At 38.6% G+C, this 144,179-nt stretch overlaps 1 protein-coding gene across 4 annotated transcripts; it reads right to left on the bottom strand.

Moving 5' to 3' along the window:
• Positions 1-43,319: 43,319 nt before the first annotated feature.
• Positions 43,320-119,399, bottom strand: large2 (LARGE xylosyl- and glucuronyltransferase 2). Of its 4 annotated transcripts, XM_053622707.1 has the most exons (16): positions 118,566-119,399; positions 93,433-93,495; positions 61,214-61,402; positions 56,609-56,886; positions 56,046-56,128; positions 55,146-55,269; positions 52,486-52,657; positions 49,738-49,842; positions 49,522-49,634; positions 49,299-49,424; positions 47,612-47,767; positions 46,626-46,789; positions 46,124-46,402; positions 45,801-45,947; positions 45,054-45,249; positions 43,320-44,949 (listed from the first exon to the last, which is right to left on the bottom strand). In XM_053622707.1, the coding sequence occupies exons 3-16, from the start codon at positions 61,314-61,316 to the stop codon at positions 44,752-44,754; spliced, it is 2,244 nt and encodes a 747-aa protein (XP_053478682.1). In that variant the 5' UTR covers positions 61,317-61,402; positions 93,433-93,495; positions 118,566-119,399; the 3' UTR covers positions 43,320-44,751. The 4 variants fall into 4 exon arrangements, with proteins under 4 accessions (XP_053478682.1, XP_053478680.1, XP_053478684.1 ...); XM_053622705.1 differs by lacking the exons at positions 93,433-93,495; positions 118,566-119,399 and adding an exon at positions 80,656-81,386; XM_053622709.1 differs by lacking the exons at positions 93,433-93,495; positions 118,566-119,399 and adding an exon at positions 80,194-80,243.
• Positions 119,400-144,179: the final 24,780 nt, after the last annotated feature.

Below are 144,179 nucleotides of genomic sequence, written 5' to 3'. Positions count from 1 at the left end.
CTTCACTGGAAGTGACAGCTCTTTGGACTTCATATTAAGAATTAACAGCAACAGATTTCAAATGCAAATATCACACATGAAACCAACTCTAGACTTTTTATCTGCTTAGTTGAAAGTGAAATAATAAAGGGAATAACACACACTTGGCCATGGAACAGCTGCTACCCAATTACTTTTGGTCTCTTAAAAAAGTGTGTGTGTTGGGTTGGGTTGGGGTGAGGGTTAGGGGGTGCAAAAAGTGCTATAATTCTTATACCTTTCACCTGTTTTGAATGGAAATACCGTCAGATCAAAGCTGAAAGCACTCATCTTCTTAAGTGAAGTCCAATATGCTGTAGTAGACAGCTAAATTAACAACAAAATATCAATGGTCAAATATTTATGGACCTGGCTGTATGTACAATATATATATATTTATCAGACTCTATAGTCAGATTTATCTTCCCATATTTTGTATATTTTCTGGAAAAATCATCCAAAGAAAGAGTAAAAAGTGAAAGTGCAACACTGTTATTGTTGCATGAATATTCTGAGGAAAATGTAAAGGCACTTTATAATGTAGAGAACAACAGACAGTAACAAACCCTTTATAACTGAAAACAAAATCCATTATCTTTCATTGGTGGCCAACTCAGTCTATGCAACATTTTTAGGTAACAATCAAGATAAATATTTTTTTGACGTTTAAACACAAATCCCACACACACACACACACACACACACACACACACACACACACATATATATATATATATATATATATATATATATATATATATATATATATATATATATATATATATATATATATATATATATGCATTATTACTGCATTATCACTCACTTTCTGCTGCTGTAGATAATCTCATTTGGGTACCTGGAAAGCTCACACTTTCATAAAACAGTTTATCATCCTATAGTTATACCTGGATACCATAAAATTGCACCTCCTATGAACTGCTGCTGTAATCCTAAAGCTTGGTCTGGGCTCATCACAAGACTTCTATTCAAATTATACTCATACCCACCATCCTTTCAAGACATGTAGGAGTGTTTGCCTTTTTATTATAATGGTCACAATTGTACTATACCACGTTATGCCTGGTTCAACTCTAGGCTGTTTTTCCATGCCACTGTTGCCTCTAGCTTACTCTTTATGGATGTAAATCTATATCCAGATTTCTGTTTTGTGACAATGTCCATCTTATGATCCATGTACAGCTAAACCACAATAGACTGCATCCCTTCTGAATTATCTTCATAATATAGAGTCTGCAGATTAAAATCATCAAGTTGGGGCTTCTGCTCTGGCTTTATTCATAGGCAGGACTTTGTATAATTCTGCCATGATGACAGTTACATATTATAAATATATAATCCATATTCAGGAAAAAAAAAACAAACAAACGAAAAAAAAAAAAACAATGAACTGTCTCCTCTCCTTTTAATGTCAAAAGCATGACTGTAAGGGATTAATGGCTAACTACCTTCCTTAAAACAAGAAGGAAGTTGATATATACCCTGGTGATGTGACAGAAATGTCTTGATAGAGTGAGAAAAGAGATGATGAACAGAGAGAATACTACTGAGACAGGATAGAGACAGAGAATGCTACTGAGAGCACATACAAAGGACAAAAAAATATAGAACTAGATGTAGAGATGATATTAAAAAAAAGTAGTGCAAAAGAAGAAGTATGAGGAATAACAATATAACAATTGTTATTGCCATATAGACAGAGTAATAAAATTAAAACAATCTTTTTATAATCCCATGACAGCAATGGATATTACGACAGCATATACAGAGCCCTCCACTAATATTGGCACCCTTGATACATATGAGCAAAGAAGGCTGTGAAAAATTGTCTTTATTGCTTAAACTTTTGATATTTTGTTCAAAAAATTCGCAAAAATATTCTCCTCTCATGGATATCAAACAATTGCAAACACAACACAGGTTTATCAAAAATAAACTTTGTTAAATATAGGTATGCAGCAAGTATTGGCACCCCCCAGTATTATGTGTCCAAATGCACTCAATGTGATGTATGCACCTTGGGTTCAGTTAAGTTCACCAAACAAACAGAAAACACACACACACACACACACACACACACACACACACACACTCATACACACACAAACACACACACACACACACACACACACACACACACACACAAATGCACTTTTTTAAACATTCAATTCAAAACCTTGATAACAAACATTGTTCCCTTTGTTAACAGGAAGATGTGCTGAAGTACCACTTCACTTACTGCTCCCTCTGCATTTGGACCAGCAATAAGAACAACCCCTTCTGAAATTCAGCTTACTCCTATACCCTCTAAATCACCTCTCTCTATTTATATTATATATTATCCAGCTCATGGTAAACTCAGATAAAGTGCAGTCATGTGTAAGACACAGAACCAGAGCAACAATTTCAAATTGTAACATTAATTATGAATCAAAATGATTTTTTTTAAATAAGTAGTTTTTACTTAACATTTCTCTCTTAACATTTCTCCAAATAAGTAGCTTTAATTTAAATCTTAGTGGAAACAATGAAGATCTTTACCTATTTGGAATCCTGAAGTGAAGCTCCCTCATGAAGCTGGTTTAGAAAATGCCAAGTGTTCAAAACTTCATCAGGAATACTGATAAGAATTTACATTTAAATATAAAATAGTTTTGATTTGTTTTGCACTTTTATTAGTCACTGAATAATTCCATATGTGTGAATAATTCCACTGAATAATTCCATCTAAAACAGCAGTAAATAATAAAAATGAACCAAACCTTTCTATGAGCAGGTGTGTTCAGACATTTGACTAATGATGGCTACAGAAGCTGCGGTGGTTCATGATTATCAAACTAGGCACTGAATTAAAGTCACTGTTGTTTTGGCATGGGGTGGTAACACAAGGTACTGTGATGATTACTTATTTCAAATCAGTACGAAATGCTACTCTTTAATGTGAATTTACTAGCTTGTAAAAATTCAGATTCTACATATTTAACTACATAGTGAAAGAAGAGGAATATAGTGTGTAGTATGCCATTTGAGACACAGGATTGTGTTTGAAGCCCACTTCCACCCAGAGCATCCAAAACACAGCTAGGAACCACAGTGTTGTGGAGCTTCTTTTGAACGAGCAGGGCCTGGAGTAACAATAAAACAACTGCTCGGACTCATACCATCTGGAGACTCTCTAAATCCATTTGTGCCTGGAGTAACAATAACACCAAGAGCATCCACAGCACTGCTAGGACTAATTATGCCTGGTGAGCTCTAGGACAAAACAGTAATAAACTGTGCAATTGATAGCAATTTGGTCAGCAGAAAAAAATAATAATACAAGACTTTTTTTGTTTTTAGATGGAAAATATAATTTATAGATGTGTTAATGCTCTAGAAATCTTATTTATAGTTGTGTTAAATCTAGACAGTCAAATCATCAGCCAAAATCATATTAGTTCTTGGTAATGGGTGCAGATCTGAGACAACTCTGCATCCCTGCACGTCTAATTTTAATAATAATGATCTGAGAGAGAGAGTGAGAGAGAGAGAGAGAGAATCCAGTAACTAACTGCACTGTACTTCAATACACATAGTGAATATAGTAAAAGTTGAGTATATTGTAGTACAGAAATTTCCAGAGAAACAAAATGTTTTGGCAAAATGGTCTTCATCATCTGTGCAAGGAAAGTGCTTCATCAATGAAGGACAATTGGTTGAAATGTCCTATTTCCCAGGAAATTTTGTGTACATACATATAAAGTACTATGCAAAAATCTTAGGCAAATGCAAAGAAATGCTATAAAGCAAAGATGCCTTGTTGATGGAAAAGATGGAAAAAAGAATATAAAACGTTATTGTACTGAGTCTGTACTACTCTAGGAATCCCAAAACTTGATAAGAATTTGACAGAGCTGTCATGTCATTCTAATTTATCCAAAGGTGTTTAGTGGGGTTGAGGTCAGGGCTCTTTCAGGCTCTTCCACTCCTCTTCCAAACCACATATATATATATACAAAAAAAATTTTGTGTCATGTATTCCACAAGGTGTTGAATTCTTGTCCATGTTAGCATGACTGCATCACAAAATTGCTTCACATTTATGCTGTGAACAATACATTCATGCTGTGAGTCTCCCATTCTAGCACATCAAAAAGGTGTTCTATTGGGTTCCAGTCTGGTGACTGGGGAGGCCACTGATGTACACTGAACTCTTAGTCATGTTCAAGGAACCAGGGTAACATGACTTGTGGTTTGTGACATGACATCATTATTATGGAAGTAGTCTTCATAAGATTGGTAAATTATGAGAAGAAGAAGCCTTTATTTGTCACATATACATTTTAGCAAAGTGAAATTCTTTTTTTCGCATATTCTAGCTTGTTTGGAAGCTGGGGTCAGAGCGCAGGGTCAGTCTTGATATGGCGCCCCCGGAGCCGAGAGGGTTAAGGGCCTTACTCAAGGACCCAACAGTATTAATAAAGGTCATGGCATTCAAATGATTCATAATTGATATTAAAGTGCCAAAAGATTGCCAAGAAAGCATATACCATTACACCACCACTTATGCTGGTGAATTGTTGGCACGAGGCGGGTTGTGTCCATGGATTCATGCTGTTGATGCCAAATCCTAACCCTACTATCTGCATGTCACTGCAGAAATCGTGATTCAACAGGCAATGTTTTGGTGCCCAATCAACTGCCCAGTTTTGGTGAACCTGTGCCCACTGTAGCCTCAGGTTCCTCTTCTTGGCTGACAGGAGTGTAACCCAATGTGGTTTTCTGCTGATGTAGCCAATTCACCTAAAGGTTTTCAAGGTTTCGCATGATTCTGTGTACATGCTAAAGACTGTGATGTGTGAAAATCCCAGGAGATCAGCAGTTTCTGAAATACTCAAACCAGCCCATCTGGCACCAACAATCATGTCACAGTGAAAGTCTGAAAATCACGTTTTCCCACATCCTGATGATTGATGTGAAGCATAGTACACAATGTGTACAAACAGGACATTTTAGACAAAAATGGGACCATGGGGTTTCCAAAGTTTCAAGAGTGTAAATGAGCTCTTTCGCCCCTCCTCTCTTCATTGCTTCCATAACAATAGCATGGGATTGACTACACAATCAGCCAGTCTCCTCTTGGTTTCTACAATGTACAACTGGTTAGATCTCTTGCAGGAAATACAATAAACTCCTGCAGTGACGCACAAGGTGCATCACTTGATGAGTGACAAAAACCGATCCTTAAGGTCTTGTGAGTACTGTTTAATTCACTTCTGACAAGCATGTCTGTTTTTGCAACGTCTTAAGAAGATGAGTGAAGATTCCTTAAAAATATAAGCAGACTCTGCATCATCCTGCAGGCTTTCGTAAAGACGTTTTTAAGTATATATATTTTAAACTGTTTTGTTAGTAGGATGGTAGGAAGGCACCACAGGAATTCACTCTGTCTAAGCAGTGGGTTATGTACTGCATCTGTTCTCTATAATAATGGTAATACAGGCCATGGCATGATCGATGACTTTATTAAGGAACCCACAGTTATAAAAAATAATCAAATATTTCCTTGCTTTTTTTGGAGAAAGTCTTCATTCTCACTGTAAGTGAAATTTCAGTCTCATTAGTAGAGAAGAAGGAATCTTAGAATCAAAGGATAACAGTATCTTTTGCAGTGCTTTGGGTGGGAAGAGTTGTACTAAAGAGTTGTACAGTAAGGAATGAGAGTCTTTAGGTTTATAATGGATGGTGGTTTTCATAGTATAATCTTTTGATTTCACTGACAAGTTTGTGCCTGATACAGCATGTAATATTTCATGTGTATTCAAGGGCTGGGGGAAATATGGAGAAGGAAGAAATGAAGTGTGCAGGTAATGATGCTATCAGTGTACTTAAGGAAAAGGATAAGAACAGTATAGGCACATGTCGAGTAAACCCCACAATACTGCATTTCTTTATACTTTATTTCTATGGAAATGTTACATTGCTTTACACAGCTTAAGGGTCCAACCCTGAGCTTAGGTTACTGTCTTTCTGGAGTTTTCCATGTTCTCCCTATGTCCATGTGGGGTTCCTCAGGGTTATCTGCTTTCCCAGGGCGCACGGTGGCTTAGTGTTTAGCACGTTTGCCTCACACCTCCAGGGTCGGGGGTTTGATTCCCACCGTGGCCCTGTATGTGCGGAGTTTGCATGTTCTCCCCGTGCTGTGGGGGTTTCCTCCGGATACTCTGGTTTCCTCCACCAGTCCAAAGACATGCATGGTAGGCAGATTAGCATGTCCAAAGTGTCCGTAATGTATGAATGGGTGTGTGAATGTGTGTGCACGGAAGGAGCCTCCTCTGATGCACCCTGGGCAACGTTCAGTATCATACTGCTGAGCGGCTAATTCTTCCACTATGAAGTGGAACCTCGACACGAAAAGAAAAAGAAGACCTCCCCCACCTCCTAAACAACATACTGTACAGAATATACATAGTGCAAGCTGATTTACTGTATATTATTATGCCAACTGTATTTCTACTGCTACTGAAATGAGCAAACACTACTTTATTAATCCATCAAAACAGTAATAAATGAATAATAATAAACTGTACAATTAATAGCATTTTGGTCAACAGAAAAAAAAGTAATAAACCAAGGAATTTCTTTTAAGATGAAAATATAATTTATATATGTGTTATACACATCTATACACAGTTTATAAATCCATCTTTGTCAATTAGAAATAGATCATTTCTAAAACTGTGTGTATTAAAAATGTGTATATTACACAAAATACAGTAGTATTAAATTCAAAAGATTTAGAGGGGAAACAATTCAGAACCTCAAGTTATTTTTTTTAAAAAAAAGATAATTGGCTAATAATTGTAAGCACCATTTAAAGCAGCCTCTGCGATAGCCTGCTGTTTATTTGCACTGCCTGCATTTGTCGATTACCAAATAATAGACATAATTACTCAACTTTATGCTTGCCAATTGGCTACAATCGATTCAATGTTCTTCTGGTTTCTATAGCATGTGCCTCCATCAGTAATTCAGTGAAGCTCATTTTTATTCTCTGCAAGCCTTCCATGTGTTGAGGCTGTCAGTCTTGTCTATGTCCATGACACACTCATTTATAACTCTTAACTGTTTCTGCTTCCTTCAATGCTGCTCTTCCACTAGCACACATTGTCAGTGAAGTACACAGAAAGTTTAATTTTCCAATGGAATTCTGGGAGAGGAGCCACCGCTGGCTGATCCTATTATTATCATTTTAATCATAGCAGTGTCCAAACTGTGCTTGTCCATTGTTTTTCCACAAGCATTTTGATTTCCCAAGGGAGCAGTAATTTGATTATTTTTGTACACAAAATCAGCAACATGACAAGTTCTTAATACTAATCTATAATTTGAAAATACTGAAATGCAAAGCACACGTAGGAGGCATATTAATTTTTTTAAAGGGCGTAGCCATTAAACTGTGCTGGCAGCTGATGTCGGTCTCACTGCAGGTGAAAAGCTTTCAGTATAATAACACATCAAAGAAACATAAAATACATTGTTACACCACACTCCCCCACATAGATTAACCAGTACAGGTGTGTTGAGAACCAGAAAATGATCCGTTGGCCTGGGATTTTTGAAGACTAGACTGAGGACTGTGGTATGATCATTTGAATCTAATGCTTCCCTGCTTGATAAGGTTTTATTTTTGCCATCCATATCAGATTATTTGCTGTTAACAAATTTTCTAAAGCAGATTATTCTGGAATATTGTGCAACTAAACACAACAAAATCACCAAAGATCATAAAATATTATATAAAATGGTATGAAGAAGTGAGGCTGGGGCTGATTTCCTTCTAGCCCAGAATGTAGATTCATATAGCCTATGAGTAACAATCATGTCAGATGATTACACAGCGTGAAACTCCGACTAGATTTGAGTTCCATTTGGGCTGATATTATTCAGCCTTCTTCACTAGAACATCCGTAACCCATCCTCGTCAATTATTTAGAAGGTGCATATGAAATACAGTCACAGGTTTAATGAACATGAAAAAAGTAGATTATTTACACTATCATTGTTTTCCCCCAAAACTACTTTTGGAGGAGAAAATAAAAGTTAATAGACCATTTGGTTTGAACAAAAGGTTTACAATTTTTCTTTTTACCATGTTTGGTATTCAGTGGATGCATGAACGCAGTAGAGCATTACAGACTGGAAATACTTTTTAAAAAAAAAACAGTAGAATGCAGTTGGCTGTCTGCCTTTAAGTATGTCTATGTAATAGTTTATTCCACCTCATTCTTTTTATGCCATCGATGAGACATTAAGAAATAATGCATTGCTCAACCCTATTACTTTATTAGTATTATCAAGCTACTCATAGATATATTTCAGCCCTCCCATCTTATATTATGACCAGCTGTCACTGGTAATGCCCTATTATTGACACCATAGCTTCATAAATACTTTAGCTTTGTTTCAAAGAAGACAATGAAATTCCATTATGCCTTCCATACTATACATGCTGTACATGTTGGTGGTCTCAGTCTGACCCAGATTTTTTGATGCCACTGAAATTTTTGTTGTTGTCCTTTCTCGAAGATAACCACATTTCCAGAAAACATGGCTAGCTGACCCACTTTGACAATCTCAGTTTAATTAATAAATAATACTGTAACTCCTTGGCCCTTGGACCAAAAGTGAGTGTTAATTTATTTAAGCTTTCTATTCATTTATGAAATTAGATTTTACACTAAGATGTAACATCTGTCAGCAAGCCAGAGCCCATGATCTGCAAAGACACCCAAACCAATCCTATTTTGCTGAAGACTGACTGACAAGATTGAGAGCATTCATTAGACCCTGCTGACATCATATTCCATCTCAAAAAGGAATGTCAGGGTATTTTTTTTTTTTTTTTTGGACAAGCATGAGAAATTCATAGTAATTTAGTATATAACATCTTCTCCGCTTTGTATTCCTGCTGGAGAATAAGGCCAATCAAGTAATGACTGATAGTGAGTGACTTGGCAGAAGGCAGCAATCCATCAGCAGGTTCATCCCGAACATCGGTTTCAGTGAAACATGAGCTATTAAATAAAGCCCTCTACACTCATATGTGAATGCCTTGACTTCGACAGGTGACCTTTCGTTTTCTATGAACATGTGTGCTGCAACTTCAGTGACAGGCGACAAGTGACATTTGAATTGGGATTTTCTCAGTTATATGCAGATTGGGTATGATGCAGTAAAGCAAAAAATCCAAATGATTGGCATTTTTTTTTCAGTGAATGAAAAGGAAATGAAAACGTTTTTTCAGTTCCTCACTCAAAACTACCTACAATTAGTTCTGACTTACTGTTTGATGGGTACAATATGGAAGAAAAACATATCCTTTCATATAGAACCTCTCATCAAATGTATATAGACATTACAAAAAAAAAAATAAAGCTTGGAAGGAAGTAGTAGAGCTCATTGGTGCTTAGCTAGTGTGCATAGTTAGTAGAGCTAGCTTGCTTTGCTAATCTGCCAATTAAGCTAATATGAAGCCTAGCATGTAACATGTAAATCAAACAAAAAGTGGTGTGGACAAATTATAAAGTGGGCTGTACACAGCAAAATCCCCAGTGTTGATTTAACACCTACAATGTTTATATAAGTCCACTGGACACAAATGAACACTCTGGGTGTTAATTCAACACTAGGGATTTTACTGTGTAGGATAGACATTTTGGCTGTTACTGTTTCTCATTAGAACTAAACAAAAACAACAAAAAAAAAGGACTGTGCAGGTCCACAACCAACAACAGTAGCTGTCTCTACATGCCCATAAGAACCAAACCACAACCAACATGAGTAACTTGTCACCTGCTAATGTGAACTTGGATATGTGGATTCTACTAATATATTGGATATAAGTATAAGCCCAGGAAAACCTATTTTTACATGGTGAAATGTTGCCATTTATTTCAAACTATGTGGAGAGTTTCCCAGGCCAACATCAATATCATAAACCAGATTTATCAGACAATTTTATCTGAACAGACATGCTGTATTCTGTAGGCAAATGGTAAGTAATTAGTATATTAGTACAAAATAGCTTAAATTGGATTTCAAAGGCCCTCATATGCATCACAATTTGTCTCCATCTTGAAGGCCTCAAGGTCCTTCCACTACCCTGCCACATCACATACTGGCACCCATGAACTCTCTGAAAGACATGGGATCTTCATGTATCTCTGACAGAGAGTGGGTAACTACAGTATAGTAGAGCTTCCATGCTCTCTTTGATACACATCCAACTCCTCTTCACAAATGAAGGAATGCAAAACTTGGTGAGTGTACACTTCATTAGTCACTGCTAATGTCTATTTAACATATTTACTGGAATGGTGCACTCTCAGGTAAGGTTTTAGATATGAAGTCATTTACATGCAGCAAGGTGAAGAAGGTGAGATATGAAATATTAATTTGTGCTTCCAGAAGTTTTGGTAGTGCTTTTTGAAGCTTACACAACACCATTTGGGCTCAGTGCAGGTCTGCAGGGAGCAAAGCCTTGATGTCATCTCATGCTGAGATCCTTGACAGCCATAGCTGTTTTCAAATCTCTGCTGACCTCTAATGACAATGTGTCTTTTTTCAGGGCTAAATTACACCCTGGGACTAAAACAATGGTTTCTGAAAAGGATATTTATTCTGTAATTGTTCTCGGCTTAAGCTGTGCTTCGTTTTAAATGCCACAGTTTAAAAGTGTCATTCATGTGATGAGGGTTGTGAAAATTGTATTCCATAACTCTGACCCTGAGAAATTGTACAACGATATATTTTCACTAAACATCTAAAACACCACTGCAAATAGGATATTATTTAATTCTTTTTGACAAGCCTAGATGTCATATACATCCCTGTTTATTTAGATTTACATGAGCAGTTGTCACAAAGCTCGAAACACAAAATTCTTAGTTATTGAGCATATATTTATCTGCTATCTCATAGAAACCACTTATCTGGGATCAAAATTGTTAACAGATAAGTACAATTACTGTGACTTTGTGTACCACCTGTAGTCATGCTAATTGAGCTCTTTCAAGTGCAGAAATGTCTCTGCACCACATATTTGAGCATTTTCCTGCTCTAACACACTCATTTAAACCACACAGAGTGCTTGCTAATGAGCTGATGAGTCGAATCAGGTATGCTAGAGCATCAGGGCCAAATCTAAGGAGCACTGCTCTAATCGTAGCTGTGTACTGCTAGTGTTTAAGAGGTGGAACATTGCTGGACTACTTTTTATAGATTTTATAGAGGAAATGTTTTAGTCAAAGATTATGTTGTTGCGATGATTGTGCCAAATATGGTGCAGGACTACGTTTCCCATCAGCCACTGAATCTGACCTGATCATGACACTCATGTCACATGACTGTTTGCACCTGATTCATGTTTTGGTTTAATGAGCACTAGTATTTAAGTTTAAGTTTGTATTGCACTCTTTGTCTAGTGTCTATTGTGATTATTGACATAATATGTTGCTGTATTCATGCCATGCGCATGTGTATTTCATGCTTGTTTAGTTTAAGTTTGTTACGTAGTCCTAGTTGTTGTTCATGTGTGGATAACTTTAAATAAAATACTCCGCACTTACTGCGGAGTTTGCATGTTCTCCCCGTGCTGCGGGGGTTTCCTCCGGGTACTCCAGTTTCCTCCCCCAGTCCAAAGACATGCATGGTAGGCTGATTGGCGTGTCTAAAGTGTCCGTAGTGTATGAATGGGTGTGTGAGTGTGTATGTGATTGTGCCCTGCGATGGATTGGCACCCTGTCCAGGATGTACCCTGCCTTGTGCCCAATGCTCCCTGGGATAGGCTCCAGGTTCCCCGTGACCCTGAAAATGAGTAAGCGGTTGAAGATGGATGGATGGATGGACTCCGCACTTACTTCCATCTCCAACCAATCCGTGAGATTTTAAAATGAAACCTGGCATAACTGAGTTGACTGATAACTGATAAAAAGCATGTGACATTTTTTTTAAGCTTGACTATGACAATATTTTAATGTTACTGGAAATAAAGAGGAGCAAGCTTGCACTTGGCTGCCCAAGCTCCCAAACATTGTCGTGTGGCAATACTTTAATCTTGCGAAGTTGGTGTTCTAATTCATACCAGAGGCTTTCATTTGGGTTGAGGTCAGGGCTCTGTGCAGGACACTCAAGTTCTTCTGCACTAACGTGGTAAAATATGTCTTTATGGACCAAGCTTTGCGCACAATGACAAACAGGCTTGGGCTCAGCCACTTTGTTCCAGTGAAAGAAAGTCTTAAAAACTTAAAGTCTTAAGTCTTAATTAGTCTTACAGCATTCTAGGCAATTGTGTGTTTCCAGCTTTGTGGAAAAAGCTTGGGGAAGACCCACATATGGATGTTATAGGTGGTCATATAGAATATCAATATCAATATCAATATCAAAACAACTAATGGGTGTCAATAAATAAAAATTAGCCTGAAAAACTCAATAACTGCTTAAAACTGCTTAAATTATTTTAATTGCTGCTCTGTTAAATCCAACTGAAAAATGACTTTTGAAAAGTGTGAGAAATTTTTGCAAACAGACTCCTTAAGATTTTTGTGTTGGTGGAGAAGCACTTTCTGTCACCACCCCTTGACTGAGGAAGGCAGTTCACAAGTTATTAGCAATATCACTAATTTGTGAATTATAGCATGGCCTAGAGGGGTTTTAGGCAAACTTCTGGAAAGTTTTAGGTAATTTACTCACCTCCACTGTCTGGTCAGAATACATCACACCGTTGCTGAAATATGCCTTCACTTCCTGTTTGGTGGCGTTGCTATCAAATTTGTTTGCGTATTATGGACAAACCAACCCATATATCAAAAATCAAAAGATCTGTTTTTGGGATAGTCTCACAATGATGTGATTTAAATTTGGTGATGGAACAAAACTTGTAGGAGAAGAAGAAAAAACAACTTCTTTTTTTTTTAAATGGCTGAAAATCCAATAATGTGGAAATTAACATTGTGGTGTCCATTGAACTTGGCTTGACCTAAAGAATCAGAGGAAAGTCAAATTGCATTTCTATGACATTCTGTAGTAGCGTTGTTTGCAAATGTATGTTTAAATTTGCTGTATTGGTGGCCCTAGTGGATTTGTTTGGCATACAACTAAATTGATGCGAAGGTAGCTGAGACTGTCCTCTATCACTGTGCCAAATTTCATAAAAAGCATATGAAGTGTTCTGTGGTCTGTCGTAGACTCCAACTAGGAAGTATAAAACCATGTGTAATTGTTGATATGGTTGAAATGTTGAAATAATTAAGTGAGGAGAGGTTTGTTCAACATTTATGGCATGTCACTGCTTTGTAACAACCAGAGATAAAATTGTAAGTTGAATTTATTTGCCATGTGTTAGGGTTAGTGTTCAGGATGGAGGGCTTTACAGTGTGTCAGTAACATGATAAGTTGCTTTTTTTTTTTTGGCCTAACTAACTTCAAAAGACAGATAAACAACAACAAAAAAAAACAACAATACATTTCCCCCAAACAATACATCATCTTAAATAATCAAATCTTCATTAATGTATTGTGGGCAGAGATAAACTTTTAATCAGCAAAATAAGGATTTATATACAGAAGCAACAGTCTCAAAAGTCATACTACATATTTTTACATTTTATTTCACATGTTTTAACATATTTTTTTCATAGATGCTCCAGCAATGTGTGGAATGTAATTTAATCAATGCTTATTAATGTGATACAAAGGACCAGTGTACATACTAGAATGGCAGGGTTTCCAAAAATGATAACCAGCCAGAACTAAGGTAAATAGGAGGTAAACAGGAGATCTATGTGATAGACATGCACATAATTTAGGCCCTCTGAGAACATGCTGTTCAAACGCCTGATCTCAAAATACAAAGAGATTGCATGGGAGAAGCAATTTTGTTGTTTGGCATCTGGTGCGAAAGGGATAACAACTCTCCCACTGGGTGTAGGGCACAGAATGTGCTGTGAATGACTTCTCATTGCAATGCATCATTAAACTTTTGCCCTTTTTAGGAGGAACATTCAAAATAGCAGCAGTGGATTTCCTCCTTCAGAGACTCAGTCAGCATCAGAGTGGGCATGATAAATGAGGTACAAACTCCAGTCAATGTTAATGAGACGCAGCCAACCCAGTAATAACACCGGTAAAAGTAAAAGAGGTCACACACTCCAATATTTCTTAAATCTCCTCTTAGAGCAATGCCCCTAGGATGACAGGAAATTTTTCTCAAGGTAGGGTCACAGCAGACATTTGAAACTGTGTAATAACTCCTATTTATCCTGTGTGGGGAAATAGTTTTAACAGCCCCTGTCACCTACAGTCAGGATATATTCTGCACCTATACATATTGGAGGTTTTAGGTCACCTGGAGGTCACACATGATCCAAGTGAATATAAAGAGAGTCAGCATAGGACTGCACAATGGATATCTTTGATTTTGACCATAGGAAATTATTTTGGCATACATTTAAGCAATACTGCACAAGCAAGAGTGTGGTTATACTGAATATCGGCATGGCTATGTAATGTCGCGGGGACCTTCTCAGGCAAATCTGTGGTTGCCTGTACGGTCCTTTATAGCTCCTCAACCCCTTGCAGGTAAACAGTGGAACAGCGAGGCACCTGTGCACACCACTGCTTAAACCGCTGGGTTTTGTTACTCGGCGTGTGGACATAATGTCTGTGCAGTGTATCAGAGTTGAGCTCTGTGAGGTAATTTGGTGATTTCTGAGAGCTCAGAGGTCTATCTCTAGAAATAGATTTAGAAAAGTTTCTATTGCAGTTCAGGATTAGTGCTAGACTGCCTAGAACAGTTATATTTACATTTATTTCTAAGCCCATTTATTCAGCCAGTGCGAAGATTATTCTATACCTCTCTGCAAGCATCCAGAGTGCTTACCGGGGCTTGGTGGTGTCTCACCGCCCCCTTTAGCACGTTCTGCTCTCAGCTCATTAACCCTGCCAATCCTGGTTATGGGAGCATAACCACTGGATCGACTGGTCTACCGGCTTGGTTTCTGTATGGGGTTCCCAACGCCCACAGAGTTGCCTCAGGGGCATGGGCAAACCCCCCTGCCATCACAGAGCCAGTAGCCCTGTTAGGGGTGCCAGAAGATTATTGGGACCTCCAAGTGGACTTCTCTAAGCACACGGCCCAAACACTGCCACCTCACAGACTGATTGCTCCCTGGTGCAGCTCCCACCCAGGGGCAGGTTATTCTCGCTTTCCCCCAGAGCATAAGGCCATGGATGAATATGTCCAAGAGGCAATATCTCCGGGATTCATCCATCCATCCACCTAACCGGCGGGTGCAGGCTTCTTCTTTGTAAAGAAAAAAGCTGGAGGCCTGTGCCCATGATTAGATTACCGCAGCCTAAACACAGTCACCCAGAAGGACTGACACCCCCTGCTCCTGAGGACTTCAGCTATCGATCAGTTGCAGCGGGCCAAAATTTTTTAGAAATTAGATTTATGCAGTGCGTATAACTTGGTCTGCATCAGGAGAAGATGAATTTAAGACCCTGTTCATCATGCCTTTGGGGCATTATGAGTACCTTGTGATGCCCTTTGGCCTGATGAAAGACCCTGTTGTCTTCCAGCATTTTATAAATGAGGCCCTCAGGGAGACATTCAACCACTATGTGTTCATCTACCTAGACAATATCCTGATTTTTAGTAACTCACTAGTGGAGCATGTGGTTCATGTCAATTAGGTCCTTCAGCTCCTCCTGCAAAATAAACTATATGTCAAGCTCAAGAAGTCACAATTCCACATCACCACCATCTCTTTTATGGTACTTTGCCATATCTCATTGGGGGCCAAGTATGGTCCCATCCAAGATTAAAGCAGGCAAGGAGTGGCTTCAACCAACCTCAGTCTGAGCGGTCCAGTGGTTCCTGGGTTCTATGAACTTCTTCAATGTTTTTTGTAAAGAATGTCAGCTCCCTGGCATGCCCTATTGCAGGTTTAGATGTACAGATGTGGTGCAGGAGGCTTTTGAAGCCTTAACTTCAGCCCCTTCAGATGCCGGACCCCAACACACAGTTCATAGAGGAGGTCGATGCCTCCAATATTGGGGTGGGTGCTGTCATCTACCAGTGGTCAGAACTCTGGAGGACGTTGGCCACTGGGCACTCCAACAGGAACCAGATCTGGATGGTGGTCTTCCAGGCAGGTTGTTTGTCACACACAGCGTCTGACCACAAGTCCTTGCTTGGGGCCACACCTCACACTTTGGTGAGGACCTTGGAGTTCTTACAGCATTGTTTCTGGTGGCCTGCTATGGACATGGATGGCCGGACCTATGTCACGGCCTGCCAGGTCTGTGCCCAGAATAATGATCCTTGAACCCGTCAACAGGGCCTACTTCACCCCCTCCCCATCCCAACTCACCCTAGGTCACATCTCTCCCTGGATTTTATCTCTGGCCTACTGGTGTCCCAGGGGTTGGGGGTGATACTGATAGTAGTGGACCAGTTCTCAAAGGCCTGCAAGTTTATTCCACTGCCTAAACTCCCCTCAGCCAAGGAGACCATGGAACTCCTCCTGCAGCACATAGTACACACACATAGCTTTCCAGCCGACCTAGTGATCGATCGTGGCCCTCAGTTTGCCAGCCGGTTTTGGAAAGCCTTCTGCCATCTTGTGGGGGACACAGTAAGGTCACTCTGTAACAGTCTATGATATGGCTACTGTAGTAACCATTTTGAACTATGTGTAAATTTATGTGCTGAACACTGAGGTGTGGAGTGATACACACAGTCAGACATCCCATTGCGGTTATAATTGCTCTTGGAACCAATCTCAACCAATCAAATTATTGGTCCAGGACTAACTGTTGTATAATTTACAATAGTGGGATTAATTTGGGCCTACACGAACTGCTTTGTTATTTGTATAGTGTTAGTGCATATATAGTGAGAAATAATTGGCTTTGACTTGCAGAATCATAAAATCATTACTTTATTTTTTTTTTACATTCTATAGAATTATATTTCAGCATATTCCATGACACCTAAACTTTTTTAAATGATTGCGATTAAAAATGTGAGCACTGAGGCGGATTTTGAACATTATTTTTAAAAAATGAAATGGTTTGTAGGTCTATAAAAGAGTCCCTCCACGATTTTGTGATCGCAGAAATTAATGCAAAGTCAAAGTCAAATTTTTCAAAATTACCACAGATTTTCTGTAGATTTGGCTCACGAAGTGTCATGTGACCTCATCACCATGCGCAATCAGTCAAATCCTCCTTCAAATTCATTTGCATCAAACAGCAAAAAGGTCTCATTTACCAACAAACATCACAGTAAAAGACAAAACAAGTCTGTGCAAAACAAGTCTGTGCAATTGCAAGTTCGCCAATTCTAGTGGTTTTCCACAAAAAAGCACAAAAAACCTCCAGAATTTTTTTTTAATGCAGCAGAAAAATCAAGTACTTTTGGCCACAACAATCACAAAACAAAAAAAACCTCAGCAAAATCATGTATGGACTGATAAAAGTGCAGCTGCTTACAGCTCTTCCTTTGAACAGCTGTACACTCAATATAAAAAAGTAATCCAAACCTGTGTCTTTTTTTATTATTATTATTATTATTATAGCTATGCACTATGATGGGACTCATTCCCACAAAAATAACTTGACTCAAAGAAAGAGGACCATGTTTCTACTGTGGAGAGGGCACTCATGTCATCACACAGTGCCCTACCAGCCCTCCTTATCAGAAAGGCACGCAGAAGGCCAATCACGTGCTAATGTAGTGAGTCAGCCACAATTTGGATCCATTAAGCCTTCTTTCCACAAAGTGTTCTTGCACCTTCAATATATTTCTGACAGCACTTTAATACTAGTGCATTTTTAATTTAAAGTTTTCCAACTGCTACTCGATGCAGTACAATTACATTCAGAAGATAAAACTGCATCCATCAACAGCAGCTCTTCTGTGACATGGTAATGAGTATTTCTGTCATTTCATGCTATCTCTGGACAATTCATATGCTGTACACTAAGTGGAAAAAAAAACAATTATATTTAAATGACAAGTCATTGATGTTAAATTAAAGGCTTAAAGAGTGTCAGTAAAAGATGGCAGAGACGTGAATAAAACAGAGGACACACACTGTGAGGATCATTTCTGAAACGAGACATTCCTTGACATATTCTTTATGAATTTATGGTGCATTTGATTAAAAATTATTTCACTGACAAGGAAAGAACAGAAAAAAGCAAGAGGGCCTTCATTATATTACAATGGCTTATACAATAGAAGAGCTAAAAAAAAAAAAAAAAAAAAAGGGCAATCAATTACAGATATTTTCTGTATGTATTTTTGGAATATTAGTTTGAGGATTTTTTTATGGTCTGTAACTTTTGAAATCATTCTTGTGCGTTTAGTCCAAACTCTACTTTTTGTAAGACACGACAAATGGTAGTTTATAAACTATATAACTTGTAGAGATTACTCCAGAGACAGGAAGGAAGATTAGGCACAATTCCGCAAAGAGAACAGACATAAAACACAAAGGGGCAAGAAAATATGATAACATAATAGATATAGAGTATCGCTAATGGTAATACAACTAACGCATGAACAAAAGATTATCCTAGACAATAGTCAAAATCAAACAAAATCAAACAAAAAAACATAAATCAAATCGAAACCTGACCCGAAGCCGAGTTTCCCTAAAGGCACAAACATCACTGATAAAATGGGAGAGCGAGAACAAAGATGCTGTGAAACCTGAAAAACAAGGGTGCACAAACTTTGCACTCACTCACTCATAAACATAAGAGATGAACCGTAGGAGATGTACTGAAAGGATGTATTATGGTAAGATTGTTCAGAGAAAAAAACAATCAGAATTGCAGTTAAAAACTGGCATTGATACATTTTGTAATCTGGTGTCAGTAGATTATTTGTTTCTTGTGCCTTTTTTTTTCAGGTAAATGCAGACATAAAAGTGGACGTATAACATATAATACTTTAATTATCTGTCAAATTAACAGATGATTATACAGAGATAGGGATTTAAATCTCAGACCAGCAGACTACATTAACTGGATGCAAGTCAATAAAATAGCACTTGATGCAACACATATTATTTTTTTGTTTTGTTTTGTTTTTTGTTTTACACAATTAAAAAGATGTAGCCTAATATTTATTCTCCACAGAGGGGAGAATATGCAGGGGTCAAAAATTCTGTGACTACTGTTGAGAGTTACTGTTGAAAGACTCTCAACTTTCAGCAAAGATCTCTGGGTCAGAGTCGTAACTGAATTGGCCTATCGCAATAGCCACTCCATGCTTATATACTTAGCTATTTGGCTGTAAACTGTTTAAGGGGACTCATTCCCACAAAAAGAACTTGACGCAAAGAAAGAGGACTCTGTTTCTATTGTGGAGTGGGCACTCATGTCATCGCACAGTGACCTACGTGCCCTCCTTAACGTGAGCCTCTTAAACCAGGAAAGCACATGAAGGGCCAATAACATGCTAATGCAGTGAGTCAGCCACAATTTGCTTCCATTAAGCCTTTTTTTCCACAAAATTGTTCCTGCACCATTCAGACACCCTGACTGTCTTTCCATCCCTCATTGACACTGGACCGGCGGGAGCTTCATCGAACAGAATCTGGCCAAAAGAACTCAACCTAAAAGCTATGGCTACTTAAGTCACCTCTGCATGTTCACACCCTGGATGGTCAACCTTTTGGAAAGGGCATCATCACACATTGCACCACTCTTATGCACCTAAAAACAAATGCCCTACTTTCAGATCTAACATCATTTAACATCTCACTTCTAGTCACCCTCACCCAAGTTCCCAATGGTCTGAGCAAAAGATCTTCAATCACTATCTAATCTCATCTCAAAGGCTCATTGCTGCTTTTCCTTGCTGAATACCTGTACTGTGCAATGACAATAAAGTTCTATCTATCTATCTATCTATCTATCTATCTATCAAATAGAAAGCAGAAATTGAAGAGAGCAATATATTCTTTTAGGCCTATTCTAACACTAATAGATTGCCTGATTGCATAGATGCATAAAACATTTCAAACATTTCAATCCAAAATGTTTACTTTTAGTAGGAAAACATCTGAGTTGTGGTTACGCTGGTGGTTTTGCATATGTTTGCATGTAATAGCATTTAAGAGGACACCACTAGGCTGGTACTGCTAAAGAAGCCATGTTGAACAGCAATAAACTAATGATAGGAGATCCTGTTGGAGACCAGTATAGAGTGATCTGAGTAACACAAGGTGAAAAACTGCTGCTTTTGTGAGGCTGTTTTCATATACAGTATTTCTAGTTCTAATTTGTTCCTAGATTCCTGATCCTAGCTTGCTTGTTTCCATTCCTTATCATTAGCCTCCTAGGTTTGTGTTTCCTTCTTCCTAGATATATTTTCTAGCTTGGCTGTTTAATGTATTATAATAATGCCTCTGATCTGACCCCTGCTTTAAAGAACACAAAGTGTTTTTATTTCAATTATTCCAATATTTCAGTTGTAAGCTCTGTCTCTGCTGAAAACACAGAACCAGAGAATGCCTTTCTGTTCTCTCTGTCCTCAGGTAAAAGGATTCCAAATGATTATAGCAGTAAATTATTTTCTAATCCCCTTCAAACGACATGGAGATGGAACATTTGCCAATTTCTCTCACAGCCAAATCTGTAAATCCAGGCATTGGAGGCTCTAACGTTCCAACTGTTTCATCTAATTTCCCATTATACAAAGAACCCTCCACTCACTTTCAGATTGCATCAGTGGTACGGTGTTCACGTGATCTGTGTTGTGAAAATGTAGAAATATGGTTGCCAAACACAAAATGTTTGACAAATGAAAAGTAAAAATGTTTTTTGTATTCTGTTAAGCTGTTAGATGTATTAAATTGTGCTAGCATATTTTGTGTTGACTTGTCCCCTTAAAGGGAAGAATCACAACAAAACAGTATGGTGAAGCATAAAAGAATGCGCTAGTAGAAACAAGATTTTAGAATCTGAATATTTCCATCAGATGTGTTGATAAATTACTTAGAAAAGACTTGGGATGACCAAAAATGCACAGTAAAAACATAACTTCATTTAGTTCTGATGTGTTGAATTGAATCACACCTTTAAAAGGACACTCACCCTGCATGCCAATTGGCATACTATCCATACTAAATAGTATCCAAGATTAGAATTATGTATGATTTATGACTATGTTGAAATGAGTACCCCAAAGATACCCGGGTGGTCTACTATTTCTGGTAGATTTCCGAAGTGTGGATCTTTGGACACTTTTCAGATAATATTGCCCACAACTCCTTGCATGAGGGAGGAGGAGTTTTGTGATAGCTTGTTTTGCAAGGATGCATCTTAGAGAGGTGTAAATGAAATGTACAAAAATAAATCAAGGGAATGGTAAATTAAACTATATAGTATAAATAATACAAGGAATAATGAATGAAGAAAAGCTGAAATGCAAGGAGTGTGTTTATGATGACAGTGAACTGAAGCAGAATGAACTTTAATCCAAACTCTCCAGTAAGCATCATATGAAATTGGCTTATAGTGATTCATTTCAGAACACATTCAGAACACATTTCTCTTCTCCCTGACTTGTGATTGATGGAATTTAACTGTTTATACTAGGGATGGGTTAAGAACCCATCATTTGCCAAATGTAAACAGTCTGGAAAAAATCATATGGCTGGACATAACACTTATTTTAATATATAAAAAATGTGAACAATAACTGAAAACAGAACTGAATCTAGTTGTTCTGGGCTCAGTACTATCTTTAGTTCAGTTCTATCTTTAGACCTGAGTATAAAGTTGGGACAACCTATATTAAAGGAACTGTTTATCAGAAATGCCAATATGGTTATTCCAGCCATGAAAGTCTTAACTTAAAATATAGGGTACAGATATTTTTTTAAACAGAGGATTATACTGTAACAGAGACTTTATATACCACATTAGCTTGGATCTTTATTAGTGGATTGTGCATATCACTGTGCAGATACAAACCACCTTTTGGGACAGTTTGGCAGACTTTTTTGCCCCATCAGCCCTCAATGGATCTCAGCATGGCATAAGAGTGACACTCCGGGCAGTGCCATCTGTTGGTATGACAGCTAAGAAGAGTTCTCAAGACTAGGAGTGGACATACAGTGCCTAGTGACCTTATCCAACTGCTAATATTAGCAACCGTATGGGTGGGTGGATAAAGGGATTCATCAAGGGCCATACACATGCACTGAGTGAAACAGGATTTATATTATACACAATAAAGAAGGAAGTACGCTTTTAAATCAGAATGACAATCAGAACCTTTTATTCACCAATACAAGTCTACAAGTTCACAACAGAGAGCTGAATATACAATAATTTACATGATATATGTATATACTATATTGTGAAATGTGTGACCTGACCATCCGCACTTACAAATGTATGAATATCACTGCATTAGACAACCAAGTGGCATTTATTGATTTATTGTAAAGAATGATACCACAAACATACTTTTCAAGCAAAAACAAATTGTTATGCTTCACAATATATATATATATATATATATATATATATATATATATATATATATATATATATATATAAGTAGATATACTGTTCAAAAATTAAACAAAAAAAGGATCCTAAAGCCTGGTTGTCACAGTTAATCAACAGTTTAGGTGATACACTACTCGATATGGTTACTCTGCTTGGGGCACCTGTGTGAAATTGAAGGTAATTGACTACATAAATCTACTTGAAATTACCTTGGTTAAAAGTAATTGCAAAGGTGATGAACAAGTGGGAAGTAAGTTTTGAGAAAAGGTCTAGCATCATCTGTTTGCCCAAAGAAGGCCACTCACCAAATCAGCAAAAAACTAAATCTTCATTCCTCTTCATCTTCTTCTACTGTAGTTGGATATCTTGTAAAAAAAATAATAAAATAAAATAAAAATAAAAATTCAAAGATGAAGGACCTTTGAATGAAAACAGACATTGTACTGACATAATAGTGAGTAAATCAAGAAAAATGGGCAAGAAACAGCAGCAAGTATTGCTTTAGACATCAATGAGAATTACAAGATACAACTTTGTGCACAACCAATCTGAAACAAGATCAATGAGCATGGTTAAAGAGGGAGAGTAATGCAACAGAAACCATTCCTCAGGCTCAAGAATAAGAAAGCAAGGGAATTCGCAAGAGAACATGCACAGGAAGATGGCAGTTTCTGGAGAACTGACTTAATTTCAGATGAATCCTAATTTAAGTTGGATGAAATTGATGGTAGAGTGTTTGTGTGGAGAAAGCCGGCAGAAGAATTCCAACCACAGTGCACTAAAGATGCTATAAAGCATGGAAGTGGCTGGGGCTGTTTTTTTCCAACAGTGGTGTTGGTGAGCTTGTATTCATTGATGGTATCATGAACTCAGAAGTGTACAGAGGCGTTTTGGATACAAACTTCCAGAAATCAGCTAATAAATTATGTGACAGAAGTGGATTTTGCAGCAGGATAATGATCCAAAACTACCAGCTGGCTTTTGAAAGAATACATCCCAGAGCCATGACCTAAAGGCCCTATAGAGCATCTGTGGGATGCAATAGAGAGAAGAAATGAGCAGACTGTTGATGAACTGAATGTTTTGTTGGTTGAAACTTGGAGGAAATCTTCCTCCACAAGAGAAGGATTATGTGCTCCATCCATCCATCCATTTTCTGTACCGCTTATCCTACATAGGGTCGCAAGAATCCTGAAGCCTATTCCAGGGGACTCGGGGCACAAGGTGGGGGACACCCTGGACGGGGTGCCAACTCACAACCATTCACACACTACATACAATTTAGAGATGTCAATCAGCCTACAGTGCATGTATTTGGACTGAGGGAGGAAACTGGAGTACCTGGAGGAAACCCTTGAAGCACGGGGAGAAAATGCAAACTCTGCGCATACAGGGCAGAGGCAGGATTCGAACCCCCAACAGTGGATATCCTTAGTTTGTTGTTTGTTGTTGCACTGTGGAACAAATGATTAAGGAAAAACATTTCACTCCATTATATCACAGGTATGTAAAATGTATGTTTCAAATAAATAAGCTTGAACATGACCTTGACCTTGAACTGTTGCAGAAACTGGTTGATTCCATGCCCACACAATTACAAAAAGATCTGTGAAACAAATAATGGCAAACTAATTACTAAAACACTGTAACTGTCATCTTTAATGAAACTACAATTGAGTGTCTATTTCATTTCTGGCAAATTTTGAACAGTGTATCTATTATTTTTGATATCACCTTGATCACCTTGATCACCTTGACCGACCTGTCAGTCGGGTGTCGATTCGGCACCGCTGGTCACAGCACGCCTTCCATTCCTCTCTGGATCGTGCCTTCCTCATCCACGTTACTCCAATTGCGCTTCTAATATCATCAATCCACCGTCTTGGAGGCCTTCCGAGTGGTCGTTTCCGCTCGCGCGGATACCACTTGACAACTGCACAGGTCCACCGGTTGTCTGTGAACCACGCGAGGTGTCCAGACTATCTGAGCTTGTTCCTTTTATATTCCGTGATGACATCTCTCACGCTGGACCTCTCTCTGATCACCTCGCTTCTGATGTGCTCCCTCAGTGATACTCCTAGCATGGATCTTTCCATGGCTCTTTGAGCTGTTACCAGCCTCTGCTCCTCTCTATTCGTTGTGGCCCAAGTTTCACTTCCGTATAAAATTGCAGGCAAAACTGTGCCATTGAAGAGATTGGCGCAGGTGGTCTTATTCAGTCTTCCCTTTAGCACATCCCTTATGCTGTTAAAGGCTTTCCATCCAGCCCTTACTCTACGCGAGATCTCCTTTTCCATGTCTTCCTGCCCTAGGTAGAAGTATTTCTCCACCTCCTCTATTTCATCACCGTCAACCACCATTCGGCCACTTCGCTTTTCATGTGGTTCATCTTGAGGCCTACTGCAGAGCTTTTGATGTCGAGCTCCATCAGCATGGTCTGCAGCTGATCTGTGGTTTCGGCGATGAGCACGATGTCATCAGCAAAACGGAGGTGGGTCAGTAGCTTGCCGTCGATGTTCAAGCTACCTCGCCAGTCGACATCTCTGATGATCTGCTCGAGACAGGTGGTGAATAGTTTTGGAGAGATGGTGTCTCCTTGCTTAACACCTTTTTCGACTGGTACTTTTATGGGTGACGATAGCAGAGCTATGTCGGTCGTACATCCGGAATTTGCCTCTTGGAGCATTTGGATGTACTGCGCCTCGACCCCTTGCCTCTCCAGCGAGTTCAGCACTGCATTTATCTCAACACTGTCGAAGGACTTCTTGTAGTCTACGAACACAATGCACAGAGGCATCCTGTACTCTTTTGCTCGCTCAAGCAATTAGGTGAGAGTGAATATGTGATCTATCGTGCTATAGTTCTTCCGGAAGCCTGCTTGTTCTCTTGGTTGCTATTCATCTAGATGTTGTGATAATCTGTTCAGGATTACCTTCGTGAACAGCTTGTACACATGAGACAAGAGGCATATGGTCCGATAGTTCTTCAGATCTTCTCCATTGCCCTTTTTGTATAGCAGGATGGTATTCGACTCTTTCCATTGTGAGGGTATTTTCCCCTCATCAAGTGAATCGCTTGGCGAGGATGTTCCAGAGCTGCTCTCCGCCTGACTTCAGCATCTCAGATGTTATACCATCTTTCCCTGGCGCTTTCCCGCTATTCATCAAATTGATGGCTCGTTTAACCTCACTGACAAGGATGGGTGGCACTTTTTCTTTCCTTTGATATGACGTCAACGGCTGCGTATTCCCGGCTGACTTAAAAAGCTTGGTGTAGAAGTCTTTGCAGATCTTTTCCCCCTCACTTTTATCACTGGCCGGTATGCCAACTGTGTTCTTGAATGTCGTCACTTCTGATCTATATCGTGCCATGTCCCTCTCACATTTCTTGAGGCTCTTCCTTTCCTCTGCGGCCCTCAGGAGCTTTTCCATCCAGTATTTCTCAAAGTCTCTCTTCAGATGTTGACGTATCACTCTGCTGAGAAGGGAATATTCGAGGTGATCTTCTGCGGTCCTCTTCATGTTCTTCCTCTTCTCCAGCAGTTTCTTAGTTTCCTCCAAGATTCTTCCCTTCTGCTCCCTCGTGCATGCCTCCTTAGTTTTCCTCAAGCACGCCTTCAGTTTCCTTATTAGTGAGTCGTGGTCTGTATCCACTTCATCAATTTGATGCCAGGTTTCCTGCTTGATGGCTTCCTGCAGCCAGGTCTCATCATAGACCTTCACGCATTCTTCCTTCGACGCCATGTGCAGTGCCTTCTTCTCCCTCGTCCCGTCGTTAACGATCTTAGTAGGAGTGATCGCCGCCAGTGTTAAGTGGCGCTATGACGAAGACATCCTGCAAGATATGCCGCATCAGGATATAGTCAATCTCATTGAGATGCTCAGCATTTGGAGATATCCAGGTCCATCTCTTCTCCTGCTTCTTCCTGAGTAGGCTGTTGCCAATGTAAAGCAATCTCGCCTCTGCCATGGTGACCAAATGCTGTCCTCTCTCATTCCTTTCACCCAATCTGAACCTTCCAATATACGTTTCTCCTTGCCACCCTTGTCCGACCTTTGCATTGAAGTCTCCCATCACAACGGTGTATGTGGATTTCACAGCTAGCATTTTGTCTAGCTGGCGATAGAATTCCTCCACTTCATCCTGTCAATCTCTAGGGCAATGGAAGTTCTCTTCTGCATGACTGCACACCCAGTCTGAGATGCTCAAGACCGGATGCACTTGCATATAAAGGCTGGTCTTTTTGAACTACTGCTCATGCGGCACTGCTGAACACTCCAGTGCACACAGGAGAGCCATTCTCATGACTGCCCCGCATCTCATACTGTGAAGCAACAAACAGGACCTCTGCCATCTTTCCCCTCCAACTAGAAAGCAGCTGTTGGTGTTCTCTGAGACTCGAAACACGTGGCATGGCTGAGACTCAAGCATAAAGCCCTGCTGTATAATGTTTTCATGGCTACATGACATCTACATAAAGTAACTTCTTAATGGCAATTGACATAAACAAATGGAAATATTTTTATAAGCATTTATACCAGGCATCAGTCTGGACATCTTTCATCAACTTTGATGTCAGATGTTCCCTTTTCAAAAAAGAACAACCTATATTGCAGGATAAAATGATTTTTACTCAGCCCCATGTTGAACATCCCAGAGTTGAAGCTGTTCTGTACTGAGGAATGGGCTAAAATTCCTCCAAGCTGATATGCAGGACGGATCAACAGTTACTAGAAATGTTTAGTTGCAGTTATTGCTGCACAAGGGGGTCCCATCAGATAATGAAAGCAGAGGTTCACATACTTTTGCCACTCACCGATACCATCATGTGAAAGAATAAGACCACCCCATGGAAAGTGTTGGCTTTTTTTTTTTTTTTTGACATATTTGGACAAGCAAACATTTGAACATGTTTCAAACAGTGCCTATTAATAAAGTTGGTGTACTTGAACAAAACCAACAAACAGACAATTAGCTTTTTGAATCATTTAGTCAACAGAAATATCAGTAGATGTGAGATTCATCTGTGGAAAAAGTAAGTACAAACTTGGCCTCAGAAGCTAGTACTTCTTGTAGGCGTTTTGCATAATTGTCCACCACACTTGCTGGAATTTTTGACCAGTCTTCCATGTAATACTCTTTCAGTTGCAAGATGTTTGAGGGTTTTCTTGCATGTACTGCCTGTTTCAAATTTCCCCCTCTTCAAAGTTGGTATGAGGTGCCTCTCCCGAAAAGCTGTCTTTGGTCAGCGCCAAACATGTCTGCTCTTACTGTGGTCAAACAACTCTATCTTTGATTCGACTGTCCAGAGCACATTATTCCAAAAGGCCTGGTCTTTGCCTATATGCTCATTGGCAAACTGTAGTCTTGCAAAGAATTTTTCCTGGCACGCCTCCCATGCAGGTCAAATTTGTGCAATCTCTTTCTGATTGTAGAAGCACGCACTTTGACACCAACAGCTACAAGACTTACTAGCATATCCGGTGATTAAATTTTTGGGGTTCTTGGAGACTTCTTTTTTGCATCAGACGGTCTGCTCTTGGGCTGAATCTGCTGGGATGGCCAGTGCTGGACAAATTGGTAGTCGTTTGAAATCTGCACCATTCGTAGATAATTTTCCTTACAGTGGAATGATGTATTTCAAATAATGTGGAGATCTTTTTAAATCCCTTGCCAGACTCATAGGCATCCACAACCATTTTTTCTGAATGCTGTGCAGAACTTTTACGTCTTGACATGATGACACCACACACCTCAATAGCAAAGTGAACACCAGACACTAGATATGAGAGATGTATAAATAAGACAGGTTCCACCGGCACTCCTTAAGCAGGTTCTAATCACTGGCACCCAATCTTTCCCTAATTTCTCCATCTGGGGATTAATAAAGTATTATCTTATCTTATCTTCAACACCTGATTCTAATTTTATGGATTTGAGGGTGTGATAAATGTAGGGGTGTACTTACTTTTTCCATGTGACTGATCTTTTTTTTTTTTCTTAAATTAAATTGTGAAAATGACCGTAAAATGTTGATTTTATGTGTCATTTGATAGAGTGTATCTCCTTTATTAATATGCACTGTTTCAACGAGCACAACTTTATGTCAAAACAAACAAAAATAGCAGGTCTTTTGTCAACTTAACATTAAAATTGACATAGCCATTCTTTATGGAAGAACAATCTTTGTGGCTGGCTGTTGGAATGCACCAATTATGTAGGCTTATGAAGTGCTTATGTACATGTTATGTAACCCTGTGAGAACCGCACACTTCCAACGAAAACTGTTTTCATAAAGCTTTATGGCTGGTTATAATAGTGTTAGTAACTTGAGAACAACTATACAGTAATAGTTAATAACTTGGGAACAATGCTTTTTAGAAACCTTTATGACAAAACAAAAAGTAATTAATCCTTTCTAATTAATATCATATTTATAGAGTCATGCATTAATGCACTGAAGACGGTATATATACATATATAAATATTATACTAGATATATTAATACTGAAATATTCTTGGACAGCACTGAAAAGTCTGTTACATTATATTTGAAGGCTATCTTCATACATACTATGCATAGGGTATAGTAGTTGAGGGTTAAGGGTTGTCAGCTAAACAGCCTTGTAGTGTTATATTAGACAGTTGTGACTTGCATATCATATATAACTCAGGAATGATACATGAATAACTCGGGAATGTTTATGAATGGTGTAAATGTATGTCTTCTGTATTGAGGTATAAAATTCTTTCATGTAAGAGATGAATAGTACTTAGCAGGTAAACACTAAGGTTACTTTATGGAGTAGGACCAGGAACTCATGAATATTGTATCAGTTAAAAAAGCAAAGAAAATATACAATTTTGAAGTCATTATGTATGAATTGCAAATGACTTTTTAAGTAATCTAACCCAGAATACAAAGCATGGGATCCTTACGTCAACAGAATCCTGATATAAGCTGTTTTTAAATGCTGCAGCAGCTTTGAAAGTAGTTCCGGCTGCAAACAAATCAAAGGTTTATATTAATGCACTTGTTCTAATATGGTATGATTTCTATAGTAACTTACAACTTGTATGACAGATTCTATATATAAATGGATTATAAAGTGTGTGTAATTGTTGATATTGTGAGGAGTCGTTAATTTAGCATTTTTGCTTTTTTTTTTTTTGTTTTGTTTATAGCTGCTATAACATAAGCGATAACAGGAACTAACATGTTAAATGCAACCATAAAGGAAACAAAAAGACACACTATTAGCACTGTCTAATTGCTGTGGTATGTAAGAGGAATGAAACTCTGGTAACCCCACGGTCAATTATTTTGCTATAAGAGCATTCCCTGTTGTGTTTTACTCATTACTTAAAAGACAGCCAGAACTGTCCTGTAATATATTTTAATAAGCAGAGTAAGTATGGAGCATTGGGCATGCTCCGATGGCAAAGGGAAGCCCAGAGGGACCATAGAAAGTCTTTATAAAAGTGCTGGAAGTGAGTCTACACTGTCATTCTGCCACAATGACTTCAACTCCTCCAAGAATTCCTGTCATTTAGAGCCAGACTGCTAGCACACACACTCCTTGACTGTCTCTATCTCTCACCCACACAGCACAGCTGTGCTGACAATGTTAAAAATAACATTTTCATAATCTTCTGCTACAGAAACAACAACAGAAATGACAGAATATGTCATACTGCCATGACATTTAAAAGTAAATCTGGTCAATATGACACGCCACAAATTTATTAAAATTCTGTACAGGAATCGTGTTCAGGATGAAAAACTGTGTTCTTCAGTAAATATGACAGCTGTTTCTAACCATCAACTGGAAGTCTCCAGAAGTTGAGCAGCATTCTGAAAGCTTGCTAATTTGTTGAAAGCATGTTATGTCTTCCACCAAATCTTACATTCACATTTATTCATTTGGCAGCTTACCCATGAGGAAGAATCTAATATGAGCACAGAGCTGTGTTTCCACCAGTTGACCCGAAACAAGTGGATGAACAGATTACACCAGTTAAGATGAAGGCTGTGACCCTGCGTTCACAATGCCAAGCAACACATCACTCTAGATTTGTCTCTCATGGGTGAGACCACTACAAGTCCTTTGTAAAAAAATAAATAATAGTAATAAAATTCCCAAAATGAAATGTAATGGATTTACTGGTGCTCTGCAGGGTATTCAGAGTTGGGGATATTTTTATATAGCCAAAGCTTGATTGATAATTTTCCATAGTTTTGTCTTGGACTTATTTTTGAAAGCTTCTTGGTCTTCATGATATTGATTATTCTGGTATGTTCTCTAACAAACTGGTTGAACTAAAGCATCACACCAACCAGTGTTGTGTAGATTCATAACATATAAATCCAATAAAGTAATTTCAACTCCAGGTTGTAACGCCACAAAATGAAGAAACGTTCAAGGGGGGTGACGCGGGATACACTTATATAAGGCACTGTACATTTGAAATTGTTAGTTGCAGTGAATGCTTTTATTAAAAATAAAGACTGGCACATGCAAACAAATCCAAATCACAGAAATCTTAATCACAGAATCCAAAGTCAGGCAGTAGGTCAGGTGATGTACAAACAGGTATTCAGAGAATTAGACGATAATCGTGAAACGTGGATATAAACAAGGGTCAAAACAAAGGTCAGAAATAACATACATGAAACAAAGGCTTGGTACATCAGATGAGGAGCAGACCTGAACGAATACTTTACAAAGTCATTGTGCTGTGAATGTACTTAAATAGTGTGTGGTGGTGATTGAGTCCGGGTGTGTGCTACCAGTAATCAGGTGAACTTGAGTGTGTGAACTGGGAGTTGCAGTCCGTGGTGGCCATGTTTGCACAGGTTTTCCCCAGCGACCTAGCTTTGATCCTCAGTTCAGGTGAAAGAGCAAGTTTGATTTTATTCAGGGCTTTACATTATCGAATCATGTTGGATGTACCAAAACAAATTGTGTTCATGTACAGTGCTATGAAAAGGTATTTGCCCCATCCTGATTTCTTATGTTTTTGTGTATATCTAATGCTAAATAGTTTTAGATCTTCAAACGAAATACAACATAAAACAAAGGCAACCTGAGTAAACATACAATACTTTATTCATTTATTTTTAAAAAGTTATGCAACACCTATCACCCATGGGAAAAACTAATTGCCCCCTTAAAGTTAAAATCTGTTTGTACCACCTTTAACAGCAATAACTGCAACCAAACTCTTCCCACTCTTCTTTGCAGAACTGCTTTAGTTCAGCCACATTAGAGGATTTTTGAGCATGAACTGCCCGTTTAAGGTCCTGCCATTGCATCTCAATTGGTTCAAGTCAGGACTTCGACTAGACCACTCCAAAACTTTAATTTAGCTTCCTTTCAGCCATTCAGAGTTGGATTTACTCCTATGCTTTCGATCATTGTCTTGCTGCAGAATCCAGTTGCGCTTGAGTCAACTTACGGACTGAAGAACGGACATTCTCCTTTAGGATTTTCTGGTAGAGAGAATTCATGTTTCCCTCAATTATTGCAAGTTGCCCAGGCCCTGAAGCAGCAAAGCATCCCCACACCGTCACACTTCCACCACCATGCTTGACCGTAGGTATGGTGTTCCTTTTGTGGAATTCTCTGTTTGGTTTACGCCAGATGTAACAGAACCCCTGTCTTCCAAACAGTTCCACTTTCGACTCATCAGTCCACAGAACGCTGCCCCAAAAGGTTTGAGGATCATCAAGGTGTGTTTTGGCAAAATTCAGACGAGCTTTAATGTTCTTTTGGGTTTGCAGTGGTTTTTGCCTCGCTACTCTTCCATGGTTACCATTTTTACCCAGTGTGGAGTGGAATCATGAACAGTGACCTTTATTGATGCAAGAGAGGCCTGTAGTTCCTTTGATGTTGTCTTTGGCTCTTTTGTGATTTCCTGGATGAATCGTTGCTGTGCTCTCTGAGGAATTTTGAAAGGTCAGCCACTTCTGGGAAGGTTCACTACTGAAGATTTTCCATTTGGTGATAATGGCTCTCACTGTGATTCTTTGGAGTCCCAGAGCCATTGAAATAGCTTTGTAACTCTTCCCAGACTGATGCATTTCAATCACCTTCTTCCTCATTATTTCTGGAATTTCTTTCAATTTTGGCATAGTGTGTTACTGGGTAAGACCTTTTAACTAACTTCATGCTGTTATAAAAGTTCTATATAAGTGTTGATTTGATTGAACAGGGTTTGCAGTAATTAGCCCTGGTTGCGTCTAGTCCAGCTGAACCCCATTATGAATGCAGTTTCATAGATTTGGGGAATTACTGTAGTAACTACGGGTACAAATACATTTTCACACAGGCCCAGTTAGTACTGGATAACTTTTTTGCTTCAATAAATATCATTATCATTTAAAAACTGTATTTTGAGTTTACTCAGGTTGCCTTTGTTTTATCTTAGAGTTAGTTTTAATTTTGTAAACAATTAAGTATGAAATATACACAAAAACAGAAGAAAGCAAACACTTTTCCACAGCACTGTAACTCAGTTCAGTCATGTGGAACCCACGTACAAATGTGAATTAAGTAAATTTAGTGAACGTTTTTTCAGTTCAGAGAAGTCTCAGTTGCAGTGGTGTGACAAGGAAGACAATGCAGAGGGTCATTACATATTCTCCTGATATGATCCCAAATACATTTTCACGCATGCTTGTTCATCCAAGTCTTTGCAAATGTCAGAAGACAAAATCCATCAAGAGCCAACTAGCAATGAAATGGAGTTAGGTTAATGATTTGAACAATACAAAATGATGAATAATGCTTCACAATGGGTTTTAAAAGGGCCATCCTGTGGCTTCTACATCTACTGGTAATGGACACATTGTTTCGTGTCTCATTTCCATAAAGTTAACAACTGCAGCATCCGGCCAATCCGCTTTACTTAGCCTTTTGTTACACTGCTTCTTCACAAAAATGATTGACTTCTGACCACTTTCTCACGTCACGTGGAACCCATGCTACGAATTAAATTCAGTGAGCTTTTTTTTTTCCCAGTTCAGAGAAGTCTAAGTTGTAATGGAGTGACAAGGAAAACAATACAAAGGGTCATTACAAGGGTCATTAATCACAGATGACAAGACAAACATATTCTCCTGACATGATCCCAAATTCCGAAAGTACATTTTTGTGCATGCTTGTTCAGCCAAGTTTTTGCAAAACTCAAAAGACAAAATCCATCAAGAGCCAAAAGCAAGCTTTCAAATCCACTAGTTTTTTTTTTATTCAGTAATGCTTTCTAGTTCTACTATAATCAACAATATATCTGCATCAATGTCAATCCCAATGTCAACCTCGCATCATTTATTTCAAACATCAGTGCCAACGGAGCTATGCTGTCCTTGGCATAGATACAGATGCCCATTATTGAGATTGTCCCATTTTTTTTTTTTTTTTGTAGTAGATAGAACTGAAAATTCAAAACATGGATCCATTCAATAACCAGACACTAAAAAGAAACATATGATTTTACAAGTAGTTTTTTGAAGTGTGTCGCTGGTAAATTAATTCCAGAGGTGTTCTGTGAATAATCTTTAGGCAAGCTTGACGTGTGTGAAGATTCCTAAACATGTCTGACTGTTATCTGACATCCAGGCAAATAAAATTAGCACAGAGCATTTATCTGTGTCTAGTAGGACCTGAGATTTAGCCAGATCAAAAGGCTGCCGTGCCAATTCTCCCATAATGTTTCATCTCACACTGTCAAATCAAATAAACTATTTGATAAACACAGTGGAGGTTTTAATTATAGTAATGATCTCATCTCACACATCAACCAGTTTCACACGACGGGCAGCTGGATCCAGCAGCAGCTTAATACTGTTCCTCACTCTCTGAAGCTTCATCACTCAGAAACCTGTTGTAATAGTAATTTGTTCGTAATTCATAAATTAATTAATCTGTATGTTAAAGATGTAACAGAATATGAATGCATTATTCAGATTGAACGGATAATGTTTTCTAAACAGATACAAATACAGATAAGAATAGGAAGCTCACTGTTCCTTTTTTGTTTTGCTTAGTTTTTTTTCTTTCTGAAAGCTTGTCGTCACGTTAAGGATTCAGAGGAAGATGCAAATGCAGAGTAAAATTGAAATGTTTAACAACGTGTCAAACAAAACACAACACAAGACTTACATGAAACAAGGATGAGCATAATGTGATACGTGGGGACAGAACATACAAAGCAAGATAACTAGTGCAGTGCCGAATGTGACTATGTACAGTGAGGGAAAAAAGTATTTGATCCCCTGCTGATTTTGTATGTTTACCCACTGACAAAGAAATGATCAGTCTATAACTTTAATGGTAGATTTATTTGAACAGTGAGAGACAGAATAACAACAAAAAAATCCAGAAAAACGCACATCAAAAATGTTATAAATTGATTTGCATTTTAATGAGGGAAATAAGTATTTGACCCCTCTGCAAAACATGACTTAGTACTTGGTTTAAAAACCCTTGTTGGCAATCACAGAGGTCAGACGTTTCTTGTAGTTGGCCACCAGGTTTGCACACATCTCAGGAGGGATTTTGTCCCACTCCTCTTTGCAGATCTTCTCCAAGTCATTAAGGTTTCGAGGCTGACGTTTGGCAACTCGAACCTTCAGCTCTCTCCACAGATTTTCTATGGGATTAAGGTCTGAAGACTGCCTAGGTCACTCCAGGACCTTAATGTGCTTCTTCTTGAGCCACTCCTTTGTTGCCTTGGCCATGTGTTTTGGGTCATTGTCATGCTGGAATACCCATCCACGACCCATTTTCAATGCCCTGTCTGAGGGAAGGAGGTTTTCACCCAAGATTTGACGGTACATGGCCCCGTCCATCGTCCCTTTGATGCGGTGAAGTTGTCCTGTCCCCTTAGCAGAAAAAAACCCCCAAAGCATAATGTTTCCACCTCCATGTTTGACAGTGGGGATGGTGTTCTTGGGGTCATAGGCAGCATTCCTCCTCCTCCAAACACGGCGAGTTGAGTTGATGTCAAAGAGCTCCATTTTGGTCTCATCTGACCACAACACTTTCACCCAGTTGTCCTCAGAATCATTCAGATGTTCATTGGCAAACTTCAGACGGGCATGTATATATGTTTTCTTGAGCAGCGGACCTTGCGCGCGCTGCAGGATTTCAGTCCTTCACAGCGTAGTGTGTTACCAATTGTTTTCTTGGTGACTATGGTCCCAGCTGCCTTGAGATCATTGACAAGATCCTCCCGTGTAGTTCTGGGCTGATTCCTCACTGTTCTCATGATCAATGCAACTCCACGAGGTGAGATCTTGCATGGAGCCCCAGGCCGAGGGAGATTGACAGTTCTTTTGTGCTTCTTCCATTTGCGAATAATCGCACCAACTGTTGTCCCCTTCTCACCAAGCTGCTTTGCAATGGTCTTGTAGCCCATTCCAGACTTGTGTAGGTCTACAGTCTTGTCCCTGACATCCTTGGAGAGCTCTTTGGTCTTGGCCATGGAGGAGAGTTTGGAATATGACTGATTGATTGCTTCTGTGGACAGGTGTCTTTTATACAGGTAACAAACTGATATTAAGAGCACTCCCTTTAAGAGTGTGCTCCTAATCTCAGCTCGTTACCTGTATAAAAGACACCTGGGAGCCAGAAATCTTTCTGATTGAGAGGGGGTCAAATACTTTTTTCCCTCATTAAAATGCAAATTAATTTATAAAATTTTTGACATGCGCTTTTCTGGATTTTTTTGTTGTTATTCTGTCTCTCACTGTTCAAATACAACTACCATTAAAATTATAGACTGATCATTTCTTTGTCAGTGGGCAAACGTACAAAATCAGCAGGGGATCAAATACTTTTTTCCCTCACTGTATACACCCGTTCTAATGAGCCAAAACGTCAAACAGGTGAAATAAGACATGTGACTGGGTACAGTGACTCTAGTCCTTCTCCGATATTACATGACACTTGGCAGAAAAGTTTACAGGACATTGGGTTTATTGAGATTAGAGGTGTAAATTGGGACTAGGATCCCAGGGAAGGTTTTTCATTTTATACAAGTGCAAGTAAGCAAGAAAAAAAAAAGACAAAGAGCCTTAGTAACTGCCTGGTCTGGGTCTTGCTTATATTAGGCTACTAGTTTGTTTATCTTTTACTAAATTCACTGAAAAATATGGCAGGTCCTAACAAATGAGATGATGAGGTCGAGGAACTATCAAGAATTGACAGAATTCAAATACTATGCTGACAGTGCTGACAGATACAGATATACGAATATTTAAGGCACTAAACAGATATAGATACTGATAGCTAGATGATCTGATGAAAAGATTCTTTCTGAAAAGATTGAAAATAAGGATCTATACATGTATCACAGTTTACGTGTAGTCAATCAATTGTTTGGTCAAAAATGAAATGTAACCCAGATCTTAGTCAATCATGATAGTAAACCATGTTTGGTGTGTTTTAGGTTTAAATCACACATTAGAATCCATCCATCCATCCATCTTCTACCGCTTACTCCTTTTCAGGGTCACGGGGAACCTGGAGCCTATCCCAGGGAACATTGGGCACAAAAAGGCAGGGTACCCTGGACAGGGTGCCAGTCCATCGCAGGGTACAATCACATACACACTCACACACCAATTCATACACTACGGACAGTTTGGACATGTCAATCAGCCTACCATGCATGTCTTTGGACTGGGGGAGGAAACCGGAGTACCCGGAGGAAACCCCCGCTGCACGGGGAGAACATGCAAACTCCACACACACATGGCCCCGGCAGGACTCAAACCCCGGACCCTGGAGGTGTGAGGCGAACGTGCTAACCCACACATCAGAATGTTTGATATATTTTGCTTCCTTCGGTCATTTTCTTTGAATTTAGAAAAAAATATTTACTTCCTGTTGGGGAGATAGAGAAGACAAGTGGCAGGGTCGTTCAGGAACGGGGGAGAGTAGGGAGTGGTGGATGGAAGTGCAGATTTATTAGTGAACGATGCAAGCAAACAACAAAAATATTCCAAACAAGAACCAAAAACCTGAACTAGAGATACAAGAAACAAAATGTACAGACTATGATAGAGACTAAGGTACGCACAGCAACACACGAACACGAAAACAATCAAAGCTTGACAATGAGGTGCTTACAAACTAGACTTACTGTATATAGGGGTGCTAAATCAGGGTGAGACGAGACACAGGCGATAGTGCTTAGGACATGTGACGTGCTGGGGCTGATGGGAAATGTACTTCAGTGCCCTTTGGGCGATACCATGAAAATGAGGTATAATTGTACATCTTTAATGAATATAACGAAAGAAAGTGACAGCTTCGGTATGTGTGACCTTCGTGTGAAGCAGTTAATTAAATCTTTGTTTTCTAATGTTCCTTTGGGATGGCACACATCATTTTCTTCCTGGTAAATGATTGTTTCTGTGAACACTTCAGGCTGACAAGGCTAAAAACAAATGATAGAGTTAACACGTCACTAGCACCCCACTTCAGTGCTTATCAAGGGAAAGATGTGTGGCTCACTTAATTTACATACTTGTAGTAACATCATGCTGAGTTAAGAAAATAGGATGGTGAAATTTCTCAGCCTTGGTGTCTCACTCACACACACACACACACACACACACACACACACACACACACACACACTGTACAAGTTCTGCAAGTCTTCTTTGACCTTAGAGATCACTACTAATATCTTCTTTTACCTCAGAGCAACATCACTTCCCTTACTGCCTGCCTGAAAGACACACCCCAATATACAACTACAACAAAGCTTCCTGCAGTACTTCACAATAAAGTCATGTTAGGAGACTACCAAAAAGACTGTAGGGCCCTGATCTGTGAGAGACTCCAGTGTGTTGGATTTCCATTACAATTTTCTTGATCCCTCTCCAGTTATTGTAAACACCTTACCAAATCCTACTGGGTTTTTTTTTTTTGTCAACAACCACCATTACTGTCCTGGTAAAACATTTTATCATGAGTCCTTTGTGTAACTTTACAAGTTTCCACCAAGGTTCCAGGACCATTTGAGGAACAAACACTTTTACTAAAGATATCGTGCTCAACTGTGCCTCGCCTTCTGCTATTGTGGATGGTCCCACATTGATACCCTAAAGATTTGCACTAGACTCTGGACTGCATCAGTGGAAATTCACCCGAATACTGTCGATTTCAATATAGTCCTAAAGTAGGTTTCAATATAATGCTCAGCTGTTTTGGTTCTGATCCTAGGCTGCCTGTTTTGGATGAGAGTATGGATTTGTTCATGGCAGTATTGTTTGCCTATAATCTGGCCTCAGCTACAGACACTGACCAAGAATGAATTTGGCTAATGAATTAGCCAAAATAAAAAGACTTTCCATGTTCTGTGGCCTCCAGCTCTAATGGTGATCTGGAGCTGCTTATCTGGAGCTGTACGTAGCTTGTCTGCTTCTTTAGTCCTGGCATATATTTATGTAAAAAGAAACTGCTGAGGAAGCTGTCTGAGACCTTTACCTTACATGAACTGAGCTCCATGCATCATAATGTTATAAAGGGCCATATCAACCAATTACCAATGCATTAGCATTAGCAGTACAGGAAGAGAGCAGCTCATCACTCCCAGACTTCCGCAAGGCAGGCTTGTCCTCAAAGTGATTGGCTTTAGCTCAAATGCATTTGGAAAGTCTACATCAGCCTCCACTGTCTGGCTTGCTTGTCTAAACATTCTCAATATTACAGTATAAAGCATAGCAGTGTCTATTATACAAATTTCCATTGTTTATGAAACTAAGTCTTTGCATTAAGACATCAGACACAAAGAAATCAACAACATTTTGGCTATACGCAACATATAAGGAATAAATCACAACAGTGTGTGCTGTAATAGGAAAATAATCAATAAGGGGGTCATGTGATGCAACCAATTGTCAGAAAACATTAAGAAATAGCTTTACTCTAAAGCAGTGCTGATGCGGAGACTCCTTCCATAAATGCTAAATAAACACATCAATACAGACCACTTCACCATATGAACAATTATTCATGTTTTTTAATCTGTTTAAGTGGAGCATCCTTGTGTAAGTTGTTACCGTAGAAAGATAACTGATTAGAAAAAGCGTATTAGAAAGTGATATGAATATAAACACTTTCTGACCGGTCAGAATCAAGACTTTAACAGCACTGTGGTATAACGATAAAATAATTCCAAACAATAATAGTGAAATCAGTTGTATTACAAATACAATGTATTTTAAAAACCCTTTTGTATTCACTGACAGGAGTATTAGAAAAAACTCTGGTGATTTCATTGATAAGCTGTGACTTACATGAAGATTTGTGAGCATGAGCAAACTTGATAAACTGCAAGGGCTACAGAGGGTTGCTTCTTTCACATAAGCAAAATACGTTTATCCAGACTGTCTCATTTCTACCGAAAACTGCTAAATATATTTCACGTGCGAAAGACTTTGCAAAGAGATTCATTAACCATGCATACTGTCACTTCAGGAACAGTGATTGTGTGTGTCAATTAATACACCCAGTAAGCAAGTATTATATTTGTTGAAGCTCATTTCTACCTTTTGAAGAAATTGATCTATTATTTCTCAAAGTAATTCTATGTCTCATATTCAAAGGTTTCTCAAAGCCAGGATTTAAATATATTATTAGGGTAAAGATGTTTTGATGTAACTTTGATGTCAAAAGCACTTAAAGAGAGTCTGTGGGAAGGTTTTCAGTTACACTGCAGTGGCAACTTTATATAATGGTTTTACAGTAGCTACATCAGGGTATCAGTTTACAGCTTCTCATTTTCAAGAAAGATGTCTGTAAATTCTATAAAGCAGTGGTAGTGCATGGGTTCAGTTATTTGGTTAAAGAAGCTGCTAGGATATTTTTAATTGGGAAATGGGTGTGTTGAGAGGATCACTCTCAGCTGTTAGTATCCTATGAAAACAATATAGAAATACTGTTTGGCAAATTTGACAAGCCTGATTTTTAAATATCGTAATGGTATTTGATATGTTATGATGTATGCTGTACAGTAGTATATGATATCTAGGGTGAAGAGTGTAGTGTTGCCACGTCAAAACATCATGGTCCTTTGTTCAATCCTGAGCACACAATATTTTTGATGTTCTCCTCATATCCACATGGGTTTTCTCTGGGTTCTTCGGTTTCCTTACAGCTCACATAAACATATTTGGAAATTCCCTGTAGTTCTGAATATGTGTGTGTGCAAGGTGACCTTTGATGGACTGGTGTCCCATCCATTGTGCATTGCGGATTCCTTCCTAGTGTTCCTGCAGATCCACTGCCATCCTGACCAGGATAAAGAACTTACTGACCTTACTGAAGATGAATGAATGAATTTTAATGATGTACAACTATTTAAGATTGTCATATCACGGTATACTATCATTCTTATATATCCACTAACCAACCGATGGTTATTTCTCTATAACAAACCAGAGGCAAGGCAACTTCTATGCACTTACATGCACTTCCAACCTGTCTCAGTCAAAATCAGCAGACAGAATTACATTTGTCTGGTTTTACTGCTTTGTGTCTGCCTTTTTCTTCCTCTATGACGCAGAAGAAGCAGAAATCTGAAGTTTTGATTAGAAGGATCTTTCGAGTCTGTTTGAAATCAGAGATTGTGAGCTGTCTGACATTTCTCTTATCTATGTGAAAAGGCTGATTAGCATTAGAGCTATGACAGTGATCACACCAGGATTTTACAGAAGTCTACTGTCGCACTCACCAGCACTTTTCCTTGAGAGATTAACTGAGGAAAAAAAAAAAAACACTTGGCAGACATTCTGTATCTATTTTCTGTTTCTGTCTTTTTTTTTTTTTTCTTTTAAGCTTATCTCAAAATCCAGACCATCTTTCTTCTGAAGTAGCTCAAAGCAGGTTTTATGTAGTTCCTGTACTGAGTCAGATTGAAAACCCATTAGGTGCAGTCCATCCTGAAGTCATTATGACTATGCTGTCCTTCTTTTGAAGGCTGGTTGCATCCTCCACACAGGAAACTCTGAAGGGGAAAAATTAACAGCCATTCCAAGTGCACTTAAACTTTTTTTTTTTTTTTCCAAAAGCAAACCCAAGATAATTATGAACAAACAACTCCCACAATTTGAATAATAAATAGGCAGACTAAGCAATGAAAACTTTCACACACTGCCAACAATTTGATTTACAATGTACAGTTCACTTAGCGTAATTTTGTAAAGGTTATTATTATCAAAACATTTATTGGAGCAAGTATAGAATTTATTCAACAGGCTTATGTCAAAATTAATACTACACTTTGTACTGTGTAGGAAGCACCTGCTTATTATTAATAGCCTCGGGTCTTCTTCTTTTTCTTTTGAGTACACTTTAAAAAAATTATGCCTATGTAGAAGAAGAAGCCGTTATTTGTACAGTACAGTGAATTTTCACAGATCCCAGCTTCTTAGAAAGTTGGGTTTCAGCCATGATACGGCACTCCTGGAGCAGACAGGGTTAAGGGCCTAGCTCAAGGGCCCAACAGCAGCAGCTTAGTGGTGCTGGGGCTTGGACCCCCAACCTTCTAATCAGTAACCCATAACCTTTAACCAGTGAGTGGGCTTTACGGGCATACGATTGAGGAGATGCACCCGATTTTCTTTCTGCTTGAACTTTTTTACTCTTACTAGCCATTTGTCAGGATCCATTGTATTAGGACACTTTTGTGTGTGTGTGTGTGTGTGTGTGTGTGTGTGTGTGTACTGTAATCTGTCTGTCTTTCGGAGCCTTGTGTTTCCTATAGTTCATTTTTTCCTAGCTCCCTAGTCTTGTCAGTGGTGTCATGATTGCTAACAATGAAATTCTAGAAGGCAGAGAGAAAAAAACAGAATTGTTGGTGGACAGTGCAGCCTATCTTTTCCAGATGTGCACCAACCAACAATAAGAAAATAGTGACATGAATTAATAATAAGCATTTCCGCCTCTATTTTTTTTTTTATGTTCCAAAGTGACCACCATGCCTCCTTGGTTTCTATTGGCTCATGAGGCTTGTGTGAATTCATAGGTCAAAGTATTGGCTTCATGTTCTGTGTACGTTTCCCTTCCGTAAGCTGGCTTTTCCGTTTGGTCTGATAGTTGCATATATTGTCATAGCAAGGTGCCAAATTACATAAATGTTACTGCTAAACCATAAATGTTGGCACCTCTTCTTTGCATAATTTTTTCCCCAGCTTGTGCTTGGATTGTGCTAATTATGCCTGCTTTTACCATGTCAGTTGATCTGCATTCAGAAGAAAAATCCATCCATCCATTTTCTCTACCACCTGACCTACACAGAGTCATGGGGGAACCTGGAGCCTATCCCAGGGCACAAGGCAGAGGACATCCTGGACAGGGTGCCAATCCATCACAAGGCACAATTGCGCACACACTCATGCACTACGGACAAGTTGGAAATGCCATTCAGCCTACAGTGCATGTCTTTGGACTGGGGGAGGAAACCGGAGTACCCAGAGGAAACCCTTGAGGCATGGAAGCTCCACACACACAGGGCAGAGGTGGGAATCAAACCCCCAACCCTGAAGATATTAGGAAAGCGTGCTAACCACTAAGCCAAAATGCCATGCCACCCCCACCCCCACACTAGGAGAAAAATCATTACATATAAACATAAGTATTGATACACACACTTTGAAAAATGACAATTCCAGCCAACTCTCTTAGAAAAAGGGCAAATTTATTTAAAGCACTTAACCCCTACATAGAAAAATATGATTGATTTAAGTCAATAATAAATAGAGTACCTCTCACAGGCCCCGCTGACATGTACAGTGGTACAATCAATATCCAGTTTCACAATACAGCAAAGGCACAGGCATGTACTGCAGACGTGTACTGCAGTGTTTGCAGTAGTGGCGGGTGAACGATGTGAGATAGATGAACTGTAATGAGCCAGTGATCTACCGCCCACATTTTCCCCACCAATTAGTTAGTACCACTTCCACAGGGTTTCCATAATCATTTTTGTGTGCACATTGTTCCTCTATTTTTTGTTTTTTTACTGTACTACAGTTTGACATGTACACTAGTTTTCCAGGATTTTCGCAATGACCATTAATAAATAATACAATTCAACTGAACAGTTGAGGGGATATTTGATGGTCCCTGGTGTGGATCACTCATAGTATATATTCTTATTTAAACAGTTTGTTAAAAGTATAGTGGTCAGAGTGAGTTTGAACTAAAAGCTGATGAGGTGCTACAGTGCTGGATATGGAATATGCATGCCAAAACATGTGACAGTTAAGTGACAGTCCTCAATGCAGCAATAACACACATGTCCAGACAACCTGTCATGCCGAATGGAAAGCAAATAAGCCAATATCCTCACTAGACACGTTATGTATCTCCATCAAGCATTCGCTCTCTCAGTCACTTAAGGTACTCCGTTTGTAGAAATGAAAAAATAATGTGACATTTTCGTTCTCATAATCTTAGAATCAAAACATATATTGTAAGTCATTACCCATAGTTCATTGGCCATATCATTTAAAAAGAAACAAAAAGCATAAATATCTTAAATAGTGAGGGACTCATAAGGCTTTGTCTGTTCCTCCAGTTGTGATGCCCTTTCCTAAATAAAAGAGGCTTTAAAAAGTTCACGTCTTTTCTCCACCTCTGGTTAACTCCCAGAATAAGCTGTTTACATGTAGTCGAGAGAAAGCCCTGATTGTCAAAAAAACCCCTTGATCAAGATCTCTTATGCTTTTAAGCAAGCAGCTTGCCAGACCTTTAAGAATACACATACAGTAGACTTCAATTAACACTGCTAACCAGCAGTTGGTTAGGTATTAGCCATCAGTTTTGGCTTTCACTCAGTCTCAATTTTGACATAGCTTGGGATAGTGCTAACATCGCTGTTTTGAGTCTTGAATGTGACAACTATATTCAAAAACAAGATTTAAAGCTTCAGTCAGTCTGATCTGCGTCCAGCAGATTGAATAGAAATGCAGACATGTGAAAGGACAGTTCAGTACCTTGACACACATTGGACACATCAACATGTCTGAGAGCAGCATGCGGCCAATAGGCCTCCAGGAACAGATTAGAAGTGTCCCTAGTGTGCACGGACATACATTAAGGGCTGAATTCAAATGTTCCTCTGAGCAGTGAGGTACTTCAGAGCAGCAGCACCATACTTTCTGGAGAGATCTTGGTGGAACTCGTCCTTCAGAGTCGTCAAGCAGAACCGGTAACTCGGACTGGAGCGAAACTTTGAAATGTCAAAACTGGGCGCATGGGGCATGTGGATCATGAAGGCATTTGGTAACACCATCAGGTCATACTCCTGTTTGAGAATCAAGAGTGCTCATTAAGTAATGAGTTAACCAAAAGTTGACAAGACTTCATGTGGACTCTTCAACTGTTAATGCAACTATAAAGATATCTTACCAGTGCATCAAGCTCCATGATGTGGGAGACTTTGTTCCAGCCAAAGCCCACAAATCTCTGGTCATACTCAGGGCAATCCCGCCTGACCACCACGTAGGGCTCAAAGTCGGCCTCCCACTCCACTTTGTAAGGTGTAGTGGCAGTCCTCCATTTGGCGTAGTTGGTTGGTGCATGACCCTTGGTCCAAACATGGTACCTGCCAGTCAGAAGATAACCAAATATTATTCATTCATTCATCTTCAGTGACTGCTTTATTCTGGTCAGGGTCAAAGTGAATCTGGAGTCTATTCTGGTAACACTGGGCACCAGTGGAGTGAGAATTCACCCTGGATGTCCATCCATTGTATGGTACCTTACACACACACACACACACACACACACACATGCACACACACACACACCCCTAACGGCAATTTAGCATAGCCAATCTGCCTACCTGCATGTTTTTGGACAGTGGGTGGAAACTGGAGAACCAGGAGGAAACCTATGTAAACACGCAGAGAAACTACCATACAGACGGTCACCTGAGCTCAGGATCGAACCAGGGACCCTTATGTGCTTGAACTTAATGACGTATATTGTATATAACCAAATCCAAATACTTTATTCAGAATAAACAGATAAAAAGTTCTAAATGGATACAAAAAGAGATACAAATAGGAGGTGTACATATATAGGATGTACATATGTATATAATAGTACATAGGCTTATGTCCTAATTATTTATTTATCTGCGGGTCAATATACCTGAAGGTGTAGAGAGTCCCCATGTCTAGCATGGATAGAAGTTCGGCTTTGGATTTTGGAAAGGAAAGGCGATATCTCAGAGTCTCGAAGGCTGGCACTACCAGAGCCTTTTTGGTGTTGGCCATGTCCAACTGGACGATGGATTTTCTACAAGAGGCAATTGACAGACAAATCAGAAATGCAAGATGTCATGTTAGCATGTTAAAGCAAAGCAACGAAACATTTCAATTTCAGTTCAGTTGTGAACTTGGGGGAAAAAAGTGTTCCTTGGAACACTCTTTTATCTTTTTTTTTTTAATTGTAAGAAATCTTTACTGACTCACCTGAGGTAATCATAGAGTCCATACATAGGGAGGAAATCTATGTCGGTCAGAAAGACATAAGGGGTTTTGGCATTACGGAGAGCCACATTGCGAACCAGGTTAACAGGGTAGAACTGGCCCTCCTTGTAGACAATGTGGTATCCCACGTTCTTGCGGTTTTTGAGGACCTCCGAGGCTTGAGCGTAGCGCAAGAACTGCTGAGCCTCGGCATCTGACATATAGAGTGCCAAACTGATGGGTCCCTCCCAGTGTTTACAGATGGCCTCCAGCATCTGCAGTCTGCACAGAAACACACATTACAGCTATAGAATACACCAGGCCAGACAGATTGTCAGGATTAGTTGCTTTTTAAGCTGAGCCAGAAAATAACAGCTCTTTATACCTCCAAATCCAATCACAACCCTTTTGAGAATGGCTTAGAAAATGTGCTTTAATGAAACCATAGCAACTCATGTGTAAGAGTATAAACACTGAGCTTAGTAAGCGACATCGCCTTTCTCACCTGTCCATTGACAGCTGGGCCACCAGAGTGATGTCCGTATCATCCTCGGTCGATGTGTATTCATACTCCAGGAAATACAGGTGTACACGGTGCACCATGATTCGCTCACGCCGGAAATCGTAACACTGGTCATCCTCGTCCAGCTCCTCTAGTGCTTTCTGAAGCTGGAAGACAGCAGTTCACACAAAATTTTTCATGGTGTTTAAGGTAAGCTCACTGATGAATGTGAGTGAATGTGGTTAAAAGGATAACCGATGGCTTAAAATATTAACAGTTCCTTACACTGCATAATGAGCGTCTCTTATTCACTTTGTATTATGACTAAACCAACATAGTATTTCATGAATGCAAATTTATAAAAATTTGCATGAGCCATCTTATGAAAAGTTACTAGGGCTGTCATAATCAATTTAAATCGTCAAATGCTTTTTAATTTATTTTATTTTTTTGCATTCCAAAAAGAAAAGAAAAAAAATCCTAAAGATGTTAACATTCCAATGTTTAAGGTTCTACTTTTAGTCAGGTAACAAGGCTACCAAAACCTGCACTTCCTGTCTTTTTGACCAAATGACCTTGCCACTTAACATATGAAATTGAGCCAATGTGTGTCATTTAAAGCAAGGGTTCGCAATTTTTTTGCAATCAGGGATTTAATTGTAAAATAAATTTTAAATACCCCCTCTGAACATAATAAAATTATTCAATGCATTATTATTATTATTATTATTATTATTATTATTATTATTATTATTATGTGTACAATAATATTTTGCCTATTTATTGCAGCTCTTTCAGGCTATTTATTTAGAGCTGTTTATTCCTGATAGAATGCCTTAATTCATTGACATTACTTATAGGGCGATATCCTGTTGGGTTATTTATGTTTTGGGAAACAGGCTAATGACTATACTAACAACTCAATAATAAATGACAGACATCTTTCTTACTGATTATACAAACTGGACAGTGGGTTTGGATCAACTCACCCGTGTGCTCTCAGTGGTGGCCTGACTCGGACACCCGAAGAGTTCACGCCGGAGAAGATTCCCATCGTACTCCAGAAAGGTCAAGTAAAGATTCCGGAAAAATTCCACATGCTTGTTTTTTACACGCAATTTTTTCGGAGAATTCCAGTGAATCACCTGTTCAACAAAGTCACATCCATTTATTCATTTACTTCAGCTGTGTTTTCACATAAGCATGCACTTTGCAAATATCAACAAAACTTTACATTAGATAACTGCAGTTACACACACTAGTACAGACGCAACTATAATGTAACTAATTTGGACGTTGCACTGTTACAGCTGGATTACAGCAGCATCTTATGTAAGTACACACTTTCAGTTTTAGCTGGTGTATGTCCACAAGATTTTCTAACATGAATACAAAATGTAACTTTTTACAGAATACACATTATATTCGAACAGTTCCTGTGTATTTCGAATGTTGGAATTGTCAAATCACAGACTGTTGTTAATTCATCTAATTAACACAAATTACATGGTACAGAAATTATATCAAAATTAGGCTTTAAAATGTAATGATACACATTTATTCCACATGTAATCCACCTGTAACAGCGCAACATCCTCAGTCGTTATATTATAGTTGCACATATAGTTTATGTGCAATTACATTCATTTGAGACTCTTACTCAAAGATAAAGAGGGACCAAGCTTTTTCTGTTCGGCTTCATAGGATAAGCCTTTTGACAGTATATGAAATGCTGCAATAACACATAAAGTAAGTATAATGTGACAGGATTGTCAGAATGCGCTTCTAATACAACAAACCAACAAAAAAAAAAAAAAACAAGTGTACAATTCGTGTACAACAGCAGAACAGACAGCTGGACCACGGCTGTTAAAAATAATGTGAAGTCTATATGTGATACAAAAAATAGGCCTCATTAAAAGGGCAGTTTCGTCTAGTTTGATGTGATTGCTTCATTTCTGACTCTTCGTCTGTGGATGTTATTCACTGTGAAAATTAGCTGAGACAGACGAAGCGCTGGAAATGGGGATTCTGTCTGTTCTCTTTTTGTCACCTTTGTCAGGAGGGGAAAACGCCAAACAAAAAGAACGTCCATGATGTGCACTACACATGAAATTCTTGATGGAAAGTGCAATTTGTCTTGGGATTCTCATACTGTCACATACTGTGACACCTCAATTTTAGGAAACAATAAATACATTTCACTTCACTAAAACGATGTCGAAATGTTTTTATTTTCTTGCTCGTCTTGCCGAGACTATTTTCCTGCAATAATCATGTTGGGTAAGAAAGCAAGTCGAACAAATGTGGTGGTAAAAACAGTCAGCCGTGCTCGTTAAGTGTGATTTCCCTCACACAGTGAAAGGCATGAAAACAGACATAAGCCTAATCAGTTCCGTTTGTAATCAGATATTGGCTGTCAAAATGTCTGTGATGCTTCGCCGCCGCAGTCGGAATGAAGTCTTTAAATGTAAGTTTCTCCTTTTCCACATTTAGAGGTAGAACTTTTACTAGTGATTGAGATGTATGTAAAAGAGAAAGAGTTTTCAATTCAGGAAAACATACTGTTTTCAGAATTATATATGCTGTATTTAAGGTGAAAGTCTCTCTGTTGTCAAACCAAATGAATACCAAATACCGTACATTGTACACTGTAAATGACACATCCTTCCTTACCTTAAGATCTGACACCTCTGTGTAGCACTGCTCAGAGCGAGTGTGGTCTGATAACTGTACGTTCCAGAAGCAAGGCAACTGGTGCACAAGAACCGGGTTCTGCTTTATGATTGCATTGAAAATATCCTGCACACACACACAATGTACAACACTTTTTTTTTTAGAAATGTTCGACAACATGTTTACCATTAACAGAGTAACAGCTTGGTCATATCACCCTGACCTGATCAGCGAGGGAAGTGGAAAGCATGCTCATTAGTTCTCTCTCTGCTGTTAACCTCCACATCTGTTCCCACCCAAGCTTCCGTAATCGCTCCAGATAGAGCAGGATCACCCCTGCAGCATTAAAGGAGAGCCAATTAGTAGCAATATTATTAGAAATAGCTCCCTTCCCAGTCTTCTTTCTTATGGCAGGCATGTGTGCACACATTCTCTCTACCTGTGTTGAAGCCACGTCCCAGAGCAGGCCAGGGTTTGTGGTTCTTCCATAGGTTCCCCAAGTACCAGTCACTCTGGTTCTCTACGAGTCCAATCACCTGCTTTGCTGCAATGAGAAATACTGCAGGTCATCCATCCACCCTATAAATAGCATGTTTTCACGATTGGGAAGCAATTTGTATCCCACTAATATTACATTTACACATATGTATGTAAAGTAAGACCTTTTAAACATACGTAAAGTGTCCATCACAACAACCTATGCGCATGACCTCAAACATCAAAACTTATTTATAGCATTTCGAAAGAGCCTTTTAACCTGTGTCAGTCTTTTCTCATTTTACCTTCAAATATAATCATTAAAGTATTCAAAAAATCTTATATTTGCATTCATGTGTAAATCCATTTAACAGCTCATGTTTGAAACATCCTTTTCCATGAGCCATCCATTATAGGCTTTGAAAAATGTACATTCACACAATCATGTTACCGTAATATATTCACCCATATGTCATGTGATCAACAGGAAGTTTCCTGCAGATCACGAGAAGAAGAAATGTATGCTCTCTAATGGTGTTTTTTTTTTTTTAAATACACTTTTTATTTTCAGTGACGGAACGTATTTGCTAATTCTATACTTAACAAAAAAAAAAAACTCTCAAGCCTTTTAAGCATTCGGTTAAATGCATGTTTTCTAGATTCAAAGTTGAAAATTATACAATTCAAATTCAAATGACACAAATAAATAAATAAACAAGTTGAATTTATACAAGGGATAAATAGCACCCCAGTTGTGGAATTGTGCAAGCTGAAATCATACAGAAAAAAAAAATCTAAATATGAGCTTATGTTAGACAGAAATCTGATTCAAAGTAACAGCTTTGTACTTCATTGGTTTATTTATACCAACAACATATTGATCTACATCATGTCAAACAGATCTGTCATTGGGCTAGGACAGTAATGACATATGGTTAGACTTTACTTATAGATTGATATTTTGGTGTTAGAAATAATGATCATGTAGGTCTAGGTCATAGCATGACTATAAATGTTGCAGTTTTCATATTTCATTGGTTTTGTTAAACTTGCTATTGTTTGTATATGATGTTTGGTCTTTGATGACATAATCTGTCTGATTCACAGTTAGTAGCCACAAGTTATTTTTTGAGTTATTTGAGTTATTTTTTGTTACAGACAAAATCAGTCAGTTGCTGGATGAAGTAGCGTATTTACGCCAAAATAGTGAAAATCCACAAAGCCAGGGAGGAAGAAATGGAACAGGCTTTGCTTAAAGTCAGGAAAATAGGGTCTCAATAGGCAATAACACAATTTTTGACCAAAGTGGGCTTGAAAATACCGAATGTCACGTCACATCAACACAGACACATTTATTTCTGAACACAAAAATAGCAACGGCACAAAACAGGAAGCAACTGGCTTAGGTCTATCCAAACTAGACATATGTGCACAAAAACGGAGCCCTAGATCTCTTACGCAACAATCTTTAGATCAAATGTATTTTGTTTTATCAATAGCTCTCTTTAACCCTTTCATGCCTAGAGTTCACTACAGTGGACAGCTATACAAAAGCCATTTTCTATCTAAGGATTTCAATAGAATAACTGCATAACAGCCACTAGAGTGGACACTAATTCTTCATTTGAACGCATGCAGTCCACTGGAGTGGACACTTCAGTAACTCTTTGAAAAAAGGTATGTAAAAGTAAAATGAAGTTCAAATGATTTTTTTTATGCCTAAGGAAGAGTAAAAACACACAGAGAGGAAAAAAAAATCCTTGATCAGGATTTCATAATTCATGCATGAAAGGGCTCAATCGATGTTTTCAGCTACTGTCTTTTCACCACTGCTAAATGTTCCAGCACTGACACATTTTAAGTATTCGAAAATCTTTAGAACATGCAAAGTGTTGCCAGGTTTATAAACTATGATTGGCAAGAAGAACGTGCTATTAGTATCATCGTATCGTGAAACTGAAATAGACTTGAGTGGAAGAACAGAATAAAAGAGAACTAGCAATGGAAAATGCTGGAAAATATGGCATTTAACAGTTTAACAATAACAATGTTGTGGCTCTTAAGTTCCCCAGAGGTACGTAATATACTGGCAGTGGGTCCAAGATCGTATTCATTTTGAATGACATGGTGATAGCTGAGATCCTAACCAACTACTGTGAACAGTATGAAGTTGTTCTTTTCCTAATCTAGACTCCACAACTTAAAAAAAAAAAAGTATAAATAATGTTAATTTGAACTGAAATTTGAATTAGACTATAAATGTGCTTTTAATTCTTTAAAAACAGCGTTTAGAACTGGGAGAAAATTTCAGGTATAAAAATGATTTCATTTAATCACCTCTAATACCTCTAATATAAGCTATTGATAAGTTCCACATCACTTAGGCATGCCCTCTGCCTGTTCTCTCTGTTCCCTCTCTCTCTTTATGATAGCCTGTACATCTTCTTATCTGAGTACAAAGAAGTCCCTGTCCCTGTTCTGACACAATACACTTTCTGTTCCTAGTTAAGTCAAGCGATGATCTAATTCTTCATCCTTTTCTGTATATATACTCTGCTTATATCAGCATTCATTTCATTCTGAGGCCGGTATCAGCAAAATCTTAACAGCTATATCACTATATGTGCACTGTGGTTTTTAGTCTTTGGTCCTGGATGTTTGGCAACCTGTTCAAGATGCTAAATGTCATTAGAGTAATTATAGTAATTACCTGTGAACTTTTTGAAGATGGCCCATAGCTCAGCAATATCAGTGGCAAAAGTGATGTCCGTATCGAGCACAATGACTTTTGAGAGGTCTGAGGGCAGGGCTTTGGTGAGCGTGAGTTTCATCAGGCCATAAATTCCTGAATAGTGTTTGTTGGGTATCCATGAAACCTCCGGCTAAATAATGAGAGAGAGAGAGAGAGAGAGAGAGAGAGAGAGAGAGAGAGAGGGAAAGAGAAAGATGGTAGCATTTAGGGTGTCACCAGTATAACCTCGGAACTGTTTGGTCTCTTTCCTTTGGGTTTGTACTCTTGTAATAGCATCACTACTCATAGAAGGGACCTCACACAAGAGTGTTGTCTGTAATGTCTCTTTCATCTCACTGCATACATATTTATTGATGAGAAGCTCGGCAAAATGATCTGGTGGACAAGAGATAAAAGACTGAATTGCAGAGATGGCATCCACTCGAGAGTGCAGAGTTCCTGTGTTTTTAGATGCATGTAATGATTACAAAGGCTTGGAGCCAAACAACAGCACAATCAGAGGTAAAAGCACAGAGTGAGAGAGAGAGAGAGAGAGAGAGACAGAGAGAGAGAGAGAGAGAGAGAGAGAATGAAAACACAAACAGACACACACCCTTGGAGAATGTGTATGTGATGAATATGTGTAGAGATTTGATGAATATGCATTTGCAATTGTTAAACTGTGCACTATGTGAAAATAAAATGCTCTTTGAATGTCAGCACACAGATGCCACCATGCCGTGCGACCCAACAAAACAACTTACAAATGCATAGTGAATTATTCAAAAGTCACTGCAGTAGCACATGGTTTTTTCGTTAAAAAAAGAGCCACATAATCACTTTAAATATGTGAACAAAAAATGAAAAATCCTTCACTCTGTAGTCTCTGCAGAGTTTCCATGCTGAGAACAGAAGGCCTCCCAGAGAGAGCGCTAGCGTCAGGATGCTGCAGTGTGCACAACCTGATGGCTTCCACTTACAAAAGCAGCAAGCGTTACTAGCTTTGTGCCTCCTGACTTGATAAACAATGCATGATACTTGTGTTGTAACAAACTTCAAGTATACTTCAGCAACAGCCCCACCTTCAGCAGCACCCTCTCAGTGCTCCATCTAGCCAAAATACTAAATACCTACCAAGCTGACAAAAAAAGGTCCCCAGGACGTCCCCTAAATGGCCTCTATGAACGTCCCCCGAATGTCCTTGTGTAGGGTCATTCAGGAAGCTTAGGGGACTTTCGCTGAAATTAACACATTCAGTAATGTCATGCTTTACGTTATGACTCTGACGTCCTCGGAACGTCCGCCAGTGAACGTTATAAACCGCACTTAAACGTATGTTCGATGTCCGCGGGATGTCCCCTGTTTACAGCAACATCTAGATGTAACATCTACAAAGCTCACATATGTGATAACTAACTCACTCACTTTCAGTAACTGCATTTTCCTGGTCTGGATTCAGAACCTATCCTGGTGACACCGGGCACAAAGAGGGATAATTCACCCCAGATGTGACGCCAGTCCATCACAACTCAACACACACACATTTATACACTCATTCAGACCAAAGAGCAATTTAGTGTAGCTAATCCAGGCAGAACCTGTAAGAAACCCATGCTCTGAGGTGGCAATGCTAAGTTTCAGATGAGCTGGGACAATGTAATTATGAAGGGTGATATGCCAGAGCAATCGGTTCCCAAGGAACCCATTAGATTTCATCTTGACCTAAGGTAAAATACATGTAAAAAAAAAAAAAATGACTGGTCTCTATGAATAGGAAATAAAAATATCACTCTTCGTCCATCTATTACTAATGCTCCCACCTGCCATCAGGAGCAAGTTCAAGCATGGGAGGGGCTTTTGGGCCTCGATATCCATCATTACTTATATTGCCACTAACTGAAGATATATTGGATATTTTAAAATAAACACTAATTGCATTGCTATAAAATCTAATAAGATGCCTTGGGTTAATGGGGCATCCATTGCTAGTTGCTGAACAGAGGGGAAGAATGGTGCCATTTTTTGTCATTAAAACAATCACATTTCCAGGTATACAGGCTAATTTTGAACTGCATGTTAAGAAGTCACACATAATATGACAGATGCTGCATGGCCTTACTGGCTTACTGTATGTACACTGTAAAGTTATAACGTTATAATGTTAGTGTAACATCAACTAGTTTTGGTTATTGATCCCCCCCGCCTTTTAACTAAACCGCACAAGATGCGTTCTGCTCTGAAAACACATTTCAATTATTAAAAGTCCTATTTGCATCAAAGGTTTTAATGAGAAAAATGTGTTAGTTTGAAAAATATAAGAACAGATTTAATCATATGTATATTTAATATAGTGAATTAAAGCCACAGCTTCAGTGACCTTTGTAACAGCACAATGCCCTCTCACAGGAATTATGAATATAGATGAAATGAATGCATGATATATTATACAATTGAAAATATATTTTATTATTGTATTGCTATGTAATGTAAAGAGATACCATAGGTCAATCCACTGGTAGGTAGCAAAGAATACTGAATGGATTATGGACTAACTGTTCTCCTGAGGCCTGCTTTTTGGTTTTGAGATCAAATAGTGAAGTTTTGAACAGAGGACATGATGAGACTATTGGAGGTTTTACCTTCAGTTCATCAGCGTCATAGAAGCTGACTTGCACTGACGGTACCATCCACGACTGGAACAATGTGCTGAGGATCTGATTGGCCACTGTGTCAGTTATGAAGTGAAAATGCAAAGGATTTCTCCTGGAATGAGAGTCATAAATGTGATAAAAATGAAGTATATACAGTTGGTACCAGCATAAGAATCAGTGTCAGAGGATCTTTTAAGCAATTAGAATATGACTGTATACTGTACCGTATATACACTATATGGCCAAAGGTTTGTGGATACCTGACCTTTACACCTATACGTGCTTTTTGAAAACCCTATTCCAGATTTAGTCCTTCTTTGTTGTTATAATAACCGCCACTCAACCCCTCTGGGAAGGCTTTCCACAAGATTTTGGAACATATCTGAGGGGAATTGCCTTTTCAACCACAAGAGCATTAGTGAAGTCAGGCACTGATAGCATTTCAGTTCATCCCAAATGTTTTCACTGGGGTTGAAGTCAAGGCTCTGTGCAGAACACTAGAGTTCTTCCACTCAAAACTTGGCAAACCATGTCTTCATGAAGCTCGCTTTGTGCACAAGGGCATTGTCGTGCTAGAACAGGTTTGGGCTCTTAGTTCCAGTGAAGGGAAACTGTAATTCTACAGCATACAAAGACATCCTATACAATTGTGTGCTTCCAACTTTGTGGCAACAGTTTGGGGAAGCGCCACATAAAGACCTATGATGGTCAGATGTCCACAAAATCTGGCCATAGTGTGTACATATACTAATATTTCCTTATCTTTCCAATCGGAGTGAGCCTGGCTTGACCTAGATAGTTTTTTTCTCTCCATATTATAACATCATATACTGTCATAAAGGGAAGATGAAATTGAAAAATTAATTGAACTGCGTGTTCTGTGCTTACCTGTGGAATAAAATGGACTTGACCAGGGTGACTACATCTCGGCTGGCGTTGTGACCGGCACACACACATGCCACGTGAATCAGCTGTATGCACACAGGCAGAGAGCATTAACAAATTAAATACGAAGTACAGACAAAAGACAAGAAAGATGGGAAACTAGTGACATCATTTTCATAACAGAGATAAGCCTGTTTGAGATATTCTAAAATCTCTTACTTAGCATCATATAATATTCATATTTGGATAATAAAAATCCTTAATCAGAATAATAAATGTTATCGCCTAATAATGCCTACAGTTGAATAGTTAAGCCTTCTTTTTCCTATAGTTAAGCCATCATTGGAACACTAAGACATATGCCATGATGTCTTAGTGTTCCAGTGATAATTATGCTTCTTCATGCACATTTTGAAACCTAAAGTATATCTCCCATCAAGCTTCACTGACAATTTTCATCTCCCATTATGCCTCTCTATATAAAGAGCCAACATCCCCCATGATGCTACAGTGTCCCACTGATTTCAACTCTAGCAGGGCTAAACCAGTTGGGCCAATCCTCTTACCTCACACTTCTCTGCAGTAGGTGAGCGGACACACTCGCTGTGATTGGCCCGTTCCTCCGCCGTGTTCTCCACATCCTCTGCGCCCGTATCTGCTGATGCCACCCACTGCTGGTTGCCATAGTTACCTTCAGTCTGGCCCTGGGATTGACTGAGCCGGAGGCGGATCTGTCGGTTCTCTTCCTCCACCTGTCGAACCCGGGACGCGAGCACCTCCCGCTCGACGAAGCGCGCCTCCGTGGACTCCAGAAGACAGGGAGCAAGGAGCAATGAGCGGCCATCTGCCATCACATGACCAGATTTCAGATTTCAGGAATTTCATAACAGCATTAGGGAGAGACCAAAATCAGCCGTATTTAATAATGTTTGATTAGGCTATTGCTTGTGGACCATTGATTATACCATTGCATTGAATCCTATTCAGTAGCTAGCTTAATCCCATAACTAGTGGTTCTGACAGACAGCACAGCATTGTGAAACCAACATGACCTCTAATGCAGACCATTCCCTTAACTAAAGGACATGAAGAATGATTATAAAACTGTCAAAGTGAGTGCGGTTCCTGGGGTTCTACTCCAGGCTAGATAGACAGACCACCCAATAAAGACTCTTGAGTAGGAGTCGTTGATTAGTAGGAGGAAGAGCTTCAGGCATGGTTCTACTCAAAATCCTGATTGACTTCAAGTGATTAGGATAAATCACATGTCTTGCTGTAACCCTATTTCACACAATGGAAATGGCAATAAACAATGTTTGTGAGTGCAGACCACACCCGTAACTAAATGACATGAAGAACACTGAGAACATATGGAGTTATGAATGGTGTCTGCTTAGCGCAAGATAGCCAGGCCTCCCTCGAAAGGCTCTTGGTTAGGAGGTGTTGAATAATATGGATCAGACGGGGAGGTAGTAGGTGAGGAAATGAGAAAGCAAGAGATGGGAATTTATAGGAAGATAACTAGGCGGAAGGTGGAGCTTCAAGCATGGTCTTTCTCCCAAAAAATAACATCATTTTGCGTTTGACAAATTTCTCTTCTTTAAAATGTCTCAAAAAATTTCTGTTGATGTCCAGTACATAAAAGGAATTGGTACTAAAAGGAAACACTCCAAATATAACTCATTCATTCATTCATTCTTTGATCTTTAAAGAAGATTTATACTGGTGAGGGTCGCAGTGTATCTGGAGTGTGTCCTGGTAACACTCATTCATCCTAGGGGCAAATTTAGCTAGCTAATCCAAATAGCAGCAGGTTTTTGGATGGTGGGAGGAAACCAGAGACCCCTGAGGAAGCCACACAACCACAGGAAGAACATGCAAAACTCCTCACACACAATAACCTGAGTTCAGGATTAACCAGGAACCCTGGAGCCGTGAGACAACAATGATACCCACTTGGCCACTGTGCCACCTCCAGATATAACATTATATTTAATCCTATTTCCCAGTATAACCATTTCATTTAGAGATTCAGAAGTACTGAGTTTCCATATGAGAGGATATTTGACCAATATTGTTGGTTTATCTGATGTAAGAGTCGGGTAAATGTCTTGCAACAGTTCTGGTTTATTGTTAATATGACAAGCTGTGTTTTTTTTTTTTGTCTTATTAACTTCAATAGAGAGAAAAAGAGACATACTGGTGAAGGAAAACGACTGTTTATAGCTGCTATAACATAAATAATAACAGGAACTAACTTGTTTCATGGATGATGTATTAAATGTAACTATAAATGGATAAAAAGTAAAAAAAGAAATGATGTGGATAAAGAGAAAATAATTGCTGCCAATTAATGTTGTGGAAGAGGAACACAACAATTTGGGATGTGTATTTCTGTTAAAGGAAAATAATCACATCATTCTGACAATGATTGTATTCCTATAACAGCATCTTATTGTGTTTTAATCCTTACACATTTCATTATATATTTAACACCAGCACATGCTAAGTGATCTGGTAGGATAGTCAGAAAGATTGTGAACTCAAATACTCTTTAATATTGAATCATATTAAATATCATTCAGTGTTCCATTCTGGTTTTACATGGAAAATATTTTCCCAAAGCACGAGCGATTATAAAATATTGTCGTTGCCATGTTGGCAGTACCACATTCTTTCTCTCTCTCTCTCTCTCTCTCTCTCTCTCTCTTTCTCTCTCACATGCACGCACGCATACACACACACACACGCACACACATGCACACACACGCACACACACGCACACACACACACACGCCATGAGGCATCATTACTCTTATTACCAGAAATGTAAGAAACTGGAGAGATCCAAAACAACCATAACACACACACACACACACACACACACACACACACACACACACACACACATGCAGATGAAGTGCAGACAGCCTGAGGTTCAGAGGGGAATATTCATCACCATTTTGATTCTAATAAAAGCTACATAAACAAGATCTGGCTTTTCATCAGCAGTGTAATGCATCACCAGCACAAAGGCTCATCTGGATTGCCGGCCCATTAAGCAGCCGAATCTGAACTGCACCTTATGCTAATGACTTTAATGAATTTAGCACTTATTTTCAGATTAACAGTAGAACACTAAAGGAGCGCTTGGTCTCTTTCCCTTCCTCAAAAGACGAGGCAGGCTCTCTTCCCATCACTCAGGCATAACAATCCTCATTTATCCACTTTCCAAACAATTATGCCGCTGACAACTTATTTATTTCTGCATTGATTGTTTGTTTGTTTGATGGAGCTCAACTTTTCTCTCCTGACTGCCTCCATTAATACCGAGCTTCCAATGGGATGGAATTCCCTTTAGAGCACTGCTATGTTTCACTTTTTCCAGTGAAAACGATGCCGTTTTCATCTGCATTTCAACTAGAGACACTGGGCTAATGTGCACCAGTTCTTTTCACTAAACCACTGGGTAACATTTAGTGCTTTTATAATACGTTCATAAGCATTGCATGAATATTTTATAAAACAAAATTTGGAGAATATATGAAAGACTTATATCAGAACACATACAATGATATTGGAGGTTTTATGCAACTTTGTCTAGTATTCAAATGTTCATGTAGTCTTCATTCTGTACACACTGTGATCAGATCTTATGTCTCCCATTCAGCATGCAAACTGCTGAAAAGCATGCAGGATTAGTCTGATCCTGCTCTTAGATACCAGACTGATTCAAAAAATGCTGTAAAGACTGTGTTTTGACTTGCCTGTGATCTGATGCGGTCAAACCTGGTTTCAACACATTATGTGTGTATTTACATCATTTTTTTAATTAACCTGCAAATGCAAGTCAATGAAAAATGTAAATCGAGTCAGAGAGACAGAGAGAAAGAGAGAGTTAATAAGCATTAATTATTTAAATGCTCTGTACTGTGATACTCTGTGTCTGGACCATTGATTGGTTGATTAAGTTGTTTCTTCAGCTCAACTCAGTCTGCAGGTTGTACATGCTGACCTCTGGATTGTATTTGAAAACTTTTTATATTTATTTAAAAAAAAAACTAAAACAAACAAATAAAGACATAAAATGTAATAAACTGTAACAAATAAATAAAATAAAATAAAATAAAATAAAATAAATAGTCTGCACTCTCAGGTCGGCTGCCCTCACGCTTTCTATTAAAGATCCTGTTTAAACACCATAACATCTCAAGCAGCACGTGACAGAACCCAAATACAGTAGATTACTCATTGACATTGAACTGTACCACTTACAGCTGTGCTTAGAAGTTTAGAATTGTCTTTAATATTTGCATAAATATGACCTAAAACATCATCGGATTTTAACACAAGACTTAAAAGTAGACAAGGAGAACCCAATTAAACAAATAAGACAAAAATATTATACTTGGTTTTGTAACCTTTTCCAGCCTCATGAGCATCAAGAACTCTTTTTCTGAGGTCCTCAGAAATCTCCTTTGTTCATGCCATGATACACTTCCATAAACACGTGTTCAGACTTTGATAGAGCCCTATTCTTTAGATAAAACACGGTGCTCACTCATATCCCATTGATTGGAAACACCCGACTCTAATTTCACCTTGAAATGAACTGCGAATCCTGGAGGTTCACAAGCTTTTGCCACTCACAGATGTGTCATCTTGGATCATTTTCCTCAATAAATAAACAACCAAGTATAATATTTCTGTCGCATTTGTTTAATTGGGTTGTCTTTGTCTACTTTTAAGACTTGCGTGAAAATAAGAATTTTAGAAAATTCTAAAGGGTTCACAAACTTTCAAGCAACACTGTAGACAACTAATTTTCTTTTCTTTTCTTTTCTTTTAATTCCCGTTTCAAGTTTTGGCACATATTGTAAAGCACACTCAGTTGTATTTTAAAGGCAAGCACACAAGGTGCTATATAAATAAAATCAGTCTAATTACTCGCTCACCTTAAAACACCCAACGCCCACACACAGAGAAAAAGAGGTTTTGAGGCGGCTATTCATGACTGCTTTCATTCTAATCCACTGCTTTTCATCAACAGATGCATCATTAGCCCATTAACATTCAAACAGCACCTTAATAAATTTTGTACTGGTTCTGTTACAACTACTACTACTACTACTACAACTACTACTAATAATAATAATAAAAAAAAGACTCACTCTCCAGGTTGCCCGCCAGCAGGTAAAGCCACGTGAGCAGGATAATGAAGCTCAGAGACGCCAGCAGCAGCTTTACCCTCCCTCGGCACGGGCAGTGCATCATGGGATGGCAGCAGGTGGAGGAACAGGAGGAGGATGGGCTTCAGGTGGGACTCGGCCTCACGCTGCTTCCCTGCAGCATCCTCTCATCTGGAGACGGGAGAGACACACAGCTTACTGTAAAACCGTTGAGTACTTAAATGACTCAAAGATGATATAATGGAAGGAAAATTCCGGTCAGAGGGTCCAAAAGCCTGAGTCCGTAACCGGGAAATGTTATTTCATAGTTCATCAGTTACTAATAATAAATTATATTTCAAATTATATTTCTGAAACAAGATTATAACATTTACTAATAAGTCAACATCAGTATAATAACAAATCCAGGACCATATTGTATATGGTGGGAGTCGTTAAGAGACCACAAAAATTAACACTGTTATATTAGAATTCAAATAAAATATAGTCAGTTCCATTTAACATAATAAATGTAGATTTAAATCATTTTAATAGTGTCAAGATGGATGATGAAAAAATACTCCACTTTTGGACGCTTGTGCTTTTGGAGCTTTTAATTTTATTTTTGATTTTCTTAGCATACTTTAAGATTTTTTTTTTTTTTTTAACTAAAATAAAAAGTGCCTTGATTTTAATTGGGGGTTTTTTTTTCTTCTTGTTTTGTTACACAAAGTCTAGTATGGAATTAAATTTGTGCCAAAAGAATTGAACATAACTTTTCAAGAAACAAACAAAAATATACAATGAGAAAAGAAGAAAAACACTCTGAAAACAGTGAACTCAGTGGCAAAAATTGAACATGGTCTTCAAATAAATAGCGTTCTTTGTTCACAGTCTTCTAAGCTTCCTTTTCACTAATAATGGTTTATGAATGCGCTGCCACGTTCGCCATTCTGGCCCAAACCTCGCATGTGGCCAGGGCTTAACAATGATTTACTCTCATTGGCTAGTGAGATTTGGATCGACGTTTGCCATAAATTTAATTCCATAGTCTAGATATAAAATAATAATGAATCCATATATGAAAATATATGTACATTCAGCACAAACAAGGCCAACCTGGAAGTATAAGTCAGATACTCTGGAAACATATTCTGGTTTTGTTAGATATGATAAAAATGGGATGAAAATATGCAGATATAAATTTGGAGTGATTAAAATATTGTTTTTTATCCCCAAAATGAATCCGAAATGATGCAAAACTCTCTATAATATACTGCTATACTTATATGTTCTGGTGAAAAAAAACAAAAACAAACATTACCCATTTCATTTTTTTATGTGCAGTTCTAATAAACTGATTTTTCCAATATGAAACTTTATTTCTCTTTTTTTCCCCACCCTAACACTCCACATTACCCTGGCAGATGTTCACAAGTACCAGCTTTGTGCCTCTTTTCAGCCAACTCTTGTCAGCCTGCTGTCTCTTCTGTGTGTCCTAACGACTAATTGGCCAGGGCTTCATCGTTACACTCTTCTGTCTCCTAACAATGTGGACATCATTACAGGCAGGAGAGTACTAACAACAATACAAATTAAAAGTTTGCTTTTCTCATGCATTTGACCTTATTTTAATTTAGCTTAATGAAGTGAGAATTTAAAGTGAGCACAACCGTAAAGCATGTTTTCACTATCAAATCCTTATGCTGAATTAGTGTGCACAGACTGGCCAATGTTCTCACTGCACACTGGGTTTGAGTCATTGTTTTTAGACTTTAAAATCTAAGTTAGTGTTGAGTATATGACATATGCTGCTGCTTTAATCAGAAAGAATGTCTTCTGCTCATCCCAGTACTCCTATTCACAATTTGCTCATAATGAACATCCTTTGAACTAGGGGTGCTTTAATACTATTTTATTTTCAGACCATATATGAGTATGAGTACGTGCTTTCTGGTACATGCCGATACCAATACCAGAGAGATTAATTAGTTCAAGTAATAAAAATCTGTCAAATATTTTGAAATTTAAAAAAATGTTATGGAGGGCAGTTGATAGATTGTTGCCATATGGCAACAATGTGCAATGGTGGAAAGTCTGAAATTCAGGATTTTCCGCTCATTTTTAATCAGATCTGAAGTAACTAGTCACTTGCTACTTGAGTAGCTTTCTCATTGTATACTTTATTACTCTTACTCACGTAATTATTAACATTATTACTTTTACTGTTACTTCAGTAATTATTTTTAGAAGTAGTTTTACTTGTACTTTTTAGTACATTTTTTGGCTACTCTACCCACCTCTGCGTATAGTTGTGTATTCGTATCATTTTATGCAGGTGCAGGTTGTAATATTGTGTTTATGTTGTGTAAGAATCTGATTAATCTCTTATAGGATGTGTTTGGGTGAGTGAATTAATCCACTACTGAAGTGCTTTAGTTTAGTGGTTTTCATTCACTCAGCTCAAGCAGGTCATTCCTGCTGATATCTACATTACTACTTTCCACCCCCACGTCTTTATCCACACTGAACAGTTGCTCTTCGAGGGTTCTGCTCTACCTGACCAGCTGACTTACATGTTCAAGGTGTGAAAAGGAAGGTGTGAAAGCATCTTGGCCAAAATAATAGCAGGAATTTTCCACACCCAACCCCAAGCACAGGTCCAAATGACCCATACATAACCTTAGGCCTACAGAACCACAAAGTATGGAGGCCATTCCACTGAACTACCCAAAAGATATTTCAAATGAAACTGCACAGAAAGTTTCCCCAAAACAAGAGACTGTCAGAAAATCCTGAGACCCTATTTGCAGACCTCCATAAGGACGGCAACACCAACAACTTGATTTTTTTTAAACGAACAAACCCTATGAATGGCACAGGGCCATAATTTCACATTTCTTTCTGCTGAAAGAAAAGGCATCTGTGGAGGTTTCCAGCTAAAAAATAAAAAACGAGGAAGACCCAAGAACTATCAGCAGCAACATATACAAAACAACAGGGATAGTTGTAGTAAAAAGCATCCATAGGCTCTTTGAACAAAACTTCCGCAAGATCAAGGAACGCGCACAGCAGGAGCCCATTACCAATGACCACCTCTTCACCCCAGAGGAGTCAGACATCCCCATCTCCTGTAAACTTTAATCATTTATCAACTCACTACCCTGTGTCAATCAGAAGATCATGGGCTCCCTTTGAGTCTGGTTCTTCTCAAGGATTCCTCCTCATATTGTCTCAGGGAGCTATCACCTCCAGCTTGCTCATTAGGGAGGTACAGTGACTCTATATCCAGATTTCTATAAAGCTGCTTTCTGACAATATTGTTAAAAGCATTATACAAATAAAATCAAATTGAACAGACGAGCTTTTTTGCATCATAAAATATAAGAGCCAATCAGCTGCTAGTTTGCAAACGCTGGTCGAAAACGTGTGGTGGGTTTGTGCTGTTTGGGAGTATTTCTTATTTGCAAATAACATCTGTATTTTTTGATGATGGTAAAAGTTTTGGCACATACTTTTTTATTTCAACATGAAACTTAGGTTGGCCTGGATCAGTGAAACAGAACACTGTTAATAGTGAACAAAGCAGCAGGGTAAAGTTCAATTAAAGATGTAGATACATCATGCCACGTGGCTCCATGAACACCGGTCCTGTCTACATCTCTCTTAATTAAAGAGATCGAAGTGGGAGACTCTCGATCACTTCAGCACAGACAGATTAACAAAGAAGGGACAGGGAGATGGAGCAATGGAGCAGCAGATGCATCCCCTGATTTTATCACCTTAATTAATCATGCTTCACTTTAATTAGACACTCGCCTGCAGGCAATAATATTGGATGCTGCCAATAACAGAAAACAACAAGTTTATTAAAAGCAGGACACTGCTCGGAGAGGACAGAGAGATACAGCAGACCGAAGATTATTAGGTTTTTAGTCCATGGGGATCTGATGGACACTGTTTCAGGTGCTGACTGAGCAGCAGGTTTTATGTTTGTTAATACACGCTTGAGAAAACAGTCCTGCACTTGTGACCCGAACGAGTTCAAATCCCAAGACTGTCACTGCTCAACTCTTGAGTCAGACGCTTACCCCTTAAATCCTCCGTTCCATGCTTGGGTTGCTTTAATAATAATAAAAAAAAAGCTAAGTGAGTAAGCATAATGCTCCCAGAACATCCTTATATAACCGCAGTGTTGTTCGGTGAGCTTTAGTATTTTTGCTCTTCTATAGATTACATTACAAACCTCCAAATTCTGTTGAGACATTTTTCCCCCTCTGATGTTTTTATACAATGTTGTCCCATTGTACAACTTCTGTTTAGACCTAGACTGGTACAAAAAGACTTACAACTAATACACTTTTAGAGAAAAAAGTAGGATTTCCCTAAAAAGTACATTTTCTTGTGTAGTTTTGTTTTAGGATCATTTCATGCTTCTGTTTGTTATGCCATGTATTTTTGTTTCTGCTGTAGTCCTGTCTCTGTCATTGATGTGTTATGTGACTGTGTCCATGTGTTTGATTTGTTTGTCTATTTATGCCTCATTATATCTGTCCCTCGCTACAATGTCTTCTTTTTTGTTGATCATGGATTATCCGTTTTTTCTCAATTTTATTTTCAGTGATTACAATTTTTTTTTTATTAACAACACATCTCCTATCATAAATGTTAAACAAATATCTCCTTACAGAAAGTTTTCATCTGTTATTGTTAGGCTTTAATTGTCCAAGCATCCAGTGGGGCACGGTGGCTTAGTGGCTAACACGCTTACATCACACTTCTGGGGTTGGGAGTACAATTCCCGCCTCTGCCCTGTGCGTGTGTGTGTGTGTGTATGAAGAGTTTGCATTTTCTCCCTGTGCTTCAGGGGTTTCCTCCGGGTACTCTTGCTTCCTCCCCCATTCCAAAGACATGCATTGTAAGCTGACTGCCATCTCTAAATTATCCATAGTGTTTGAATAGTTGTGTGAGTGTGTGTACCAATGTGCCCTGCGCTGGGATGGCACGCCATGAAACCCTGGGATAGGCTCCAGACTTCCCGTGACCCTGTGTAGGATAAGCGGTACAAAAAATGGATGGATGGATGGATTCATTATGCATATAAATCCTGTGACTTGGAAATAGCTATCACTATAGAAATCTATAATGTATGTAAACATAAACTCAGAATAATTCATTCAGCAGCACTGTGGTAATGTTAATTAAGAGAACCTTAATATAAAGCATTGCCCTCTCGAGATATGGCCATGGCTCTGCATTTGTTTATGCATCTCCCACTCATTAACAAACTTTTTCCAAAGTGATTTCAGCTGGTGAAAATGCACTGGAATGCTGAGGAATATACAATATGCAAAATAAAGAAAGAGCATTCAGATCAGAAAAGGTTTACATATGCACTACATGGCATGTTATTAGGGATTGAAGTGAAGTATGAGAAATTGAAGCAGGATGAAAATGAACTTTGAATTCCATTTGATTTTTGAAGCCTTAAAGTATGAATTAGCACTGTGTTGTGTTTTATTAGTGTTGTGTATTCCTGTGTCACACCACCTTCTTTCTGTACTACAATATGGGGGTTACAGAGGTAGTGCTGTCTTCTTCCTGTCTTCTTCCTCCCACCATCCAGTGCTATTCCTGCCTTATATATATATATTTGCCTTGAGAAGGCAAAACAGTGAGAATAAGCACTTAGCTATATATATATAGCTAACTGGAGAGAGGCCTTGAGAAGGCAAAACAGTGAGAATACGCATATATATATATATATATATATATATATATATATATATATATATATATATATATATATATATATAAGTGCGTATTCTCACTGTTTTGCCTTCTCAAGGCCTCTCTCCAGTCACATGTCCGTCCACACACAAACATTCCCACAAAGCGTTAGTGACGTGCTAACATTCTCAGACTTCAGGGCCAGGCACAAGAAGAGAGTAAAAGCAAAGTAAATAAGGAATTTGCACTTACATTACTTTGGTGACCTTGAAAGGCAACAACATGAAAAAAATCTACCAGCACAACCCAGTAGAACCTCATCTCTATGAAGCACACCTTCAAGGACAAATATTCAGTAATGAATTATAATCCTAAGCAATTAAGCGTGACCAGAGTGAGGCACACAGTCTTAAAAACAAGAAGGAATAAAACAAATTGCAGGTAATCACACAGTAAAAATGAATCATTGCACTGAAAGAAGAGTACGAAAATAAGGTTAATGGGAGGATGATTGGGAGCACACAGATGCTCACACATCACTGATCCGCTAAATCATCTCTGATAAAGCACATCCACATAAGCTGAGTGAGGTCCAGGAACAAACACATACCATCGAATACATCTTGTAATGTTTTCTTTTCTCTTCTCTTCTAGAATAGCGATACATCTACTTAAACCGGTACTTCGCGTGCTCATTTAGCCATATTCGTATTCCAATACCAGCATCTAACACCAATTGTTAAGTGATGAATAGGCGACACAAAATGACAGCTATCTGGATGTATTTCATGATTAATGATCGCGTTCGAGTCAAAGCAGACTGCAAACTATTTTTATTTCATAAAAATATGAAGAAGAGGAACTTCCCCATCTTCCTATAATTACATGCAACCTGATAAAACATCTTATGGAGTTTAACAGGTGCTGTGAAAGGGTTTTGCAAGTGTACAGCTGTGAAGTGAGCACTTCAGTTCTGTGAGCACTGAGAAGTGGGCGCTTCCTATCCACTTGCCAGGGTCTACACTGCTGACTGAATGCGATTCATGGCATCTTGAGCTCATTTTTAATGACCACGGTCTCTGATATTGCTCTATGAGCTCAGGTCAGTCAAGGAGTTCATTGTTAGCAGCATATGGCAGAAACCAATAAATACAATGGTCCATGACACCCCTGATTGCTTAATACTAAGTAGGCTACTCATTTAGCTTTCAGGAGTGAAAAAAAAAATGCATTTGTACTCTGGAAAAATACTATTGATCCATCCCTATTCCAGACACTCCAACTCCATCTTTCTCGTACCTGCCTTAGAGTAGAAAAAGTTCAAAGGTCATGATGCCAAATGGGAAATCTACTTAAGTCTATGAACACACACTGCAAAATTACACCCCATTACAGACATGGTACCAGGAACCATCTGCTCTGATGATTCATTACTCAAAGATGGTAATACGATTCATTTTTTTCACGCTATGATCATGTTTCAACCTGCAAGCCCATCTCTTCCCCTCAAGCACTCCATCTCGCCATTCGCAGCAGCAGATCACTATTAAAGGTCAGAGGTTGTGATAGCAAATGGGTACAGCAGGTCCACAGTATGCAGCCAGAGGGTGTCTATTCACCGACAGCCAACAGCCACATCAATTTCGTCATATGACACCAAGCTGTGCTCGTTAAACCTCTAGACATGGACATGACCAGGAAAAACACATTTCAGGCTGATTATAGCTGAAACATGCACTTTATTTGTTTAATCTTTCAATCCGCTGAGTTAAATGCTCTCTCTCGGTCCCTTCTAGAAATCCCCGCTGTAAAATGCAGATGTTATTATGCTTTAAAACTGTTCCTCGATACCCCTTTGCCTGAAGCAGTTAATCTCAATACACTTCTAAATAGCATTTGACTTTTCAACTTGCCATTTAATTCAAAGTACTTCTTCTGTGTATTTCTACATATATTTCCTTTCAATGTATTTGTGTACTTTTTTAATCTCCTTATGATTGTTTTGTCCTTCAATTTTCACTTCATTTTTTATTTTATCTTTGTGCGCATTATATAATAAAACTGAATTTTTAACACTTGATTGTACAGCACTTTGAGCTACCACATGTATGAAAAGTGCTCTAAAATTATTATTAGAGGTGGGCAGAGGTGGTTTAGGTGCCAAGCTGCCACTGTTGGGCCCTTGGGCGAGACCCTTAACCCTCTCTGCTCCAGGGGCACCGTATCATGGCTGACCCTGCGCTCTAACCTCAACCTCCTAACATGCTGTGATATGCGAAGAAAAATGAATTTCACTGTGCATATGTATATGTGACCAATAAAGACTCATTATTATTATTATAAGGCACCCTATTGTTACTCTACCTAATTCTTCTTATTATTATTGTTATATTTCTTCTTCTTCTGGCAAGATTGTCTATAGCAGCCCACAGAACCGTCTGGTGAAAAATTGTGAAATTTGGCGCAATGATTGGGGAGGGTCTAAGGAGCATTCTGACCAAATTTGGACCAAGTGCTGCTAATGCTCAGGCGTCACCATTGGGTCAAATTTGGGCCTAATTTGAAGTATTTTTATAGTCATTACTCGTGAACCGTGTGTCCAAAATTTAAAAGCCTGGCATCCCTGGATTGATACGAGTTCAACGAACCCTATGATTAATTCACTAACTGACTAATTGACTAATTAATTGTTAATTTCACTATGAACATTATCTGCTTAATTAGATTTTCCGCCATATTGGATTTTGTCAAAAAAAGAATACTCCAAATGGTTTCAATCTGATTGCTTAGGCAACAATTTTAGTGTGTCTATGAATGTGTGGCTCACCGAGTCTGGGTGCTTGGCCCCCAAAAATGCTGCTTGTAGCTTTAATTATTATTATTAGTAGTATTAGTATTAGTATTATTATAAAATGTTAGTGAAGATTATAATATAATGATTAAACTGCTGAAACCTGCTGAAAATCACTAATCTGTAAAACGAGGATTATAGTATTATCACAGTAGGCTACACTTGCTAGGTTACTTTTCTCTTGCTAGGTTGCTCAGGCTTGAAAAGACTCATAGGGTGAATGTGAATGTTATGCACTGTATCACACCCACACCTAAGAAATACCCCACCAGGACACCACTGACTGAACACACACACACACACACACACACACACACACACACACAATCTTTACTCCTGACTAGCTGTTTTTATTAAAACTGCTATCTCACACTTGGCCATTTTGAAGTATACCATCTCTACCAGATGGCTGCATCTCTCTGCATGCTGGATTTGACCTGTGCTCTCGTTTTGTGGACTCTGAAGCTGTTGATCTCTTTGGATTTGGCTTTGCACTTGGATCCAAATCTCTAGTCCTTTGCTGGTGGGAAAATTAACATCAGCCTTATGACTGGAGATGGTGAAATACAAGACTGACACAAGCTTAACCCAAGATGAGGACCACCAACATTTCATTGACTGGGTAGGAAATCTCATAAAGTACATGTAGACATTATAAAAAGGCAATTAGGCATACTTGCTATTGTACTTCCTATTGTGTGACCACAAGACTAACATTAAACTAATTAGAAAGTAATCACATATTTGGGTTCCTAGAGGCTTTAATGCATTTCAACTGACAAACAATAAAACAAACCATTTTTGTTTGTTTTTTTGCTGGTTGTATTCACAGTTTAGCCTTATGAGTCATGAAAAGTTTTCAAACAGAACTGAATATTTCAGTGTAACCTTAGCTTAAATATGGTCACAAAGATCTATTGTTTACTTCCTGTTTCCCTAGTTTACCTTGCTCATGCTCCACTCTGACCACACCCCTAAATCATTGTTATCATCTGTTTATTGTTATTATAGTCTCACTTTGTCTTGCATTAAGAGGCTATACAACTTTGCATGTATTGTTGCTTTGAATGCATTTTATATTGTGTGATTCTATGTAGGTGCCTTGACTCCTTATATTTGACTCTTAGTTTGTGTTCTCGATGATGATTTTCTGAAACTGTCTATCTAATTGACCTTTATGCGATATGGATTGTGGATTTTGACCTGGATTTCCTGAATAATACCTGAATAAGCAGCTTCTGATTACAGCCTCTGGCTTTTGTTTAATAAACAGATTAAAAATGTGTGTAATTGTTGAAACGATGAGGTTTTCTGTGAGGAGACATTTATTTATCATTTTTTGAGGGAGTCTCCGGTGTCAGTGATTTGTAATAGTAAGAAGTAAAGCTGTCACTTTGAGTTTTGCTTTTTTTTTTAAACTCTAGGAAAGTCTTCAGGCGGAGGGCTTTGTGCTTTGCGGTTTCTCTGTAACATGACAAGCTGAAATTAACTTTACAAGAGAGGAAAAATGAGAGGCTAGTGAGAGAATGATTGTTTATAGCTGCTATAACATGGAATATTATATAATATAACAGGAATAAACTTGTTTCATTGCTGTTCAGCAACATGAACTGTACTAATAAATGGATTTTTAAAAAAAAGTTCGCCATTCTTTAATCAAGAAATAATGGTATAAGGATAGAAGGAATTAAGGAAAACACTAAAAGATGTGCTTTTATAGCAATTTTATGATTATTTTCCTATAACAGCATACAATGTTGTGTTTTATTCCTTATCTTATAGCTAGGCCGTTCTAATGTACTAGTAGTAGTATTTTACTTCCTTTCTGTTATTTTACAGTTACTGCCTTATATTTGTGTTAGCAATATTGTTTAATAAAAGTGGCCAGGCTGACAGAGAAAGATAGAAAACAAAAGCTGTGCAAGTTCTCAGGGCCTCAGTTTGTTCTGTTTATGCTGGAGCAGGTAACTCTTTCTTATATCCCCATGGCACATAAACCTCACCTGCCTGCCGTCTCTCATCTGCTCTTTATCAAAATTCTCTCCGACGAGGTCACACGGCGCCTGGATCATGCTTACACTTGCAGTCTGACCACATGCCGCCTCTTTATGTTTCCACATGCATCCACATTAATTACTGCTTTAAGTAGCTTGATATATCAACAGACATACACACTGACTCAGCTCTGAACCAAAGTACAGTCTGCTTTCTTGCTCACTTTGAGATTTCTGAACATCTCAAAAGGTGCAGGTTTTGGGAGGTGACCATTTATCCTTGCCCCAAGCACACATAAAGCGAGAGAAAGAGAGAGAGATGGACAAAGGGAGAGACAGAGAGAGACAGAAAGGCAGAGGGAGGATACAAGGCGAGCTGGGTAGCTTTAATGAGGATCTTTTGTCGAACCAGCAACAAAACAAAACGCTTATAGTCCGCTGGGATAAAAGCTCTAGTAAAGCAGAACCAACAGAGAGAGAGAGAGAGACAGAGAGAGAGAAAGAGAGAGAGAGAGAGAGAGAGAGAGAGAGAGAGAGAGAGAGAGAGAGAGAGAAAGGGGAAAAAGGGCTGTGGATGTGAAATATGGACGCACAGAGACCTCAACGACGTTTACAGCCAACACTCATCTTATCTGCTATGGGAGATAAATAAAACTACTAAGCCCTGAACATGCAGCCTTTTGTTCCACCGGTCCCATCTCCCTCCTGTTCAGGTCAAAATGATACGTTGTAATTTGTGCTGAATATAGAAAAGATACTATGGCTGAAAAATTATTCGAAACATGGAACATTATGTGTTCGACCCAAATTCTCTAATGTACACAAACAATTCGTTTTTTTTAATGATAGAATAGAGAAAATGTTCAGGACATTTGGACCTCAGAGTCACAATAAAACATACACACACCTCAACAAACACAGGAAGAATATTCATGTGTGTATTTCCATAAATTGGGTCTGCAATGAATATTTGATCAATTTTATCATTTAAAAAATTGAATAATTCAAATTATCAACACTTATTATTAAATCTCCAACTTCCATCTGGGGTATTCATGTTAACATTTTCATTCTTTAACAATTTAGAGTGATTTTGTTTGTTTTTAATTATGTTCGTTCCCTGTAACATTTCTAATACCGGGTTAGAACTTTCACAAAATTCAGATCTTAACTGATCCACAAACCTTTTGGGACAATGTTCTGTGGATTAATGAGTCGAAAGTGGAACTGTTTGGAAGGCAGGGTTCCCGATACATCTGACGTAAACCAAACACCGAATTCCACAAAAAGAACATCATACCTACAGTCAAGCATGGTGGTGGGAGTGTGATGGTGTGGGGATGCTTTGCTGCTTCAGAGCCTGGGCAACTTGTAATAATTGAGGGAGACATGAATTCTCTCTACCAGAAAATCCTAAAGGAGAATGTCTGGTCTATAGTCCCTAAGTTGAAACTCAAGAGCAAATGGATTCTGCAGCAAGACAATCATCCAAAGCATAAGAGTAAGTCCTAGTCCTAGAAGTAAGTGAAAGACTGATCTCCAGTTATCGGAAGTGTTTGGTTGCAGTTATTGGTGCTAAAGGTGGCACAAACAGATTTTAAGTTTAAGGGGGCAATTAGTTTTTCACACGGGTGATAGGTGTTGGGTAACGCTTTTGCTTCAATAAAAAACAAATAAATAAGAATGATGTGCTGGACTAGAAAGTGAAATTAAATGTCAAAGAATGAGCTATTTCTATGTGATTTGGTTATGGGTATACAACTTTACAGTTTTTATGAGAATGAGAGTGTCTCGATAACAGAATGCACTGAACATTATGGAGGAAATAAAGTTTTTGTCTTTACCTTGACTACTTTTTCTGATACCAGGACAATTTCTTAGGAGCTACCTCCTATATAACATGTATACCCTGATACTATAATGGTGATCAGATTTAAAAGCGCCCCAATCATCTTTCTCCCTCAGAATTAGCTGTGATGAAGGAATGATTAAAAAAAAAACCATCACTGTATTGTTTGAAGGAATAATACAAAACACCGATGTGTAAGTCTATTCAAGTCTAAAGTCAGCCATTTTGAAGTCCCAGATGACTGGCGAGTGTGTACGATATTGCCAAGAAAGTACTTTGCACGTGACTTTGTATGGTATGTTCCAGAAGTCGATCCCATAGGCTAGTGTTGGAGACCAAGATAACAAACACACAAATCTCCCTTTCTCAAGAGCGACCAAACCTGTGAAAGCATGACATAATCCTGCCCCAGCTGTCAATCAAACCATACTGGAAAGCATGTTAATGTGATTAAAGTGGGACTGCATAATCGCCACACACTGGAGAAGTGTTAGTGCAGCCATGCCCTTTTAAACGAGGGGCTTTTCAGCTGTGCATATAATCAGAGACGGGATCTCTCTGATTAAGATATAATCACCTTTGCTGACCCAGCAACACACACACAAACACACACACACACACACACACACACACACACACACACACACACATGCAGAAAATGTAGTGCATATCGTATAGTGCTTTACTGGTTAGTTTTTGAAGCTGACTAGGCTTTAGGGGAAAATAAATCAGATTTACTTCCTGCTAGTCATGCATCAGTAATCAATAATACAGTATCTCGCTATATTTAACATAGTATTATGATCGTAAGCATATTATAATAATACCTTTGTGTTCCATTTGGGAGGAGTCTTCCAAAGTAGCTCTTCTGTCCTCAAAAGTCACTTTGTTTGGCCAAATAAAAAACGTATACACCATGCACACACAACTAGTGAACACAAGATGGGAGTTTGGTTTAATGGTCTAGTTTTTAGACATTTTAAAATAAAAAGTAGTTTTGGAAGAAACTGCTGTAGAAAAGCAACTCCACAAAGAGATTAATCAGGATGACCAATCAATGGTCTCAACTATTTCTAGCTCCACCCACATATCCCCATTTGATACAATTGGTGTCAGGAAGGGTAACCAAATTCAGCACAGGAACTCGGGGGACAGGTCACCTAGCACTGGAAACAACAACAATGCTCCATGATCTGGGTTCATGGTTAATTCACTGAGCCATGCTACAAAGTCTGTTTATAAAAGTGCTGTAAGAATGCCTTTTTCATCTTTAAGCCAACAGAGGAAAAACTGACAGCCAATAAGAGTAGCTCTTCAGAGACTTTACCCCATGGGATTTTGGAATTTCAGTCACCCGGAGTCAGCGAGTCTGCCTACGAGTATGATAGACTGTGCATTAGGAGGCTAATCTTCAAAACCACTCTGTATCTCTCTATATACATCTCTTCCTTTCTCTACACTTCCTTACTTCCCATGCGCTCGAGACATCCCTTTGAGGCCTTAAAGCAAGCTAATCTTCTTCTCTGCTTTCTTGACAAACCACACAAAGTGGTTTCTTTCGTTCCTTAGAGTCTCAGACATCATAAAGCACCACCGTGGCTTGGAGATAAAGGCTGATAAACAGAAAGAAGCCAGAGAGTGAGAAAATCGAGAAAAGATTTAACGCAGTGCCTTAAAACAATTGGCACTTTGAAAGTGCTGTGAGCATCAGGCTCCTACAGAATTAAGCACTTGCTTCAGTCACAACCATTAGATGCAACTTTCTCCTTAAATAGCAGACAGGAGCATCAATCTGTACTGCCCATAACTCTCAGGAAAGTCTACAGTTCAACCAGAACGAGTCATAATGGCGCCAGAGTTTCGCAACTAAACCACACCATTTTTCAGTGCCTTGAGCAAAGCTGATTGCCTGCCAGCTCTAAGTTGCAAGGACTGCCTTTTTTATCTACTAACCATAATAAATGGCTAATTGGCTAATCGCCAACTATGAAGCAAGGTGCATATTATGCTAAATAAACGACACACTTTGTCAAAAGCTGCTAGGAACTTGCTTTATCTTCGTTAATCACCACAGTAGAGGAACTGACTGCAGGCATACATTCCATCATTATAGTCATACACAGAGGAATTAATTACAGAAGTTATCTATAGTTCTAATTACCTTTAAAGTATCCTGACTAAACATTTGATTTTTAGATAAGTGGCTGAGCAAGAAATTACACAATATTTCCCTCACACTAAATGTAGTTGATCAGTGGTGTCTGGCATTTGCTTCTTTAGTTTTCCAGTTGTTCAATAACGAACTACAGAGAGTGATGCACCTTCTGCCTTATTTTAATACTCAAATATCCATAAGAATTAATGAAAGGATGTTCGTTTAACCGCTCGAATAGGGAAAAGAGCGTCTTTAATGTCATCAAGTATCATTGCTCCATTACAGTTGAACGTTCCTCCTGTTGGTGGCGCATGTGCTTGTTTTGATAGAGAAATTATAGACAGAAATAATATCAAACGCACAGCAAAGTTTTCCTAAATATGAGCTCAATATTTCAGCCTTTTAGCCTTACTGTAGCAGACGACACTGGCTTGAAATTGAAAAATTCAAATAGGATTAAAAACGCAAAAGTTTAAACGCTACTCAAATTCGAAGAATTACAACGGTCACAAAATTTTGTGGTAAAAATCTTTATATGTTCACAGTGGTAATGTGCATTATTTACAATAATCTGATGGTCAATACAGGTATTTGTAACCCTAACCCTAATCCTATGCCTGGTATAATGCTGCATTCAACTAAAGGTTGTAACTTGTATCGTAAATCTATCAAACTGATTAAACAGTTTGCTGTATTGCGAAAGTAAATATACATCACTCAGCACAGTTACCCGGCTAGCTTGTTGCAAACTAAAAGCTAGCTTCTTGCTAGAAAAGGTGAACAGCCATGATTTCCCCCCACTTTGTAGTTCAAATGCACAGAGATAGAAAATGGCGTAATTCCGAGGTCTGACTTCCCACTTTCGAGGTAAGTCGAGTGCTTTTAATGGAGTTGTACTGACCATTATTGGAAATGTATCTCTCATTTGTCACACAAGCTTCATATCTGATCACATGCTCCCACCCAACAACTGCCCACTCCCAAGATGCCAATGCTACTCTCTGCAGCAAAATATTTCCATACAGGCCGATTTTCTCAAGGACTTCATGTGGGCGTAGTGCATAATGAAGACCTGACAGTATTCAAATATTAATGCCTCAAACAGTTAACCTGTTACAAACTTACTAGAACACTGTGAGTGAGTCGATTGTGTGGATGATAATATAGCTCAACTCCGAACTGCTATTTTACATCATTCGAAGTAAGTCTTTAAAATATCATCTATTAATGGAAACTATTTTGGGTGAGGCTCAGATACTCAGCCCACAGAATGTCTAATATCTTTTGTACACTTAGCTGGCCACTAACTCCAGAATCGTGAAGTTTGCAGTATGGTTTGCTCCATGCAATTCTGTGCATGTACACTTCTGTACACTAGGCTCCATTTATCAAGCTGGATACAAGCAAATTGTTTGCAGGAGCATTTACACAAGAAACTTGTTATTCATGACAATCCAGTTAGTTTTGAAAAATGTTCATTTCCTATAAGAGCTCCTGAGATTGTGTACATCTACGTATTATGTGTTACTGAAAGTTTATATATGGATTACATTGTCGGGCTTAATTTCATTTAATATGAATCTAATGAAACCTTCAGGAAATCATTCTGTATGAAGAATTTGAAAGACAGCAATCCAAAACAATGCAATACATGAAGACAAGTAAGACTGGCTATTCAATGAGGACAGAAGAAATACCACAGTACAAAAGGAGAAAGTGTTAATGTGTGCCTGTGGTAGCTAAAGAGCTGCAATGGCTGAGCTGCACTACTAGATTTAGTGTTGTTTAGTCATCATTTTGACACTTTCACGTCACTGTAAGTTTTACCTTTTATGGAGTTTTGTTATTGTCACTAAATATAAATCAGCCGTGCCATGAACATGCTTGGTAGTTTACTGGTGGACAGGATTGATCAACATAGGCACGAGTAAGAAGAAAATCAGATTTTTTTGCTACCAAAACTAACTTTGTCAGGAATTTTTAGCTCATTTTGGCCTACAAAAACATTTACACACAACTTTAATACAGATTGATAAACAAGGAAGCTGCTGAAGAAAAACTAGTTCAGAAATTTGACCTTGCTGTGACCTTGAGCCAGTTTGAAACTGTTTCAAAAGCATTTCAACTGCTGGTTACAATAATTAATCGTGCAATCATTCAGACACACTTGATTTTGTGATATCATGCTAACGGGAAACGTGGGTGGCCTGTCTGCACTGCCAGTCAAATGACTTAGTGTAGGCGGTAGGCGGTGCTTGGCCATGTTTGGTGACGAAACGTACCAGACCCTACAAGAGATCATCTAAAAGAGACTAGAGTAAGTCAAACTTCTTGTCAAAAGACTGACTACATACACTCGTTGTCCACTTTATTAGAAACACCTGTACACCTGCACATTCATGCAGTTATCTAATCAGCCAATCAGGTGGCAGCAGCGCAATGCATACAAGCATGCAGATACAGGTCAAGTGCTTCAGGTAAGGTTCACATCAAACATCAGAATGAAGAAAAGATGTGATCGTGGCATGGCTGTTGGTACCAGGTGGACTGGTTTGAGAATTTCAGAAACTGCCGAACTCCTTGGAATTGTACACATAACAGTCTCTAGAGTTTACACAGAATGGTGCGAAAAACAGTGAAAAAATGAGCTGACAGGAAGTCTATAGTAACTCAAATAAGAACTCTTTACAACTGTGGTGAGCAGAAATGTATCTCAGCATGCATAAAACTTTGAGGTGGATAGACTACATCAGCAGAAAAATGAGTGCAAAGTACTGTGAATTGCACCTTGACTACACTAGGGTTGTCACGGTACCAAAATTTCAGTAGTCGGTACCAATACCAATAAAATTCCACAGTACTCTGTACCAATTTCGGAACCAAAGCAAAACATGCTAATTGAACAACACACTATTTTATTAATAAAGTTAAATATCAATATAAAACGTATTTTTTTAAATGCCATTCTGTATACTTCAAGTATTTCATTATTAAAGCTAATAGAGTTATCCAGACAAGACTAGAAAGTTTTTTCTGACTGACTGATATTAAAGACATAAACAGTGTTAGCCACACATTATTTTCTAACATATAAAGTTCAGATATATTGGTCATCAAAAAGCCTCTGGTGTGTAAAATTTGTAAACCTCATCATGTCCTCCCATTTATTTTACCCCAATAAAAGTTAAAGCATTAAATGGTTAATAAGGACTTCTGACCGTATTAGCATTAAACGTGCGTATGCTAACCATTAAGTAAGCAAAAACGAGGATGTTTTCTTGCAATATTGCACTCCAATTAAACTATGCTACAACATTCATAATGCAAATGCTACCATCATTTTAAACTCACCTGCTTGATCTGCTTGAATAAATGCTGCGGGTAAGCAGCCGCTCTTCCTGAAAGCACGGTTACTCTATCTGCACAAAATATTTAGGGGTGCGGCTTTTACACACTTAGCGGTAATAGCACCGAAAGCAGAAAACGAACGTCCGAGAGAAATACATGCATTTCACCTACTATATAGTAGTTAAACCAGCAGAGCTGCTGCTGCTTTGGCTCCAATGTCTCCTTGTTGCACGGTGCACCCGTGAGAAGTTCCCGACTGACCACCTGTCAGGCAGTGTGTCAGTAACGGGTTGACCCGGTACTACCGGTACTTATGAACATCTGGTACCATCAACTATTTCTCTTTTTAGTACCGACTTGGTACCGAAGTACCGGTACTTTTGACAACCCTAGACTACACAAGTAAAGTGTAGACCCTGGAGAAAAGAAGCATACATGTCTCAGTGCTCAGTGCTCGCATAAGTGAATTGCTCTCACACCCAACCAGTATCTGTACTGATGCATCCCTAGTACATATAACAGTACTACAATACTACCCTTATATATAATACCCTTATAACAGTACTACAATAATACCCTTACATATAATACCCTTATAACAGTACTACAATACTACCCTTATATATAATACCCTTATAACAGTACTACAATAGTACCCTTACATATAATACCCTTATAACAGTACTACAATACTACCCTTATATATAATACCCTTATAACAGTACTACAATAATACCCTTACATATAATACCCTTATAACAGTACAACAATACTACCCTTATATATAATACCCTTATAACAGTACTACAATAATACCATTACATATAATACCCTTATAACAGTACAACAATACTACCCTTATATATAATACCCTTATAACAGTACTACAATAATACCCTTACATATAATACCCTTATAGCAGTACTACAATAATACCCTTACATATAATACCCTTATAGCAGTACTACAATACTATTCTGCAAATGTTCATAGCTGAGAAATATATAAAGACTGTTCATTTACCTGTATTTCTTTGGCAGATGTTTTATAACTTACTTTCATGTGAAGCAGAATCCAATGCAAGCATCTAGCAGTCACTGGGATTTGAAACAAGAACCCTCTGGAACCTTTAATAACCCTATTGCTGTTTTTCACCTGTTAGGATCCGATTGAGGCATTTTTATATATATATATAAAATATATATATATATATAGACTGTTTTTGTCTTTTTCAATCATACTACTATATCACAGACACTAACATTTGCCTACGCTAAGCACACCTACGCAGTTATAATATGCGCTGCCTGCACAAGGTACACATACTGCATTCAGACTGAAGGGAAGAGTGTTGAAAGTGGGACTCAGTCTATCCCTGGATCAGAGGATCATATTACTGCAGAAGAACAGAGAGAGAGAGAGAGAGAGAGAGAGAGAGAGAGAGAGAGAGAGAGAGAGAGATACACAAAGGCTGCTTTCAAAGAGAAGAAAAAGGAGAAAGGACATACTAATCTGTACCTCTATACAGTGCCGATTCCAGATTGCTATCTTTTTTCCCCCTCTTTACTTAGTTCCTCCTTTTCTTCCTTATTCTTTCCTGGTCGCTCGAGTTCCTTGACAAGCGCAATGACAGCTGAATAAAACTCTGGACTAACATGCAGAGACGGCAAGTCAATTCGATTTGCCACTGGCAAACTTTGAACTTTCCTACCTTTGTGTGTGTGTGTGTGTGTGTGTGTGTGTGTGTGTGGAAGTGGGTGTGTGTGTGTGTGTGTGTGTGTGTGTGTGTGTGTGTGAGTGTGTGTTCAGTGCACGCTCCTCCCACTCCCCTTCACTCTCCAGCAAGCATGCCTTGGCAGGTTTATGTCTCGCCTTAGGATCAAAGGCTCCTCTTTCACCTCTCCTCTCTTCCTTCTCTCTCTCCTTCTTGATATTCTCTCTCTACTTCACTTTTCATTGTTGCTGACTTCGCCAGAACAGAAAAGAAACCTTCATCCCTTCCTCTGGGGGAACACACACCCTTCCAAGGTGGTGAAATGAACTGCCTTCATGTTCTTTCCTCTTCCTACTTTCTGACCTGCACGTAAAGTCTGGCTAGAGCCAAAAGTGAAAAATGAAAGAGGGAAAAAAAATTGCATTTAAAGATTATTCCAACTCTGGTGCAGGAGCATCAAGGACGTTGTTGCTCGCCGGTCTCTGATTACAAACTGAATTGACTAGTCTGTTTCACTATGGCACAAAGCTATACAACAACTTCATCACAGCCTGATGACATCCTGACACGAAACAAAACAAACAGAATAGTACGAAATACCATTATAGAAAATGTATGAGTACAATGAACCTACAGTGGTGCTTGAAAGTTTGTGAACCCTTTAGAATGTTCTATATATTTGCATAAATATGACCTAAAACATCATCAGATTTTCACACAAGTCATAAAAGTAGACAAAGAGAACCCAATTAAACAAATGGGACAAAAATAATTTACTTGGTCATTTATTTATTGAGGAAAATGATCCAATATTACATATCTGATGATGTTTTAGTCGTATTTATGCAGAAGTATAGAAAATTCTAAAGGGTTCACAAACTTTCAAGCACCACTGTAGGTTTGCACCTCTATATATTATACAGTATATTCTCTATAATAGCAATAACTAATGGAACTAATAACTAATGGAAATTATAGAAGACTGTACATAATAGGAAGAAATGTGCAATATACAATTCATAATATGTACAATTTATGAAAGCAGGTTACAGTAATTACTGCAGATATTACTGTAATGAGTTTATTTGGACTATTTTTTTGGCTTTTTGGAGAATTCAACTGCGGCAACATCCACCCAATTATCCCAGACCGGTCACAGGGGACAGTCCATTGAGGCAGATGCAGATGCAGAACTTCCTTTATTACGGACAGACACAGGGAACAGGCTCATGGAAACAAACACGAGGAATAAACACACTAGATACCAGGACTATCAGAAACTTAGAAAACTAGAAAATAAGAAAACCTTAAGAAAAAAGTACAAAATAATCAAAACACAGTGCATAAACAAAAGCAATAACAAATATAAGAGAACAAACACAAAACATAACATAACTGAACGAATTGCAGCAAACAAAGAGGGAAAACAAATAGAACAACTAATCAAGAAATAACAAACAGGTGAGCATGGTTGAGACAGGGGCTGCGTCCGAAATCGCGTACTACCATACTACAAAGTAGGCGAAAAGCTGTACGCCAGAGGGGTAGTATGTCTGAATTCTCATATACCCGGATGGCGTACTGCTTCTGGGGAGATTTTACAGCGTGCAACCGATGGACACTACGCGAGTCAAACAATCCCATAATGCAACGGGACTGGTGCGGACTAGCGCAGAAGTATTAAACCTTGGTTAAACAGGAATTGTTTAGCAATATCCGAATAAACTGTTAACTTGTTGAAGGTTTAAACAAGAAAAAAAGCTTTTTATGATCTCCATCGTGCCTTAGCCGGCCCAGCTAACAGCAACGAATTTACCTCAGCTTGTTAACCCCGCCCACATTAAATTGCTAATTCGTTTAATTTCCTGATGTGGATTTTGCCGTTAGTGTGTTTGCTTTAATCTGGTGGTCCCTTTAAGATTTTTGTGTTTATGAAGACGTCAAAGGTCACATGACAATGCCAACATGGCGGACGTAGTATGTCCGGGATGGTATTCATACTACACACACATACTGATTAGTATGTACTGTTTCAACGGCCGTGCAGTAGGCACTTCATCGAATTCAGTAAGTACTGTCACAGTACGTGATTTCGGACGCAACCAGGAAATCAGCGAGACAACAGAAGAAGTTCTTCTGCAAGGACAGTAAGGGTGCCCTCTAGTGGCCCACGGTGGAATTGCCCCTGTGGGCCATGACAACACATCCATATATGTTTGGGAGAAGAGAAAGAAAAAGGAAAGAAAAAAAAAGAACCAAAAAGAAAGAAAGAGTGAAAGAGTCAGATTTGGCAGGGTGGAGTATGTAGCTGTCACCTTAAATAACTAAAGTCACATAACAAAAGACAGCAAACACAGCAAGAGTGCAAAGTCTAACTCCGGCATTCACTTGATAAACGACCCAGCAGCCCTCCTTTGCATGAGTGTATGTAAGAGACACAGAAAGATGGAGCTAATGGTAAACATTAGCTCGCTTTGCTAATGCACCGTATAATCAAGCATTCCTATCAGGCAGCAAAGCGGGCCTTTGTCATTCAGGATACCTCAGCACTCATTAGGCTGTTAGCGTAGTGACTGACAGCTCGTCTTATGTTCCTCTTATCTACACAGACAACCAGCAGTGTTTGTATGAACACGCATGCGCGCGCGCACACACACACACACACACACACACACACACATACATTCAGCCATGTAGAGCTGCCTTAAGCCTAGTTCACACTACACGATTTTAAGCCCGATTTGCAAGTCGCTGAGCTCCACAGTCATTCAGAATACAATTCATCATGCACTATGCCCTACATTATATTTACAGTATTAGAGTTGAAATGATTTGTGCATTATATCTTATACACTGACGCGTTTTATTCGTTCATTGGTTGATAAAACCATATTATATTTTATTATAGGACCAATAAAATAAGTAAATACAAAAGAATTGTAAGTATTTAAATTATGTATGGATACTAAATGGCCAAAAGTTTGTGGACACATCAGGAGAAGGAGAAAGCCACTGCTCTCAAACTCCAACATTGCTGCCCATCTGCAGTTTGCTAAAGATCACCTGGACAAGCCAGAAGGCTTGATGGAAAACTGTTTTGTGGATGAAAACAAGCGTTATGTTTGGAGAAAAGAAAACACTGCGCTCCAGCATAAGAACCTTATCCCATCTGTGAAACATGGTGGTGCTAGTATCATGGTTTGGGCCTGTTTTGCTGCATCTGGGCCAGGACGGCTTGCTATCATTGATGGAACAATGAATTTTGAATTATACCAGTGAATTCTACAGGAAAATATCAGGACATCTGAAGTGGGTCATGCAGCAAGACAAGGACCCTAAACCCACAAGTCATCTACTAAAGGATGGTTAAAGAATAATAAAGTTAATGTTTTGGAAAAGTTAATGTTTTGGTAAAGTTAATGTTTTAATGTCCTGACCTTAATCCAATACAAATGTTGTGGAAGGTCCTGAAGCAAGCAGTTCATCCCAGAGTTGAAGGAATGTCACATACTGAGGAATTCAGTCGGAGATACGTAATATTGGATCATTTTCCTCAATAAATAAATGACCAAGTATAATATTTTCATCTCATTTGTTTAAATCGGTTCACTTTATCTATTTGTGTGAAAATTTAATGGTGTTTTAGGTCATATTTATATTCTTAATAGTTCACAAACTTTCAAGCACCATGTATGTACGTATGTATGTATGTATGTATGTATGTATGTATGTATTAGGATGTAACGCAATATCTATATCTGTATTTGGACTTAAACCAAAGTAGGCATCGCCTAAACCGGGAGAGCTGTATTTCTGACCCTATCACTATGCCCCTGGAAACAGCACTGTCAGCATGTTCAGTGTATGTATCACAAAGGCACCTCTCAGGTGTCTCAGGACTTCAATTTTGAGTTTAAAGCTTTGTTTCAAGCTTGAAATTTATAATTGATAAAAATGTCTAGAATTAGGCTTAAAAATCTTGTTTGTTTGTTTTTTTTTAAATCTCATAATGATTAATATTACATAAATTCACCTATATTCAACATTTCACTACGGTATAATTTTTGAGGTGTGAATAATAGGCATAACGTTCACTGGTTATTTAAGATGATCACTTCAGCTATCTGACCACAAAAACGGTCATACTTTATCAACATAGCAAAAAGGAATCAAATGAATTATTTACCCAATGTGTGTAACTGAGCAACTGTAACTGTGTTGAAATCTTTCTGGTATAGTCTAATTGCTACCAAGAAACTCATACATTATGCACTGGTTTACTTTTAAGTAAATATAACCTGTTACAATGAATGTATTTTTTCAAATATTAAAAAAAAAAAAAGCATATTTTCAAGCCTTGGTTTTGAACCTGGTTATGAGCAAAAGGCTCAAATCAGCTTAAAGCACAGGAAATGTGATGATAATAGATGCCTTTATATTATGTGCTTAAGTTAGGAAGTCAAGAATAAGAAAATAGTTCACTTTTAAGCCTTAACTTTTTATATCTGCAATCATAATGCCTTCTTCAAAGCTATCATGGGCAGATGCTAAATATGTAATATATCACAGTATTCACAATATTCAAATGACTGTGACTAACCCATTTTTAAATGCAGCAGGTTTTAATCAGTGGTTTGATCCTGAAAGAAAGTTTATTTCCTGTAGAAAGGCAGCACAAGGACAACTGTCTTCTAAGGGTTCTTATTTTGGCCGAATTGCACGTGTCCTTGTCAAATTGTTTTGTGGACAGAACTATCACCTCTACAAAGGATTTTTAAAAAAAATAAAAATCAACTATAAAGCATACATACATACAATAACGTTATACATGATTCTGAGACTGAAATTTTACATTGGCACATGCTCAATCCAGATAGTTCATGCTGTTTGTTTTACTGTCTGCCCCAGATAAAACCCCTGCCGAGCTGAGACCTTATAGGTTAGAACCTTTTGTCCTGCCCCTGTTAAAAGGGTTAAAGGTCACATCAGCAGCTGGAATAATGGGCTGGAGAGAGATACTCCTGTTCTGAAGGGCTCTAGGGACTAGGGAAAGAGAAAGAGAGAGAGAGAGAGAGAGAGAGAGAGAGAGGGAGAGAGAGAGAGAGAGAGCGAGAGGGTGTTGTGAAGTGAGGATTGCGTTTCACCAGCACCTGTTTAAGCTTCACACACACACACACACACACACACACACACACACACACACATACACATGCACACATACACACTCCTACACTTCTACACTGGGATGGGCAGCAGCTGGCGATCCACATTTCCACAGCTTTGCTTGCCAGACCTTTACAGACTGTGTGAAAGTGATGCCTCTCACGGTGCAGCCCTCTGCTCTCATAAACACAACACAAACACAGTGGAAAATAACAAATGCGGCCTTGAGGGGAACTGTTTTAAAACCTTGAACACATAGCAACATTGAAACAGTATTCATTTGGGCTTAAATTAGAAGGTGTGTGTGTGTGAAGATCTTCCTTCGGATGAGTAAAGGAGGCATGGCTTCTGTGTGTGTTCCTCAAAGCTAGTGTGAAAGAGTGCAGTCCGTACCCACACATACAAGCACACACACACACATGCAGGCACACTTACACTACTGATCACTACTCAGTAACGACCAAAGCGTCAATTCTCAATGAACTTATCACCGATAAAAAACTGGACATGCTACTGATAACTGAAACCTGGCAAACACCTAATGACTTCTTACAACTAAATTTGCTTACTCCACACAGATACAAATATTTGTCTAAACCCCGGCCGCACGGAAAAGGGAGCGGACTAGCTGTTGTTTGTCGAGATGGCATGAGAGCGGTTTTGACTGAATTTCATAATGTCACGTCTTTTGAATATCTAGCTGTCAAGACTGTTGGTGAAACTCCTCCTACCGACCTCCAAAGTATCAGCCTCATTTTTTCTCTGAGCCTGTGCTATGTCTCCCCATGTTATAATGTACTTTGTGCTGTTAAACGTATATGGAGTGCAAAGTGTCCTTGAGCTTGTGAAAAGGGGCTATGTAAACAAAATTTATTATTATTATTATTATTATTATTATTATTATTAAACTGAAAATCCATTATTGTATTATCCACGTATTGTAATCACTATTGTATCATTGTAAAGCAGAAGAGATTCACTTAAATCTGGTATATGAGGTTGCCTTTGTTACGAAATACGTTGTCGGTGTTGGGGGTGAGATTATCAATAACCCGAGATCAATGGACACAGCACATGCCCGGCACCACACATTCCCATCCCCATGGCAACTTGTGCTTATTCATGTGCAAACAGGAAGCGATTGAGCAGACAGTGAAAGTTGAAATTAGCTGTGTTCATTTTTCCACTTCCCTTCATACACATTTTACAGGCATCAAATTAGAGGTCACACAAATCGAATAACTTTTAGTTTTTTAACTATCTCCCAAAAGTCCTTCCCATATTTTTGTAATCTAAACATGTATGGATCTGACCTTTGCACCTTGACTGCAATACCCTACTGTGTGTCCTTCTGTCTTAGACACAGCAAATCAGGAAAGATAAAGAACACACTGCTTCATATCAGCAACCAAAAAATAAACAACTATATCACACTATGTGGAAGGGAAAAGACAACAATATACAAAAACCTGTTTTAAGGTTTATCTCTCTGTAACCTGTGCACTCTCTGAATAGATACATGGTGTGACCTTATAGAATTTAAGTCTCAGTGGACGTTTAAGAGGCTTCAGCTTTGTTTAATGTTACTGGAAGCTGTAAAGGATGCAAAGAAGTCAATGCCTCCATTAACAAGCTCTTAAAATGTGGTCAGTGGATGAATAGGAAATTCTGGCCTTGAAGGTCAGAGCAACTTTACGGCGCAAAAGTACATTTGCATTTATTCATTAGGCAGACGTGTTTATGAGGGAGAATGCAGTCCAAGCACAGAGCTGAGTCGTTGTGTTACACCTGAGGAAGGGAGCTAGATAGCTGGATAACAGCCTATAACAATGCTAGGATTACCTAGCCATTACCTAACACAGTGTTACGTAATGAGACAAACAAGTCAATATTTAGTTTGTAGCTGAGATACAAAGAGAGGTCTGCTTATCTGCCCCAGTGGCAAATCTCTGTGGACGCTTGGGCCAACTCCGATGATTGCATACTCATTCAGTAATGCCAATGCAAGAACAGATAGGGTGGCTGTGGCTCAGGTGGTAGAGCGGGTTGTCCACTAATCGTAGGGTTGGCGGTTCGATTCCCGGCACACGAATCCCGGAGTGTCCTTGGGCAAGACACTAAACCCCAAGTTGCTTTCCAATTGGAAAGTTAGCTGCCTTGCATGGCAGCTCTGTTACCATTGGTGTGTGAGTGTGTATGTGAATGAGACACAGTGTAAAGCACTTTGGATAAAAGCGCTATATAAGTGCAGACCATAACAGATGGGATCCAACAAATTACACGATATGACCAAAGTATGTGGACACTCGAATATCGCACTCTATTGTCTAGCATGTCTTTGTATGCTGTAGCATTACAATTTCCCTTCACTAGAACTAAGGTGCTTAGCCAAAATCTGTTCCAGCATGACAGTGCCCCTGACTTCAACCCCACTGGAATGCTGACTGTGCACCAAGCCTTCTTGAACCAATATCAGTGACTGTTCTGTGAATCTTTAAGTCCAAGCCCTGTTTTCCTCTTTTCATGTCTGTTTTTCGAGATGTCCCTGTTTCAACACTGATTATGGATTACCCTTGTTTGGTGTTGCCTGCCTGTGTTTTGACCTCTGATACAGGCAATGGTTATGATTCTTGTACTCGGCCAAGTAAATCAGTGAATGAGTTTAAACACATGCACCCTGCCATACTCTCTGTTGGATAGTAAAATGACAGCTTACCTTTTTGCACAAGTAACTGACGTCATCAAGACCAGTTCTATTTCTTTGATATGACCCTACCCTAACAGTTGAGTATTATGAGTCTTGCACAAAAGGCCCAACATGGGCTCTCCTGTTCTAGGAGTTGAACTCCAGAGAGAACCTAAACTATGGAGTGACCACACTTGCAGTCCTTGCTCTCATGTTGTCAACCCCATGCTCCTCAAACAATTACTGAAAGAACAATAAAGCAATTGATGTGAATATGCATCCAAACCTATAGCTTGGAAGCTACAGTACATTACTGGATGTGTTTCTCTGATAGCAGCAACATCTGCAAGTCTTCAGCACAAACATATTTCATATTCCAACACTGATATTGTTAAAGTCTACTGAGTAGGCCTCAGTCTTTTGTTTTTACATTTCCTGTGGCAAGTTTATGCGTACCATGAGAGCTACTTAAGAAATTCACACACACTCAAAAGAGGAGGAGAACGTATCAACTAAGATTGAGGTTAAACCCTTTATGGCTTACATAAAAGGGATATTCCAGATGCTCCTGCGTGACTCTTTAGCTGACACACCCTTTCCTATGGCAACTAACTAGAAAATGGTGGGAAACCCATTTTTTCACCTATCAGCTCCAGTTCAAGCCGGAGCTCATGTTACTGTCTGTGTAGTGTTTTGCAAATTCTTCACTTATTCACATGGGTTTTTCCTCCAAGTTCTCCAAGAAATATAGGGTTACACCTCCCATAGTGTGAATGTATGCACATGGTGCCTTGAGATGGACTGTTGTCCTATCCAGGTTGTATTCCCGCCTCATGCCCATTGTTCCCAGGATAAGCTCTGGATCCACGACAATCGTGACCAGGGTTAAGTACTTACTGAAGATGAATGAGGGAAACCTGCACCACTACAACGACATAGGCAGAAGCACTGATTTATATATTAGCCTACATACCAGTGACTAGCAGTCTGGACTGGTTATACAAAGTAGGCATTCTCAATGGATGCATAACGTATTTGCCTAATCCATGCAAAACACTGAGTGCCAAGGCACTTATGGGATAATCCACACTGGCAAACTGAGGTTTGTCAGGTCTCTGACTGAATTAAGAAGAGAATATGGATCAGCTAGTCTGAAAATGTTAAAACACCACCAACCCATTGTCATCCTGTAGATCCCTTCAGGAAAAAAAAACAAACATACTGTACACATTCCTTGTTATAATGTTATACATAAAGTCCCTGTCCTCGTCCTTGCCCCACACATATTTGTATTCCTGATGATCTATGAGCTCATTGTTACCTCCCAGTAGCATCCTTTAACATGGCATTCTTCATGAAATCCCAAGAAAACAAGACACCTTGAAACTCAACTCTTCCTCTCAGCCAATCAACACACTCATCTATCATTAGCCAGCAGGCTTCTCCCCACCCTTATTACAAAAATGGAAAACTAGGACAGCCTCTCCTACACTCACAGTTGGCGAACCCTCTTTTTTTCCCCAGCAGTAACGTTACAGGTACTAAGCCATTTCTAATAGTTTATTTGGTTCTTTTCCATATGCACTTTTGAGTTGTTTTGAGTTATGAGTATCCACAAGCTTCAAAATAATTACATTTCCTAATGCAAAATTAATAACGGCAGTGCAGAAACAAATGTATAAAAGGCATGCTTAGCCAGACATGATCTAAAGAGAATATTCAAGGCTTTGCATGTGCATTTTGTGGTGGTTTAAAACAATGAATTCTGAAGGAAATATCTGATGATCTCCTACACCAGCCATAGGGTGACAATATAGAGCTCTACCCTCTAAAGTTAATCGTCCAAAGACCGGACCTGAACTTCCAGTGGCTTTGAGAAAATCAGGGCAGAGTTTATTTCATTTTAAAAACAAAAGGTACAGACACGCTTTCAGAGTGCTATTATATATTTATGGAGTTCTAGTGCCAAATCTGAGCAAATGGAAGAGGAAGTATTTCTAAAGGCTTAGTCAGTAGAGTGGGAGTGTGCAGGGCTGAAGTATGTCACTCGAGTGAACAGAGAGCTTTTTGGTACCAGCAAATGAATCACGTCACCTGCTTTTCATAGTCCTTCAACACAAACAAATCTCCATTGGCTCTAAACAAGCCACCATCATGGGTGCCTTAAAAGGGTGTGGGATGTTCTAGGATCTAAGTAGAAAAGAGGCTGAAGAGGAACTGACAGAATGATAATTATACAAAAGAATGAAAACTGTCTGTGGAGGAGGGCCCAGAGCATTAAACAGGTGCCCAAAGCTCATATTGCTGCCCCTGATCACCACCATTCTGCTCTCTTTCTGCTCAAATGACCCCTTGAATTTGGTTTAGCTGCTAATATAGAAACGAGCTCATTATTATAAACTGTCCTGCAGCCAGAATGTTCCTAGCTGTTAGAAAATATAATAAGCACCATTTGACCAATCAGATTCAAGTATTCAACATATAAATACAAGTATCATTAGACTATGGCCAGTGTATTTACTCCACATTCCGTTTTGAGATTTGGTGTGTTTGTTCAGGTCAGACATGTGAAGTGTGTGTTCAGCACTTTGCACTCTCTCTCCTACACAGCCTAATCTCTGTGGGAAAATCAGTAAACTGAGAAAGTCCCAGATGACAGATGACAGATGATGGCTGAGGAGGACGGAGTTGTTGGGGTGCAAGGCAGTTGAGGTCACACCACTACCTCCTGAGTGCAGTACACATTACTCTCAGAGCTCTGACCCACTTTTGTGTGCTTGACCTCCCCTTACGGCCACCAACAGCTCCAGCCAAACCTCTGTCACCTCCCTAAAACCTTTTGTCCTCGATCAGCCACTCTGGAGCCAAAGGCTAGCCAGGGGTTATGGGCTAATACAAACCACAACAAACACCAGCAGTATAATTACCTACAGTGCTGTGAAACAGTATTTGCCCCATCCTGATTTCTTCTGTTTTTGTGTAAATCTCATACTAAATAGTTTTAGATCTGCAAACGAAATACAACATGAAAGAAAGGCAACCTGAGTAAACATACAATACAGCTTTTTTTTTTTTTTTTTTTTTATTGAAGCAAAAAAGTTATACAACACTTATCATCAATATGAAAACTAATTCCCCCTTAAATTAAAATCTGATTGTTTCCAAACAGTTCAATTTTCAACTCATCAGTCCACAGAACATTCTCCCAAAAGGTTTGTGTATCATCAAGGTGTGTATTGGCAAAATTCAGATGAGCCTTAATGTTCTTCTGGGTTGGAGGTGGTTTTCACCTTGCTACTCTTCCATGGATGCCATTTTTCTCATGAGCAGTGATTTTTATTGATGCAGGAGAGGCCTGTAGCTCCTTTGATGTCGTCCTTGGCTCTTCTGTGACTTCCTGGATGAGTCGTCACTGTGCTCTTGGAGGAATTTTGGAAGGTCCGCCACTTCTGGGAAGGTTCACTACTGTGCTAGGTTTTTCCATTTGGAGATAATGGCTCTCACTGTGGTTCTTTGGAGTCTCAGAGCCTTTGAAATAGCTTTGTAACCCTTCCCAGACTGATGCATTTCAATCACCTTCTTCCTCATCATTTCTGGAATTTCTTTCAACTTTGGCATAGTGTGTTACTGGGTGAGACCTTTTAACCAACTTCATGCTGTTGGAAAAGTTCTATTTAAGTGTTGATTTGATTGAACAGGGTTTGCAGTAATCAGGTCTGGTTGCGTCTAGTCCAGCTGAATCTCATTATAAATGCAGTTTCATAGATTTGGAGAATTAGTAACTATGGGGCAAATATTTTTTCACACAGGCCCAGTTGGAATTGGATAACTTTTTTACCTCAATAAATAACATTATCATTTAAAAACTGTATTTTGTGATTACTCAGGTTGCCTTTGTTTTATCTTAGATTTTGTTTTAATTTCTGAAACAAGTTAGTATGAAATATACACAAAAAAGCAAATACTTTTTCACAGTACTTCAGGTTACTGAATGTTCCGTAAGCTGGGTTCCAGACAGCTTCAATCTATCAGCAACACAGCGTTACCAACTAAACTTGTCTATCGGCATGTAAAAGCTGTACAATGAGCTGTGCCTGCTGTTGACTGTAGCATTACTTCCAATAAGATAAAAGGTAAAGAATATACACAGACGATGCAAAAAATAAGTAATATGTGCCATTAAACTATACGTACAGCATGTGCTGCATTTATCCGAGGGTATTCAAGTTTCCTTTTAAGGTAATGGATGAGTCATTATGTTATCATAGCCTTATATTTGATATATTTTTCTAAATATATTAAAACCACTCATCCTCTTCTACAAGATTGCACGCTGCTGAGAGGAAAACTGTAAGCAGCTCGAAGCAAATGTACCATGAATTCCAATCTGAACATGATAAAAGCATCTTTGCACAGAGGCGAAATGTGGACGCTGAAGGGTTTAATGGGAACGAACCCAAAGCCATTACCATGGCTAAAAAAATAAAATAAAAAAACCCAATGTGTGATAATCAATATTTTATGAGTGCAGCTAATGCATCCCTTTATAGATAGCATCTCGTTACAAATGTCATGCTGTTGATTGTTTACTACTGAATTACTACTGAATTAGATTTTTTTTTTTAAACCTTCAAGAGTGACAGGTAATTTTTTGTGGTAGTGCATATTATCATTAGTTCACAACTGTACGACTTTCTACAAGTGGAAACAGAAGATATCCGTAAAGCCTTACCAGAAGTCTTCTTCTCCCAAGTGAAAGTTTAGGAACAAAATCCTCCCCTCGGGTATTTCAAACCTAGAAGAGTGGAAAAAGAAATATTATGCAAAGAAAATTTCCACCTGTTCATAACATCTGTCGAGACACTCCAGCGGATTTGTTCTATTTTTACTGACACTCTGTAGTATTTATACGTATATACAAGTTAAACATAGAGAGATTTTCACTTCTCTGCAATATGCAGGCATGTGAAAAAATAAGTACACCCTGTGGAAATTGTTGGCTTTTTTTTGACAGATCTGAACAAGCAAACATTTGATCATCTTTGAAACAGTGCCTATTGATAAAGTTCATATACTTGAACAAAATCACAAGTTAAATTAGCTTTTTCAATCATTTATTCAACAGAAATATCAATAGATGCGATATTCTTCTGTGGAAAAAGGAAGTACACCCTTGGCCTTAGAAGCTTCTTATAAAGGGGGCCTTAATATTGCCCCCTTTATAAGAAATAACGTCTTGTAGGTGTTTTGTAGAATTGTACACCAGGCTTGCTGGAATTTTTGAGCATTCTTCCAAGCAATATTCTTTCAGTTGCAAGATTGAATGTTTTGTTGCATGTACTACATTTCAACATTTCAATGGGATTCAAATCCGGGCTTTGACTAGGTCATTCCAGAACCCTCCATTTCTTCTTTTTGAGCCATTCCTTGGTGGATTTGCTAGTGTGCTTAGGATCATTATCCTGTTGAAACGTCCACTTTTGGTTCAGTTTCACCTTTCAGAGAGATGGCCTCACATTATCTTCAAGCACTGTTTGATATTATGCAGAATTCGTAGTTGAATCAATTAATGCAAGCTGTCCAGTCACTGAGGCAGTGAAGCAACCCCAAACCATAACATTTCCACCACCGTGCTTCACAGTTGGTATGAGATGCTTCTCCTGAAAAGCTGTCGTTGGTCTGTGCCAAACATGTCTACTGTTACTGTGGCCAAATCTATCTTTGAATCGACTGTCCAGAGCATATTATTCCAAAAGGCCTGGTCTTTGCCTATATGCTCATTGGCAAACTGTAGTCTTGCAAAGGCTTTTTCCTGGGATGTCTTACATGCAGGTCAAATTTGTACAATCTCTTTCTGATTGTAGAAGCATGCACTTTGACACCAACCGTTGCAAGACTTACTAGCAGATTGTATTATTGTACATATACATATTACAATATACGTAATATAAGCCAGATTGAACAGACAACGTGTTGTAAACAGGTACATATACAGATACAAATAAGCGGTGCACTATTTGGATTTTTATTTTATAAAGCTTGCCAGAGAGGTTCATGGAGAAAACCAGATAAATTCACTAGAAAGTACTGAACACATGTAAAATACAAAACAAAAATAATAACCCCAGTGTTTTGATAGGGTTCATCCATCCATTTTCTGTACTGCTCATCCCACACAGGTTTACTGGGAGCCTGGAGCCTATCCCAGGGAACTTGGGGCACAGGGTGGGGGACACCCTGGACGAGGATGATAGGCAGTCCCTCCAGGATTTTGCGATTTTATGATCACAGAAATTAACGGAAAATCCAGCAAACTTTGCAATATTCTGAAGAGTTTGCAAATTTTCACAGTTACCGCAGATTTTCTGCAGATTTGTGCCAAGACACGCCATGTGACATCATCACAACATACATCCAGCCGAAGCCCTCTTCAACACAAACGCGTCTAACATGAGTACAGCTAAAAAGGTCCCATTTACCAACAAACATCACTGCAAAAATTTCCAATTTTGTGCAAATGCAATTTCGTCAATTCAATAGTTTTCTGCAACAAAAAAAAACACAAAAGTTGCATCGTGAATTTTGAAAAAAAAAAAAAAACTGCAGCAAAATCAATAATTTTTAGCCTCAACAATCACAAAAACTTCACAAAATCCTGCATGATTTAAAAAAAAAAAAAAAAAAAAAAAAAAAACCTTCCGGTTTAGTCCATGCCCACTTCACATTTAAATCTGAATACAGATACAAATATGAATATCTGGAGCACTAAATAAACACAGATACAAATATAGATAGAAACTGTGGCATTGTGTTACACCCCAAATACAAATCCTCTGCATTGTATTGTCATAAAATACTAATCTGTTTTACTACTTAAATCTGAGTTAATCTGATTTCTGCTTCTTTTTTTCCAACACCTCCTGTGTGCTGAACAACACGACATATGAATTGTATGCCAGCAGATCCTGCAGTTTTTTTAGACCGAAAGTCCTCACATGAAACACACAACTGAACACTGTGACTATTCCAATCCACCCACTAACCGAGCTCGGATTGTTATATAAAAGCTGTCCTTGAGCGTATTTCTTCACAAAAACTTCTGATTACATCTGACCGTGTTGCCGGAAAGAACAAGATGAACTGTGTCTCAGTAGGAGGAAAGAGCAGATCTGCTCTCAGCTGGGGAAGGAAGGTGATATATTCCCGTAGACGACAGGGAGTCCGCAGGGGGGCTGTGTTATTTTATCTCCTACTCTGCCCTTAATTGCTCTGCAAACGCCCCTGTTTGAACACAAACAGCTCAATCAAGTGTGATTACAGGGCCAGAGTGATGGAACGGCATCAGAAGCCGAGGAGAAAAAAGGGCTCGGCTTGTCTACTACCCTAAAGGAGTTATGGGTGGAAAGAAAGGGAATGGCAGCACTTTGATTCTAATTACTCTGTTATGTGTGACTTATGCATGGATATAATTCATTTGTCACAAGTGAGCAGGTTAGGTCTGGTCAGTCGCTCTTTGTATTTATAAATAAATAATTCACTTAAACACAGAAGGCCAGTAACCTGCCACGGCTAATCAACCTGATCAATCGAGAACATCCCCTGACAAATAACCCGTAGTGCTGAAAAACTGCTCCCATTAAAAGAAAGATTTTTTTTAAACCTCTAGAGCCATAGCCTATTTGTGAGATTTCTTACTAGACTTCTAACATTGTAAGAGCAAGCCATAGCTCTTACACCGTCTTTTTTTTTTTCCAGGACATTCTAAGCTACTCTGATTGATTCGTATGCTAAAAGTAAAAGCTTAATGACTATTTTGTATGTCAAAAAATGTGTCCTTTTTCCAGGTATATCAAAAATCTGTCACTTCAGTAGTAATGGATTTTCAGATCGTCAGCACCCGGGACAAGACTATTATGTGTCCAAGACATCTCTCTCTCTCTTTTTATTATTCACTCAGTCACTAGCATTTTGCATTTATCATTCTCTCATCCAACAACCGGGGAAAGAAAAAAAAAAAAACCTACTCAGTACTGACTTTTGCAAAATAAAATGTTTTATTTGGTGTATATATCTATGCGGTTATGCAACACACCTCAATACTGAAAATGTAGCTTGTCTTACTAGCTCTGAATCCCATCACCTGCTGCACCACACACATCAGCTTTTTGCAAGTTAGATTCATTGCCATGCACTGGACAGTTGAAGATTAGACAAACGCTGCCTGTTCTTTTTTCAACATTCAACTGTCCAGTTTTATGGACCACCGTAACCTAACATTCCTGTTCTGAGATCAAAAGATGGCTATGAGACAAGAGTTTTATGTTTTTAACTGTTATTTCCTGGTATTTACATCTAGATGCGTTAAGCAACATAAAACATAGAACCTGTTCTATGTTCTGTGTTCTATGTATTATGAAAGCAGTTTCATAGATTTGGGGGATTAGTAACTACGGGGACAAATACATTTTCACACAGGCCCAGTTGGGATTGGATAACTTTTTTTTGCTTCAATAAATAACAATCATTTAAAAACTGTATTTTGTGTTTACTCAGGTTGCCTTTGTTTTATCGTTTCATTGTAATAGATTTTGTTTTAATTTCTGAAACTATTTAGTATGATATACTAAATATGATATACTTGCCACTGCCACTGTTGGGCCCTTGAGCAAGGCCCTAAACCCTCTCTGCTCCAGGGGCGCTGTATCATGGCTGACCCTGCGCTCTGACCCCAACTTCCTGACATGCTGGGGTATGCGAAGAAATTAATTTCACTGTGCATATGTATATGTGATAAATAAAGATTCATCATCATTATCATTATATATATATATATATATATATATATATATATATATATATATATATATATATACATATATATATATATATACATATATATACATATATATATATATATATATATATATATATATATATATATATATATATATATATATATATATATATATATATGCGCACTATATATGCACTATATATACACAATACATAGAAGACAATCATGGCTCCTAATCAGAGAGATACAACTGTCTCTCCATAACTACTTACTTTTCCACATGAGCTGTTTCACACCCTTCTCCCACACCAGATCTAGAGCATGTTTGAAATGTATACGTGTCGCAGTGTGCACATACGTATGCCAGCAACTTACAACTGTGGAGTGAACTCGCCTTGCGATATTCCCTGAATTAGACCGTGCTATTTGCAGCTGTTCAACGAGGGCATTGCCTCACTCACCAGAAGAAGGACACACAATCCAGCAAGCTGAGCAACAGTGGTGTCATTAGGTAACGGGCTGTGCTCTTTTCAGGAACGACCCCCAGGTTAATGAACATAACTGCATCTTTTCATGCCTCATTAGATCTTTACATCTGCCCACAGCATCAGTACTAATAACGAAGTGCTACGCTGAGAGTGAAGGAAAACAGCTCTGAATTAAACGTGCTACGTTGACATTGTTTATCCTACGAACAGCTGTGTGTGCATATGGAGCCATCATACTTTAAATAAACCTGTAGGAACTCTACAGACCAGGAAACCCCATACAATGAGGCACTGGTGGAAAATGTATTTGAAAACTGTATTAAAATGCAACTTAATCTGTTACACGTGTAAACACTGAGTATACTTGTGTGGAGTTGTAAAGATGGACTCCATGATGAAACTTGCTTGCAAAGTAAAACTTCTAGAACAAGCCAAAATTGATCTTATTGTTTGTGCATTAAGAAAGTCCCACATCTGATTATATAATGATTAGTCCCTTAAGCAGGTGAAAATGCAGGCTGAGTCTTAAAAACTTTCACTGGATCTCTGAATCAGCACCGGTACGATGTCAGTGTACAGTAAAACAGGTACATCTCAGTGAGTAGGTGTTATATTGAGGGGTTTGGGTTTTTTAAATTTTTTTTTTTACACCAAAGGCCAGGAAATGCAGTCTCAGCAAATGTGCCAATGCACAACGAAATATGTTTGTGTTCAGTAGCACTTAATTACAGGTTCTCGGTTCCACTCGTCATCCACCCTGTCTCTATTTAACTCTGCTGTACTGAGGAAAATGAATTTTTTATTGGTTTTATTGTCATTCGAAGTGGAATTATTAGAAGGAGGTTAATGTATATCTCAGTTTTTTGTGTCTTTGTTTAAAACCTGCATTTTCTGTTTACGCCTTCCGTTATCTCCCTTCTCCTTCCTCCAGATGCTGTTTGACCAGCTCCCAGTGGCTAAATTAGATCAGCACCCAATTGCCATTAGCTCCTTCATTTAAAGAGATCTATGCAGTCATGAGGGCTGTTTAGAGTTAATTACGCTGCCTGGGTGTGTGTAGCCAGTGGGCTTGGGCCACTCAGATAGGGAGATTATTGAGTTTTAACACTCTTCTAATGGAGCCCTTCCTCGCTACTCTCCTCCATTCAAACCACAGGCAGCGTGTTTAGAGCTTTAATGCTGTAACCCTGCTCCATACCGATAAGGAAACGTGACCAAAGTCATTGATTGTGCCCGTAAGGATAAGAAACCGAAAAGAGCTCACATAGGAGGGATGAGCGAGAGCTCAAATAGTGTCATCTTGCCATATGCTGGAAGATGAAGGCCAAATGGTGTGATGATACAAGAATGACTTTGAAGTGCTAACTGAAGGTCAGACTCATGTAAGCTCCTGAATACTGAATTAAGATTTGATCATTTAATTCTGAACCATTATTGTAATTAAAAAATATTTTATTTATTAATTTGGTTAATGCATTTAACATAGCATGACCCTGTCTAGGATAAGCAATATGGAAAATGGATGGATGGATGGATGGATGGATATGTTGAAACTTAAAGCACTTCACACTTATGTGACACACCTCGATGTTGTCATACATGTCTCATCCTGTAAGTAATAGTCACCTTGAATATCTTTTCGTACAATGTGCGGACAGAACGCTGCATCCCATAGCGGAAACAATGGTCAAAGAATTTCTGACTTCTTGTTGAAGGCACTATTACTATTACATAATATTACTATTACAAGGCTACATTAGAAACTTTGTTAGAAGAGGATAATGATCATATACAGGTGCAATCAAAATGATTCAACCCCCATCGCAAATCAGGTTTATTGTCAAAATGTACAGACTTTCAGCTGTTTGCAATGATCAAATCAAACAAAAGCAATTGAAATAGTTCAACACAACGAATGCTTCAAGTGGTTTCTCCAAATTCAACTGAAAATGCAACTTATAATGATTTCTCCAGTCTCAAAATTATTCAACCCCTTCATGGCGAGCATCTTTAGTACTTAGTAGAGCACCCTTCTGCTGTTATGACCTGCTGCAAATGAGATGCATAGCTTCTGGCAGCGTTCCTGAGGAATCTTAGCCCATTCCACAACAGCACTGGCCTCCAGTTCAGTAATATTCTTGGGTTTGCGTGCTGCAACGACCTTCTTCAAATCCCACTAGAGATTTTCGATGGGTTTCAAGTCAGGTGACTGTGAAGGACCAGTAGAATCTTCCAGGACTTCTTCTGCAACCAAGCCTTGGTGAAATTTGAGGTATGCTTGTGATCACTGTCCTGTTGGAAGGTCCGATTACGCCCAAGCTTCAGCCTCCTCATAAGATGACATGAGATTTTCTCCAAGGATTTCCTGATACTTCAATGAATCCATCTTGCTTTTCACACGCCACAGGTTTCCAGTGCCAGAGGATGCAAAGCAGCCCTAGAGCATCACCGAGCCACCACCATGCTTGACTGTTACACAATCATTACTCTAGTTAATTAATGTTTTGCCTACACCTAAACCCTAACATCACTAGTCAAAAGTGAATATCATGGGACTTGTAGCTTTTGAAATGAAAGCCAAGAAACCACTGTAACATTTGTGAGGACCGGGTGATTGTGAGGACCTTTGGTCTTTTTTGGTCCTTACAAAGAGCCAAATATGTGTACAAATATGCTACTGACACGCAAATGAACCCAATAAACGTGAGCAGACTGAGTGGTGGGACACAGGGAAACTGTTCAGCTTGCTGCTCTGTTCAGAGCCCACTGACTGTTAGCAAAATGGATCCTGAATAATTTAGAGTGGCAGATTAATACTGACACACACCCACAATGCGCATACTTCGTTTCATGCTGAATGTGCTTACTTCGTTTCATCACTTTTACAATTTTCACCGTATTTCACCCTCTTAATATTAGTCTACAGAGAGTGAACCATACTTGTGTGAGCCTATCAATATCTGATGCAGTTTTAACAGCACCCCATCCACCAGAAACACACACACACACACACACACACACACACTTACACTCGCACTCACACTCACACGCATGACTCCCACGTTTGTTTTTCTGTGTTCGCTGAGCTGGAAAGGGAATGGGGATTCTATTTAAAATCCTCATGTACTCCTACAAATACTCGGAGGCCAGCAGTGAGCTCACAGCGTGTTCTGCATACGTGTGTGGGAAAACACTCTACCCAAAATACACTCACTGGCTCCACCCACTTTGATCATGATCATGCATTTCATGTTGAAATCCTCCAGCTAAAAACGTGCCTATTGGTCTTGTGATATGTCAAATTATTCAAATCACACAGTGTTATCATCATGGCCGCTTTAAAATATCACCAGTACTCTGCATTTGTAAAGACTGAATAATATTTTTTTGGACAAAAATGTAGCCACTACCCACTGGAATGTCCAAGAGAAGGGTAGCAAAGGAACACTAATGTGTGGCCCCACCTAATTATGTAGAGAATGAGGCCACATATGCCCAATATCAAATTTGTTCCAGTGTACAAAATGAATAGACCATGTATGCCACGTAATGACATTATTATACTGGCTTCATAGTTACTCTGTAGTTCCTAATATTCAAGGGTTTTGGTCAAAAATCTAAAACCATGGGTGGACCAGTTACTAGTGCTGGTATGTACGGTATGTTTTAACGTCATGCGGGTATTATAGCTGGAAACTGATGATTTTTAAAGAAATCTCTACATAGGGGTAAAGAGGCTTATTTTCAGCAACCATCACTCCTGTGTTCCAATAGCACACTGTAATAGCTAATCCAGGTTAATCATGGTAAAAGGCTAACTGATCATTAGAAAACCCTTTTGCAATTATGTTAGCACAGTTGAAAACATTGTGCTGATTAAAGAAGCAATAAAAGTGGCCCTCTTTAGGCTAGTTGAGTATCTGGAGCATCAGCATTTGTGGGTTCAATTATAGTCTGAAAATGGGAAAAAAAAACAACAACACACAATTCTCTTCTGAAATTCATCAGTTTATTCTTGTTGTAAGAAAGGAAGGCTATTCCATGTGACAAATTGAAGATACTGAAGCTTTCATACAACAGTGTGTATTACTCTTTTCAAAGAACAGCACAAACTAGCACAAATCAGGATAGAAAGAGAAGTGGGAGGCCCTTGTGCACAACTGAGCAGGAGGACAAGTATATCAGAATCTCTAGTTTACGATACAGACATTTCAGTCAACAGTCAAGAGGCCACTCCAGGATGCTGGCCTTCTAAGCAGAGTTGCAAAGAAAAAGCCCTACCTGAGACTGGCCAATAAAAGGAAGCGATTAAGATGGGCCAAAGAACACAGACATTGGACAGAGGAAGATTGGAAAAAAAAAAAAAGTGTTACGGACAGAACAATCTAAGATCGAGGTGTTTGGAACACAAAGGAAAACATTTGTGAGAGACAGAAAAAAATTTAAAGATACTTCAGTGGTTGATGCCATCTATCAAGCCTGGTGGATGAAAGGTGAAGGTGTGGGGTTGCTTTGGTGGTGCTAAAGTGGGAGATTTATACATGATAAAAGGGATCTTGAACAAGGAAGGCTATCACTCCATTGTGCAACGACATGCCATACCCTGTGGATGGTGCTTGATTGGAGCCAATTTCCTCCTACAACAGGACAATGACCCAAAGCACAGCTCCAAACTATTCGAGAACTATTTCGAGAAGAAGCAGTCACCTGGTATTGAATCTGCAATGGACTGGCCTGCGCAATCACCAGATCTCAACCCTACTGAGCTGTTGTGGGAGCAGCTTGACCGTATGATTCATAAAAAGTGCCTATCAAGCCGATTCAACTTGTGGGAGGTGCTTCAAGAAGCATGGGGTGAAATGTCGTCAGATTACCTCAACAAATTGACAGCAAGAATGGCAAAGGTCTACAAGGCTATAATTGCTTAAAAGGAAGGATTCTTTGAGGAAAGGACAAAAATTATTTCAAGCAAAAATCATTCTTTCTAATCTTGTCAGTGTCTTGACTACATTATCTGTTCATTTTACAGCTCATTTGATAAATAAAAGTATGGGTTTTCATGAAAAATGTGAACATTTCTGGGCGACCCCAAACGTTTGACTGGTAGTATACAGTATGTACAGTCTCCTGTACAATTTATACACTTTTCTTAAAAACCCAGGGTAAGATAAATAGTTTTTCTTTCATTGTTGTGTACCAAATACCTGTGAATGGAAACCAAATGCAGTTTGAAGTTTGTGGGGAAAAATACCGGGACACAGGACATCATGTGTCATAGAACTGGATCAATGAATGTACGACAGCAACTCTTTTAGGTTTGTTGCTCATTTTCCTAAGAACTTATAACAAAATCTCAGATTTCAAATCTCAAATTGTCACCTAAGGAGGTTGAGGATGGATGCAAATGCAGATAAGAGTTTTATTATAGGAGATATAGGCAGCCATATCCAAATCATGAAACAATAGCGTGGTCAAAACAGGCAAATGGTCAGGCGATCAGCAAACAGGATAAACTAGACTAAGACACTACTCAAATAACGAGGACGAGAACCAGATCAAAACTATGAAACAAAAAGCTATGAATAAAGGCTTGGTACATGACAGAGACTACGGTGATGGAGCACAATACTTCGCAAAGTCATAGTGTTCAAAAAGTCTCTTATATAGTGCGGAGTGAGTAAGTGTGAGATTGGCAACAGGTGTGTGTGTGATTAGAATTCTGGAGAAGGTGAATGTGTGTGTGTGTGTGTGTGTGGGAAGTGTAGTCCTCTTCCGCCATGTTTGTAGTTTGTGGTGCATCCTGGGAAATGGAGTCACTGGTTTGCTGTGATATGACACAAATGTCACTTCTCTCTGTCTCCCCAGTAGGTTGACTGTCACTCACTAGGGTTCTGGTCTGTAGGTTCTGTCGTTCTTTTGGACACATTTGAAGGAGCAGTCATGGAGAAACTGAAACTTGGCAATGTCACCATCATTTATTCCATATAAGCGCTTCTCTTTATCTCTACATTAAACTTCCTACACTTTTCCCACACTAGTGAAACCTTGTCTAAAGTTCGTCTCTCTCTCTCTCCCCCTTGCCATTAAATCTGACACAGAGCAGCTGTCACACATGGCACATCTGACCTCGCTGCCCTTTCTGAATATGTAACACTCTGTTTCCAGTGCCCACTCTCTCTCTGTCAGTTTGGTCCTTAGTCAGCACTAAATCTGAATGCTTTGAGGATTTGGGTCATACTGTAATTCACCACACAGCGATCAGGTAGAAAGTGGCAGCTGAAGAGAGTTCACGACATGAGGGTTTACTTAGCAAGTATCAGGCATGCACCATTTATGTTTTATACAATATATCATAATATTCTACATACACAATACCGCAAACATCGGCAATTCCCAATACCATACCCAACCCTGTGTTCCACTCAGAATGACACTGCCTGCATAAGCATCATTTGAGGAAGTCGGTCTCGTTCAGAAGGAAACCCAAAGTACAGGTGTTTTACCCCAATCCTGCCTGCTCCCACACTTACTCCTTTTGTTTCTAAATTCCTAATTCTTACATTCCTAAAGTTTGTTTTGGGGGGATCCCAATCTCAACGCACACCTTTAGCACAAAGACAACTGCCTTTTAATTGTCTCATATTCGACAAATTTCAAGGAGTACCACGTTTCCTTCCCATAATTCTGTTTTCTGGATGTGAGATCTATGAAAGTTTGCAAAACTCAGAAAAAATTTCTGACAAAGTAACTACTTTGTGACCATACCCACCCTGGCCACAACCTCTCTGAACTGCTGCCCTCTGGCCAGCGCTACAGCGCACTGAGCATCAGAACACCCAGACACAAGAGCAGCTTTTTCCCACAGACCAACAGTTTACAGCCTCCAAGGACCCTCCAAGTGCCTTTTTTTTCACTGTGAATAGTCTCTTATGTGCAATTGTAAATTCACTCCTATTTATTCTAATACATGTATATAGCCCTGCCTTCTGTACACAGCATTACCCCTCACATAGCTGTACATAGCTTCTGTACCATGTCACTGTTAGTCTGTCTTAAACTTATTGTGTCTTCTTTATTTTACTTTATTTTATTTTTTTTTTTTTATGTGTCTTGCTGTCGTATTTGTGTAAGCACTCAAAGATTCACTTACCAAGTCAAATTTCTTTCTGATTCTCAATACAATTACTATGAGGCAGCATTAGGGGCGCTGGATGTTGCATCGCAATGCTTTGATAACTCAGACGATTCCGGAAGCTGCGTAGTTACATGGACATGGAGGTATTGCATTCAAACTGTGAGAATGAGAAATGTCATAGGAGAAGGTAAGTAATAAGAAATTGAACATCCTAAATTTATAAATATGGTACACTTTTCCACAGCCATCCGTGGCTGGGAGTCAAGAGAGCTAGTGATACTAGCTAATCATAGGCATCTGTGAGCTCATGTATGTGGAAGAGGGAAGATAGCACTTTCCTCAGAGTGTGTTACATTGTTCTGTGATGAAGCATAGGCAACAATTTGAAAAAATGCTGAGGTTGACATCATATGACTCAGAGAGAGAACACGTTAGCCAACACCCTCCCTGGTTGGTAGCTGTCATGTGGTAAGGGAGAGCTAGCTAGTGGGTGACCAAATTGGGGAACAAATGTCGGGAAAGCCCCATGTTTACATCTAAAATGTATACGCATTTCTCATGTTTGCATTTCAGACAGAGATCACATGCATGTGCTAAAAATAGGGAGCTTAAATAAAGTCATATTTTAGTGTCACAATAAGAAACGCTTCTCAGTTCTGGGGACAATCATATTCACACATTTTATAAGATTCAAAACTAATAATAAGATGAAGTGTCAAAGACGAGGTGTAGAACAGAAAAAAATATCATTAAAGAAACAGACTTATAACAGGTTCCAATACAGGAGCTAGTGCTTCTTTTAGGACTACTGCTTAAGGGCTTGTTATATATATAGAACCACTTCTGAGAGCCGAATGAGACGAACCTCAGAAAGCCCTGAGCTTCCCTAGTATTTCAGAACAGTAGGAGGATTTCAACTATCAAACAGACAAAGAAGGCAGTAGTACGCAGCAATATATCATATATGAAAGTGTATGTTTTATTGTTATCCATTTAAATAAAATGGCTGCACACTGAGACTGATTGTTTTTGCACAGAATCGCGAGGACTAATTGGAAATATTTATGTAAAAGCGTGATTTGGGGCTTTTGAACTTTCTCAGAGCATGATTAAGCCTGAACACTTGCATGAATCTGGGCGCTTAGTGGTTGGCACGTTCGCCTCACACCTCCAGGGTCGGGGGTTCGATTCCCACCGGGGACCTGTGTGTGCGGAGTTTGCATGTTCTCCCTGTGCTGCGGGGGTTTCCTCCGGGTACTCCGGTTTCCTCCCCCAGTCCAAAGACATGCATGGTAGGCTGATTGGCATGTCCAAAGTGTCCGTAGTATATGAATGGGTGTGTGAATGTGTATGTGATTGTGCCCTGCGATGGATTGGCACCCTGTCCAGGGTGTACCCCGCCTTGTGCCCGATGCTCCCTGGGATAGGCTCCAGGTTCCCCATGACCCTGAAGGAAGGATAAGCGGTATAGAAGATGGATGGATGGATGGACTTGCATGAATCTTCTTCAACTTGTCCACCCACTATTACGATTTAAACCTGAATGTGCAATCTTATTTTAAAATGTAGCAAATCCCTAAACATTGATTTCAGGTAAACAACTGTGCTGACCTGAAAACGAAATGCAGCTCCAATTGACCAACCTGTTAAGTAAGGAATTAAGAATAATGGGCATGCTGTAATACGAAATTAATCAACAGCATGTTGGTGTGATGCGGCCCAACACTGTGGAGTAACTGTTACCACACCAACGTTAATTGTTTTGTCCCATAATACAAAGACTTTTTTCCTGAATATACTACATATGTTTTATTTTATTATAGGACATCTTACTTTGTATCCATTTATAGTTACATTATTTATAGTTATGGGCTGTCCATGAAACGTTAGTTCTTATTATCATTTACTTCATTTACTTCAATCACCAGCCTTTCTTTTTCTTCTCTATTCAAGTTAATAAGACAAAAAACACAGCTTGTCATGTTACCGAGAAACTTCAAAGCACAAAGTCCTCCATCCCAAAACCAACAACACTCGAGAGTCCTTCCTTGCAGCCAGAACTACCGTCCCAAAATGAATCAATACCGTCGGACTATTGTAATGAATGTGTAGTGAGGATATGTTTCATTTTCAATGTACATCTATTTGGCTAAAAACATGTAAATTACTTTGCGAAAATTAAATGGCGTCGCTTTGTATGTTTCTGTTACTCGTGCGTGCTTCTTGCTTATAACTATGCTTTTTACGTCTCTAGGAGAAATACATTTAATATGATATATTCCCTGTGATATAACAATCTGCTGTGATTATCACTTTTGAAGTGAGGGTGTCAGATACAGTCTCCGCTTTCACCGGTTTCCGCCTCCACACGTCTTTACTGGCTAACGTGGAGCTGTGAGGCAAATTTAGTTGGTTTTCGGAAAGCAACTTTCCAAACTGCCACATTCCTCTCCGTCCCCCGCAGGTGTCGGAAGCCTGTTTGGATGTAAATTTATTTGGAGGCTTCAAAATAAATCCGTGTTCCTGGAAATCCCTGCAGGAGGGGAGAACAGCTGAATACAGCTCTTTAGAGCATGCTACTCTACTGCTGAGTAATGAATTATTTTCACTACATGCATCATGCAGACACATGACCAGTGGAAAACAATTGCTGAGTTGATGATTAGAACTGCCCATACATCAATGTCCATATTACATAATACAGTTTAATTACTTGCACTGTGATGCTGTGAAAACCAGATGCCCGGGTAGTAAAACAATCATGCATGGGAATGGCCATTTAAGACACAATCATGCCCACATGCATGGACATCCACACCTAAACAGCAAAATATGGCTTTTACAGCTAATCTGTTGTTGACAGAAGAGTCTATAAATCCATCCAGGCGTACAGGGGCTGATGAGGCGCATTCTACAGCACCTCCTACATGAAGCAGCACAGCTCAGTCATATAAAACTCCACAATGAGCCTTTATGTGTATAAATTGTGTACAGCTCCAGTGAACTGAATGAAAGGTGGGAGGGGGGCAATAAGAGAAGCAGCGTGTCTGTGTAGCAGTGATGATGACTTAATATAAAACACCAAAATGGCTCTCACAACAGAATCAGGCTCCAAATGACAATATTAGCCAGTTTACAGCACCCCTTTTATTCGCCCCCCTTGAATTTTTCCACATCTTGTAGAGTTACAGCCTGGAACTGAAATGGACTAACTGGTATTATACATCATGTATCTACACTAAATGGCTCATAATACTGACATGTGGAGAAAATCATTATATTTTGTAAAAATTATTTACAAATAATTAAAAAAAAAAAACATAAAAGTTGTGATTGCATAAGTATTCACCCCCCTTTTGCTGTGAAAATCTTAACCATCATAAGTCTCATAAGCTCATTAGTTGAACAGACTCCACCTGTATTCAGTTCGCAAGTGTCACATAATCTCGGTATAAATACAACCAATCCTAAGGAGCTTGACCAAAAAATAAATTTAAAAAACTGATAAAAACATGTCCCAAGCAGCCAAAATTGGAACTACCAAGTATTGCCCCAGGGAGGGGTGAATATTAATGCACCCAACAGACTGAACAAACAGACTGCTTTCTTAACCTTTAATTAACCATATTTTGCCCAATTTTGCACCTTATAATTTTATCAACTATAAGATCCATTTCAATTCCAGGTTGTAACACTACAATATGTGGAAATGGTCAAGGGGGTGAATACTTATGCAAGCCAACGTAAACTTTGTCTGCTTTCAGACAATGTCAATATATATGTCATGTTACTGTATTAAGCAGCAGCTGCTATTTTAATCTCAAGGACATGGAAAAATGTAAGTGGTTCAGGAGTGATATGATTTTGGAGCACATATAGTGATTCAGTGAATAGCCAGGTTACATTATATACATGTTACCCTGAAGTTTCACCAAAAAGGTGTGTGCCGTTTTCTGTACTGTAATAAAACAACATGTATTTGCTAAAGTTTGCGTTAGCCTATTTGTAAACTAGCACGCCAATCTGTTTACATACTGTAGACTTGCTACTCTAAGTGTTACGTAATTTGACAATATATGAGGTAAATGAATACTACTCTTAGTGCTAAGATACTAGCATTATAAATTATATTGGCAGCTTTTTTCAACTCTAAGTGAGAAGTGAGAGAAACCGTTAAGAAAATAGTAAGAAAACGATAGACCAAAGTGTTCTATTGGCTCGCTTTTACAAAGTGTATTAATCTGCGAGGTTAATGTTCACCTCAGGCAAAGTTTATGCTAGAGGAAGCACAGTGCTACTGTGTTCTTCCCTCTTTCAAGTAAACTGGCCTTTCTGCCTTGTAAACTTTATTCGCACTCGCCTTATTTTACAGAATGCTGCCTCTACTTCTAAAAAAATAGCACACTTCAGTGCTGAAAGTGGAAAAAAGAAATGGAAATAACTAAAGTAAGTCATGCTGTGAAAAGCTGATGCAAATTTTTTTTTTTTTTAAATGTGCATGAGTAATCTTACATAATCTCATAAATAACTGATACTCTCACAATGTTGTCCTATATATTTATTAGGCTTGAGAAATAATTTATTATTATTATTTAATCATTTATAACACTAAATGACATGAATCTTAAAATAGAATCAAATGTCTTTAGACACAGTCTATTACTTTCTGAACAGCTATCACAGTGAGTTTAAAAGGACAACGTGAAAACAGAGTAACAGTTAAGATAATAATGGAATATTTTCAGATTTGGAAACTGGTCACTGCAGTGCGATCACTGCAAGCTGCATGGTAGAAATTGAAGGTGTATCCACAAACAATCACAAAGACAGTTTATTCCCATTGGTCTGTAATCTTTCAGAGTCAATTTGTTTCAAACTAACAGATAAACTACAAAAATGATGGATAAAATATATAGTTGGTATAATGTATGCCTACAGTTCAGGTAAAAAGCTTACATATGCCTTGCAGAATCTGTAAAATGTTAATAATTAAAAAATAATAATAAACAGGATCATAAAAAAATGCATTTTGTTGTTTATTTAGTTCTGCCCTGAATAAGCTATTTCACATAACAGATGTTTACATATAGTCCACAAGACAATAACTAAATTTACACAAATGAACCAGTTCAAAAGTTTACATACGCTTGATTATTATTAATATTGTTGTATTAATACCTGAATGATCAGTGGCTGTTTTTATGTTTTGTGATAGTTGTTCATGAGTCCCTTGTTTGTCCCGAGCATTTAAACTGCCCACTGTTCTTCAGAAAAATCCTCCAGGTCCTGCACATTCTTTGATTTCCCAGCATCTTCTACATATTTGACCCCTTTCCAACAGTGGCTATATGATTTTGAGATCCATCTTTTCACACTGAGGACAACCGAGGGACTCGTACACGACTATCACAAAAGGTGCAAACATTCACTGATGCTCAAGAAGGCAACACGATACATTAAGAACCAGGGGGGTGTAAACTTTCGAACAGGATAATCAATGTAAATTGTTATTATTTTGTTTAAAGATCTTTTTTATTATTATTTAGTACTTCCCTTCAAACGTTACATAAGATATTTAAATGTTTCCCAGAAGACAAAATAACAATTTACACCAACTGCATCCAAGAATCATACTTTACATTAACAATAACAAGGGTAATAATTCATAATCATAAGATGGGGAAAACATGTGAGAATCAAAAACAGGAAGAATAATGATTTACAAATCTTAGAGCAAGGTTTGGATTTAACAAGACAATAAAGGCACGGTAAGATGATCCACAAAGATAATTTTTGGTTTAAAGCAACATCGTTGCAGAGAGTTGTGCTTGTCTTTCACGTAACTCCACTCACTCTCATTCTGAGGCATTGTTACAACGCCTTCTGTCTTCATTGAGACCAGCTCACACTAGACATGTTTCTGAAGTGTTTAGGATTAGCAGTTAAGCTTCAGTTGTTCTATGCATTTTCTATATGCAGTAGATTTCCTTTGACTTAGTTTGAATGCGTATCCGAAATATACGAAATGTATTTTTATTACTAGCTAAATAGTCTGGAGTACTGGGACTTCATAAGAAGTGTTGACAAGCCAAAACGTACTCAAGGGTATTCAAGGGCAGAACACAAAAATATTGCGTACAGGCGAATGTCAGTCTGCTTTAAGCACTGGTACAGATGAGTTCAATGCTGTATTGTTTACCGAATTCTTCCCACATTGTCTGTTAGTAAGTTCATCCTGATGAGGTCTTTATATAACATGGTATGACCACTGATGCTACATTTATGCTACTTTTCTGTGGAATTTATTTTCGTCATACGTCATTATAGAGTTAAAACTTGAAGAGTAAAAAAAACTAACAAATTTGCTTATTAGTGTGCTTATTGCTTTGTTTTATAGAATACAGGATCTGCTAAATGGCAAATAAAATGTTATCATATGAAAATACAGTGCACTTCTTTTTTTTTTTTAATTGACACATTGGATATGCATAGAAATTTGTTCTTTTGTAAGCTGGGAGATTTTACTCACTTAATATAACACTTTTGGCTGCTGGTGTCGCAGAAAGCTCATTTAAATTGTTCATTTTCCACCAATCTGTTTTCAGATCAGCAATATTCTCCCTTTCTCCTTCACCTTATCAGCGCTGTACACACTCGCACTCTCCAGGCTCTGATAAGAGCGTGTGTGTTTCCATTCTGACACACTCTGCTGGTGTCCAAATCACAACAGGACCCCCATTATTCCAGACAAAGGCTTTGACCCCTCACTTTGGCACCCTCTGTACATAATAAGCCATCTTCACCACCTCCCCCACCCAACAGGGTCAACAGGCCTTACTTCACTTTGTAAGTAGCTTTTGTTTGTCTGATCACTGCTGCTACCGTGATGCTAATTTCTAATGCTAAGAAACAGTGGCAGAAACTGTGCATGTGAATAGAGAAGAGCCAGCAGGTCAGATTTCATATTGCTTCAAGCTGGCTGGCTGAGAGTGAGAGTGAGAGTGAGAGTGGTGTGTGTGTGTGTGTGTGTGTGTGTGTGTGTGTGTGTGTGTGTTTGTGAATGAGGCACAGCTAATGCAGGGATGATTAGAGTGATCGCAATCACATGCCGTGGGAGGCTATTGACAATGGAGGAGAAATAAGCGTCAAACTCATTTATCATCTGCTTTGGCGCTTGATAGCGCAGCGTGCCCCTCTGCAGGAGAACAAACACTAACTAACATTCGATAAAGCGTTTAGAGCTTCATGATCTTGGTGCCGGAGCACAACTGTGCCGTTCCTCTTAATAGAATTAAATAAGTGTGTCACTTGTCTTGTCTACGTCGGACGAACACTCTGTAGTGACAGGACTTGGTGTTTCTGTCTTATACAGCAAAGGAACAGAAGGCTAAATATTTCATATGGAGGAAAGATTTGTATGAATTTTTCACATCCAGCACCATTTCGCTCCCTTTTCCCCCGCACGGCCGAGTACGTAGACACAGGGAGCGCAAGTGTCTAATGGGATAACTGAGCATTTTACACTGGCACAAAGCCTTTACACAGCTCCACAGAAGTCTCAGAGAGCTCTCGCTGAAGAAATTAGCGAGTCAGTTAAATCATTCCAGCCTGACCGACGCACACTTATTATTGCTTATCAGCTATATCAAATACGGTCTGCTTGCAGATAAGGATGCTGTTGCTAATAATTGCTGTTAGAAATAACACGAACGTGAAAAATTTTGAGGAGTAAAACGTGCTGTTATAGGTCATTAATTACTGTTATCACCCCGAAGTTAATTCTTTTCTCATAGCTGCACATCCTGAAAGGTTTTATTTCTCTTATCCCACTGCAACATGCAGCGATTACATTAATACATTATTTTAGTAACGAACGACATGCCGTACTTTTACCCAATTAGAGTTACATTTAATGTTAATGGAACGTCCCTGAGACAAGCTAGTCCCTGTTTTCACTTACGTTATTGCAGCTATAAACAGTCGTTCCCTGACCTGTTTCGTTTGCTTTCTTTTCAACGTAATACGTTTTTTAAAAAAACACATACTGGCTGTCTTGAAGACTTTCAGGACAGGATTTCGCTGAGATTATTGTGATTTTTGTGGCCAAAAATGCTTGATTTTGCTATGGCTATTTTCTAAATTAGCGATGCAATTTGCAAGGGGGTTCTGTTGGTATACAGATGCTATTATTCAATCAAACAATGCCTTGAGATGTGCATGTGTGTGATGACCAGTTATGAGCTTCATATAATAATTTTTGCTCAAAATATTTGGTTAAATGCCTAAGTTACAACTGACCTTATCACTTTATTCAGCAATCCCTGAATCATCATGGAGAGACCAATTGTGATGATCAGCACATGCACGGAGTTCTATAGACGTGGGCGACAGAAAACTAAGGCAAGTCTGAGTTCTGCGTGTATTAATTTTCCTGTCTGAGTGTCATGTTGTGTAACACCACTCTGACGCCGAGGTCCTTACACATCAGCCCTAAAGCAGATTTTCTCTCATAAACACAGGCGAGTGAATTATTATGCAGCTGAATACTTGAAAATGGGTTTTTAAAAAACTGATAGGAGCTTAACGCTCCCGGGTGACCTCTGCGTGGACCGAAAAGCGGCTTAGTGCAACCCAACAGTACATAATTCCTCTCTAAACTAATGACAGAGGGCCCGTGGCGAGCTTTTCCATTAGGACAGAAAAGCAATGCTATGACTGTCTACCTGACAGAAGGAACAAGGTATTTCGTCACTATTGTGTGAGACTATTCATCCCAGTCACGCCATCCAAGCATGGTTTATTAATAGAGTCAGATGTCATAGGCCCATGTGTGTGTGCGTATGTTTGTGTATTCAGATTGGATCTTTCGGGCACAACTCAGCCAATAACTTAGTTCTTTCACATTAATGTTACTCAGAGCACGTATGACATTTACACTGTGAAAGAGGGAGACAGAACAAAGATAGAACAGCGAACTAATGAACGAGAAAAGCAGTGTGAATTTAAAATAGGAAATGTGATTTGAATCAGAAGCATGTCAGGCGCTGGTAACCGTCTCTGGTTGCTTATACTGCAATATTAAACACAAGCAGTATTTCAACATGTTGTTATAGGAAAGCAATCAACGATGGGGTAGTGTGATGCGGCCACCCCAAAGATGATTCATTTTCAACAATAGCATCCCAAAGTGTGTTACTGCTCTTACACCGCAACAATTTGGAAGTCAAATTTAAATTTTAGCGACGTTTCATTAGATTCGATTTGTTTCACCTTGAAATGATTTTTAATACATGGCAAGAGATCTAAGATCATTCATCCATACAGAATCTCTCCAGATCCTACAAATTTCGAGGTCCACGATGGTGGACTCTCCTCTTCAGTTCACCCCACAGGTTTTCTATGGGTTTAAGTCAGGGGACTGGGATGGCCATGTCAGGACCTTGATTTTGTGGTCAGTAAACCATTTCTGTGATGATTTTGATGTGTGTTTAGGATCATTGTCCTGCTGGAAGATCCAACCACGGCCCATTTTAAGCTTTCTGGCAGAGGCAGTCAGGTGTTCATTATCATTGGTCCATGATGCCATGATCCTAATAAAATGTCCAAGTCCTCTGGCAGAAAAATAGCCCCACCACCATATTTAACCGTGGGCATGAGGTATTTTTCCATATGACTACCTCTCTGTGTGCACCAAAACCACCTCTGGTGTTTATTACCAAAAAAGCTCTATTTTGGTTTCATCTGACCATAGAACCCAACCTCATCCCTGGCAAACTGAAGACGCTTGAGTTTGTTTTTGGATGAGAGAAGAGGCTTTTTTCTTGAAACCCTTCCAAACAACTTGTGGTGATGTAGGTGACTTCAGATTGTAGTTTTGGAGACTTTCTGAGCCCAAGACGCAACTAACTTCTGTAATTCTCCAGCTGTGATGCTTGGAGATTTTTTGGCCACTCAAACCATCCTCTTCACTTTGCATTGAGACAATATAGACACACGTCCTCTTCCATGTTGATTCATAACATTTCCAGTTGACTGGAACTTCTTAATTATTATCCTGATTGTGGAAATGGGCATTTTCACTGTTTGTGTTATTTTCTTATAGCCGCTTCCCATTTTGTGAAGCTCAACAACCTTTTGCTGCACATCACAGCTACATTCCTTGGTCTTACCCATTGTTATGAATGACTAAGGGAATTTGTCCTATGTGTTACCTCATATTTATACCCCTGCGAAACAGGAAGTCATGGTTGAACAATTTCCTGTTCCTAATCAACCAGGTGTACTAAAATTTTTCAAATATACTTCAAATATTTTTTTCTCAAATTAATTCAAAGGATGCCAATAATTGTTGCACTCCTATATTTATATTTAAGGGTTTTTTTTATATATATAAACTTGTGTTTCGTTCGCAATTGTTTGATAGCCATGAGAGCAGAGTATTTTTGTGGGGGGGTTTTAACAAAAGATCAAAAGGTTAAACAATAAAGACAATTTTTCACAGCCTTCTTTGTTCATATTTACCAAGTGGGCCAATATTAGTGGAGGGCACTGAATATAATTATGTAATGTGTGTTGGCCCTGTGTTCTCCATGCTTAGAGATTTCTTTGAGCACTTGGCAAAGGTTTGCTTGAATTCTGTTCCTGCATTTATGGCAAATGAGGACGTTTTAAGCGCTACATTCCCCACATCCTAAGGTTTTTTTTTTGTTTGTTTGTTTTTTTTGCTTTTTGGTTCATTTACTTAGGCTACATACACTGTGAAAACAAACCAAACCAAATAGCAAACAAATCAAAAGCATCAAATTGATCTCTGATTCAGACTATATAAGTAGACTAATAGGTGTGAACTTTACAGTTAGAGAGTAACAATTATAGTTTTGATTTGTGTTAGTCACATATTTTAATCCTTGAAGATCCCAGGACATATCAAGGGGTCCAGACTGACATTCCTCAAGCTCCCTATTCCTGTTTTCTACTATTAGTTTCTCTGTAGCGACTGAATTATTCATAGTACTTGATGGTACACTTTAAGCTGAATAACAACAATACTTTAGTGATGGATACTGATGGCTTTATTGATGGAATACATCAATTGTCCTACAGGCTTTCACTAAACGTGAGTGGTATTTTTCTCCGTACAGGAAAACGTCCATCAATCCATCCATTTTCAGTACCGCTTATCCTGCACAGGGTCATGGGGGAACCTGGAGCCTATCCCAGGGAACTCGGGGTACAAGGTATAGGACACCCTGGACAGAGGTGCTAACCCATCACAGGGTACACAGACAAATGCCAAGCAGCCTAAAATGCATGTCTTTGGACTAGATGATGAAACCAGAATACCCTGAGGAAACCTACGGATGCAAACTCTGAGTACATGTGAGGCATCAGTGCTAACCACTAAGCCATCGTGCCCTCTACAGGGAAACGTCTAGTAAAAAATAAACTCCAGTTGCGGTGTAGAAAGATTCAGCTGAAAAATGCTTAAGAATTCGTTTAAAAATATCTTCACTAAGCCTGCAATCCATTAAAAAGTAGGATGCTTGGTAGGCAGCATTTGTGAGATAAAGTCCCATTCTGAGCAACAAATGGACAGCTGTTTTTTTTTCTTAAGATCCCTTATGTTGAACATCACTGCCTGTGTCCTTTTATATGATGACAATCCTGTAATTTTGATTGAGAGGAAATATGCAAATATGACAGAATAATAATGTAAGTCCGTGTACATTTGTCTGTTTACTCATTTTAAATCAGAATGAACACACTGTTTAGACTCTTCCGTCTCTCTTTCTCTATCTTTCTCTCTTATCTAGGGAGAGCCATCTGCCATCCACTGTGTGTCAGAGGGGAGGGAAGGTAAGCAGGCATCTGCCCTCCCAAAGCTAAGAAGTGTGTGTGTGTGTGTGTGTGTGTGTGTGTGTGTGTGTGTGTGTGTGTGTCCACAGCAGGTGACCGCTAGCTGAACTACACCAAGTCGGACTCCTAGGCAGGAATTCTCAACCATTTTTTCCCCTCATGCATTAGATATTTCGTAGACTTTAGTCACCTCAGCATTCTTTCCATAGAAAGACGAATAAGAGATAACTGACACCATGACTGATATGGTACATGAGATATCACATTATATGAAACAGGACTGCTTCATTATCATTGATCGAAATTCCCCCACACACCCCTACTCCTGCATCTGAGAGGTGCTTTCTGGGAAAAGGAGCTCTGTGATAAAGGGATTGGCATGTAAATCAGAGCTGTTTAGTGTGATGTTTATCAGAGAGTGCAAGACGTGAGGTGAAGATGTGAAAGACCTGACAAGATTTTGAGGCTCTCCACAGGGTTGTTTTTTCCCTCAGCAGACAGAAGACAGAACACACCAGTGACTGAGACTCAAGACTTTCGCAAGCTTGAGATCACACCTTCTTCTCTGAGAATGGCAGGACAACCAATTCAGCTCACACACACACACACACACACACACACACAAACACACCGGGTGCGAAAAGCAGACAGAGTTCGGAGGTGTTTGGAGAGCAACAGCTGCCACTGGATCACTTGGGGCACTCAGCATTTTGCGCTCCAGTGAAGAAGAATGCGGTTTAATTAGCAGTAACCTTTCTTGTATCCAGAGAGCACTCTATCACATGGCTCTTAATACACACCCACACACAATTTGAGCTAGAGCTACAGTAATTATGGGCCATTATCACTATCAGAATTAAAGGCACCGAACTGTACTTTTGCTTGTCGCTGGTGTGGTACCATTAAGAGCACATATTTTGTACCTTCAGTGTGTTTATATTTATTAAAGAATGACACGTCTTACATTTTAAACAGATGTTCTGTTCTGTTGTCATGTTACAAAGAACCAGCTTCCATCTGCAACACTTACAGCTGTCTGTTACAAAGTGCTGACACTGGAGACTCCTTCCATATATGCTAAATAATCATCTCTTACAAAAAAAAAAAAATCACCAAATCAACAAATACACACATTGTTGTTTTTGTTTTTTTTTTAAAAAAGGTTACAAGTTTCAGGTTAAGCCTGAAAACATGAATATAGTAAATCTTTAAATGTATCAAGCTTAAGGACCACTTAAAGTTTAGTTTAGAAGCAAAGTAAAGGTACACCACATAGACATTCCCAGGCAAATGGAACAAAATTAAAGGAACAAAAAAGATCTACCCATGATGGTACCCTGCCAAAATGAAAAGTATATTTTGCTACCTTTATTTCTGAGAGATTAGGTTCGATTTCATGTCCATGACATTGTAAGAAAAGCTACAAACACTAACCACAGCCTTTTATTCTCATATTTTGTAACCTTTGTTACAAACCTGCACGCACTGTATCTATAATGTCCTCTGCTGTCCAAAAAGTTCTATCACTTCACAACCTGCTGCTGAAAACCCTCCAGAGACAATAATGCAAACAGATTGAAAAACTGTCTTACCTCACTATCCACTGAAAACTCTGATTCAAAGCAATGTAAGAAATCCAAAGCAGAAGCAATCCTTTAAAGAAAATGCTGCTAGATCCACATGTTGAGAGGACAGGTGTCTTTTTCCAGGTGTTACTGGATCATGAAGATAGGATGAAAATGAATTCTTTTCTCTCAATCAGACAGCACGCACGCACTCTCTCTCTCTCTCTCTCTCTCTCTCTCTCTCTCTCTGTCTCTGTCTCTCAGGGAAGAGCAGGGAAGAAAGAGTGATCTCTTAAAAGAGTAAAGAAGTTCCAGGTTAATAAAAGTGGACTTCAGGCATGTGGGGGATCGATCGGAGCCCCAGTGTGTCATGTGCCATGTTCATGCACACAGCACATCCAGAGACATTAATTCATGCAAAGAACAGATGGAGAGATTGCTGAGAAATAAACACTCCTAAATCGCTTCTTTCGCTCTCTCTCTCTCTCTCTCTCTCTCTCTCTCTCTCTCTCTCTCTCCTCTCTCTCTCTTCTCCTTAGTTCAATTCTCTGTTACAGTCTCGCTGTTTCTAGCTCTCTGGTGTGTGCAGATCTGCTGCTGAAAAGCTTACTAAAGCCTTAGCCCTAAACCATCCCCCTCTCTGCCCGCCCCTTTTATCTCAGCCAATCAGAAGAAAACTCCATCTCTTTCAAGGACCTCCCAAAACTCCACGCCTCTCCTTCCAATATTAATAACCAAACTGGTCCTGTACATTAAGGTGGGTCAATACAATAATAATAATAATAATAATAATAACAACAACAACAACAATAATAATAACAATAATAATAATAACAATAATAATAATAATAATAAATGAAGTCTGTATTTTAAGTTTTCTGTTTAGGAGTTGTGTTTTATTTTCATTTTCATTTTCATCCACCATTATCCTTTATCCTCCCATCCTGTGCACTATATCCCTTCGTTTCCTTTAGCTTTATTCCACATATTCACCATTTCTGTTTAGTGTGTTTTATGTGTCTATATAAATCTTAAATCAATAAAAAAAAAAGTCAACTTTATAAAAAATATTTACTGAGCTCAAAAGTGTGGGCACACCTTGGCCTACGTTTACCTAGTGCTCAGTCCATCACTGACCTTGGAAACACTCATACAAGGGTTTCTTTCATTTCTACTATTTTCACATATTTTAGAAGAATAATAAAGACATTACCATCATTATATATATATATATATATATATATATATATATATATATATATATATATATACATATATATATATATATATATATATATATATATATATATATATATATATATATATATATATATATATATATCTGCCAAGAAAGATATTAAACAAATAAAAACTATATATTTGAAATTCTATAAATATATAAAACTATATATTTGAAATTCTTCTCAGTTTTCCTGATGAAGATTCTCTTAAATACTACCTGAAAACGACCTGTTTGGGGAAGCAATTTATTAAGTGTTTTAAAGAATAAAAACAAAAAATTTTTTTATATATTTTGCTTCAGATATAATAGTCTCTGATTGATATGTATCCAACTTTGTTCATAATCATGGATACCAACCATTAATTTGCAAATGATTATGACGTAAAGAAGGACTATTTTAAAAGTATCAGAGTTATGGGCAAATCGCTTACACATTACTTACACATCAGTTTAAAATATGAAATATGATTCATTTCAGTCATTGCATTTTAAATCAAGTCAAGTCAAAATCGATTTATAAAGCATGTTTAAAGACAGCAGTAGTTGATCCAACGTGCTATATGAAACATCATATAACATGACATTAAATATCATCATAAGACAAACAATTAAAATAAGTTTTAAGAGAAGATTTAAAAAATGGCTAAAAACGGAGAGGTCAATGTCTCAATCCAACGTTACACTTTTAGTATTAACATCACTATTTCTACTTGTCTTAGAAACAAATATTACCAGTATGCCATCATTAAAGACACTTAAAAATATCTTGCTTTTCCTATAAAATACCTACTGTGCACTATACACTACCAGTGAAAGGTTTTTGAACACCCTGTATTAACATTTTTGATTAAACCTCAAGAAATGAGTTCAGATTAAATATTGTAAAATTAGACAATCTAAGAAACAGAATTACGTGAACTGATAAATGTTTGTGATTTTTTAAATAATTGGACAAACAATCCAGATCTTACTCGAAAAGGATGATCTGGATCAATCTAAAAGGCAACTGTAGCTCAACATATACAGTATTTGTCTAATAGTTAACACTAACACTTTCTAAAATCTACTATAACACAAAATCTATGTTTAGAATAACTTACAATTTTACAGCCCCAAAAAAAGTGCACTTGCATTTAATAAAGCACTCATTTAGAGTCCCAGTAGAACCTGAGAGTGAACACTGAACAAGTCCTTAAATGAAAAGACTTTGGTATTTGATCCATTACTTAATTTCTTTTCTTATTTAATAGAAATAAATGTAATAGATTATAATTTAACTTCACAGCAGTTCCAAGTGAGCTGATCCTTAAAATGTTATTTTCAGTTTTTCATATTTTTCTCAGTATGTGTTGAAATTAGCATAATTAAATTTTTATCGTAGCACAATGTTTTAACCATGCTGTTATAATTTATGAAATTTAAAGCCCTTCATCATGAAGCTGTTTTTCTCAGTAATTTCCTTGGAGCTGATTAGAACTGGTTAAACAAACAGCTTTCCAGACAAAAATACAATGTTCATTCAAGAACTGCATGTTATATAAAACAAGCTTTAGTAATTACTTGCTAGCTCGACAGTTTTTTTTTAATGACGGGGAGTTAAATTGGGCATTCTGAAACGTTTTGACCAATTAATGTAAAGTGAGTAACAGAATGCAAGTGCATATACTCGGTATCAGCTTTATTGGGGTGAATAGAGTCATTATAATTAGAGACCATAGCGCTGGTGGAAGTGCAGGCAGGCAGAGTTGAATAGGAATCCATAATCAAGGTCAATAATCAGAAGTACAATCATACAAAAGTCAAAATAAGGTCCAAACTTGAAGTAATTGCATGATAAGCATGAAGGTACGTTCACACATACAGCAACAGCTACTGGAGACCATGTATTTTCAATGAGAGCTGGCGACTTCTGGCGACATGAGCAACGGTGACCATTGGCGACTATATGTGGGCGTGTCCAGCGACAAAGTTGAAAAAAGTTTATGCAAATTTGGAGCAACTTAGTGCAGCGACTACCAATGAGAGTGAGTACAGTAGAGCGTACATAATCCATGATCCACCATGCTGCCTGAGAATCCAAATAGCATGCGTTTTTGCTGCAGATAGATGGCCGCAACGGCAAAGAGCACACACGGCTTCTCCTCCATCTCATAGGATATGATACGTATATACACTTTAATGAATTTTACATTCAAATGCTCTCCCTCGAGAATGTTTCATTTTAGCGTCAAGAAAATGATAGTTGTACCACCCACTGAATGTTACTATAGCAACCAGTAGTAAGAACGCGACTTCATAGTAAAGCAACTGGTGACTTACAGCAATAAAACCTCTGTATGTGTGAGCATACCTTGATCAATACACAACAGGGTATGAAAAACTAATCAAGGACCAACACAGAATAGGTGAATACAATCAGGTAACAAAGCAATGACAGGACAGAGGTGGAGACAGGACTTCAACAGAAATACAAAACACGAGCACATGGAATTTATCGCCATGGGAACAGAGACGCCATGGGGGAAACCATGGCAATCATGAGCATTAAGAAAGTAAACAGTTTCTCATCAGCCAAAAAAAAAAGTATTTCGTCTGGAGCAGGAGCTAAAAAGGTTCCTGGAACTGCAGCCATGAAAAATTTCCTGTGCTGGGACTAACCTGTCCACCAACAAAGAGAGGATTTATAGCTCTTACTGAAGCTATTACACATACCTGTTTTGCATTTAATGTAAATTTTCCCTCTGTCTAAGTAAAAAGTTGAAAAAATCCCTTTAACCTCTCTGTCAGCTGAAGAGGGGATGAGGCAGAGGGTGAGAAGAGAGAAGAGATAGTCCATATGGGCCTGTCATTACACCACGCAGGAAAGAAGGAACTCTCTGACACTGTGTGTGTGTGTGTGTGTGTGTGTGTGTGTGTGTGTGGGAGAGAGAGAGAGTGAGAGAGAGAGATAGTGATATAGCGGTATAGAAGTTCTCCCTTCTCCTTGAGTAACACTTTGTCCTTCTCCTCTTTTACTCATCTTTTCTCTTCTGCCTTTTCTTTTCTTCTTCTCTCCCTCTTCATCCTCTTGTCTCTTCTCTTCCTCATATCCTCTATTTCTTCTCTGTGCTCCCTCTCCTACAGCTTCCTAATGTGTCGTTCGTCCCCTCTTCCCTTATGTCTCTTCCATTTCTCCTTCTCACCCCATTGTCTTTCTCCTCCTCTCTTCCTCTCTGCTCTCTCATTCACGTCCCTTGTCTCCCTGTCATTCTTTTCTTTCTTTCCTTCTCTTTCCTTCCTCGCCTCCGTTCTCCTTGATCTATCCCCCTTTTCTCTCTGCTTTTCCTCCTCAATCATCCCTCAGCTATTTTTGACTTCCTCTGCTCTCCTGTTTTTCCCTATGTCCCCTTATCCTTTATTCTCCTTTTTTCCTCTCTTCTCCTTCTGTCTCTCATCTTATACTCCTCCTTCTATTCACCTTTAATGTTCTCCTTTCCTCCTACACCTCCTTAATCCATGTTTCCTCCCTCTCTATCTTCCTTCATCCCTTGTTTCCTAGCTCTCCTCCTCTTCTTGTCTCCTCTCTTTCTCCTCAGTCTATCCTCCTTATCAGTTCTCTCCTGTTCTTTCTTCTCCATTGATCCTCCTCTTCTGTTCACCTAATCTCCCGTTGTCTACCCTACTCTTCTCCTACACCTCCTTAATCCTTCTTTCTTCTCTCTCCATCTTTCCTCATCCCTCCTCACCTTTTCTCTTCCGTCTATCCTTCAGTCAGATCTTCAGTCATCCATCTTGTCTCCTCCTCTGCCTGTCCTCCGCTTCATTTCAACTCCTGTCCTCTTACATGTCCTTAATCCTCGTTTTCATCATCTCCTCCTCTCATTGTCTCCTCATCTCTATCTCCTCATCCCTCTCCTCTCTATCTATTCTCCTCTACAACTACATCTCCTTAATTGTTTTTTTCCTTCCCCTCCATCTTCCCTCGTCCCTTCAATCCTTCCTCTTCATGTCTCTTCACCCTTTCTCCTCTGTCTCTCCTCCTGTCCTCCTAACCATGTGTGTGAGTTTTCCAGCAGCAGTCAGACTGCATTATTCTCAGCAGCCCGTCCAGACACCGGTCATTGCACTGAAACACTTTACGCTCCAGAAAACTCAGTCTTGCCCCTGAATGCTACAAAGCCCAGGTCAAACACAGATGGCCTACACATACACACACACACACACACACACAATCCCATCGTCTGTGGGCTGTGAAACAAGTCTATTTGTTGACAACTGTTTGCCATGCTGGAGTGTATCGATTATCTGTTTCGGGCTGCACAGGGCTGTCTTCCGTCTTCCTCTCCGCATTCTTCTCTTTCCTCTCATCTCTCGTCTGTCATTCTCTCGCTCAGTGAAGATCCCCACCTCCTCCCGTCGAGTGCTGAATTTTTCATGCATCCCCAGTGGCACTGCAAAAGACTGTTAACAGCCATCTTTAACAAACGACCCTGAGCTCAAAGGCCCGTCACTCACAAATCCAGACATGTGGTTTCAATAATGTACTAACAAAGATGCAAATTCATATAGCAATGCTTACACACACACAAATGTGGGAACACAGCTAGAGGAAGGAATTAGTGTATAATTAGTATATAAACGCCAGGGCTCGAATAATAGACCAAATAATAATGTCTTTGATTATTCTTTCATTTTTAATTCTCAGCTTGCCATGCATAACCATTTGCAGTGTTATTGTTGGAGTCTGTACACACATCTATTGATTAACCCACTCACCCCCGCGCTCCCCAGCCCCTCCATGCATATTCATGATGCAGCGTCTCTGTAAAGACTCCATTTAAATTGGAAATGTCCCTTTCATGTGCACGTCAGACCGTCGGAAGGTACTGTGTAAGCACACAGTTGGATTGGATGAGGACACAGCCGCTGTGTGTTTGTTGTCGAGAAGGTGTAATGTTGACTAAACAGGAGATTGACGGCTCCAGATCCAAAAAGTTAAACAAGAGGCTACCAAGTGTGTAACCGCATGTGACCTTATCCTGCCTCAAGTAGTCAGTCCTCTGATTTCAGAGAGAGAGTGAGAGAGAGAGCGAGAGAGAGAGAGAGAGAGAGAGAGAGAGAGAGAGAGAAGTAGGTACTGTATACTGTAGAGCAAATGAGACAGAGGCACATAGCTCTACTCAGACAAATGTGAATCGGTTAAACTTAGGAACAGTGAGGAGATGCCGAAAACCAACATTGAGTCACCTAAAATATTCATGATCCCTGGCAAAACTTAGAAATTCACTCCAGTCTCGTTGTCTGTCTCTCTTATTCTCTTGGGCATTCTCTATCTCTGTCAGTATATGACTTAACTAACAAGAATGTGAAATCTGGTCAAGTAGTACACTGTGCCCGAACTCTGGCAAGTGACCTGGCCCCATTATGGTAGATATCTCAGAAAACCTTGAGCTGTACAAAGAAAATTCCTCTACTGATTCCTTGTGTTTTCTCAAACAAAAAAAGCCCCCAAGAACCAATTAGCTCCGAAACTTAGATTTTTGGTTATTTGCGTAATTTGCAAAACCTAATTTTGCGAACTAGTCCTAGGATCGTCACAAATTTGGTGTCAAACTACTCGGGAGACTGCAAACCTCAATAATTATCAAAACTTGTTGACATTTAGAAACAATATGGATGCCACATATCAGTCAATTCTAATGAGGCAGAGCCTAATTGATTCAAACATTTGTAACTCATAATTCCTTGCAAAGATTCAGACAAAACCTCATAAGCATACTGTACACGAGACAACATTCTGAGGTCATGTGCAGAGTTTGGGGGCATGGTCATACATAGGTGGTGGAGCTATGCTCAGATAACTGTTTCTCAGGAACCATAAGGACAATCAGGCTGGAATTTGGTACTGTATGTTGCACCTTGGTCCTAATCTGTAAATGGCAATATGATATCGACCTGATTACTTTAAAAAACATTTGACAGGGTTACAGCTAAGTGTACAGTGAATTTATTTTCGGTAGCTTGAATCTTTTGCTCCAACTATTTAAAAGAAAAACTGCCTTCTGGAGTATTTAGCGCCACCCTTTCAAATTTGTGATAATTTGCCAATCTTCACATTATTCATGTCAAACTTCTCAGGAAAGCGTGAACCTTAATAATGATCAAAAACATGTTGAGAAATTGAAACAATATGGCCACCACATGCCAATCAATTATAATGAGGAGGAGCTGGTTTAGTTAATTAGCTGTAATTCACAATTAATCATATAGAGTTGAACCAAACTTGAAAGACATGTTCAATATAAGGTTCTGAGGATTTCTGAAAAGGTTGGACATGGTCATTGATAGAGAACGGAGTTAGGTTCAAATAACTTTTTCTCAGGATATCTAGAAGAAAATGTCACAATTTCACCATTTGAAGAGTTTATCCAGGCCTCTACACATGTATGAAAGTTTTCTTGTTGGAACAAAGAAGTCTGTGGCATTTACAGTCCCTTCCAAAAGTACTGGAACAGCAAGACCAATTGTTTTGTTTTTGTATACACCTTTGAACATGGCACCTTTTGTTTGAACCCATCCATTAGCATATCTGAGAAAAGTTTACCTTTTTGAGTGCAATCATAAAACCTCATTTGATAGCTGGGCACATACTCAGACATGTTTGAAGGGTATGAATGGTGTGTCTGAGTTCATGTATGGGTGCAAGAGTAGAAGAGAGGGAATGGGCAGGAGAGGGAGAGAGGTCATCATAAAGAGAGGTCACAGGTTAAAGAAAGTGTCTATATAAGTAAGAAAGGACAAGGACAAAAGCTGAAAAGGTGTATTTAACAGTGTGATATCATTGTCCAGGCAGAGGCAGAGATAAGAAAAAAGGGCATGCATATGGGTAGGGTCAGGTATGAGGGCATTATAGCAAGCAAGGTTTGCATTAGCCACAATATCACACTGCTCAATTAGCATAGCCTGAGACTCTCTTGAAACTGACAACACAATATGTGGTCCAACAAGGACATCTAAAAAGTTGCACTTTTCTTTCAACTTTTCAGCATTTTTGCATCTTAGGACAAAAAAAGGACAGCTCTCTGGCATTGTAGCCAATCCCTGTGAGAACTTACAGTACATTTATAACAAGAATATGACATTCAGTGCATTAATATGTGTATCATACTGTAAATGTATGTATCATACTGTATACTGTATAAGGAATACACAAATTGTATATTTCACACCAATGTTACATGTGTTATGCTTGGCACTACATTAGGTAGAACATTTTTGATAGATTAATGTATATATTTTAATCACGAGGTTTAAACAAATCTTGGCAGATGAGCAGTAATATGAGTTTGAAAGGTGGGCCTACGGTTCTTGGTGTGTACCACCTGGGAGAGGTGTTTTGGAGCACTGCAGAGGGAGGCAGATGGCTATTCATATTCCTGAATCTCATTACCACTTCGCCAAGCTTCATATGATCACAAAAAAAAAAAAAAAAAACACAAACAGATGCATCAGGCCATCAGAGTACAGTCCATTCAGGCAGACAAGGGCTTTTTACTGACCAAGAAGGACACTTTCTTGCACACAGACATGTACATTTAGCTGCGCATATAGTACCCTCATCCCAATATCTATACACACAAGAGCATATTAAATATACATGTACACATGTATATACACACAGGGTAACTAAACACTGAACTGAATTCAACATTGTGACATTATTGAATAAGTACAGTACTAAATAGTTTAGTTCAGTTTTTGATCAGACACATTATACATATGGAAGGATGATGGATGGCTGGATGGATGGATGAATGGATAAATTATGTGAGAGGAGGAAGGACAAACATACAACTGGATGGATGGATGGATGGGTGGATGAATATGTGGCCACAATATATGACTGAATGAAATGCTATGGGATGTACAGATAGATGAATAGAAGGAAGGATGGCTGGATGGATGTGTGGCCAAATAAATATGTGACTGAATGACCAGTTAATTGAGGGATGAATGGATGAATGGATGGATGGATGGATGGAAGGACATGTAATGTGATAAACATATGACTAAATGAACTGGTTGATGAATGGATGACCATAGATTATAGATTGACAATGAATGGAGTGATGGGTGGAAGGATAAACATGACTCAGTGGATGGATGGATGGATGAATGGATGGGTGGGTGGATGATTTTGCCAGATGACTATATGGCTGAATGAATGGTTATTTGATCAGTGAATAGATGGATAGATAGATAGATAATAAATGGATATATGGATGGTTATAATGTTAGATGGATGGATGGATGGATGGATACTACGATGAATGGATGGATTAGTGGCCAGATATATGACTGAATGAATGGTCATTTTATCAATGAATGGATGATGTATAGGTAGACAGTAGAGTGGGTAGAAAAACATATGACTCAGTGGATGGATGAATGGATGTACACGTGGTTGATGCATAGATGGAGAAAGGTATGGAGAAAATCTTATGGACTGATTGATGAATGGATGGATAGATGGGAAAATACACAGAACGGTATGAAGTAGCAACAACATATTAATAATTTTGAAATTCTCAAGCTGCTTGATAAATTCCTAATCGAAATTTTCGGAAAAAAGTGATGTGTCTACCCTAATGTTTTTTAAGGCTCTGAATTTGCTCTCATTGCTAGATTTGTCAATTATGTGAAATTGCATTGGATGTGTGAACGCATTATGCCTACATATCCCATGGTCCTATTCATGGAAAGCCAGTAACGGGTAGCCTAAAAATAGCCTTATTTTGATGGCCGTCTTTTGCAGCAAATGAGTAACTGAAACATATATAACATTGCATTAAAAGCCCTCATAAAGAAAAGAAATGTAAAGAGTCATTACCAAAAGAAATGAGGGCCATTGCAATAAAAGAAATGCACAAATAAATATTTATGAGAAGTATATCAATAGGACTGGCCGGTAGAAATGGACGTATAACAACCAGAGCAAAACAGATTAGCTACCATTGTTAATAATGGAGCTCTGATTTTACATTTTCTGGCCCTGGGGACAAAATACATAAATAACTATACACCGAAATGACTTAATTCCCCCTGGCCTTTCCTGATAATCTATGTGTATTATTGTTTCAAAGGATAATTAAGGCATTAAAGTTTATTAAAATTTATTATGTCTGGACCATTTATTGCCTTTTGCACATGGAGCTGGATTGACATGATTTTGGTTTCACTCCAGGCTACACGGAAGCTCTAATTTACCAAAGAGAGAGAGTCTGATATATGCAATTAATCAGTCTTTCAGAATAAACTGTCACAGAATAAAATTCTCACTGCTGACAAGGAAATAAACGCTTTCAGTTAAATTGTGACAGTTAAATTGCATGACTGCATAAATGAAGGGAAACAGACTACTGACGCTCGGTGCTAGAGGTGATGACCAGTAACGGCTGGATGTGATATTAGATGGGGATGCTAAAATATAATATCTATCAATAGCATGACAGTGAAATTATTAGAAATTATGAGCAACGTATTATATGACAAGGTCTCAGTGATGGGATGATAAGAACATGGGGCAAACCATTACACACACCTACCCAGGCACACATACACACACACACACACACACACACACACACACACACACACACACACACACACACACATACACTTAAAGACAGATAGGCAGCATGATTTCTACTTTTTAAGTGTGTGTGTGTGTGTGTTTTTTAAACAGAAACATTGTTATAACCCTTTTTTCAAAATAAAAACCACTAAACAGTTCTGTTTCAATTTGTGCAAATGTTCACATTGATTGGACAATGTGTGCTTACTCAGCAAAGGATGACAGAATATACATAATCCACCTTGTTCATGTTCATCACACCCATAACTGTATTTCACATGTACCTTCTCAATCATTGCTGATGATGTGTTACGGATGAGTCAGCAACATGGACTCAAGTCTAAGGGCCACTTAACTCTGCGTAATCACCTGATATGACTGTTAATGATAGGCTGCAGTCTGGTTTAGAAAGAAATCAGCCCTTGCTGATCCTCATACCATTCTGTGTATTGTCTTTACGACCATTAGTGGTGCGGCTTTCCTTGGTTCCACAAAAGACAAAAATAATCCACTTTAAAACATTTGTTAATACCAAATAATCTGATGTAGATGCCAAAAATGAAAACACTGATGTCTATTTGTCTTAGAACGACAGGGGGGACTTAGCAATGCTGGCACATTTATACTAGCTGCCCCTGGTAATGACAGTTTACTCCATTTTACAAAGCTAACTCATGGGTTGCATTTCATTTGAAGGCTATAACTCATCCATAAGCAGTGAACAACATATTATAGAGAAGTGCACAAGATGTGAATATGCGATGACAATATTTCAACAATGGCATGAGAAACAAGGTTTTTAAAGTATGAGTTTAAACATGTTTATGATGTATTATTTGTAATGCAAAACTTGTGAGACAGGCACTTGTTGAAGAACCACAAATGGCAGTTATATGAACAATTTTGAAACTCAGATTGTAGTGATATTCACAGTTTATAAAGCTTCTAATGTCATCTCAGAATCAATTAACATATAGCATATTCATGCATTATTTTAAAATATATGTGTTATGAAGTGGTTATGCAATGTACCTGATTTCTGATGTTCTTCCAAATCTACTGCAACATAAAATCCATCTACTGCCTGCACCATCATAACTATAAAAGTGAGCTCTGATAGTGCCTGACCAAATGTGCTAATATCAGAAGAAACGGCATTAAACATTCCCTCCATTTTCCTCTTCGTTTTATAAAGTAGAGATTTAGAGGGCCGTTTAGTGCTTGTGGCTATGAATGTACCTCAAGCTTCATTTGATGCGTGGCCATTTTGTGTTTACCACATTTATGGTCTCACCATTTTTGGAGCGCACTGGGGAAATAAAAATAATGCACTGTTTCTTTTTTACAAACTGTTAGGTTGCAGTCTTTTTTCCACAGGGCCAATATGTACCATCTGGAACCGCTTGGATTCAGTTCCTTGCTCAAGAGTACTGAATTGAAATCAGACCAGAGAGGATACTTTATATCAGTGGGGTCCATGAAGCATATCCAGGGGGTCCATATTCTTTTTTATTTTATTACAGTGGTGGAAAACACAACCCATCATGATCAAAGTAGTTCTTATAGCTATTAGTCTATTTGACTGGTCATTTGAATGGAATAGGTTTCATTCAATCCTCAATAACAACTCGGACTTAATGTGTTCTCTCAGTGGAAAATTCTATAGCTCCGGTAAATATAAGAACATTCTTATGTTTTATTTATTATATTATATATTTAATTGATAAACAATGCAGTTGGATTATGTTCATAAAATAAATCTCTTCTACGGGGTCTGTGGAATTTATTCAACAGTTAAGGCTGCAAAACATTGAGAGCCCCTGCTTTTCGTGACCCATTATGCACATCAATTCAGTAGAAGAAGGTTTTTATGGGCTATCATTGTCAAAAAACATATTATGGGGTAATCCTGCTGGACAGCAACACATTTCAATGTGCCTTTAATGCCTTCAATGCAAACACATCATTCCAATTGCTGTCCCATGTATTAATTGGCTGGAAATCTTATTGACTAAAGCAGTGTAATACATTAATGGGAACTAGTTACACTTGAAGTCACAAGTTTACATATTCCTTGCAGAATCTGTGAAACGTTAATAATTAAAAAATAAAAAATAAGAGCGACCATAAAACATGCATTTTGCTTTTATTTAGTCCTGCCCTGAATAAGTTATTTCACATAACAGATGTTTACATTTAGTCCACAAGACACAATAATAACTGAATCATTGAAACTCTAAGGACAACTGAAGAACTCATACACAACCATTAGAAAAGGTGCAAACATTCATTGATTCTCAAGAAGGCAACACGATACATTAAGAGCCAAATATTAGAGACAACACAAATTTTATTAGAGTTTTTGTTTCTCTATATGTTTAACCATGAGGTGCTTGCAGGAGAGTTATATTATGACTTTCTTCTAAATTTCGCTTAGTTTTGTTAGTGTTTCTAAGCTAATTAATCCACTTGCTTGTTTGTTGTATCTACTTGTCCTCTGGGTAACTATGAATGATAATAAAAAAAAAAGCTTGGATAAAATGTCTGCTTGTGCTTGTGATTTTCCCACCCCTTGGAGCACATTGACAGAAGTGGCTTCTATTTACTAAATACCCACATGGCTCCAGCAGCTTGGCTTTATTAATTAATTAACACCAACCTTAAATAACCCTTTACACAGATGACAAATTATTACATATAACAAACCCATCAACTTCTCTTCCACCAGTATATGATCTTATTAACAGATGCCACAATGTGTCTAGTTATTCTATCAGTATGAAATCCTTCTGTTGTCCTAGCCACACTGGGATGCTAATGCTAAGGATGTACCCTTCAAAGCAACCTTTAAAATATGTAAGAATCCACATATCCTCCAAATTTCAAGATCTCTTTAAACTTAATTTCATACAATTACCTCAATTAATAAAAATAAATAAAAACTAATTAAAAAAAGTAGTTAAAATACTTCTAAAACCCCTGACCCCTGTCAATCCACCCTAAAATTGGCTCTCCTCCCTCAATTCAGCTGTTTAAGCTCCTACAAAAAAAAATAATAATAATAAATAACTCTGGCAAGATGTCTTGTTCAGATATCCCTTGGGGTACTCAAGGCTCCAAATGCTAATGATTATTTTTCTATCTAACCAACTACAGTACATTCAATCATGAAAAAAAAAACAACAATCCAACCACTTCACAGTTAGACAGAACAAACAATAGCCCATGATTTGCTTTTGAAAGACTTATCATTTATAGATCGTTCCTTTAAAACCCATCCCTGTTTCAAAAGAAACACGCTTCATGCCACACTGACCATATGGTGGAAAGCTAATAAAATACTGAACAGTAATCACTCACTTTCCACTCTGACCGAACTATGGCACAACCCATAATATTTCTGCCATGGAAAGAGAGACCAGTTTGAAACATCTACTGTATTCAATGTCAGCTTGCTCACAACCTTTGGACCAGTTACAGGACAAATATAACAAACCTCATCACTGTTTGTTTTTTCAATATGTTCAATAACAGAAAGAAATTATGAAGGGAAAAAATCCATTTCCATCATTTTCTGTGGAATCCCCCTCAGCTCTACTAGAAAGCCAATCAACTCAAATATACAGTATTTAATCTTATTAATTCATGATGACAGGACAGCTTTCCCAAGTTACAAATGGTTATCTGATCAACTTGGAGCATACAATAATTCATTGGCAAACCATATCCAACAATATACTAGGCTATCTTTGTCCTCAGTACTAATACTCAGTTAATCCAATATAACATTTTACATAGGTTACCTATCTCACCACACATACATTATATCACTTGGATTTTAGTAATACTAACAAATGTAAACTATATCCAGATTCCACAGATGATCATTTTTATTCTCTCTGGTAATGTCCATTCATACATCCATTCTTTCTAGATGGAGGTTTTGAGCAGTCCATCCTAGATCCTCAGCATCAGCATCCCACACTGCCTCTCCATCAGAATATTCAGTGTATCATCTATCATCATAACACCAACCATTTATACAAACAACACTAGCAATAGCCAAAAATGTTGTATTAGTGAGCTGGAAAGATATCCTCTCTGCACTAGGTTAACCTCCTAACATACCACTGAGCATTAGAAAAACTCACAGCAGCTGTTAGAAACAGAAACAAATCATATTTAAACATTAGGTTTCCACTGATGGGGCTGATTCCAGAGAGAAAATTACTGAACAATACTCCAATGGAAAAAGCTACAGAGCCATAGCAAAGACCTTAAACATCCCTGTCACTACAGTTGGTTTGATAATATGTAGGTGGAAAGCTTACAGAACCAAAACTAATCTTCCCTGGATAAGTGCACCATGCACACTATAATGAAGATAAGAGAGAAGTCATCAGTCACTCAGAATGAGTTGCAGGACAACCTGAAAGCAGCAGCGACAACAGTTACACAGAGAACAGTAAGAACTGCACCACAACCACATCTCCATTCCTACACCCTATACAAAACTCCTCTGCAAAAAAGAAGCACAGAGATACGTGTCTAAATGGACTTTGACAAATCAGAACTCCTTTGGAACAATATATTCTGGTCAGATGGGAATAATTCAGCTCTTCATGTTTCTCTGCAAATGGTATTGGGGCAATACACCTCATCAAAACATGAGTTGAGTGATGTACCAGGAAGTATTAGGGGACAGTTTACTCTCATCGGCCAAGAAACTGAGGAGTCCGTGGACATTTCAAACCTTCGAAGTTTCAAGACAGTGAGCCCAAATATACAGTCAAAATAACACAAGAAGCCCTTGCATAGCCTAGCCCCAAACTTCAGATTGCCAATTTATGGAGGGTTTTGAAATTGCAAGTCTATGAGAAGGACCCTTGTAACCTTGGGGAATTGGAAACGATTTGCCAAAATTGTTGCAAAAAAAAACAATTACTTCTTACCAAAGATGTCTCAGAGTTGTAACTGGCAACACCAACTTTATAACAAAGTACTAATGATGATAATTTGTGGTGTCTGATCCTATCAGGTAATCAGATCATTTGTGGTGTCTGACCCTTTTTTCATTATCATTTTCAAGTACAAAGCTAAACAGACATTATGTGTGTAAACTTGGACTGGAAGTATATTAAATAACAAAAAAAGTGTCCTATTACCGCTCACTACAATAATAATAATAATAATAATAATAATAATAATAATACACTTTTTAGTACAGTTTTCCTTGCTGTACCAGTTTGTTGTACTAGCTCCTCTCTAACAGGGTTTTATCTTGTGTTCTTAGACCCTGAACCATTCATACTAGTCTGAGAATGTTTTGGATGGAGACTACATAGCACTTTGGTAAGTCTCTCTGGATAATGCTGTAAGTAATGTAAAGGTTGTTGACAGTTGCCTTTAATAAACTTTTAAAATCTTTTGTTGGTAAGATATCAGGCCTTGCTTTCATAGCACTCCTTCTACAGTGTTCAGCCATGTGCCATCTGCATGATGGGAGACTGCGAGAACTCAGCAGGAGGTGTCGGCTCACAGCGAGCGCGATAGCAAGCTGCTCTGTGCGTTCAAAAGCAGATAGCAGTAAGAGATTCCTGCTGTGAGAGTGAGAAAAAAGGAGACGCCCACCACAGGCATGCTGTAGATTCACCCATAATTGCACACTCAAAGCCAAGCACTTGGGATTACATTTTAAAACAATAACGGTTTCTACAACAGAAAAAAAAAAGCTCTTTTCCACTCTTTGTCTCAATTCACTCTTTGTGTTGTCCTGTTAACTCCTATTGATTTGAATTCAAAAACACGTTTAAAAATGAAGGAAAGTGTTCTATCATATCAACAAAATAATCTAAATGTAAATTATGCTTCTTTTTTTTTTACAATAATTTGATCAAAGCATTTGCATACACTTAAATAATCTAATAATAGGAAAAAGCTTAGCTACACAAACCAATCGATAATACAATTTCTTTCTTATACACCTGTACACCCAGCTTGCAACCCGTGAACTTTTTTAGATCTAGCTCTTCAGTACATTCAATTCCATTCAGAAAACTTTTACAATCATTTACAATGTGGACATTATTCATTACATAAAGAATTAAACAACAGGGCATGCTGTTATAGGAAAATATTCAGTTTTGGGATGGTGTGTTAGCATCACAAATTTTTTCCCAATAACAGCACATCCTGAATTTTTCATTAAGTAAAGAATGACACATCATACATTTTCTGTATTTACAGTTATGTTTAATGTTGTGGACCATCCGCTATCTCTTCCCAAGTTAAGCAACATGCATGCACCCAGCCGTACACATGATGTAAACGAAAATGTGATTTATCAGACCAGACCACCTTCTTCCATTGCTCCATGGTCTAGTTCTGGTGCTCACATGCCAATTGAAGACACTTTCAGCAGTGGACAGGGGTCAGGATGGGCACTCTGACCAGTCTGCAGCTACGCAGCCACCGATGCCCTGTGTGGACTGACACCTTTCTATCAGAGCCAGCATTAACTTTTTCAACAGTTTGTGCTACAGTAGCTCTTCTGTGGAATCGGACCAGACGGGCTAGCCTTCACTCCCCACACGCATCAATGAGCATCAGGCACCCAACACCCTGTCGCCGGTTCACAGATTGTCCTTCCTTGGAACACTTTTGGTAGGTACTAACCACTGCATACCGGGAACACCCCACAAGACCTGGCATTTTGGAGATGCTCTTACCCAGTGTCTAGCCATAAAAATTTGGCTCTTGTCAAAGTCACTCAGACCCTTACCCTTGCCCATTTTCCCTGATTCCAACACATCAACTTCAAGTATTTGCTGTTCTTTTGTTGCCTAATATATCCTACCCCTTGACAGGTGCCATTGCAACCAGATAATCAATGTTATTCACTTCACCTGTCAGTGGTTTTAATGTTATGGCTGATCGGTGTATGTTATAGCAGCTATAAACAGTCATTCCCTCAGCAGCCTCTCTTTATCTTTCTTGAAGTTAATAAGCCAAAAAATATGTTGGAAAACTTAAAGTTGCAGCTTTACATCTGACTGGTACAAAGCACAGACATCTGATACCCCTTCCAAAAATGTTAAATAATTGTCATATCATAGAAAACTTAATCAATGATTTAATGAATCACTTTATCAATGATTACACACATTTTAATATGTTTATGTGGAACGTCTGCTTTTCCCGTGCCTGTGTAAGTACTCCTGAAATGATAACACATTAGATAGATCACATTAATATAAACCTGTGATCTGTCTTACAGCCAGTAATGCTCTCAGAGCTGCTGTTATTCAAATTCACCCAGATTACTGATTCTCATTTTAAATTATCAGCTTACTTAAAACCTGTGATATGCAACCTACTACTAAGGAAACCTGTAACATTATCTAGGAATGTGAAACAGCAACTCAATGTTATACATTTACCTAACTGCCTAATCTTCCATCAAAAGCAAATCAAGAAGCAAATTCAGCCATATGTCTTAATTCTATTCTAATGGCTATAAATCAAGCCCAAATAACAGTCACACCACTTGTGTTGGCAGTTCATCTGCCTGCTAGGATTTTCTTGTTAGCCGTGGTGGTCTGGAAGGCCCAGATGGTTCCCCATTGTAATAAACTCGCTGAAGAAGTTCTGGAGCCTATCCCAGGAACACTGGCGTGAGGCAGGAATACACCCCAGATGGGACACCCGTCCTTTGCAGAGCACCGTCCACACATATATCACACACTCATTCACACCGAAGGGCAATTTAGAGCAGACGATCTACCTGCCAGCAGGTTGGAAACAGCTGTACAACCTGGAAGAAACCCATTTAGGCACAGAGAGAACATACACAGAAAGACCACACAGACACTTACCCAAGCTCAGGATTAAACTGGAGATCCTGGAGCTGTGGGGCAGCAAATGAAGCCTGCTCTGTCACTGTGCTGGAGTTCCTGCCACTGTTTTTATACTCTTTTTTCTTTGACCATTTTCTTTCTTATTTGGTCACCTGCCAAATCCCACCCACTAGTTAACTCCATCCATCCATCCATCCATCCATCTTCTATACCGCTTATCCTTTTCAGGGTCACGGGGAACCTGGAGCCTATCCCAGGGAGCATCGGGCACAAGGCGGGGTACATCCTGGACATGGTGCCAATCCATTGCAGGGCACAATCACATACACATTCACACACCCATTCATACACTACGGACACTTTAGACATGCCAAGCAGCCTACCATGCATGTCTTTGGACTGGAGGAGGAAACCGGAGTACGCGGAGGAAACCCCCGCAGCACGGGGAGAACATGCAAACTCCGCACACATAGGGCCTCGGTGGGAATCGACCCCCGACCCTGGAGGTGTGACGGGAACATGCTAACCACTAAGCCACCGTGCTCCCCCACTAGTTAACTCTCCTCTATTATACAAAAGCTACCAGTTGGTGGAAAACATGCTTTCTCCGAGACATGAAGTCAACCACCTCATATTTACAAACTGCTGCATCATATTCAGGTCAAAAGTGCTATCTATCCTCTTCTGCATACCTGATTGTCTAGTGTCAATCTCAAGAGTGGGAGAGAGAGAGAGAGAGAGAGAGAGAGAGAGAGAGAGAGAGAGAGAGAGGGAGAGAGTATGCCATCTTTTCCACACAAAAAGCAGGCCCAATTTTGCTCTATTGACTCCCAGCAAAGGATGGCTGTGGAATGGATGGGATTTAAATTTAAATCTCCTTAGTATAGGGCAAACTATTTTCTGTTGCGCCACTTGGGAGCCCCTTAACTGTCAAATATTACTTTTGGAGTTTGCAAATTGCATTCTACCAACTAAATGTTTGGTCACGTCTAGGCAAGTTTTTTGTCTGTTTGTCTGTTTGTTTGTTTGTTTTCTTGTTTGTTTGTTTGTTTTTTACTACTTTTTACTATTATAGAATAATAACAAAGACACTTTCAAATCCATTATAAAAAAACATGGAATTAAGCAGTGAACAAGAAAAGTGTTCAAATCAAATGTGCATCAATCAAAACAATTTTATACCATAAATTCTTAACAGCTTTGCACACTCTTCATCGTGTAAATCAGCTTCATGAGGGAGCTTCACCCAGGAGGCTTGCTTAAATTCCCACATAGGCAGAGCTCTTCATTTCTTCTCCTGTCTTTTAAATGAAAAGTACTTGTTTGTGGAACCAATTTCTATAAATTAATACATGGGCATTAACTTCATTATTGAAATTTGTCTCAGGAATGTATTTTAACCCTTATCTTTTTTCAAAATGAAAAAAGACCCTTTTCAATTAAAAAGGGTTTTTCCACAGATTATGATTGCAGCCTAGTTCAATTAGGTAAATATGAGGTGCTCCGTTTCTGATGTAATTCTTTTATTACTGTTATTTTTATTTCTGAAATTTCCACACAAAGCACCCAAACCAGTTACAAAGTATTGAGACTGAAAACATTTTCTAGCATCCAGTTTACATTATTTTGAATAGATCATTGTGATTATTATGACTGACTCATTTTAAACCCATTAGATTGATGTGACCAGTCGATTAGGCTATGACCTATAATAAGACATAACTAAATAAACTCAATAGTTGTCTACCCTGTCGTCACATCATAAATAATCATAAACTTGCAGGCAGAGGCACTTTGCAGATCATTCCTGCTTTCATCTTCTCTCTTTGTACCTGCATTCCTTATCTTTTACATCTTTTGATTGATTCATTTTCTATAACAGCAGCTCTGACAGCAGTTCCCACCTTTATTAATGCACAGGTTTATATTAATGCACTTGCTCTAATACATTATTGTTTCTATTGGAACAACTTTCTCAGGGACTTGTATGGCAGACGCTCCACATAAATTCTTTTTTTTTTTTTTAAGTGAAACAACAACAATAACAACAAAGCATTTACTGTGAGGAGATGTTTATTTAGTATTTCTGGAAGTAGTCTCCATTGTCGGCACTTGGTATCCCTTAATGAAAAGTGGAATTATGTGAATATGTGATCACGTGAAAAATGGTGTCCCAAAATTGTACATTAAAAACGCAAAAATTTCCCATGTGCAGCCTATTTAATTTTCCCAACACAGGAAGGTTTACAGGACAGAGGTTTTTGTGCTTTTGCAGTTTGGGTGTGATAACAGGAACAAACTTATTTAGTGGACATTAAAAGTAACTACAAATGGATAAAAAAAAAGTTTGCAAAGTGCTCTGGTATAAGAGGAATAAAACACTTTGGAGCATGCTGTTATAGGAAAACAATCCCTTTTCAAGTGGCACTGCATCAGTCTGCATCACACCACGTTAGCGTTGATGTTTTTCCTATAACCGCATGCCCCGAAGTGTTTTATTCCTCCTACAACAGAGCACTTTCCAAACTTTCTTCTGTATAGACTATTCTTTATTTTCCATTTTTCTCATATCTAATTCATTTCTTCCATTCTCTGACGTGTTTCTTTTCTTCCTTTCTTTCTTTATTTCCCCTTTTATGTCCTCTTTGTCATCCTCTTTCTTTCCTTTCTCCCTTTCTATCTGTCTTGCTCTCTCTCTCTCTGTCCCTCATTAATCTCTCTGAATGTTCCCTCGATCTTTTTTTTTTTTCCTGCAGAGTCTCCGTTGCTGTTGTTATTCCCAGACCGGATTCACTTCACTGGTCCTGATCGGTCTAGAGAACATTTTCCTCTAAATGGAGAGGGATTACAGTCCTGCTAATCGCGCACCAGGAGTTCAGCCTGCATGACTGACGGAGAATTTGTTAATCTCCTCTTTTGCTTTTGTGCTCCTGGCCTTTCATGAAGAACCCAATTACATTTAGGAAGCTCAAACAAGTGGAAGCTGTTTTAGCCAGCTTCATGAGAAACCTGGTTAGCAAGCTGTGTGATGTTGAAGGTGCTTGTCAATTCCGGAGTCAAGCGGAACACTACTAATAGCGTTGAGACTTTAGAGCACAGCAGGATTTCATATCAGTGCTGCAAAAAAATTTCTTTAAAAAAAAAAAAGGCACAAGATCTAACCACATGTACGGGTGTGATGCTGAATGTGCATGGCGCATGCCAAATATTTCATTATTCATCTGCTGATCATGGTGATGCTCTTGATATATTGATTAAAATGCAAATGGTAAAACCAAAACCCATCATTTTCTGCAAGACATCTGATATCTGTGATTAGTAATGTTTTTCAATGAGCAGAATAAATTATCTTTCATTTAATCTTTCATTTAATTTGAAATGTGTGATAACTTTCTTCAATAAACTTTTTTGTTGTTGCTTTAATGCATCTAATATCTCATCTCTAATGATGAATAGGATATGGAGAGCTATCAAACCATAATGATGTTATTCTTTAATTACTTTCCATTCTTGCTAATAGGAGCCTTGACCTCTGCATGAGTATATATATGTGTGTGTGTGCGTGCTTGTGCTTGTTAGACTGATGGTAAAACAGATGAACAGCAATCTAGTTCTAAAGCAATCTGCAGTGTCTCTACACGCCTCAAGGAAAACTGCTGAGATCTCTAAACTACTGCATTATGATGTATGTAATTGGTCACATATACCGTATAATTAACACTTCCACAGTATCTCCATGTCAAACGTGCAGCTACAAGTTCCCATGTCTTCAATAACTACTGTATGCTAAAAGAGAAACTGGAAGAGTAACTGGTTGGTAAATGAACATTTTCACTTATCGTTATGGTTATAATCATCTAAAAGTAACACTGCATCGAGCTAGCCTAATCAATGTACATATCAATACAATTAAACCCAGATATATACAACCAATTTCACGCTTCATAGCTTTCAAATGTAAAAGCCTATAGCTGTACAGAGAAAGCAGAGCTAAGCAGACCAGCCATAATACCTCTGTGTCGCAGGTGCTGATCTCTGTTCAATCAATCCTTGCTGTAATAAGGAAAACAGGAAATGCTTGCACAGAGAAACTTTTCAACGCGTCCAAAGTTTCTAGTGCCCTCTATTTTTTTTTATTATAATTTATCCAAAACAGAAAAGTCAGGGAAAAAATAATAAGAAAAAACAAATCCTAAACGCTTGTCACTTAAGTGGTATCTTCAAGGGTATGAATTTTGTACCTTTAATTAGATAACATATAATTCAGCACTCTGGAGCTAAATGGTTCTGACTTTTCTGACAAAGATGAGATAATATTACAAGTATGTTATTTACATTGACTTTTTTAAAAAAAAATCACAGAATTGTTAGCTAGAACCTTAAGGTTATTTGAAACCTTATAATTCCTTGGTCTTGAAAGTTAAGGTCTATTTACCAATTTTTTGTACCTTGTGGAACAAAAATTTGACCTATACAGTACCTTTTTATTACAGTGAATCATGTTGTTGTAAGATACCACAGTGACAAATCACTTAGAAACAATTCTTTCTAGAAAAAAATGACATCTTAACAAGTGAAAATGTCTTGAATATAGTCAGATTGATCTAGTATGTCCTATTATGTGATTACAATAAACCAAATATTAGATTATAAAATCTATTTCTAGTCATTTTAATTACAAGTTAGAGTTTAATTACAACTCATTAAGTTAGAAATAGTCTAGAAATTCTAGAAATAGGTTTAATAATCTTTTATTTGGTTTACTGTAATATGACTTTTTTTTTTTTTTGCAATGGAAAGAGAGAGGCACAACTTAGAGTAAGTTTGAGTACTCGAATTATGAATAACAAAATGGAGCTTAATATGCATTATTAATACTTAAACATTATAAATAATCATTATCCCACCGCACTGTTAAATTCTCTGATTAGTCAGAAGTTGTTTCATTTTCTATAACAGCAACTCTGATAGTAGATCATTCCTAATATACTTACATTTCTAAAGTAACAACCTAGGCAGGGACTTGTATACAGTGACATTTTATATGAGGAGATGTTTATTTAGGTTTTTTTTTTTTTTTTTTTTTGGAAGGAGTCTCCAGCGTCAGTGCTTTGTAACAGAGGTCAAGCTGTTACTTAAAGTTTTCCACCATGGGAAAGGCTTTATGATTTCTCTGTAATGTGTCAAGCTGTGTTTTTGTCTTATTATGTTCAAGAGAAAAAAAAAACGAGGTGCTGAAATAATGTAAGACGAAACAGGAGCTAACTTGTTTTCTGGATATTCCATAACATTAAATGTAACGAAATGTAAACCAACTGCAATCCTTGTTTGTCTGTAATCATTCTTTAATACATAATAATTGCTAGCACTGGCAAATAGCTGTGGTTAAAAGAGGAATAAAACACTTAGGGGCATGCTGTCAGAGGAAAATAATTGACTTTGGGGTGGTAACAGTAGCTCCGCTATGCATTGGGCTGCCAAACACCTACACGGCATTGATTATTTTCCTATAATAGCATGCCTCCAAGTGTTTAATTCCTTTAAAATCCAAACTGATTTTACAACAGCCAATCATATATGCGCAATAAATGCCTATTAGTAAACACTAAATTTACTTTAATGAAGAAAGAAGCTGATATCATGATAAATGAATATAAATAAACAAACTTAATGGTTAACACGTTTGCCTCACACCTCTGGGGTTGGGAGTTTGAATCCCGAGTCCACCCTGTATGCGTGGGGTTTGCATGTTCTCCCCGTGCTTCAGGGGTTTCCTCTGGGTACTCAGGTTTCCTCTCCCAGTCCTGATCAGTAGGCTGATTGGCATCTCTAAATCGTCCGTAGTGTGTGAATGGGTGTGTGAGTGTGCCCTGCGATGGGTTGGCACCCCATCCATTGTGTCCTCTGCCTTGTGCCCTTGTGGGATAGGCTCGAGGCTCCCCCATGAGACTATGTAGGATAAGCGACCCAGAAAATGGATGGATGGATGGATGGATGGATGGAAAAAATATGAACATTAAGGCTGTACCTTACCTTTGTATCTTTTCATATGAACTAAATCATGCACATTTTTATAACTGTAATTAAAACCATTTATGTTTGAATGCGAAACATTTCAGGATATTTCAATGTGACCACATTTGACCTTTTACTCAAGTAAACTGTTGACTGCTACTTGTACATAACTACTTCCACTTTTATTTGACACGATGCACATTCTTTCACTTGCGTAGTACCTGTCTGTAAGAAAATGACACATTTTTTGTTTTCTGTCATAGTCGCAAATTCAGACATTAATAATAGTGAGAACCTAAACATTTTTGAGATGAAAGGCAAAAAAACTATAACAAAATACTAATGAAATTCACAACACATCAACTTTATGTTGACATGATGTCATCTTATATGATTAATTAATAAAAGCTATGATTCTGAAGGCTTATATTTGTCAAAGGAGGCACATTACGCTGTCATATTACCTCACCTCAGTTCTCTGTATTCCAAATGCATGAGTGACAAAGACAATAATAAAACCAATAGAAGGCAGCATTTCAGAAAGCAATTGTAACTCACCAGCCCATATCTGTAATTGAAAAGAACAATTTTAAATTGGAGGCAGTTATTGTCATTTCTTTCTTTTTCAAACATACTTGGAAATTTGGATGGCACTTATCCTAAATTGTACTGTATTAGATTTTCACTGAATCATTTGGTAAAACCTGAATCCAAAGTGACTTACAAATGTAGATTCAAATACAAGTACAGATCTGAGTACTCGAGGACCTCACTGGCAGTCCATGGATTTGAACTCACAACCTTCTGCACACCAAAACAGATCATTGACCACTGCAGCTCCAACTCCTCCAGTGTACCAATTAAATTATGGATGGAATTATACATCCGTTCACTTCTGGTATCATATCTTTCAC

The sequence above is a fragment of the Ictalurus furcatus genome, chromosome 4, assembly GCF_023375685.1.
Source record: "Ictalurus furcatus strain D&B chromosome 4, Billie_1.0, whole genome shotgun sequence".
NCBI lineage: Eukaryota > Metazoa > Chordata > Actinopteri > Siluriformes > Ictaluridae > Ictalurus > Ictalurus furcatus.
Note: the sequence above shows the minus strand (reverse complement) of the source record. Positions and strands in the feature narration are given on the sequence as shown.

Excerpts from the sequence above, each read along its gene's own strand:
- large2 (XM_053622707.1), bottom strand. The coding sequence starts at position 61,316 with ATGATGCACTGCCCGTGCCGAGGGAGGGTAAAGCTGCTGCTGGCGTCT. Across the intron at positions 46,790-47,611 it reads CCACCACTGAGAGCACACGG|CTTCAGAAAGCACTAGAGGA; the intron begins GTGAGTTGATCC and ends GCTGTCTTCCAG. Across the intron at positions 45,948-46,123 it reads GGACTCTATGATTACCTCAG|AAAATCCATCGTCCAGTTGG; the intron begins GTGAGTCAGTAA and ends TGCCTCTTGTAG.